Consider the following 120,406-nt stretch of genomic DNA (forward strand, 5'->3'; position numbering starts at 1 on the left):
TCTAGGGATGCCTGGGTGGCCCAGTCAGTTAAGTGTCTAACTTCGGCTCTCTGTATGATCTCACAGTTCGTGAGTTCAAGCCCTGTGTCTTAGCGCAGAGCCTGCTTCAGATTCTGTGTCTCCCTCTCTCTCTCTGCCACTCCCCTACTTGTGCTTTCTTGTTTAAAAATAATAAATAAGCATTAAAAAAAAGTAATCTATTTCCCCTAAAACCTGGCTTTTAAACACTAAGTGTAATGATAGTCTTATAGTCCTCAATCTTCATAATACTTTATCCAAACAATTCATTTCATGAAGCCTTTCTGTTTAGCCCTTTTTCCTAAGGCGAAGGTGAGAATGGAGAGGAAGTAGAAATACCTCACAAGAAGTGTTCCAGAGAACACCTGGGGAAATGCTGGCACAAAGGGTTCCAATACAAGTACAGATTGCTTTGTTCAAGAACATTTAATCTTTAGAAAACAGATGAACATAAGGGATGAACATAAGCAAAAATAATATAAAAACAGCAGGGGACAAAACATAAGAGACTCTTACATATAGAGAACAGAGGGTTGCTGGAGGGATTGTGGGGGGGGGATGGGTAAATAGGCAAGGGGCATTAAGGAAGACACTTGTCAGGATGAGCACTGGGTGTTATACGCAGGGGATGAATCACTGGATTCTACTACTGAAATCATTATTGCACTATATGCAAACTAACTTGGATGTAAATTAAAAAAAAAAAAAAAAAGAATATTTAATCTTCTGTGTTTTGGCACTGAAGAAAACTTCCAAGTAAACAACTAAACTAAAATCAACCAGCTTCTCAACATAAGTATTGTAATATTTATTAGCTATACTTATCTTTCCTTTCATAATCATATTAATGTGCACGAAGACTAATAATAGAATACAAACCTGAGTTAAGGAAACATTCAAAAGATATTAAACTGAGTCCCAATACAATATTCCTATAGTGAATTTCAACATTCCCCACTAAAAACAGTAAATATCTTACAAATTAAAAGAAAAGCAAGCCAGAAAGAAAACTGTACAGGATGCTACTGAGTGAACTGTGAACACCCAGTGAACTGAGTGAAGATCCAAATTCTAAAAACTTACCATTAAACAATATCCCAGTTTTCTTTGAAATATAATCAACGTTGAGGCACCTGGGTGGCTCAGTTGGTTAAGCATCAGACGACAGTTCAGGCCATGATCTCACACTTCCCGGGTTCGAGCCCCACGTGGGGCTCTGCGCTGACAGCTCAGCCCCTGGAGCCTGCTTTGGATTGTGTCTCCCTCTCTCTCTGTCCCTCCCCGGCTTGTGTGCACTCTCTCGCTCTCAAAAATAAATAAAACTTTAAAATATATATATAATTAATGTTGACTTTTAAGTGTATTAACCTGTTGCTTTGGTCATTCATGTTCACTTCGAAGAAAGAGTGCACATTCTTGGTAAGATAATCAAATGGGCAAAACCCATATAAAGCACTAGTTTTGAGCCCCAAAGCTATTGGGAAAAGTGAAAAAACTAACTTAGTGAGTCATATTTAGGGAAAACTAGCTGATTTTATTATTATCAATACCAAACAAGTCTTTAAGTCAATTAAAATTTATTTAATTAAGCATAAAGTTACTTTCACATTTGTCTACAACATAGTAAATACAGTTCTTGGCAAAAAGACACAGTCTTTGGAGTTTAAAACATCCCCAACTGCAAGATTACATATATAAAACTCCCATTATTGTTTATGTGATAGTGAATTCATTAATCAAATTAAAATAATTATACTATCTAGAATAAAATAAAAAGGAAATAATTTACTCATAAGATTCATATTTAAATCATCTTTATTTACAAAATACTATCCTGAGAATTAAAATTCCATTAAGCTTCAATTTGAGCAAAAGTATAATTACTTAAGTAACAGCAGTTACTTAAACTGAAAATGAGAGAGAAGTCAAAATTACTTTTGAAGAGAGACCAAAAATATTGTCAAGTTTCTTGTTGTGGTTCTGGATGTTCAGTAGTAGGCTCATTTGAAGGTGGAATCAACCCTGATGGGAACTCACTTCTACTTTCTGGATGTGGGGGTGGGGGGAAAAATCCAGCTCTTGGGGGAAGATAATGAGGAAAACCTCTCGGTGCATAGACATTTCTCACTGTTCAAAGAGATTGGTAAAAGACATTTTTTAACTTTAAACACCTGTACCGCAGCCCTAATAAGTGATCAGCTTATAACTTACAGTACCTATATTTATATTCAAAAAGTGACACCAGAATAATTATTTGAGCTAACAAATGAATTTTTACAACACTGAGAAAAAAACAGACTCTCTCTCTTCAACTGCATAGGATTGAAGGGAATATCATTAATTTTAGACAGTTTTAATTTTATGAAAACCTAACATCTTAACATTTTTGAAAAGAACAGAAATGATTTCAAAATATATAAACATTACTTTTAAAAGTTTTTATGTAATGTAATTTTCACCAGACTTAAAATTCAGATCACTAATTTCCAATTCTAATTGGATATTATCCTAAAACATTTAGTTATATCAAAGACTGTCTTGGAATTCCCCGAAATTCACTTTAATTCACCTTAAACTTTAAAATAGAGGAGAAATAAGGTGAGAAATAACCATATCAGGCACATAACAACCTTCTGCCTAGTGTTTGGTAACCATGTGTTTATTCTACAGAAACCTATAGTCCTAAATGGCAATGTATAGATATAAAAGCAAAAACTGATTCCTTTTTTCTTATATGTGACGCTATGAAAAAATTTCAGTGAATTCAACAATTAGTCCAAACACGATAAACATATTTTAGGTTTTAAATAAGTAGGACTACATAGGAACTACTTATGAAAAAGACTTTTAAAAACACTTTAGCCAGTAATTTTAATGTTAAAATATATGTTGTAATTATTTTTACTAATTGATGCAGTAACCAGTTTCTATCAAATAAGATATAAATAATTTTGGTCTTAACAGAAGACTGCTACAAAAGGCCAATGATTTTCCCAATTACTGAAACACAGAGTAATTCCCATATCATTAGGATGAATCAAGTTGAGGCCTCATTACAGTCTACTAATAGTTGGCTACCTTCCCAATTTGAAGAATAACAGTATACTTGTGGTGAGAAAACTTAATATATGAATAGGAAATAGAATTACATCTTTGATTTACTCTATAAAACACATATTAAGTTCAAAGAAAAAAAACATACCTGCAAATGGAGGATGTGGTGGGCCAGGGAAATCCCTTGGTGGGAAAAAATCTCGGGAAGCTCCATACATGCTCCCTGGAGGAGGTGGAGGAAAAGGAGGACCTCTTCTCATGAAGGGGCCCCTTGTATCCATTGGAAACAATGGACCCCTGACTGGAGCAAGAGGTGGAGGAACAAAGCCAAGGCCAGTTGCTTCACTTTCGGCAGGGAGAGATGAATCAGGCACATTTAAATTCTGTAACAAATTGACATACAGCAGTCACTAAAACAACAGCAAAATTTGCAGTAATGTTCCTGAAAACCTTAGGTTTAAAAGAAAGCACCTAGGCACCTCACCAGAAAGCAGTCTATAACAGTCTTAACAGTCCCCTGAGAAAGATTCAGTTTTCTACATCAGAATGATTTTTGCTATCACAAATATTAACTCAAAAGAAAACAGTTTTAACCAAAACAAAGTAATATTCTGGCTAAAGATAAAACAGAGAGGGTACCTGGATGGCTCAGTCGGTTAAGCATCCAACTTGATTTGGACTCAGGTCTTGATCTCACAATTTGTGAGATCAAGCCCCACAATGGGCTTGTGCTGACAATGTGGAGCCTGTTTGGTATTCTCTCTCTCCTGTCTCTCTGCCCTTCCCCCTATTCACACGCTCACTCTCTCAAAATAAATAAATAAATAAAACTTGAAAAAAAAGAAAAATAGTTGAAGAGTATCAAAATATACATTCTTTATCAAGCATATACTGAAAAAAAGAAAAGGTGTTTATATTTTCAACATAAAGTGACCAAAAGCAAAAATTGTAAACATAGTAACAAAAATATACTTTAAAACATTGAAATAAAAATCCAAGGGGGAAAAATCCAAATTCTCGTTTAACTTTAGTAAACTAAGACTCCAGTCTGTAAATTGTACTTTTTCACCACAGAGTACAATCCAGAAAAGAAACAGCTATAATGCTATGCAGGAAGTATATACAGTTGTCAAAATGGGAGAAGTAGTTTTGTATCAACAACTATATTGCCAGCTAAATTTCTATTCTAGTAAACCAAGAGACTGGAAAGCTCCTGAATACATGGATAAAATTCCACTTTCAATACTTACACCAAGATCGTCTTTGCTATCATTTCTACTGGATTCCATTTCTGAAGACATTGGCCCATCTAAACATAAAAATTAAACCAATTAAAATACATAACTGTAGGGGGACCTGGGTGGCTCAGTCAGTTAGGCATCTAATTTCAGCTCAGGTCATGATCTCATGGTCTGTGAGTTCAAGCCCCGTGTCAGGCTCTGTGCTGACAGCTCACAGCCTGCTTCAGATTCTGTGTCTCCCCCTCTCTCTCTGCCCCTCCCCGCCTCATGTTCTGTCTCTCTCTGTCTCTGAAAAATGAATAAACCTTAAAAAAAATTTTAATACATAACTGATCACTCCATTCCTAGAATACCTCCAGATCACAAAGAATTGATATTTCCCCACTCCCCCTGTCAGTACCTAAACCAGCCTGATACCAGCATCCTGCATTAGGGCCACAAGAACAGCTTTAGGACACTGGAAATTTTGGCACATTCAAAGTTCTGCAAAGGCACATGGCAGAGATTTTTGTGGCTTGTTCCTAGGCAACCCTGCTGTAAGAGCATCATAAGGAGATTTCTGGAAGGTAGCATCCCTCTACCTTCTTCCTCCTTTCCTTCCTTTCCTTTCTCCCTCCCTCTCTTCTTCCCTCCTTCCTTTCACTATTTCATTCTACCTTCCTAATTCCTCCGTCAAGTAACACAGACTAGCATTTGAACTTAGCCATTATTTGAAATAAGTGTTCCTGGACTTTGTTATCATCAAGAACTGCTCAGTCTATGAGAAGGTAAATTCAAACAACCCTCTTCTCTGACCACAACTACCTATCCTTGCCTAGCCTACTCATTTAGTTATTCTCACTACACCTGTTCTTGTCACTGAAGCTTCCAGTCCTTTGGTCTAACTCTTCAGTTTCCTCCTCTCCTCATTTTCTTCCCTAATTAACTGGACTTCAAAGTCCATCACCGCATCCAGTCATCAATGTCCTTACCCCACTGGCCATATTTTACATGTGCCTGACAATGTTCCAGCCCTAGATTAATCCAAGTCTCCGATTCCATTCTGCCTATAGCTGAGCTATTTACCACTTCTGAGGGTAAAATAAACCATAGATTCGTGCATAGATAAGCTCCACTCCAAGCTGATGGATTTCTAGCCATACTTTCAGCTGCTTAGTGATTAACTTTCTTTCTGTGTCTTCCACATCATGTTTCTCCTCAGCATTTTAAACCTCCATTCTCTTCAAACCTACTACACTAAGTCCCTTAGAAACTCCCTTAACATTTTGTAATCAAACAAATAAATGTATCAGCAACTATATTCCTATCATCTTTCCTCCTATTATCATGGAAAAGGATCCTTATAGATGATTTTTGACCCTGATTCTGTGCTCAGAATCCCACCCTTACAGCTTCCTCAGAGATCTTCCTCTCTGTTACCTCCCTCCTCCCTTTCAGCTAAACCCATTCTATTAGCAAGTCTCTCCCAACTACATGAGACAGAAAAATGAGACAGAAAAAGGAAATTCCCCTACAGCTATCCTTCTCTTCTGTAATCAATAACTGTTCTATATATATTGTTTGGAGTGCCTCTCATTTTGTGCTGCTCACACTGCCATCTATTTACAACATCCACTACTCCACTGAAATTACTTTCGTGGAAAATTAAAAGACACTTTAGTCCTCATTTTATATTATTTCTCATCCTTGTTGACTACTCTCTCCCTCTTTAAATCTTCTCAGCCTTCAATTTTTGTAATGGTACCCTTCTTTCTCTCTATCTGTCCTTGCTAGTCACTCTTCAATCTCTTTGGTGGGCTCCACTACCTTAACATCCTTAACATCCTTAAATGGTGGTCTTCTCAGAGTTCTACCTCAGCCCTATTCTTTCATTCTCTTTTGAAAAATCCCATCCACTCCTACAGCTGTAATTTGATATATACTACTAATGATTTCCAGACATGTAATTCAGATCTAGATATTTCCCCTAGGACTGGAAAGCTTGAACTGCCTATTTGAATATTCATACAGGTGTATCACAGGTGTCGCTAATTTTTTAAGTTCAAAATGCAACTTATAATCTTTCTTGTCAAACTTGCTGCTGCTCCTTTTTCAATGAATGGCCCAGATGCCACAGCCAGGAACCTGGGCATCAGCCAAGACTCCTCGTCTCCCCCACAATCCCACATGCTTTCAATCCTAAATCCTCCTAATTCTATTTTCTCTAGGTCTGTTCACATCTATCTCTCCCCTCTGTTAAAACACCACCCTCACCCATGTAGATTCCTGTCACAGTCTCCTAAAAAGCTACCCTGCCTCCAATCTTGACTGCTCCCTCCAATCCATTCACATAATACAACGACAGTAATTTCTCTAAAATACAGATCTGATGATATTGTCATTTTTAAATCCTTTAATATGTTCCATTACCCTATGAATATGGTCCAAATTTTGACCAGCTTTGCAAAGCCCTAAGAACTCTATGCACTGCTTAACCTTTTTACTACTTGTTTCAGTATTCCCTGACTCACACTCCATGTGGCAGCCATAATTTATTAGGACGTCTTAACTCTTAATAGCATCCTTAAAGATGCTATTCTCTTCTCCTAGAACATGATTGCCATTATTTTGATCCAACTAATTCTGGACCTTTAATTCTCAGCTTAAATGTACTCCAGGAAAATTCTAACTATCCCACACTCGAAACACCAATACCTCATCTTGGTAAGTGCCCCATATGGTCCCATAGCATTTTGTATTCATTACTTTGTTACTGTGTAGTGTAACTGCATATAGGTCTTTACTAGACCTCAAGTTATAAGGAATGCTGAGCTCTATTCACCACTGAAATACAGCAAGTACCATAACACCTGTCAAATGGTAAGCTTTCTATAGACATTTAGTGCATCAAAAGTTAGATCCACTACCATCTCATTTCAATAATGGATAGGGATCAAGACCATGGCTCTGGACACAGACAAGCTTGAGTTCAAGTCTTGCCTCTGATACTTCCTACCTGAGCACCATTTTGAGACTTGATTTGTTCATCTATAAAATGAGACAATAGCATCTACTTCATAGGTTCATTGTGAAGATTAAATAATTCACTTTCATTCAAATGTTTATGAGCACTAGAGCTAGTCAGATTTTAATATGTTTCAATCAGAACTCTCATCATTCTTCTCCATGTGACATATACTGACAAACCAATAATAATATTTATTATTATATATTTATAGAACTTTTACAAAAGTTTATACAGAACTTTTCTATTTACAAAGTACTTCAACACATATTAATTCACTTAACCTCATAAGACTTTGTCAAGTGATTAATATCTCAGTTTTATAACCATTATTCATCAATGACTTGAGCTCTTTTCTTTGTTTTTACTTATGCTGTTCATCATTACTGACACAGATCCCCACCTCTCAACCAATTTTTCAAATTCCCTCAAAAGCAGCTCAAATGCTACCTCCTTCATGGAGTTTTCCTTGATCCTTCAACTACATGAGAGTTCTCTCAGTGAACACAGCATATTTTCTAATGGAACGTACTATTCTGATCAGTATTAATTAAAGATAAAGATTTCTTTCTCCGCATTTAATTACTAGCTTCTTACAAGCAGAAACTACATCTTATTATAATTACGTTATCTGCCATATCATGTAGGGCACCTTCTAAATAGTAGTCACTTAAAAATTATCTGATTAATTGGATATTATTCAATAACAACAAAAAAAGGACATGTAAAAAATCTTAAATAGCAGTAGTTTAAAAATAAATATTTAATCACATAATACTTTCATTCCATTAAGCTTGAATTAATGGGGGAAAACAATTCAAAATCCAAAGAGTTAGAAAGAATTTATTTCATTATAACTAATAAGAGAAAATCCAGGCCATACATCTGCTTCTTTGCTTATTATTCAAAAAAGATTGATTTTCTACAATAAATAAAATTCCGTTTGCTGAGGAAACCTTCTACCAATAAATTTATTTTAATTTTCTTTTTACTTTTCATTTTTTTAATGTTAAACAGTTCTGACTGGTACACTGGATATATATATTTCCCAACTTCAGTGGTTTGCTGTGAGGTGGTTTAAAGAAAAGAGTGCCTGGGGAGACTGAGTGGCTCAGGTGGTTGAGTGACCAACTTTGGCTCAGGTCATGACCTCACAGTTCATGGATTCGAGCCCTGCGTCAGGCTCTATGCTGACAGCTCAGAGCCTGGAGCCTGCTTTGGATTCTGTGTCTCTTTCTCTCTCTGCCTCTCCCATGCTTGTGTTCTCTCAAAAATAAATAAATATTTAAAAAAAAAATTTTTTTTTAAAAAGAGTGCCTGACAAATAGTAGGTTACTCAGTAAATGTTAGTTAAATCTAAGTAAGAAATGACTAAATAAGGTAACTGGTTAAACCAGCAACAGAGCATGCATCCAAATTATTTTTCTGGTGGATTTTCATATATCCATTTACACTAGCTTACCCTCCCTGATTATAAAACAGGATACATGTAAGTGGACTGGAAAAATTTTTATAATTAATCATGGAATAGAGTAAAATTTGCCATCAGAGGTACATATAGTAGACCCATTACAATAGTGCCCAAACCAACCATTAACATATATGCAGATGCCATGGGTACAAACAATATATCAAGAAACATAAAACTAGAAAGTTTTCAGGAAAGATTTTGGCATTAAGAGCTATTGGAGGTAGGGGAACCTGGGTGGCTAAGTCCATTGAGTATCCGACTTCAGCTCAGGTCATGATCTCATGGTTCATGAGTTTGAGCCCCCATGTCGGCCTCTCTGCTGAAAGCTCAGAGCCTGGAGCCTGCTTCAGATTCTCTGTCTTCCTCTCTCTCTGACCCTTCCCCACTCGTTCTGTCTCTCTCTCTCTCTCTAAAATAAATAAACATTAAAAAAATTTTTTTTTTTAAAAAGAGCTATTAGAGGTAGCAGTTACTAGTCCTTTTTTCAGCTCCCAATTCTTTAGTGTGCCATCATTATTAAAAAACACATACACATACACAAAGTATTTCTTACCCAATTTATCCAAAGATGGCATATTAAAACTTCTGAGTTCTGCTGGTCCAGACAGTCTACCAGAATTAGAATAAAATCTGTCTTGCCTTTGTGGAGGAAGAGATGGATCAGGATATGGTTGGCCTAGAAAATAAGTTTTTAAAATATTTTCATCAATATAAAAATACATCAAGTTTACTTATGTTTAATATATTGAATATAGACATTTCTCTTGCTTCCTAAAAATTGACCTATATTCTTGGTAGACAATAGTAAGTAATTTTAGGAAAATTATTCACTAAAGGCAATAACTTTACCTTTGCAGTAAACACAATTATAATATGCTACTCTAGATTTTGAAAGTTTCAGTTCAGTGAAGGAAGTAAATACATCAACATATCAAAAACATCACTGAGAAAATCACTACTGACAAAGAAAAAAGAGAGTATGTTGTAAGCATATCAAGAAATTTAGCAGAATAGACGATGATAAAAGAAATAGTCACCAAAGCAAGAAGTATTATTCAGAGGTCATCAAGGATGAAATTTTTAGTAACTTCAATATTTTGGAATTTAGCATCCCTCCAAAATGAAAGGGGAAGATTTCTCACTCAATAGATGAATGGAAGGTTCACAATGCTCAGATTAAGGACACCTAGACAGACACAAACCTGGGCACAGACTCTGACTCAGGTGCTTCTACAGCTAAACCACCTTTGCCCCCAGGTGTCACTTATGATAACAAAATGATCATTCCTGGGTCCTTGTACAACTCCTCATTCTTGAAAAAATATAAGTAGTCCATCTCAGCTAGGCAACGGCAGATTTTTATACATTAGGTATGATATGCCCAACTCCAAAAATAAGAGGAAAGTCAAAGGGGGTGAATTATGTGACTCTCTCTTATCCAGATGGATAAGGAAAAACAGCTGCAAATTGCCTTCCGTGACTATTCTAAGCAGCAATTCATAATGCGAACTCCATACAATGTTGGATAGGTCACCCCTCATCTGACTAAGCCACAAGGGACCTTACTGACACACCTCTCCCACACAAAGCCAAAAAAACCACTTGGCATCAACCAGAGTTAATAGAATTATATTTAATGAGCTCCCAAGGGTCAAAGGATGTGTATTAGGAGAGAAAGATCTGGATAGTCTCATGCTCATTTCCTCCCCCTTTCAGAATCTTAGCAAAAAGCTGTCTCTATGAGTCTGAATTAGCCCAGTGAAAAGAAAGGCCAATATAACCACTGAGATCTAAAAGGAGTTTTCCCTTTCTACCGCAAACATGGGATTAATTAAATGGCAGAATTTGGCCAAGGGGATAAAAATGGGTAAACCTGAAAACTTCCCAGCTCTTTCTTAATCAAGCCTCAAGATACCATACCATATCATTATTTTGCTTCTAAATTACATCTCCACAATATCAGCAACCTCAGAAATAAAAAATTTTGCTACAAGCTTACTATTTTATAAATCATATACCCATGTTGCCCTCCACTGGCCAATATAATTAACTCCTTAAATCTACCAAGACCTATTGTGTACGTGGCAGTAGTGATACAAAGCTGGTTTTGATACAGTCCATGCTTTCATAGTCTAATGGTGACAGAAATAAATACAGTGTGGTCAATGCGTTAATAAAGAGGTATACAAATTATATGAGTGGTAGCCTAATGAATTTTGATTGGAGGAATCAGAAATGGTGTTGTTACCAAGGAGGTGAAGCTTGCCCTGAGAGAAAAGGACAGATGAACAAGTAAACAGGGTATTATGCTCAAACACAAATATACACATATACACATAAACACGCCCACAAACATACACACATGCAATATGATAAAGCTATAACCAATGAGACTAAAATAGAGAAAATAAAGACATAGTTCCTTGCTTGCTTGCTTACCTTTGTTTTTTTACCACCCTTATAAAAGAAGACATGATTAAGAAGAAAGAATGGGAGAAGGAAAAGGATCAGGGGGAAAAAATGAATAAAGGCTGCCAATAAGTGTACACAGCATTCTGAAGCAGTTTCATAAACTAAGAATTTGAATAAAATCCAAGATGTCTACGTCAAATAAAAATGCTGTCTATCTCTTTTCATTCCATAACAAACCTTGGACTGTGATAGTTCCCTCAGTACCTATTTTAATAATTTGGGGTTCTATCACATAAGAGAAACATCAAGTTGGTTAACAAGAGAAGCATAAAGATGGATAAAGGATTGGGATATTTTTTTAGGTTTAATACTGCCTAATAACCAAGTACAATAAACATCTTCACTCACAACATGAAAAAAATAGTTTATCCTAATAATTAAGGAATTTAAATGGAATGAAAAGCAAAATTTCCAGAAAGCAGATGATAGCAGCATTGATACAGATAGGTTACGAGTCTGGAATAAAAAGACCAATGGTATAGAAAGAATGTCAAAGAAATAGATCTATGCAAATATGGACATTTAAAATAAAAGTAATATCTCAAGTTGATGAACCAATATATAATACTAAAATAACTGCCTATTCAATGGAATAAAATAATTCCTCACACTAAACATTAATACAGAAATCAAATCCAAATTGAAAACTTAAAAATTAAAACAAAATTTTAAGATTTTTGAAAGAAAGAAAACAGAGAATATCATTTTGATCTAGGGACAGGCCTTAAACAAAACAAAAATTCCATAAAAATAAACATGGATTAACTTACCTATAAGAAAATTTGAAACTTATGTATAACAAGAGCATGCATAATAACAAACCAATAGAGTATTGCAAAAGACAAAAGATTAGTATCCAAAATGTACTAAGATTCCTATGAAGGGGGTCCTGGGTGGCTCAGTAGTTAAGCGTCTGACTTTAGCTCAGGTCATGATCTCACAGTTGGTGAATTCAAGCCCTGCATCAGGCTCTCTGCTGTCAGTACGGAGTCTGTTTGGGATCCTCTTTCTCCCTGCTCCTCCCCTGCTTGTGTACATGCTCTCTCTCTCTCTCTCTCAAAAATAATTAAAAAAAAATTAAAAAAAAAAAATTGCTAGCAAGCAGGAAATAAATGGGTCAGGCAATTTGCAGCAAATAAATACAGGTAATACAAATGACCAATAAACATGAAAAGATGTTCAAGCTCACTAATCAAAGAACTACAAATAAAAAGGAGACAATAATTTTAACTCCTATTGCTGGAAATATTCAAAAAGTTTTATATCAAGTATTGGAGAAATAAGTACTCTCAAATCCTTTATGTACAGCCACTCTTGAGGACAATATGGCAACATCTATTAACACTAAAAACAGGGCACCTTGGTGGCTCAGTCAGTTGAGTATCCACTCTTGATTTCAGCTCAGGTCATGATCCCATGGTTTCTGGGATTAAGCCTTGCAACAGCCTCTGCACTGAGCATGGAGCCTGTTTGGGATTCTCTCCCTCTCTCTCTGCCCCTACCCTGCTTGTGCACGCACATTCTTTCTCTCTAAAATAAATAAACATTTTAAAAAATGATTCTCTCTCCCTCCCTCTCTCCTGCTCATGCTCTCTCTCTGTCTCTCTCTCAAATAACAAAGAAAAGTAAGGAAAGGAAAGGAAAGGAAAGGAAAGGAAAGGAAAGGAAAGGAAAGGAAAGGAAAGGAAAGGAAAATATGCTTATCCTATTACTCAGCAATTTCATTTCTTCAGCTCATCTCTAAATAACATATATGCAAGGGGTGTTAACTGCAGCATTGTTACTAACAGCGAAACACTGGAAACACCCTAAATGCTCATCAAAGAACACTGGATAAATACATTGTGGTATATTTATATACAGAAATACTATATAGTAATTAAGGTAATAAACTTTATATTAAAATAGAAATCAAGAACATAATGTTGATAAAAAAAAACTTGATAAAATAGAAAAAAACTTTTTTTTTAATTATATATGGTCTGTAAGTTTACACACACTAAATGCACGAGTAGTCACCTCTGGGAAAGAAGGATAGTAATGGCTCCAGGAAAGGAAGTAGAATAACCTCATTTATATAGTGTGCTATTTTTTTCTTTATATGTTTTATTTACATGTTCTCTCTCTATCTCTCTCTCTCTCACACACACACACACACACACACCTGAAGCAAATATTAACATGCAATTTTGGAAGGTAATAGGCAAGATTTTACATTATCTTTGTTTTTGTTCCTTTTTCCATAAAACAGGAGTAACACTCCTGAGTGTTAGAACAATCAATAAAAAGCACTTAACATAATAACTGGTGCAAAATAAGCATCCAAAGTAACTACATGAGAAATTAAACATTTTATATTTATAAACCATATTAAAGCATAATAGTGACTGGTCTCATTCAAATTTATGACCATAAATTTCAAATAGATACTCAACACTGCCCTGTAATCATACTACACTCCAGTGAAGTTTGAGTTCCTTCACTCTACTAAATGGCTATTGTGTATCTTTTTCTCTCTCTTCAAATCTCTGACAACTCCCTCCGCTCATCCCAAGTTAATGATCTTGCCACACCAAGAATTGATGGAACTAGACAGCTTCACTCACCCTTACCCAGTCTCTACATCTGTACCTACTTGTGCCTTCCTTCTTTTTCAAATGAATAAAGTGACTTAGCTCCTATCTAATTTCTCACTTACACTCTGGATCCCATCCTTTCTGTTTACCACTCAAGTGTTTCACTTTTATAATTATACTCTCTCCCATACATCATCAATTTCACTTTCTACCTTGCATTATTCCCATCAGTAAATAAATGTTGCAATATTTTCCATCTTAAAAAAAAAAACTCTCCCTCCCAGCTACCATTTCATCTCTCGCTTTTACCGAAAGCAAAATTTTTGGGGGCGCCTGCGTGGCTCAGTCGGTTGAGCATCCGACTTCAGCTCGGGTCATGATCTCGCAGTTGTCGCGTTCGAGCCCCGCGTCCGGCTCTGAGCTGACAGCTCAGAGCCTGGAGCCTGCTTCGAGTTCTGTGTTTCCCTCTCTATCTGCCTCTCCCCTGCTCATGCTCTGTCCTCTGTCTCAAAAATAAAGATAAACACTTAAAAAAATTAAAAAAAAAAAGAAAGCAAAATTTTTCAAAACATTGTCTACATTTCTCCCCGCATCTTACTCTCTCCTCAATCTACTCTCTTCATAAAGATTGGAAAACTAAAGATTTTTAGAGTTAATTAAACATGTATAGCAGTAACCTGTCTACCAAACACAACCAATACAAATCATTAGAATTTATATAGGATCATTACAAGAAGTGATAGTGATACAGGAGATATACACTCCAAAACAAGGGGTAGCCCAAAAATGTAGAAACTTTTAAGCAAATACCATTCCCTAAGAGGATAAAAGCATCATTGAAGCTGTTAGGACACCTTATTAAGTATATGAAGACTCCAAAATCTCAACAAGGAGATCAAAATGGGCCTAACTTAAGACCAACTCTTATTTCATCAAGTGAATCTTGTATAAAAGAATGTTCACCATGAAGAACAATTATCTGCATAAAAGTTTACAAATTAGAGCCAGTAAAGTAAAAATCTATGCCTGCACTTCTAATGCTATCTAAAGTTGGCTTTATGCTGCTTTTGTTTCTCAAGGTAAAATTTAAAACTATCATCCTCAATTTGGCTGTATGTATCTCTTATTCAGCCCTTCAAGAAATAAAGCATGTTTTTAAACATCCAAGGCTGAAGACCAGACTTAATTCATAATACTATCAAAGAGCTGCTAAATCTCTTTGCTACCCCTCGCATATCTTATCCAAACTAGTAAAAGATAAGCAATGACAAAAATAAGAGAAACTACATACATACTTCTTGCTCTTTTAACAGAAACTCTAAAAATATTAAAGCTTTAAAAAAGGAGGGGAAGTGACATAATCCTCCTTTAATTTACATCTGTCTACTCTAGCAGAGAATTAAGATTCTTCATTCTTTTCTATTACTTCTTCCTGATGGAAAAGGAGGCTGTGTGGCCAGTTATAGGAGTATAAGGATATTGAAATTAGTGCACTAAAATCAAAAGGAGCACTGAAATCAAGAAAACCAAGGAATAAAAAAATGAAAAAAAAACTAAAACTTTGTTTCATTAAAGTATCTGTGGTTTTCTTACTCTTTTTTCTCAGCTAAAATACTACCAAAAATATTTATATGAATTTAGACATAAGAATTACCTTTCTTGTTGGATTCTTACTAGATTCATTTATGTATGACAAATCATTACTCTGATTAATACCTGCAGTAGAAATTAACTATAACTTCTTTGTGGTATAATTCTCAAGAATTATTTAAAAGGCTAAAAGCCAAGGTTTCTGCAGATTTGTTCCCTCATGGTCAAAAAGATATCATTTAAAGTCTAGCAGCATTAGTTTTCTTATTTGAATTATTTGCTACTAATACTGTTGAAACATGTCACTAATCATAATTTATATAAGATACAAGAATATTTTAAGATTCATGACTCTTAAAACATAATGGTAAATACTAAATGTTAGTTAAAAGACAGTATTTTAAGATTTTCTAAAAACTCACTTAAATTATTACTCTTTGTTTTGTAAAAAAAAAAAAAAAAAAAGAACAAGTGCAAAGAAAGCAAGGCAATTACTTAGGAACCATTTATTAGAAAAACTAAACAAAAAATTACATTATTTCTTTCTTCTAAAGAGTAATTTTAGGGGCACCTGGGTGGCTCAGTCGGTTGAGCATCCGACTTCAGCTCAGGTCATGATCTCACAGTTTGTGAGTTTGAGCCCCAGGTCGGGCTCTGTGCTGACAGCTCAGAGCCTGAAGCCTGCTTCAAGTTCTATGTCTCCCTATCTCTCTCTCTCTGCCCCTCCTGCCCCTGCTCACACTCTGCTTTCTCTCTCTCTCAAAAATAAACATTTAAAAAAAATTTTAAAGAGTAATTTTAAAATCTAAGACATTATAGTATACAAATATATTTTTTACATATAGTTATACATATGTGAAATAAAAGTATAATCCCTCTGATATACTGCATTCATGATCTCAATTCTTCACCATCCTTGTACCTTTGTCTTCAAGAGGCAGAATATATTTCCTGCCCACTGATTCTAAATTATGTCATGTGACTTGCTTTGGTCAATCAAATGTTAGCTGTTCTGACTCAGAGAGATTTAAAAAAGCATGTTTTGGGGCGCCTGGGTGGCGCAGTCGGTTAAGCGTCCGACTTCAGCCAGGTCACGATCTCGCGGTCCGTGAGTTCGAGCCCCGCGTCGGGCTCTGGGCTGATGGCTCGGAGCCTGGAGCCTGTTTCCGATTCTGTGTCTCCCTCTCTCTCTGCCCCTCCCCCGTTCATGCTCTGTCTCTCTCTGTCCCAAAAATAAATAAACGTTGAAAAAAAAATTTAAAAAAAAAATAAATAAATAAAAAAGCATGTTTTTGCTTTTCTACTCCTGTACTTCAGCAACAAGAATGACAGACTCAAAGAATGAAGCTCCATTTCTTATGGAGCAAAGCACTTGACTGAGTCAAGTAAGTCACTTTGGTTAAATTTCTGTTGCATAAATTCTTATTTATTAAGAACTTACAGGGGTACCTGAGTGGCTCAGTCAGTTAAGCATCCAATCCAACTCTTGATTTCGGCTTAGGTTATGATCTCATGGTTCGTGAGACCAAGCCCCATGTCAAGCCCTGTGTCAAGCCCGCCTCCAGCCCCACCACCAGCCCTGCGTCAGGTCCCGGAACAGGCCCCACAAGTAGAGTGTGGAGCCTGCCTGGGATTCTCTCTCTCCCTCTCTCTCTGCCCCTCTCCTGCTCCTGCACTCTCTTGCTCTTTCTCTGTCTCTCTCTCAAAATAAATAAACTTTAAAAAAAAAAGAAACAAAAACAAAAAATGAACTTGTAATGGGTGAGTTATTTAGAACATATTCTTGTTAAAATTCTAATCCAATTATTGTATGATAGGTGAATGTTAACTTATTTATATTATCCATCAATAACATTTTTTTCCTGCAAAGTTGAAAAGATTTCTAAGTTCCTAAGATGAAGAAAAATGAACTGAAAACAGCCTTGATCTGAATGCTAGTTATACAAATGTGCTCAAATTATGAAAAGACCAAGTTATATGCTAAAGAATACTTGCACTTCCTGTATATGTACTGTATCCAATAAAAAGGATTTAATTTTTACTTTTGATTTTAAAATAAGGATTCCCAGAAAGCTGCAAAAATAATACAGAGGGAAAAAATAATAATAATACAGAGAAGTCCTACACACCCTTTACCCCATTTCCCCCAATCTTCCGTAACTAGTGTGCAATATAATAACCAGGAAACTAATACTAATACAATGCAACTATATAGTTCATGCCAACTTATCACATGTGTACATGTGTGTAATCACCACCACACTCAAGATACTGAACTATTCCATCACCAGAAAGATCTCCCTCATACTACCCTTTATAGTCTCATCCACACACCTTCCCTTACTATCTCTAACCCATGGGAAAACCCTAATCTGTTTTCCATTTCTATCATTTTGTCAGTTCGAAAATGTGATATATATGTAATTATACAGTAGCTGACCTTCAGAGATTTTCATTCAACATAGTGCCCTTGAAATGTATCCAAATTGTTCATGCATCAACAGTTCATTATTTCTAGTTTTATTCCACTGTAAACACAGAATACCGTATATAATTTCAATTATTTTCAATTTGTTTCATGGCCCAGGATATGATTTATCTTAGGAAATGTTCCTTTGGGGCTTGGAAAGCATGTATATTCTGCTGCTATTGGGTGGCATATTCTATAAATGTAGATTAGATCCTATTGGTAACACTATTATTCAGTTCTTGTATATCCTTGCCAAATTGTCTAGTTGTTCTACCAACTGTAAAGAGAGATCCTAAAGCCTTCAACTATAATGGTACATTTACGTTTCTCCTTTCAGTTCTGTCACTTTTTACTTCACATATTTTGTAGCTCTCTTGCTTGCTATATAGACATTTGTGTTTGCTATGTCTTCTTGATGCTTTTTATCATTATGTGATGTTTTTCTGTCTCTGGTAATTTTCTTTGCTTTTAAGTTTACTTTATCTGATGTTAATAATAACCACTAGTGCTGTCTTCTGATTAATATTTGCATAGTATTACCTTTTCCCATCCTTTTATTTTCAACCTATCTACTTATACTATTATATTTGAATGAGTTTTGTACTCAGCAAATAGTTGAGTCATGGTTTGTTTTTTAATTCATTCTACCAATTTGTCTTTTAACTGCTGATGTTAGACAATTTACAATCAACGTAATTAGTAATACGTTAGGGCTTAAGTCGTTTTTTTTGTTTCTATTTGCTCCCTATATCCCCTCTTCAAAGTATTTAACAGTGCAAAAACAAATGATTCCTTAGAATTATAGAATTTCTTATACTTCTCCTTACTTGTCTTAAATAAAAAAAAAATTTTTTTTAATTCTTGCCAAGTTCTAACATGTTAAGGAAATATATGAAATTTACAAAGCATGCTGCATAGGACTACATTATAGAAAATCTCAGATAACTACAGAATCTATATTCCTCAGAAATTCAGTTATTTCAGTTGCCATTTTTTAACATCAGTGTTTTTTAAACTAAAAAGATGACCCTCATGTCAGAATGATCATTCGTCTTCAAAGCAGCTACTATAAAATTATGCTCATGACATTTAAAAAATGCTTACAATGAATAAAAAGATAAGAAATCTCAGCAGACAGTAAAAGTACTTAAAAATGAAAATTCTACGGGATAGAAGAAACATACTTAAAGATCATAAAAGCCATTTATGAAAAGCCCACAGCTAACATCATCCTCAACGGGGAAAAACTGAGAGCTTTTTTCCCTGAGATCAGGAACACGACAGGGATGCCCACTCTCACCGCTGTTGTTTAACATAGTGCTGGAAGTTCTAGCATCAGCAATCAGACAACAAAAGGAAATCAAAGGCATCCAAATTGGCAAAGATGAAGTCAAGCTTTCGCTTTTTGCAGATGACATGATATTATACATGGAAAATCCGATAGACTCCACCAAAAGTCTGCTAGAACTGATACATGAATTCAGCAAAGTGGCAGGATACAAAATCAATGTACAGAAATCAGTTGCATTCTTATACACTAACAAGGAAGCAACAGAAAGACAAATAAAGAAACTGATCCCATTCACAATTGCACCAAGAAGCAGAAAATACCTAGGAATAAATCTAACCAAAGATGTAAAGGAGCTGTATGCTGAAAATTATAGAAAGCTTATGAAGGTAATTGAAGAAGATTTAAAGAAATGGAAAGACATTCCCTGCTCATGGATTGGAAGAATAAATATTGTCAAAATGTCAATACTACCCAAAGCTATCTACACATTCAATGCAATCCCAATCAAAATTGCACCAGCATTCTTCTCGAAACTAGAACAAGCAATCCTAAAATTCATTTGGAACCACAAAAGGCCCCGAATAGCCAAAGTAATTTTGAAGAAGAAGACCAAGGCAGGAGGCATCACAGTCCCAGACTTTAGCCTCTACTACAAAGCTGTCATCATCAAGACAGCATGGTATTGGCACAAAAACAGACACATAGACCAATGGAATAGAATAGAAACCCCAGAACTAGACCCACAAACGTATGGCCAACTCATCTTTGACAAAGCAGGAAAGAACATCCAATGGAAAAAAGACAGTCTCTTTAACAAATGGTGCTGGGAGAACTGGACAGCAACATGCAGAAGGTTGAAACTAGACCACTTTCTCACACCATTCACAAAAATAAACTCAAGGGGCGCCTGGGTGGCGCAGTCGGTTAAGCGTCCGACTTCAGCCAGGTCACGATCTCGCGGTCCGTGAGTTCGAGCCCCGCGTCGGGCTCTGGGCTGATGGCTCAGAGCCTGGGGCCCGTTTCCGATTCTGTGTCTCCCTCTCTCTCTGCCCCTCCCCCATTCATGCTCTGTCTCTCTCTGTCCCAAAAATAAATAAACGTTGAAAAAAAAAATTTAAAAAAAAAAAAAATAAATAAACTCAAAATGGATAAAGGACCTGAATGTGAGACAGGAAACCATCAAAACCTTAGAGGAGAAAGCAGGAAAAGACCTCTCTGACCTCAGCTGTAGCAATCTCTTACTCGACACATCCCCAAAGGCAAGGGAATTAAAAGCAAAAGTGAATTCCTGGGACCTTATGAAGATAAAAAGCTTCTGCACAGCCAAGGAAACAACCAACAAAACTAAAAGGCAACCAACGGAATGGGAAAAGATAGTTGCAAATGACATATCGGACAAAGGGCTAGTATCCAAAATCTATAAAGAGCTCACCAAACTCCACACCTGAAAAGCAAATAACCCAGTGAAGAAATGGGCAGAAAACATGAATAGACACTTCTCTAAAGAAGACATCCGGATGGCCAACAGGCACATGAAAAGATGTTCAGCGTCGCTCCTTATCAGGGAAATACAAATCAAAACCACACTCAGGTATCACCTCACGCCAGTCAGAGTGGCCAAAATGAACAAATCAGGAGACTATAGATGCTGGAGAGGATGTGGAGAAACGGGAACCCTCTTGCACTGTTGGTGGGAATGCAAATTGGTGCAGCCGCTCTGGAAAGCAGTATGGAGGTTCCTCAGAAAATTAAAAATAGACCTACCCTATGACCCAGCAGTAGCACTGCTAGGAATTTATCCAAGGGACACAGGAGTACTGATGCATAGGGGCACTTGTACCCCAATGTTCATAGCAGCACTCTCAACAATAGCCAAATTATGGAAAGAGCCTAAATGTCCATCAACTGATGAATGGATAAAGAAATTGTGGTTTATATACACAATGGAATACTACGTGGCAATGAGAAAAAATGAAATATGGCCTTTTGTAGCAACGTGGATGGAACTGGAGAGTGTGATGCTAAGTGAAATAAGCCATACAGAGAAAGACAGATACCATATGGTTTCACTCTTATGTGGATCCTGAGAAACTTAACAGGAACCCATGGGGGAGGGGAAGGAAAAAAAAAAAAAAAAAAAGAGGTTAGAGTGGGAGAGAGCCAAAGCATAAGAGACTGTTGAGAACTGAGAACAAACTGAGGGTTGATGGGGGGTGGGAGGGAGGAGAGGGTGGGTGATGGGTATTGAGGAGGGCACCTTTTGGGATGAGCATTGGGTGTTGTATGGAAACCAATTTGACAATAAATTTCATATATAAATAAAAAAAAAATCACTGAAAAAAAAATGAAAATTCTAAAACTGAAAAATACAATATCTAAAATAAAACTTTTCCACAGGGCATTTGGGTGGCTCAGTCGGTTAAGCCTCCAACACCGGCTCAGGTCATGATCTCACAGTTCGTGAATTCGAGCCCTGCGTCAAGCTCTGTGGTGACAGCTCAGAGCCTGGAGCCGGCTTCGGATTCTGTGTCTCCCTCTCTCTCTGCCCCTCCCCCGCTCACGCTCTCTCGCTCTCTCTCTCTCTCCTTCAGAAATAAACATTTAAAAAAATTTTTAAATAAAATAAAATAAAACTTTTCCTATATAGGTTTAATATATATTAATAGCAAAATGAGGGGCGCCTGCATGGCGCAGTCGGTTAAGAGTCCGACTTCAGCCAGGTCACAATCTCGCGGTCCGTGAGTTCGAGCCCCACGTCAGGCTCTGGGCTGATGGCTCAGAACCTGGAGCCTGTTTCCGATTCTGTGTCTCCCTCTCTCTCTGCCCCTCCCCCGTTCATGCTCTGTCTCTCTCTGTCCCAAAAATAAATAAACGTTGAAAAAAAAAAAATGAAAAAAAAAAAAAATGAAAAAAACAAAAATACATTTTTTTTTAATTAAAAAATATTAATAGCAGAATGGAGATGACAGAGAGAAGAGTCAGTAAACTTAAAGACAGATCAATAGAAATTATTCAACTTTCAAAAGAAGGAAAAAAACCTGGAAACAAAATGAAGAGACTTAGGTATCTATGAGATAATACCAAAAGTCTAAAATTATAGGCTTCAGGCAATTTTTAAAGGACATGTAAAAAATTTTCTAATTTTATGAATGAACAATAACAAAGTCAATACTGAGTTCTAGTCTCAGCTATCTACCTAGCTACTTTAACCTAAGACTGCCAACTAATCTCTTGGAGGACTGCGTGCTCTTTCCATATAATAAGGGCAGTGGTTTTATATGGATTAGTGGTTTTTAGATTTAGCTATTCCTCAGAACCTTCAAGAGAGTATTTTAGAAATATAGGCCTTGGGCGCCTGGGTGGCGCAGTCGGTTAAGCGTCCGACTTCAGCCAGGTCACGATCTCACCGTCTGGGAGTTCGAGCCCCGCGTCAGGCTCTGGGCTGATGGCTCAGAGCATGGAGCCTGTTTCTGATTCTGTGTCTCCCTCTCTCTCTGCCCCTCCCCCGTTCATGCTCTGTCTCTCTCTGTCCCAAAAATAAATAAACGTTGAAAAAAAAAATTAAAAAAAAAAAAAAAAAAAATAGAAATATAGGCCTTACCTCTGAAGTTCATGTTCCAAAGGTCTGATCTGAAGGGGGACCCAGATATGTCTGCATTTTCCTTGAAGTTTCTTAGGCTACTTCTGAAGGTAAGCCAACTTTGAAAACCACTACACCAGATTTTACTTGGAGAGTTAGCACATGTGACAGGGATTCTTGGTATTAATAGCTTGTAAATTCTCAAAGGAAAGTTCTCTATACAGATGTAGCGATATGATAATACACCAAAATCTTGCAATCAAGTTCTTAGAGAAAGGGGCTGTAGTTTATGATCTTTATTTTTACCATAGCAAAACTTTTTAGTGAATGTTAAAGTCAAGAAAGAATCTTTGAAAGATGTTCTATGCCACTCCCCTAAAAGATTCTTTTTTTTTTGAGAGACAGAGCATGCAAGCAGGGGAAAGAGGCAGAGGGAGAGGGAGAGGGAGAGGGAGAGGGAGAGGGAGAGGGAGAGGGAGAGGGAGAGAGAGAGAGAGAGAGAGAGAGAGAGGGAGAGAGGGAGAGAGAGAGAGAGAGAGAGAGAGAGAGAGAGAGAGTCTTAAGCAGGTTCCACACTCAGAGCAGAGCCTGACATGGGGCTTGATCCTACAACCCTGGGATCATGACCCGAGCCTAAATCAAGAATCAGACACCCAATCAACTGAGCCACTCAGGCTCCGCAAGAGCCACCATTTCTTAGAACATATACACACTACTACTACAGCAAGAGCTGATTCTTGGAATTAAAGTTATTTTACCATGATATTCTTACTCTCTCCAACTCCTCAGGAAGGAATCTGAAGTAGTATGTTTTTTTAAATTTATACAAAGCAGGCATAGCTCACTTCACATAAGAGGTGTCCCTGAAACACTGCATAAATAAAAGTTTAGCAAACTAAAAAATTTTAAATACATTCGTTGGGAGAGTAAGAGCTATTAAAAGAATAGCAGTTATTGCCTTCCTTCAGGATATTCTGCTGTGACTCTTCCGGTAAATATATTTATTTTAGCAATTAATCTAAGGTATACTGTTTAATGAAGAAAGACAATTACAAGAAGGTGAATAGTGTAATTGCACAGAAGTGATGAGGGAATTTTTCTATTTATGTTTATGAACAAATACCAAAAAAAAAAAAAAAAAATCCCTAAAATATATAAAACTAAATACCTGGAAAAGCATGCTAAGATGATGAGGGAGATTTTTTTCACTTTCCTAATTACACATTTCTTCATTGTTTGGACTTTCTAAAATAAACATGTATTACTTCTATGAGCAATAAAAATAATAAAGATATTCCATGAGAGGGTTGGGAGGGAAACAAAGCAGCTTTCTGTAACATGAACAATTACCCCTAATTATTATGGTTAGAAATCTGTGTTATTATTGTTTTCCAATATGTATCAGTTTTTCTTAAAACAGGACATACATGTACTCCTCTTTTCTTCCATTCTTCTGTGTTTCATATACTGCTTACCTTTGAAATATAAATAATTACACTCTCTCCATACCTGATGGAGGGATCATCATCCTACGATCCTGGTCCCATGGAGGTGAAAGGGACCCAGTGTCAGAAGGTGCTCTATGGGCATCAGTTAATCTATCACAGCTTGATTCTCCTCTTTCATTGGTATTCTGATGGTCCAGAGGATTCCCTGGGCCTCTTGAGCCTAATTAAAGAAAAAATTACAATTCTGTTTTATCTAAAAAAGTATTATAAGACCTATCATCAAATGAAATCCAGGCAGCTTTTAAAAAGTGAAAACAATCAGATTCCAACGAAGTTTCCCTAAGACATATTAGACTGTAATTCCATCCTACCAAAGCCTAGGACAAAGACTAGGACAATGAGGAAAAAATAATCTTGCCATGTGTATAAACAAATAATTGCCTATAAAAGTCATTTATAAATGTTACCACCATCATCATTTACATAGAAAATCAGTGGCTAAATTATAAATTATAAATACTAACTCTGAAAAATAAAAGTATGAAGTGAATTACAAAGTAAAGACCTCTATATCAGATGGAATAACATAATTATGAGGTTTTTGTTGTTTACACTAATATGCCAATAGTCAAAAAGAGCATGATTCTTTTAACACAGTCATCTTAGAGGTTATATACCTATTTCAATAATTCTACAACTATTCAAAGTATTTTTAGAACAACTCTTTTAGAAATGTACTTGGATTAACTTAAGAGACACTCAAGAAATCACATCTCAATGCTGAAACAGGATTCTACTTCTGTCCAAAAATCATTTTAACCAGTCTGATTACAAACTTTATACCCACCAGATAAATTTGGCTTTAAAGGGCTTTTAGCAATTTCTGAATATCAAATTCACCTTCAAAAAGAGCTCACAACTCTGAAGGCAAGTCTAAAACAAAAGTTTCAAAAACAACAGCACTGTTGGAATAAATACTTTGAACAAGGTAACACTAATTTGGGAAGGAATTCTGGCATGCTTACATTTATAAAGAAAGACCATCATTATAAAGTTCCCTTCTTATGACCACAAAAAACACAGTACCTCAATTAATAACACATATTCAATTAAAATGGAAAAAACAAATACAAAAAATTTTTTAACATTAAATAACAAAATATATTAGTACTTCATTTATCTGTCACTGAGGGGGGAATGCGGTCTTCTCAAAACTATATTGCCCAGAAAACAAAAGCTTTTTTTCTTTTTAACCTTCTAAGGAATAGATTTTTTTTTTTTTAATTTAATAGAAATCTTTCTAAAATGTCTCCACAGTTCAGTACACCTTTAAGAGACTAAAACTAATTCAACTTTTCTTGGTAGCTTGTACAAATCAATATAAGAATCTTTTTTAAAAAATACATAATAATCTTTAAAAAAAATTTTATCTGCTCTCTTTTGTACAGTCAGGAGGTAAACTGACTTTTATATTCTGAAAGTAAGTCAACTATCTCTTTTCCTCATAGTTGTATATTCCCCAAATCTTTCTTTCCAGCTTGTTCATCCTTCTAATAAGGTCATTAGAAGAAAAAGGCTAGGAAAGCAGAAAATTAAACTGGAAAAAAAATGTGCGTCAATTAGGCTGAGTTCATCTAGTGTGAAGCACAGATCTTTAAAGAAGACATTCAAAGACCTTCTCTTGATTGCTTCCTTTCAGAAGACCAAAATACAGGCCAACCAACTGACTACCAGGGAAAAAATTACAAACTTAAAAATGCTAAAGGTTAAAATTTTCATTTAGACTAAAAGTTACATGAAATTTACTCTAAAAAATTATTTTCCTTATGTTCCATCTGATTCAAACATATATCTCATTCAAACTTTCAAATTTAAAAAGATAATAAAAGGAAGGAAAAGGGCACTATTCACCCTTCTTCAGTGAGTCATAGTAACTTTTACTCCAAAGCAACTCTTTCAAGACCTACTAATAACTTACCTAAAACTTCTGTAGCTCTTCTAACAAACAGTAAAACACCCTTGCAAATAATCTAAACACATCATTTCTCAAAAGTAATAAAAAGGAGAGGAAAGTAATTTAAATAGGAGAGGAGAAATCAAAGGTAATTCTTACTTATTACAAATATCCAATTGACTACAAGCAATCCTTGACTTATGTCATTCAACTTCTAGTGATTCACATTTGCAATTTAGCCAATTATACCTTTATTTCTAGGGAACTGTTTTTCAGATTGCTGGCTGCAAACCATCATGGTGCATGAAATTAGTCTTAATGAGCAACTTTTTTAAATGAAATGGAACAGAAATGAACACAAAATACCAGAAAGCATCAAAAATAGTAAGGGTAGTACTACTTCATGTAAATGGCTTCTATTACATTTATGTTGGCATGTAATGTGACATGATATAAAACATATTTCTTAATATAGGTCAAAAAAACAGGGGGAAAATGGATTTGAGGGCACACATGTGAATTTCAAAATTAGTCTCCTTCCTCAAATGCTCAAAGGAAAGGTCTCCCAGGGCTCCAAGTGTCAGTCTGCAACTCACTCTTTCCCTAGGAGTTTTCAATTCAAAGCCAACACAAGCAAAAGTTCTCTCTGAAATATCCCCAGGCTGTGGGTCCAATCAGCAGTGGGACTGGGAAGTGGGAGGGACCAATGGGAAGTATACCAAACTGAGGATACAAAGACGTAAAGAGGAAATGGGCAAAGGGAGAATATCCCATAACCCATAGAAATTTTGTTTTCTCATTCTTTGAAGGGAATCCCAAAGAAAGAGCTCCAAAAATATTTAAAATATTTTTATATATTTTATATATAAAATATATATAAAATATATATAAAATATTAAATATAAATATTAAATATATATAAAATATATATATATATATTTATATACATACAGCATCCCTGAGAGACTATTTTTGGTAAGTAGTATCCATTTGAGTATATGAGCTGTGAGAAGTTGGATTTAGTTTGGTGTTTTTATTTAGTCTCATTACTTTCTGTTCCTACCTCAGACTCAACATGCTAGATTCACTGATAAAAAGGGGGGAATAGAGACACAACACTGATGAAGAATGTTATTAGCTCTTATACAACACAGATTTGGGGCTAAAAACCTAAGACTTTTGACTTGGGAATGAACAGCGCTGTTTACCTTTTAATTTTGCCACAATTCAAGGGAAAATTTTAAAGCAACTTGACAAAGTGAGGTGAGAAATCAAAAGAGGAAAACTCCAGGTACACAGGTAACGCCAGGATGAGCGCTGATGAAGTAAATGGAGAAAGACCAAGAGCTAATGCATAGGCTTGAAGTAGCTGCTAAAATTTGCAAAACCCCATACAGGGTAACAAAGCAATCCTGGGTCAGTTTCTCAAAGTATTAAATCATTTCCGTCTCCCTTAAGGCTCCTATTAAAACTCTTCTTGAGAAGTACTCAAGATAGTACTTCTGTATTACTCCACTCTAAAAAGAAGGTTCTTTCTTTTACTTTCTGATTTTCTAAAATAAAAAGATCATGATAATGAAGTAAAAAAAGATTTTAGAAATTCTACATTTTAATAATGTTTTGTTAAAATACAATTTTATGCTAGGTTATATTGTTATCATATTTCATGTATTCTTTATAAAGTGTTGTATTATGTAGTATAATATATAGTTTTTAAGAAGTCAAATGATCTAAAAAGATTAAGGGCTTGACCAAAACATAACCTACTATACCTGTTTCTAAGAGAAAAATGTATTAAAATTACATGTCATAGAGCTCCTTTTCCAAACAAAAATAACCCACAATAAGTGCAAGGAATGCCTGTATTTTCCAAAGATTTATTTTAAAGATCATTTTAAAGATAAGTTGAGATGAAAATATAAAGTAAGGAAGAAATCTAAAGTAATAAAGATGTTTAAACAATATACCTCTTCCTCCTCCCCCTGGAAGCAAAGGTGAGAGTCTGAGTGGACCCTCCAACAAAGTTGGAGGGGAGAGAAAAGCTCTCGTTTCAGATGAAGGTCGACCCAATGGTGAGGGACCATATGGGGAATGCTCTGGAATAATTAAAACAGCATATTTAAATTCATAGTTTCAGTTAGCTACACTATAGATTAGAATCCCATTTCAACAATTTCCATCAAGTCACCCTATTGTCAATTTAAGTTTAATCCACATCCTAAACACTTAGCATGCTCTGGGTTTTATTAATACGGGATAGAATTAAATATGGAACCCTGTGGTTTAAAGTCTGTCTACCAAGTGGACACTGTAGTCAAGAAAAATATTACTCTCTTGGTAATAATACACTTAAGTAACCATACACTATTAAGCAAAGGATACTGGTGATATTTTAGAACCATGAGAGGATTTGGGGGCCATGAAGTTTGTTTGGTTTTGCTTTTAATGGCAGTATGCTTCCAGACATTTCAGCTGATAAGAGTTGTAATACGGAAGGGCTCAGTTGAAATTAGGGCCAGATAGGCTAGGCCATGTTGAGCCATGAATTATTTGAGTGAAGCTCAGAGTTTTCAAAATAGAAATGCAAAATCCTCTGAAGCATCAGAAACAACTTTTGATTCATTACCACTGAAAATTCAGTTTACATATACTTATTTATCAAATAAATCACTTTCTAAACCATATAACCAGGAGCCCTATCATTTTACAAACTTCACCACTCCCAAGTAATGATTATGCTTCCAAAGATCTAAAATCAACATCAGAAAGCAAACTTAAATACCACCAAAATAATACTTTTTAAATATGTTAAATTTTATTATGTAGTTTATATAACGGTCAAATGCAATTACAACAAACGATCAAAGCATTATTTAATCTTTACGAGACTTCTGCATTACGTTCAGTCAAGAATTCCTTCTGTATAATTGCCCCCCACTCCAACCTTTGTTACTATTTGAAATTAATAACCTGTTATTTTGTAATGTAAAAACATTTTCATTCTAATGAAATTAGACTCTCAAAAGTGATTTTTACAACTTTGAAATGGTTATTAAAATGGGATTCTACCTATATAAAGTTAGGTTTATTTTCCCTGCCTTAGATGCTTAATTCCAATTCAACCAAAAATTATTTTGAAAAATTTAAACTACTTGGAACAGTATGAGATCATTAAAGATGCTAACTCATTAATGAATAGACAAAAATATTAAATACATCTTCCAAAGACCTGGTCCTCTCTTGGAGGTAATTAAAGCAATCAAATCTCAGATTATTAATGTTTTCCCACCTTAATTGATACTTTTAAATAATTAAAAACATCTGTTTTAAATCTTGTTTTTATAATTCAAGCAAATCCCAATGAGTAGTGGATAAACAGTCACAATGTTATTCCCTTTAAGCACTCCTTACTCATTTTCCCAAGAAATATTGAGTACCTTACTACATGCCTTTCACTTTGCTTTTCAAAGAGCTCAATGTGCTAAATATACATCATCTTACAAAAGCCCACTAAGAAATAAAGGCAGCAATTATTTACATTATTTCCAGGGTAACAAAACTCAGAAACTTGGGAGATTTTGATAGAACTCGGATTAGAATCCTGGCTCCAAAATCTAAAATATTTATAAATAATAGTATTAATTTACACTAATATAAAAGGTATGTGCAATATATACATATATATGTATTTTAAATGAGGGTTAAAAAAAAAAAAGACTACCTCTGCCAAATGCTGTATTTGGAACATCAAGTGCATAAGGATCTTTTTCTAAAAGTTCAAATTTAAACTCTGTTTCAGTTAATCTGCAAATAAAGAACAAACATCTCTAAGTTACTCATCTAAGAAAAGCACTCACATTTCAAGAAAAATGCCTCTTCCAAGTACAAGGATCTCTTCACTATCTCAATATTTACACAGAAGAAACAAATCTTTTAAAATTATTCTGACCAGTAATAAATGGAATTGTTGAATCACTAAATCATACACCTGAAATGTAACACTGTGTATTAACTACACTGTAATTAAAATTAAGAAAGAAAACAAAATAAACAAATAAATCAATATTCTGACCAAAACACCTTTTCATAACAGGTAACAGGGTTCTTTCTGCCTAGTGATAGTGACGTTTTATTGAGGTTTGAAATCACTTTGTTTTGTTCTGTGTTCAAAACTAGACTTCAGTGAATACTATTACACAGAATCCAAATTTTAGAAATAGCAGGGCTTTCCAAGGTCAACCAGTTCTAATGTATCAGTTTACAAGTAAGGAAACTGAGCTAAAAGTTTACATGATTTATTCAAAATTAAAGTAACAGGATTAAAACACAGGGTTCCTAGCTCTGCATCACACCTGCTTTCCATTGTAATGTTACCCAAATGATTCTAATCACAACACAAAATAGGAATCCAGTGAACTCATCCTACTACTTTATTCCTAAACCTTTTATCTTAAAATTGTGACATTTTAAAAGAATCTTATTTCTAGTTCTTGATCATAAGATCTGACATAGAACATTTAATCATGCAGTTTTAATTTCAAAGTAGAAAAGACAAGCAAAAAGATTACACTATCATGGAATAATGTTAATGGTACATTCTGGCAAGAAATTAGAACACCTGGGAAGAGATGTTTGCTCCTAGAAAAGCATTTATTCTTCCCTTCGATCATACATTGTAAGCTTTTATTCTTTCATTTTATTATTGCATGGCAATGTCACCCAATACAATTAAACAAGAGAATGAGAGAAATAATAAAAATGGATTCTACCCATATCTACTAAAAGATGCCAGTACTCTGAGAATTACCACATCAGAGATCTATCTTTTCTCTTTCCATCCCTTGTAACTGCCTTCTTCCTACTCTAGTTTAAAAAAAACAAACAAACTGGGGTGGTGGGGCAGTGCCTGGGTGGCTCAGTTGGCTAAGCCACCAACTCCTGATTTCAGCTGAGGTCACAATCTCATAGTTGGTGAGATCGAGCACCGTGTTGGGCTCTGCACTGCTGCTTGGGATTCTTTCTTTCTCCCTCTCTCTCTCTCTCTCTCTCTGCCTGCCCCTGCTCACATGCGCTCTCTCTCTCTCAAATAAATACACATGAAAAAAAATTGTTTTAAGTTATGCTTTTTACAGAAGAACATGTAAACAATTTACTTCTCTTAAAGTAACCTAAGACAAATGTTTCAAACAAAAAATCTAGTACCTTATAATAAAACTAATAAATATTTCACCACTAGATATGCTGGATTCACTGCAAGTTTGTCCCTACAAAAATATTATATAATAAACAAAATACAACTAAAAATAAAGTAATAAATAAAGCTTAAAGTGTTCCCACTAAGATACTTACTTTTGTCTACTGTGAGCATTTTCTTTCCTTAAATCATTAAGATTTCTTTCAGCAGTCCGAGCTGCCAACTTAAAGAAAACAATACATTTTCATTTTTTTAAATGCATTTTTAAAATAACACTTATACAAATGTAAAATGGAAGATAAGCATTCACACATATCACAATACATTAGAATGCATTTCAGTAAACTCAGTGTAAAAAATTTTTAACTTACAGAATTTTTTTTAAAGGAAATGAGTTTCCTATAACCAAAAGACATGAGTCTAAGGCTGGAGTTTGATCATGTACTTCCCAATAAATGCGGTTATCCAGATGTGAAGGCAAGAATTAGCACTATTTGGTGCTGTCAATATCCAAATAACATGACAGAAGCAATGTAAGAGGACCCAAGCTTAGGGTGATGGGAATGGAGACTCAGAATCATTATGCACAGGTACTCTGGCTATAAAAGCAGATAACCAACTCTGGAGAGAAATCACTATAATTCTGTGAAACCATAAAGATCTAAAACAGTTTCACAACATGCCTGTACAGGCCATTTTTTTAAATCGCTGAATATAACCAAAGCATGCAGTCTGTTTGTTAAGATCATATTCCCATTCTCATAAGCTTTTACATTGGTCTAGTGATACTTTTATTTAATAAAAGATTCGGGGTGCCTGGGTGGCTCAGTTGGTTAAGCATCTATCTGACTCTTGATTTCGGCTCTGGTCATGATCTCACAGTGTGTGAGATGCAGCCCTGCATCAGGCTCTGTGCTGACATCGCAACACCTACTCAGGATTCTCTCTCCCTCTCTCTCTGCCCCTCTCCCGCCCATGCACAAGCACTCTCAAAAACAAGTAAATAAACTTAAAAAAAAAAAAAAAAATTAGAAAATCAGAGTATGTATGCTATGGGAAAAAAACTTACACTTACAATAAACAGCAAGAACATAACAATATTCCTAAATAGTTTGTGGGCAAAGATTAAACTTGTATGGAATACTATATGTTTCCCAGTCATTCTGTGAACTCTCTAGTTAAACAGCAGCAGCGTATGGAGCATCAGACCTGTCCAAACTAACGCAACGCACTGGGGCAAACTTATCTATTATACAAAGGCAAATTAACTCAACCTAGAACCATAACTTTTTACAGGTTAAAAGAACTGTACTATCAAACATATTCACTTAAAATTGTGAACTACACATTAGAATTGACTTTAACAGGCCAAAGAATAAAGAATGTTAAATACACACACACAAACAAAACAAAACCCTAGCTTAACCATGTTTTAGCATTCATTATCAAAAAGATTCCAATGTAAATCATTTTCTAGTATATAATGATATAATCAATTTTGTACTAACAAAAACAATACTATACAATAACAATCTTAGTTAATAAAATATCAATTCATTCATTTAGCAATATGTTTTAACACAGAATCAAAACTACTTCTAAATGTTTTCTACACAGTATAGTATTACATATTTACTCTTAATTATAGGAGACAAAACAATACAAAGTTACTAAGTCAAAAAAAGTAAATCCTAGTATGATTATAGTGCTATCAATATTAAAGATAAATCTACAAAAAATATATAAGAATAAACAGATGCTAAATGATTACAGGCTTTTAAAAAGTTTACACTTCAAAGGTTAGGTAAAACTATAATTTCAATGAATGACCACATTGTATTCAGATATTACTTACAATATGCAAAAAAGCATTCTATTAAGTGCAGGTGTTAAGCCCCTATCTTAAGAAGCTTAAATCTGTGGTAAGGACAATTATCGTACTTGTCACAGGACACATAAAAACAAAGTATTATATGAGTTCAAAGGAAGAAAACATTAACTCTAATAGGAGGGAGCAAAGAAATGCTCAAAGGAAAAAGTAACATCCAAAATTATAAAATTATTTATAACAGTAAAATAGTGGAAACAAACTAAACATTTGTCAAATGGGAAAGGTTTACATAAATTATAAAATATTCATAGAAAAATATCTATAATATATTAAGAAAGAACATAAAAACACTAATATATAGTATAATTTCATTTTTTAAAACATATACATGACTTATGTCTAAATATACTTAAAATATAGAATAAATTAAAGTGATACTGCTGATTACTTCTTGGTACATCCTTTGTAAATAGTCTGAACTTTTTTTATTTAGTGAGTATACATTACTTTTATAAAATCTAAAAAAATCTTCATTTTTAGACATTAAGGGTATTTTTTGCATATTTTAACATAAAGTCTGTCATTTACTAAACTAGAAATTCAATGTATAATAACAGAGAAGCCACAGATTTAGACTCTAAAAAGTCAGAATTTTAATCTCTATTCTTCATTCTTTGATCATGTGACTTTGGGCTATTTCCCCACCTGTAAAACTTAACTTATAATATCTATTTTATAGAGTTGTTGTGTGAATTCAATGAGTAATATACACAAAATGCCTTTAAGTACAGTGCCTAGAGCATTAAGAGATTAGCAAACATCAATTCCTCTCATCATGAAAAAATAATCTTTTTCTTTTTAATTTTCTTTTTTATTTTTTTAAATTTACATCCAAATTAGTTAGCATAGAGTGCAACAATGATTTCAGGAGTAGATTCCTTAGTGCCCCTTATCCATTTAGCCCATCCCCCCTCCCACAACCCCTCCAGTAACCCTCAGTTTGTTCTCCATATTTATGAGTCTCTTCTGTCATTAAAAAATAATCTTTATCTTAGTATTCTGACTGTGGTGCGGAATGATGAAAAAAACTAAATTCATCTCCAAGCCCAGTCTAACAAATCTTCATTAACAAATCTTCCACTTGAGCCCTCAACACAAAATCTGAGAAACGGGAAAAGCTTTGACATTCAACATGTCTAATTTCTCAACCTATACCAGAATCTCCACTCCAAGAAACATCCACCACTAAGAAATATCTCCCAAGCTTCAGTGTAACAAGAGTCTAGTAACAGTTAACATACACTGAGTGCTTACCACTGTCAGGCACCTAACAGGCTTACATGAGTTATTTATTCATCACTATAACTCTATAAAATAGGTACTACTGATATGTCTACCTTTTAGGTAAAGAAACAGGTAAAGAAACAATTGTTGTTACAGGTGTTGGAACCAGGATAACAACCAAAACTGGGTAACTCCAGACCCCATGTGTTCACACATTGCACAAACTGTCTCTGCTTTAAGACTCCTAGGGACAAGTCCTCTGAAGGCCAGCTATTAACAACAGTTCTACAAATTAGATGGATCATTCTCACAATTAGTCAAAAGCCACATCCTTATCATTTCCTCATAGAGTTCTTCTGGAACACTGACATGCCACTTCTCATGATGATCTTTTTCTTGATGTGTATCAAGTAATTCAACACTGAGAATCAGATAACTGAATTGTAAAGCTTTTACAACTAGAAGAGGCTTTCGATATCACTTAGTTCAATCTGTTGTTTTACAGACGAGTAAACAGGCCCAGTAATTTTAAGTAAGTTGTCCACAAGTAAATTAGTGGCAATCCAATGCTCTCAAAACAATCCATAAACACTGCATCACCTCCCCCAAAAGAGTCTAAGCTCCTTGCAAAGTAAAAGCAGAGAAGGAAAAATCAGATTTTGTGAATAACTGTTATAACCAAGTATTTAGTTCATAAAAAACATAATTTCACTACCAGCAAAATTAAAAGAAATTTATTTGACACTACCTTAATTTTTGGTGTGAAAGTGTATCTTTTAAACGGCTCATTTAAATTAGAAAAAAGAACAATCTGACAAAGAGAATTTAATACTTACCCAATTATCATGTGCTTTTTTCTCATGGGAGATAATCTGAAAAAGAAATTCATTAAAATACTACTGATTTTCTTAGGTAAAAAATCTCACACTACCACTACGATTTAGTACACAATTCATAAACTCGATAATAACTCAAGCATCTCTGAAAGTCAGTAACATTTTTAAAGCAAATTTTCATATACACATGACTATCACATTTTTAAAACAAAAACTGAATGTAAAGACAATTTTTGTCTAGTATATTTTTGTTTTATGCAAAAATCAACTACAATGAGTTGCTGACTAAGAGATAATTAGTCCCAGTAAATACGAGACTCCAGTGCTGATATATGTTTGTTTATTTATTTACTTAATCCATATTCCCAAAGAAGCAGGAGACATGCCAATTTGAAACAATTTTAAAACATGGCAATTTTAAACTCTTGGGGCACCTTTGTGGCTGGGTCAGTAGAGCATCCGACTTTGGCTCAGGTCATGATCTCACAGTTTGCAAGTTTCAGCCCCACATTGGGCTCGCTTCTATCGGCCTGTGAGCGCAGAGCCCACCTCAGATCCTCTGTCCCCCTCTCTTTACCCCTCCCCTGCTTGTACTCTCCCCCAAAGTAAATTTTTTTAAATAATAAATAAGTAAATAAAGAAACAAACAAGTATTTTATTTCAGAACACTTGGCTCCCTATAAATGTTCCACAGCCACATGCAAAACCTCAAGAGACGTGGTACAACTATCAAGTAACTATACTCTTGCATCAAAACAGAGATACCAATTCGAACAAATCAGAATTGTTTAATACACACACACACACACACACACACACACACACACACACACACACACATATACCTGCCCTTGATAAGAATGAATGGTTCTCTCCAATTCTTCTTCAAGATCTTTGGCTCGTTTTCTACAAGGAATAATCATTCTACTATTAACATGTACTAAGAAATGACAGAACACTATGTCTACTGAAAATATTAATTAAAACACCTAGAGTGTTTAATGTAAAAATAACTCCAGAACTCCACACTAATCACCTTTAAGACGTTCTAAAGTAGTATATTTTTTCCTAATGTAACTTTAATATTAATTATGCTTTAAGAGTACTACTACTTGGGTTTACCTAAAACCAAAGGTTATGCCAAGATTTATATGGTATATTGGTTTGTTTTTATTACTAAGAAGCATGCAATTGGAAGAATTATTCAGATGTCTGTAATCTTAACAGAACTCTAGGAAATTAAAAGTCTCTGTGAAATAAAATGTTACTTACTACCTTTGTACCTTTGTACCTTCTTTTGGACAAAATCCAAGTTTACTCTTCCTAATGTAAAATTAAATATCACAACTATTTGGGATACTGCTAAAACTTGCCCCTTATTTTCTCTAGGTTTTCTATGATTTCCACGGAACTAATGACAAATGAACAAGGAAAAAACTAGACTTATCAATACTTCAGAAGTGGCTCACTCTTCTCTTTGAGGCATACTTCTCAAATTCATTAATATTGTATATTTTCTTCCCCATTATAGAACCAAAGAGGAAAGACCTTGAAATTAATGGATATTCATAAATTTCTTGATATTAACATAAAATAGGATTTCCCTATTTTAATGCGAGAGATTTAAAATCATGTACACTGAAAGGGAAACATTTCTCCTTTTATATTTTCTGTATAATTGCATAATAAAGCAAGATATACAAATGAAAAATAATGACAAATATCTTGGGTTTATTTGGGGGAGCTGCCTTATTATTTTTTCTAGTATTAGGTTTTTGGATACCCTCCCCACCTGAAAAAGAAAAGAGTAAAAAATATTCAATACCTATAGGTCTCCAGCTCTTCAGCTGCATGACTGATCTTTTCATCTGCTTTGGAAAGTTTCTCCTCTTTCTCTAATCGGTAATTTTCCTCTACTGTTAATTTCCTTGAAACAAAAAGTGTTTTGTTTTGTTTTTTACTGTATGTCATAAGATAATCAATTATATCTTTTTAATAATATCACAACTGGTGCTTCTCATAAAACAATTTGCATAAGACCACTAAAAACATCACATGCAAGAAAAAAAAAGTAACTGCATAAATATTCCTGGTGTGGAAATTAACATTATAAACTCAAATTATAAACCACCTTGTCTAATATAGTACTATTAACACAAAAGATTCAAGAGTTTTCTATAAGACTTTTATCATGAAAATAAGATCAAAAGTAAATATTAGTAAAAACTATCATGAGTATATATTATTTATCAAGCCTTCTTATATAAAGCAGCGTGACATTTATTAGACAAGAAGTCACCAAGTAATAAACTGAATTTCAATAATTTTTAAATTGGTTGTTAAGTTGTTAACACGGTGATTAAGCTTCTAAGACAGTTTACACACATTTAAAAAAAAATTATAATGAACCCAAAGTAAATAAAAGTAGTCCTATCTACTACTTTTAGTTCTTTTAATAAAAACAGCTAACTTACTGAGCCATTAGCATGTGCCAGAAATTGTTCTTAGACTTTTACATGTATTACTACCCTATGTAATTATCACAACAGCTCTATAAGAAGGGAAAGGAAACACAGAAAAACGAAATAAGTGAACCTAGGCATAGAGCTAGCAAGTAGTGACTCCATTATACTCTATTACCCCTGTGTTTCACATGGTATCATCAGTAACACTGGTCCCTCAGGAAATACTGAACACCACAGGAAAACACATATGCAGTCCTAAATGTGAATGTCTCCCCTTCTTCACGAACTTTGGGGAAGAACATGACAAACTATTGAAGAAATCCTACACGGTAGCAGTAAATGTTTTATATTCCATAAACTACATTACCAATTGCTAAGAAATTACTCCCTAGGTCAATCGTTTCATAGGGTTAGAAGAAAATAAGTCATCTCCTCAGAAAAAGCATCAAAGTATGATGGGCTTGGACATGGAAGGAAGTGTGTTTTTACAAACCCTAGATTAAAAAAATGGCCAGAATTGTCTGCTGTAGAGAGGTAAAGTCTATGAACCTCCCCTTGAATTTGGATAGATTCATTAATAATGAAAATGGCATTATAAAAGAAGCCTGATGATATGATCAAAAAATAATCACATCTTACTTCACATATCTAAACCAACATATCAACTTGTATGCTATACTATTTCACTTCTCTCCAATATTTGAATGATGAATATTTTAATTTAAATGTAAGAATGGAATACACAGTATTTTGGGAAATTGAAGATATTTCACATTAATGAATTGATACACATACAGGGACAGGATTCTATTCAGTGTCCCATCCTTGCTCTTGAATATCTACAGAGAACACCTTTTTTTTTGAAATTTTAAATATTCCTCATCAGAATTCTATCATCAACCATGTATTTTTATTTTGTTCAAAAGATATACTCAGAAGTATTCCTCTCACCTCAAAATAATCCCATTTGTATCCAAATTTTACTTATAATATCTTTCATCCTAACCTAAAAAGGGTGCACGCCTAAGTTTACTGAAAGAAGCCATGAGTCATCCACTCTATAGCTCTTCCATTTAGTCAAGTTTATTTTTCTTTCATATCCTGGGCAGTCCCAACTGGCCCAGAAGTCCATGATGAACAGCAAGTTTTTGATTTTTAATGGATTCCAAAGAATAATTAAGTATACAGGCTGGCAATGACAGAGCTTAACAAATCCCCCATCATCCTGATGGCAATGGAATGTTGGTATTTTCTACCAGTTTCCAAATATATAAAACAGAATCTCATTCCCACTACTTATGTTCTATAAAGTCATCCCAAATCCTAAATTAGTAAATGCTGAACCATTGCTCTTAAAGGAAACAGAGTTAGGTTTCTGGGTGCTCTGTTTACAGCATTTTCATCAACCCACCAACATGTAACCCTGTGTTCTGTTTTTCAGTTTAAAGATACCTTATTTAACATATATTGTTGGTTCATTACTAATGAACTCACAGCCAACATCATTATAACTCAGGCTGAACATAGCTTCTCTGACACAGGTGCTGTCTCTATAAGACACACCACAGTCTTCTTGCACTTAGGAACACTAAACAGCATTTTAGCATGATACCTGGGGATCATTTTAAAACAGCTAAATCAAAAAAAAAATAATAATAAATAAAATAATAAAATAAAATAGATAAATCACAAACAAAAAGCACAAAAATGTGGCATTACATATAGTGCAGAAAAGGACACTTGTTTACAAAATGAGAGCTGAAATAAGAAGGAAGACTGGGAACATACACACTGGGAGATTCAAATTTCTTGCTATTCTGTGCATGTCTGAGAATGACCACTAAAGCTCCTGAGTCCTGGTTTTAGGATAAAAATAAGTTTTCATTGGTTCAGGTAATGATCTCATGGCTCATGAGTTTGAGCCCCGCGTCAGGCTATTTGTTGTCTGCTTGTAGCCTAGAGTCTGCTTCGGATTCTGTGTCTCTCTCGCTCTCTCTCTCTGCCCCTCCTCTGCTCACACTCTCACTCTCTCAATAATAAATTTTTTTAAAAATTAAAAATAAGTTTTCATGGGGCACCTGGGTGGCTTAGTTAAGTGTCCTACTCGTGATTTCCACTCATGGTCAAGAGATCGAGTGGTGACTCAGGCTTTGCGCTGGTCATGGAGCCTGCTTAAGAGTCTTTCCCTCTCCCTCTGCCTAACCGCCATATGGATACACACACAAGCACGCTTTCGCTCTCTCAAAAAAAAAAAAAAAAATACAGGGGCGCCTGGGTGGCTCAGTCGGTTAAGTGGCCGACTTCGGCTCAGGTCATGATCTTGCGGTCCATGAGTTCAAGTCCCGCGTCGGGCTCTGTGCTGACAGCTTAGAGCCTGGAGCCTGTTTCAGATTCTGTGTCTCCCTCTCTCTGACCCTCCCCTGTTCATGCTCTGTCTCTGTCTCAAAAATAAATAAACGTTAAAAAAAAATTTTTTTTTAAATACAAAGTTTACACAAGTAGGAGAATTTGCAAATACAGAATCTATACATGATGAAGATCAACTGTAATAACTTTCATTAAAGGGGCTTGAAATTATATTAATTAAATCAAGGAACATTTTATTTCCTTTTATGATGAAAAATATGTCCTATAGTAGTATTTGAAAATCTGGAGTCTCCAGATAGATATCTTAACAGTCATTTGTGCATCTATGCATTTAGAGATCAGTACACACATGCACAGAAATCTCTCAATCCAATATATAAAGGTACTAAACATATCTATTCATACACTCAACAAACATTTATTGAATAACTACCATGTGCCAAGACATAATATTAGGCACTGGAAATACCGAAGAAAAGAGAATAAAGTAATTCTCTTACGGAGTTGACATTTAATGTTGGGGGGGGGGGGGAAGGCCAATAAATCGTCAGAGGACTTTAAGGGCTATGAAGAAATATAAAGCAAGATAAGGGATAAGGGAATTGCAGGTATTATCTTAGTTAGGGTAGCCAGGGAAGGAGTCTCTGAAGCAACATATGAACCTAGATCCAAATGAAATGAAGGATTCAACCTTATACAGGGGAATGCCAGTCCAAGAAAAGGAGCAAGTACAAAAGGCCCTGAGGTATAGATGTGCTTGGCATACTAATGATCATCAAGACCAGTGTGGCTGGAGGGTAATGAAGGAAAACTAAAATGAATAAGCTAAAATCAAAGAGATAACCAGCAAAAAAAAAAAAAAAAAAAAAAGAGGTAGACAAAGGTCAGATCTTACAGAGTCTTGTAGGCCATCTAAAAGCTTTGGATTAAATTCTTACTGTGATATGAAGGCACCTGGGAGTTTGCAAACAAGACTGTGACAACACCCATACTTTATGCTTCAGAAGGGTCATGCCACTGAAAACAACTATGCAGGAGGTCGAGTGGAAAGAGACTATTTATGAGGCTACGACAATAAACCAGGCACTAACTGATGATGGTTTAGATCAGGGTCTAGTAGGGAAGGTAGTAAAAAATGGTCAGATTCAGAATAAAAAGTATTTCAAGATCAAGTAACCTTAAAAATGAACTGATGACGGGATAGAAGGAACATACTTAAAGATCATAAAAGCCATTTATGAAAAGCCCACAGCTAACATCATCCTCAACGGGGAAAAACTGAGAGCTTTTTCCCTGAGATCAGGAACACGACAGGGATGCCCACTCTCACCGCTGTTGTTTAACATAGTGCTGGAAGTTCTAGCATCAGCAATCAGACAACAAAAGGAAATCAAAGGCGTCAAAATTGGCAAAGATGAAGTCAAGCTTTCGCTCTTTGCAGATGACATGATATTATACATGGAAAATCCGATAGACTCCACCAAAAGTCTGCTAGAACTGATACATGAATTCAGCAAAGTTGCAGGATACAAAATCAAAGTACAGAAATCAGTTGCATTCTTATACACTAACAATGAAGCAACAGAAAGACAAATAAAGAAACTGATCCCATTCACAATTGCACCAAGAAGCATAAAATACCTAGGAATAAATCTAACCAAAGATGTAAAGGATCTGTATGCTGAAAACTATAGAAAGCTTATGAAGGTAATTGAAGAAGATTTAAAGAAATGGAAAGACATTCCCTGCTCATGGATTGGAAGAATAAATATTATCAAAATGTCAATACTACCCAAAGCTATCTACACATTCAATGCAATCCCAATCAAAATTGCACCAGCATTCTTCTCGAAACTAGAACAAGCAATCCTAAAATTCATATGGAACCACAAATGGCCCCGAATAGCCAAAGTAATTTTGAAGAAGAAGACCAAAGCAGGAGGCATCACAATCCCAGACTTTAGCCTCTACTACAAAGCTGTCATCATCAAGACAGCATGGTATTGGCACAAAAACAGACACATAGACCAATGGAATAGAATAGAAACCCCAGAACTAGACCCACAAACGTATGGCCAACTCATCTTTGACAAAGCAGGAAAGAACATCCAATGGAAAAAAGACAGTCTCGGGGCGCCTGGGTGGCTCAGTTGGTTGAGCGTCCGACTTCGGCTCAGGTCACGATCTCACGGTCCGTGAGTTCGAGCCCCGCGTCGGGCTCTGGGCTGATGGCTCAGAGCCTGGAGCCTGCTTCCGATTCTGTGTCTCCCTCTCTCTCTGACCCTCCCCCGTTCATGCTCTGTCTCTGTCTCAAAAATAAATAAACGTTAAAAAAAATTAAAAAAAAAAAAAAAGAATAAAGAAAAAAGACAGTCTCTTTAACAAATGGTGCTGGGAGAACTGGACAGCAACATGCAGAAGGTTGAAACTAGACCACTTTCTCACACCATTCACAAAAATAAACTCAAAATGGATCAAGGACCTGAATGTGAGACAGGAAACCATCAAAACCTTAGAGGAGAAAGCAGGAAAAGACCTCTCTGACCTCAGCCGTAGCAATCTCTTACTCGACACATCCCCAAAGGCAAGGGAATTAAAAGCAAAAGTGAATTCCTGGGACCTTATGAAGATAAAAAGCTTCTGCACAGCCAAGGAAACAACCAACAAAACTAAAAGGCAACCAACGGAATGGGAAAAGATAGTTGCAAATGACATATCGGACAAAGGGCTAGTATCCAAAATCTATAAAGAGCTCACCAAACTCCACACCCGAAAAGCAAATAACCCAGTGAAGAAATGGGCAGAAAACATGAATAGACACTTCTCTAAAGAAGACATCCGGATGGCCAACAGGCACATGAAAAGATGTTCAGCGTCGCTCCTTATCAGGGAAATACAAATCAAAACTACACTCAGGTATCACCTCACGCCAGTCAGAGTGGCCAAAATGAACAAATCAGGAGACTATAGATGCTGGAGAGGATGTGGAGAAACGGGAACCCTCTTGCACTGTTGGTGGGAATGCAAATTGGTGCAGCCGCTCTGGAAAGCAGTGTGGAGGTTCCTCAGAAAATTAAAAATAGACCTACCCTATGAGCCAGCAATAGCACTGCTAGGAATTTATCAAGGGACACAGGAGTACTGATGCATAGGGGCACTTGTACCCCAATGTTCATAGCAGCACTCTCAACAATAGCCAAATTATGGAAAGAGCCTAAATGTCCATCAACTGATGAATGGATAAAGAAATTGTGGTTTATATACACAATGGAGTACTACGTGGCAATGAGAAAAAATGAAATATGGCCTTTTGTAGCAACGTGGATGGAACTGGAGAGTGTGATGCTAAGTGAAATAAGCCATACAGAGAAAGACAGATACCATATGGTTTCACCCTTATGTGGATCCTGAGAAACTTAAGAAAAACCCATGGGGGAGGGGAACAAAAAAAAAAAAAAAAAAAGAGGTGAGAGTGGGAGAGAGCCAAAGCATAAGAGACTGTTGAGAACTGAGAACAAACTAAGGGTTGATGGGGGGTGGGAGGGAGGAGAGGGTGGGTGATGGGTACTGAGGAGGGCACGTTTTAGGATGAGCACTGGGTGTTGTATGGAAACCAATTTGACAATAAATTTCATATATTAAAAAAAATAAATAAATAAAATAAAGCTGCTCTTGGTAAAACACACACACACACAAAAAAAATGAACTGATGAAATATTACCCAATCATAAATTGAGCGCTCTGAGTATCACATAAGCTGAATATGCATTAAACTATTTTACTTGCCATACAGTGGAGATATGAACAAAATCTTTATTACCTGTGAAGTGTCATTTCATTTTCTTGATACAGTTCAGTCATTACTTTAAGTTTCTGCTGAAGCTTTTGATTCTCGTTTTCAAATTGTGTATTTTCTGACTGCAGAGATGCTTGTTCAGTCTGGAGATTTTTAATACATTCTATAGAAAATGTTTAAAAATCATAATTAAAGGAGTAAATATTTCTAGATGCACATTCACATTTTATAAAGATAAAAATTAGCAAAAAATAATAAATTATTCATAAATTCTTTCCAACAACAGAAAGTTTATAAGGGATTTTGTTCACCTAAATGCTTTTTAATATTTTAATTAAAGAACTATATAAACTGTTATAATTTTTTTTTTTTTACTCCAAGATTTCCCAAAACCTTCAATATTCTATTTCTAGCATTTAATTTTCAGTTAGGAAACCAAAAAATAGTAAAATTTCTCAAGAAAGTTTTGGAGATGAGAGTTCTGAAGGGAAATATTTTAGTTCAACATTTCCTATGAAACTACTTAAACATGATGAACGCCTATTTTTATCTCATAAAAAGTGTACTAGTTAATAACTTAACTTCTAGCCAGCCCTCCTTTTAAGCAAAATTTGGATATATGTAACAGGTCAGGCCAGAAATTTGGATCTTCTGATAAGAAATCCTACAAAATCATGCTAGCTTAATCCAGATCAAGATTGGAGAGGGACACCTGGATGGCTCGGACAGTTAAATGTCAGACTTTGGCTCAGATCATGATTTGGTGGTTCATGGGTTTGAGCCCGACATTGGGCTCGGTGCTTGGGATTCTCTCTCTCTCTCCCTGCCCCTCCCCCACCTCAAAATAAATAAATAAACTTAAAAAAAAAGATTGGGGAGAAAAATACCAGTTTTAGCTTGTTAACTGCTAACCCACCTAAAAGAACTATCTAGGAAAACAAAAAATAACAATTCTAAACAATGAATGCTATATAATTAGTACATCAATTGTTTTTATTTTTTATTTTTGTTAAATTTTTTTTTTAATGTTTATTTATTTTGAAGGAGAGAGACACAGAGTGCGAGCAGGGGAGGGACAGAGAAAAAGAGGGAGACACAGAATCCAAAGAAGGCTCCAGGCTCCGAACTGTCAGCACAGAGCCCAATGTGGGGCTTGAACTACGAACCACGAGATCATGACCCGAGTGAAAGTTGGATGCTTAACCGAATGAGCCACCCAGGTACCCCCATCAATTGTTTTTAAAACCTCATTTCTCTTCCAACATCATAACCTCACCTTCTGAATTCCTCTAAAATTGAAATGCCATCTCCCAAAACATGTGTATGAATCATCACCACAAATCTTTTTTTTTTTCTTTTTTTTTTTTTTTTTTTTTTAAAGTAGGCTCCATGCCCAAGGTGGGGCTTGAACTCAACCTGAGGTTAAGAGTTGCATGCTTTACTGACTGAGCCAGTCAGGTACCCCCACCACAAATCTTAATACAGAACAAAACTTACTCTGTTTCAAAATCACAAAATCATACTAACATACATTAAAATTTTAGTAATGGCATACTACTTATTCTAATGGTATATAATTATTCATCTATTAATTAAACATATATATCAAAAGGATAGCTTAAAATAAATATGCTACCATTAAATGATTTTAATGTCACACCTGGTCTTTCCACAGAAATTTTTAAATCTACATCAGAAAATCTGCCAACCTAGGCTTTAAGCCATTGCCAAGAACTGTCACGTAACAGACATTACTGTTGAATATCATGTGGTAAAACTGGATCATAGGGATGATCTTATAAAAGTTAATAGTTTTAATTTACTACTTTTTAATATCTAAAACCATGTTACACATACAACACTGAAATTCAAAGGTAAGTAGAGTTTTACATGTTTTTTAAAATAATTTCATTAGTTAAGATTGGAGAGGGGTGCCTAGATGGCCCAGTCAGTTGAGCGTCTGACTTTTGGTTTTGGCTCAGGTCATGATCAGGTTTGTGGGGTCGAGCCACGAGTTGGGCTCTACACTGACACTGTGGAGCTTACTTCAGATTCTCTCCCTCTCTCTCTCAAAATACATAAATTAACTTTAAAAAATAAATAATTTCATTATTTTTATTTCATATGATATGGAAGAAACTGATAGGACTTTACCAACAACAAAAAACTTAGTACTAATTTTTCACAAATTAGAAATAAAAGTCAAAAAAACAATCAAATTGGACCTTTGCATAACTGATTCAATTAATAGTAACTTTCTGCAAAAGTACCTTTATTTAGAAAGACTTTAAAAGTATACAGATATCCTACCTGTAAGCTCTTCCTTTGTTTTATCTGCTTCAGATAATTGAATGTAAATTTGGTTTCTTTCTCCTTCTAAGGTTTTTAAAGATGCATTTAACTTTAGAGAACGGGAAAAGGAAAAAAACAACATTAATCAGTTATTCCAAAAAAGGAAAAACAAAAAATCTCAATATATCATTCCAACCTTTTAAAGTTCTATTACTTTGATAAAATGATCACCTAGAATGCAATAACCAACAATGCAGCTTCCATCTCGAAAAGTTAACAAAGTGATTAGTAGTCATAAATGTCAAAAGAGAGGTAGAGAAGATCAGTGTCCTAACCTTAAAAAGTGGCTATTTTCATTCTATTTACCTTCAACCCGTAAGTTTTAATTAAAGTAACCTTCAAACTACAGTACCACAACTTCACATAGATCAGTAAAGATCAAGATACCACTACTATGATGCAAAAGAAAAGGGATAAACCAGAAGAAAATGGACCAAGCATTTACTTCTCAAATTCGGATATGGGGCAATAGGAATAGGAAAATACTAAGACCAGAGAAAGAAGAATGTTCAGACAGAAATATGAAAAAAAATATGCTAAACATTTTTTATTTATTCCTTATCTTAAAAAATTTGTGCAGACCTTAAAATTTTTTATTATGATAAATTCTAAAAATAACAATATGAATTTCTAAAGTTATTATAAAAAGAAAAAAGCAACTGATAAAGAAAATTCTGCTCACTTTGGAAAATCTGGAATCACTTCTATGGTAACTATAAAACAGACTTTTTAAAACAGTTACTAAGGACATATGGCTTTAATCCAAATTCTATTTCTTTTCTCTATATATTTATATAGTAATGCAAACCTTAGCAGCATGAATCAGTTTCTTCAAAGCTCCTTTTGGTTGATTATCTACAGTAAAAAATAAAAACAACATTAAATTGGGAAAATAGTGCCATGCCACAACAGACATCCAAATGATTTTACTAGTTCATGCAACTAGAGCCTTGTAATCTCTATTCTTGCTACAATAAAGAATTTGAAATAAGGCAGAATGGCCTTGGACATGCTCCCAAGAAGATAAACAAAAAAGCACTGCAAGTACCATAATATTGTCAAACAGATTCTTCACGACTCTCTCTAGAAACAAATTTTTAACAAGAATCTGGTATTCACCCAATACAGTCCACCGTCTCAACTATTCTTAGGATCCTTCAGCATATAAAATATAAGTGGAATTATACTCCAAATTAAAATAACAATAAACGAGCATGCATTTTCTATTCCAAAAAAAATTGCTTCTTGCAAGACAAAGCAGAAGTAAAAAAGTACAAACAGAACCAACCGTATGGGACTGTAATTTTCTTCCAAGCATTAATGCTATCATCAAAGAAAAATTTTTTAAAAATCATACCTTCTGTTCCTTAATACATGTGTTAATATGTAAGGGGTAGAGAGAGAAAAAAGAGAAAGGTCACAAAAGTCAGAAGAGCTACCACGGGGAGAAACTAGTGAAAGATGCACAAAACACTTCTGTACTCTTTTTGCAACTTCCAATGAATCTATAATCATGTTGACATAAAATTCTCTTTTCAAGTCAAAAGAATTGGTTTGAAAATACAGGGAGCAGCTACAGTGAACCTAACTCCTGCCTGAGTTTCCAGACCACAACCAGCAATGGTGATAACAATTTGGGGTGGCCAAGATTAAAGTACTGAGCCATCTAATTAATATAAAGTATCCTCAGGCATTCACCAGTATAACACTCATTTTTCAAACTACCCACCATCCACCCAATTAGCAGACATGGCAGGAAAAATAGGCCCTGAAATGATTATGATGCAATGTGAAAATTGCTATAATGAGGATTTGTACAACATATAAAAAGAACAGGAAGGAAAGAGGCTGTAAGTCTGTCTGAGGACATGGAGAAAGATTACTGAAAAAGCTGTATCCCAACTGAAGCTTAACAATAAGGAACGGTGTGAGAGGGACAGAGTATTAGAGACAAATGGAGAAGATGTGCCAAACGAGAATTGTATAAAGAACATGGTACACATAGGAAACTAAAAGCAAATACAAGAGCTACTTATCATTTTTAGCAAAAGAGGATGAATCACGACTTCATACCCAACTGCATACCATTTTCTGATTCACTCTTCATTTCCAATTCCAAGTTATCATCATTTGTTAGGTCTTCTCCAAGCACAGCAGCCCAATCTTTCATCTTTATCAAACGTTCAGTCAGAGACTTGACATTTAGTAAAGAGAGAAAAACAGAAAGAGAAGGTAATAATGCCTTTTGCTAACTGATTTACAACTTCTGAATATGTAGTTATAATTTAAAAATCAATCTACATAGATAACAGTACATGACCTCTTATTCACCAGCTGATATTGAGACATATACTCTGAAAAACTATAATATTTATTGACTATTAAACTCTGCAAGTTAAAAACCACACTTGGTTATTCCTAAATCAAATACAATACTGGATAATGGTCCATTTTTGCTAAATATACTGCCTGACTATAAAGTAACAAAATATTTACTATATTACATTCTTTCCATACCACAAATAACAGTAGCCATTAACCAAACAGTAAATTTTGTGTGAGGTCAAACACCTGCAAGTGAGGTACATGATATATAAAAAGAACACAGGCGAGCCTGGGTTCTATCATAAAATAGAACCTGAACTGGTATATTACAGGTTTTCCAACAGTACTTTTTTGATTTTCTTGAATAAAGAAAGAATTTTCATTGTAAATAATGAAATGACTATGCCATATATTTCTGTGGAAGGACCCACCTAAAACCCACTCTGCTCTGTAATTTCTACCCTTTGATCTGTCCCTCTTGAGAGTTCCAGGCAAAAATAACATGGCCTAAAGCTTTGAGTAGAGCTTGAGATTAGCATCTCATTCTTATTCTGCTTAGTAAGAATCTCAAGTTCTTTAGTAGAGTAAGTTTAGGGAAAAAATAAAAGAACATGCCAAATCATGAAAACAACTAAAGCTGGAATCTTCAAAAAATTCATAGCAACAACGTAAAGAGGATAAATGAATGGGTTTCAAGATGGCAATGTTCATTTCACTGCATAGATTACAGAATGTTAGTTGTATATCTTATTACTTGATACTCACACCTGAGTATGTTTGCAGCTTGAAAGCATAAGATTTAAAAGAGAAGGCAGGAAAAAGGGCTAGAAAGGGCAAATAAGGAGTAAGGAAAAGTGAACAAATCCTAAAAGTAAAAATAAGTTACCATATTCTTATTAGAGTCAAGTTTCAATTAGACTTATTTTTTGAAAAGTATTTATCTCTGTGAGAGTACATACAATAGCTAATCTAGGTATTAAAGATATTCAGCCAATACATATAACTTCATCTGTCCAATTTCTAAAATTCTTTCCAACCTCTTTTTATCAAAAGAAACAGATGGCAGTCTAAAAGACAAAGGTAAAATCCATTATTCTTTTTTCTCTTCACTCAATACCTAGGCTAAAATACAAAGGAAAGGACAAAAAGGACATACAGAATGTTGATATATAGACTACAAATCTAAAAGTCTTCAAGGAGCATTTGGGAGCAAGATGATAATATCAGTACAAATTAAAATGAATGCCCAAGAAATACACACCCTCTAATTTCACCAAATAAATTATAAAAATAAAAGTTTCAAAAAACAAAAATTTTCAAATTTCAGAATTAGTATAACATTCTAGCTGCCTCAGTCACTAAAACCAGAAGGCCCATTTACCTTGATCTGATTTTCTTTATCATACAGAACTTGCTCTGCACATGCTTTGGACTCTTCAAATGTTATTTTCTGTTTATTAAGTTGACCCACTTGTTCTTTCCATTCTTCAGCTTCTTGTAAAAGCTAAAATTCAAACCCAACCAAGAAAAAAAAAAGCAACTTGTTATGTTTCATACTTAGGTGTGAATGAATTTATTTATATATACATACACGACTTTTTTTAATTTTTTTTAACATTTATATATTTTTGAAAGACACAGAGAGAAGGAGCACTAGTGGGGAGAAGCAGAGAGAGAGAGAGGGAGACATAGAATCTGAAGCAGGCTCCAGGCTCTGAGTTGTCAGCACAAAGCCCAATGTGGAGCTCAAACCCACCAACTGTGAGATCATGACCTGAGCTGAAGTCGGACGCTTAACCAACTGAGCCACTCAGGTGCCCATAGATATAACTTTAATAGATGTTATACGACACAATGTGTTGCTGAGAAGGGAAGGAGAGGGTTAGACAGGAGGAAAGAAGGGAAGGAAGGGTGGGGTCCTGTTTTCAAAGAACTTTCAAGAGGGGTAATGTAAAATAAGAGACACTTAAATATTGTTCAACTGATTTACATAATAAGTTTTTATTAAATAAGAGGTTTTTTGAGACATACATATGTTAGATTTGGTCATTTCTTACCATCCCTTAAATAATATATAACATGCCATAACTTATTTGTACTAGAATTTGCTTTTTAAATCATGTGCCGTTTTGTAGTTAGGATAACTGAACTTCAAGAGATACCATTAATATGGGATACATCAAATTCTGCATAAACAATCTTTTACTTAGTATATACTTTTATAGAAAAAATTTTCTGAACATGATACAAAAGGGAAGGATCGTTATAAAACACAGATTTGACTACATAACACTTAAAAACCTCACAAATCAAAAAATAACAAAATCTAAAAGCAAGTAACTAGAAAGGAACTCTTAAAAATATATGCGGCAAAGGATTAATAATCTTAAGATGCAAAGAGCTGTTAGAAGTCAAAAGAAAAATAAGAAAAAAAATGAATGAGCAAGCAATTCACAAAAGAAATGGCCCATAGAAATATAAAAGTCCAAATCTATTAAAACTTTAAAACTCTATTCTATCAAACAATAATTATTGGATTTCTCTGCAAAACTAAGGCATCTTTCCTAGCACAAGAAAACTAAACTTTTTCTATGCGTGTATAACACAATAAGAGAACACCAACAGATTAAAAAAAAATGAGGATTTTCTTGAAGAAAAAACTTTGAATCTGGTTATTACTGGACTCTAGTGAATGACTAAAGAAATTGCATACCCAGCATGCAGTCTTAAGAAGTTAGAGGAGTATATTAGAACATGGCATCAGTGAATGTAGGATAGTTTATTTTAAGAACTTGAGTGATGGGGCGCCTGGGTGGCGCAGTCGGTTAAGCGTCCGACTTCAGCCAGGTCACGATCTCGCGGTCCGTGAGTTCGAGCCCCGCATCAGGCTCTGGGCTGATGGCTCAGAGCCTGGAGCCTGTTTCCGATTCTGTGTCTCCCTCTCTCTCTGCTCCTCCCCCGTTCATGCTCTGTCTCTCTCTGTCCCAAAAATAAATAAAAAAAAAAAAAACGTTGAAAAAAAAAAAAAAAAAAAAAAAAAAAAAGAACTTGAGTGATTAAAAAGGAGTTAAATGAAAGTAGATGTAAAGAATAAGACAATCTAGGTGAAAATTTTTCAAAATAGAAAAGGTCAGTTTTGATTATAACAGCAAATTTAACACAGCATTTACAACCACTTTCTCCTGAAATCTACTAAGATAAGAATAAATTTACTAAAAGATTTGGGGGGGGGGGAAGAAGCATAAACCCACAAGAAAAAAGAAAACAGGTGATGAAGAAAAAGGTAATTCCAGAAGTGGAAAGCAGAAAGAGATGTAAGTATAGTAAGAAATACAGCAGAGCAGACAAATCTGAAATCTACATAGAAGATGGGAAAGTCCAAATGTAAGTTGACTTAATACAACCCAAAATGCTTAGAATTTGGAGGCACCAATACTAGGGCTATAAGTAGGATTGAAAAGAGGAAGACTGAAAGTTTGTATAAAAAATGAAAAACAAAAAACAAAAAAACAAAAAGTCCCTGCACATACATACACATACATTTTGACTCTCCATCCATCCTTCCCACTCACCCATATCTCTCACATGCATGTGCGCACACACATGTAAGTCTGGCAAAAGCCTAGAAGGTTATTTTCTGGAGAGGTGGAAAATGAAACTCTGGGACACTTGGCCCAGGTGAAAGTGTGAGTAAAATATTGAAAACATAAAAGGATAAAGTAAAAGCTGACTTACTGGATAGTGACACACCAACAACCCCCACCTGTCTTAGCTGCTTGCCACACTGTTGGCAAACAGGCTTATCCCTCTCAAACAGAAACTGTGGAGGAATTATCCCTGTGGAAAATGATCTTCAAATACCAACAACTGGGGATCTTCCAAGGAAACACCCTAGCCAGATTACCCTACAGAACAGCCTCCCAGTAACACACACTGAGCTTCCAATTAGATATGAAGAGCTTCACTATCAAATGAGCAGACTGCCATGAATCACCTAATAACTGACTTTAAAAAGAAACTTAGTGGGGTGCTTGGATGGCTTAGTCGGTTAAGCATCTGACTTTGGCTCTGTCATGCTCTCACGGTCTGTAGATTCGAGCCCCGCATCGGGATCTGTGCTGACAGCTCAGGACCTGGAGCCTGCTTCGGATTCTGTCCCTCCCTTGCTCATACTGTCTCTCTCTCTCTCAAAAATAAGCAAACATTAAAAAAAAAAAAAAAAAAGAAACTCATAGATAAAAGACATAGACCAAAACAGAAAATAAAGGAATTCAAAGTAAACAAAACAACTCAGGGAACTGAAAAACACTTCAAAAAAGAAAATAATAATAATAACAATATCCTCAGCAAGCTAAGACACGGCATCCATAAATGAAAAAAAGGCATAAGCAAAACAGGGGCACCTGGGTGGCTCAGTTGTTAAATGTCTGACTTCAGCTCAGGTCATGATCTGGAGGCTCAGGAGTTCGAACCCCGCATCAGGCACAGTTCTGACAGCTCAGAGCCTGGAGCCTGCTTCAGATTCTGTGTCTCCCTCTCTTTCTGCCCTTCCCCCCACTCGTGCTCTGTCTCTCTCAAAAATAAATAAAAACATTAAAAAAAAGAAAAGGCAAAAACAAAATAAAAAAGACCACTTACAATTGAAAAAATATAGGAGAATAAGTCAACAAAACTTGCAAAGAAAGAAAACAAAGAGGACATCTTTTGGGGGTGGGGGCAGGGGAGAGTGCGTGCATGCACACATACAAGCAGGGGAGGAGCAGAGAGTGAAAGAGAGAGAGAGAGAGAGAGAGAGAGACAGAGTCTCAGGCAGACTCCACGCTCACTCAGCCTGAGCCTGACATGGGGCTCAATCCCAAGACCTTGGGGTCATGACGTGAGCCAAAATCAAGAGTCAGACACTCAACCAACTGAGGCACCCACACAGCCCAAGAGGACATATTTAAATAACTACTATATAATCATACAAAAAATCCCAGAAAAAGCATGAAATAATTTCCCAGAACTGAATCAAAACCAAGAGTTTCCATATTAAGAGTATGAAAAAAGACTCACACATCATCATGACATTTCAGAGAACTAGAAACAAGGAAAGATATAAAAGCTTCCTGGGATGGAACAGGTGGCTGGCTCAGTCAGTCCGTCCATCCGACTCTTGATTTTGACGTAGGCCATGATCTCACAGTTTTGAGATTGAGCCCTATGTCAGGCTCCGAGCGGATTCTCTTTTCCTCTCTCTGCCTCTCTCAAAATAAATAAATATTTAAAATCTTTCAGGGAGGAAAAGAGCAGATCACAAAAAGATTCAGCAATCCAAATCTCATCTGACTTCTCAAAACCAATACTGGAAAGTGAAGACAATGGACCAATATCAAAATTTCAAGAAAAAAAACTTTTCCAATCCAGAAGATATCCAACCAAAATGTCAATAACCTTGAGAGAAGACATTCTTAGGCATGCAAAGTTTTTAAAAGTTACCTTCTATACCTATCTCTCAGGAAGCTAATCAAGAAAATTAACCACAAAAGAGCAAGTCTTAGATACAGGAAATAGAAGATCCAACACAGGAGAAAGACAAGGGAATAGATGGGAGTGAAGTGAAATCTCAGGACAACAGAATCATTAACAGACCTAGAGAAAAAGTTCCTATTGGACCAGGAGGATGGAAGGCCTCAGGAAGGATTGCTTCAAGAAAAAAATAAAATTAGTACATTAACAAAGCATTTGAATGCACAAAGTTATTCAGCATCTCCAGAAGACAGATCTCCATGGTATATAGGAAACAAAACTAACCCTAGAGCAAATAAAATTTTGGGTAAAACAGAACATGTAGTAAGAGCACATCACGTGGCTTAGCTACAACATTTAGAGAACTGTAAATAATACAATCAAATGAAAAACTGTCCCATGGAAAAAATTTAACTGTATTGGGAGAATAGTGAGACAGTAAATATATGTGGGTGTGTGGGAGTATCTCTACATATGAAGAAGGAAGAAGCTAAATCCTCATTTGCTCTAACCACCAGAACTGCTTCTATCTTTAGGCCCCGGACCCATAGCTTCAATCATTCTCATGGATATTCGCTGCCTTCCTTCCCTCTGGCTTTAAGGAGTTGGTCCTAATCCTATTTGCTGTGATTATTAAAATTTGCCCTGGCTCGTTTTCACTACTGGAGGAAAAAGGTAACAGGAGTATACACTTTTGCACCCTATATAAAAGACATATCAAAGGATATACAGGAGACTGTCCTCCTTTCCTGCTTTCCGGGGAAAGCCTAATCTTGCACCCAGGATGGGTCAGTCATGAGTATGCCCAGAACATTTATAACTATGTAGTCACAGTTAAAGAGTCCCTACAGAGTACAAACCTGTTTCTGGCTTTCCTGAAGTTGGGAATTTTCACTCAAAGCATCTTTTATAGCTATCTTAAGTCGTTCTTCATTCATTTGAAATATTTTGAAGGTCGTTTTGGCCTAAGTAAAACACAACATATCAAGCTTATAGGAATTAATTTAATATTATAACTTTTTTATACATACTCCCTAAAACATGGAATTAAAGTAAAAAAAAAAAAAATGACAATATTAATAGGAAAGACAGTACAGGCTACCAGAAAAAAGGCTACCAGGGTCCAGTCAAGGCTCTGCCACTTACCCTGCCATGTGACCTTGGACAAATGATTTAGCCTCTTTTAACCTTTTATGTGCTTTCTAGCAAATTTTGTTAACTTTTTATTATCTGCCTTTTTTTTAAATATGAAATTTATTGTCAAACTGGTTTCCATACAACACCCAGTGCTCATCCCAAAAGATGCCCCCCTCAATACCCATCACCCACCCTCCACTCCCTCCCACCCCCCATCAACCCTCAGTTTGTTCTCAGTTTTTAATAGTCTCTTATGTTTTGGCTCCCTCTCTCTCTAACCTCTTTTTTTTTTTCTTCCCCTCCCCCATGCACTTCTGTTAAGTTTCTCAGGATCCACATAAGAGTGAAACCATATGGTATCTGTCTTTCTCTGTATGGCTTATTTCACTTAGCATCACACTCTCCAGTTCCATCCACGTTGCTACAAAAGGCCATATCTCATTTTTTCTCATTGCCACGTAGTATTCCATTGTGTATATAAACCACAATTTCTTTATCCATTCATCAGTTGATGGACATTTAGGCTCTTTCCATAATTTGGCTATTGTTGAGAGTGCTGCTATAAACATTGGGGTACAAGTGCCCCTATGCATCAGCACTCCTGTATCCCTTGGGTAAATTCCTAGCAGTGCAACTGCTGGGTCATAGGGCAGGTCTATTTTTAATTTTTTGAGGAACCTGCACACTGTTGTCCAGAGTGGCTGCACCACTTTGCATTCCCACCAACAGTGCAAGAGGGTTCCCGTTTCTCCACATCCTCACCAGCATCTATAGTCTCCTGATTTGTTCATTTTGGCCACTCTGGTGTGAGGTGATATCTGAGTGTGGTTTTGATTTGTATTTCCCTGATGAGGAGCAATTTCATGTGCCTGTTGGCCATCTGGATGTCTTCTTTAGAGAAATGTCTATTCATGTTTTCTGCTCATTTCTTACTACATTATTTGTTTTTCGGGTGTGGAGTTTGGTGAGCTCTTTATAGATTTTGGATACTAGCCCTTTGTCCGATATGTCATTTGCAAATATCTTTTCCCATTCCATTGGTTGCCTTTTAGTTTTGTTGATTGCTTCCTTTGCAGTGCAGAAGCTTTTATCTTCATGAGGTCCCAATAGTTCATTTTTGCTTTTAACTCCCTTGCCTTTGGGGATGTGTCGAGTAAGAAATTGCTGCAGCTGAGATCAGAGAGGTTTTTTCCTGCTTTCTCCTCTAGGGTTTTGATGGTTTCCTGTCTCACATTCAGGCCCTTTATCCATTTTGAGTTTGTTTTTGTGAATGGTGTGAGAAAGTGGTCTAGTTTCAACCTTCTGCATGTTGCTGTCCAGTTCTCCCAGCACCATTTGTTAAAGAGACTTTTTCCATTGGATATTCTTTCCTGCTTTGTCAAAGATTAGTTGGCTATACTTTTGTGGGTCTAATTCTGGGGTTTCTATTCAATTTCATTGGTCTATGTGTCTGTCTTTGTGCCAATACCATGCTGCTTGATGATTACAGCTTTGTAGTAGAGGCTAAAGTCTGGGATTGTCATGCCTCCTGCTTTGGGCTTCTTCAAAATTACTTTGGCTATTCGGGGCCTTTTGTGGTTCCATACAAATTTTAGGATTGCTTGTTCTAGCTTTGAGAAGAATGCTGGTGCAATTTTGATTGGGATTGCATTGAATGTGTAGATAGCTTTGGGTAGTATTGACATTTTAACAATATTTATTCTTCCAATCCATGAGCACGGAATGTTTTTCCATTTCTTTATATCTTCTTCAACTTCCTTCATAAGCTTTCTATAGTTTTCAGCATACAGATCTTTTACATCTTTGGATAGGTTTAACCCTAGGTATTTTATGCTTCTTGGTGCACTTGTGAATAGGATCAGTTTCTTTATTTGTCTTTCTGTTGCTCCATTATTAGTGTCTAAGAATGCAACTGATTCCTGTACATTGATTTTGTATCCTGCAACTTTGCTGAATTCACGTATCACTCCTAGCAGACTTTTGGTGGAGTCTATCAGATTTTCCATGTATAATACCATGTCATCTGCAAAAAGCGAAAATTGACTTCATCTTTGCCAATTTTGATGCCTTTGATTTCCTTTTGTTGTCTGATTGCTGATGCTAACACTTCCAACACTATGTTAAACAATAGCGGTGAGAGCGGACATCCCTGTCGTGTTCGTGATCTCAGGGAGAAAGCTCTCAGTTTTTCCCCACTGAGGATGATATTAGCTGTGGGCTTTACATAAATGGCTTTTATGATGTTTAAGTATGTTCCTTCTATCCCGACTTCCTCGAGGGTTTTTACTAAGAAGGGATGCTGAATTTGGTCAAATGCTTTTTCTGCATCGATTGACAGGATCATATGGTTCTTATCTTTTCTTTTATTAATGTGATGTATCACATTGATTGATTTGCGAATGTTGAACCACTCTGCAGCCCAGGAATGAATCCCACTTGATCATGGTGAATAATTCTTTTTATATGCTGTTGAATTCAATTTGCAAGTATCTTATTGAGAATTTTTGCATCCATATTCATCAGGGATATTGGCCTGTAGTTCTCTTTTTTTTGCTGGGTCTCTGTCTCGTTTAGGAATCAAAGTAATGCTGGCTTCATAGAATGAGTCTTCATAGAATGAGGGAAGTTTTCCTTCCCTTTCTATTTTTTTGGAACAGTTTGAGAAGGATAGGTATTATCTCTGCTTTAAATGTCTGGTAGAATTCCCCAGGAAAGCCATCTGGTCCTGGACTCTTATTTGTTGGGAGATTTTGGATAACTGATTCAATTTCCTCACTGGTTATGGGTCTGTTCAAGTTTTCTATTTCTTCCTGCTTGAGTTCTGGAAGTGTGTGGGTGCTTAGGAATGTGTCCATTTCTTCCAGGTTGTCCAGTTGTTGGCATATAATTTTTCGTAGTATTCCCTGATAATGGCTTGTGTTTCTGAGGGATTGGTTGTAGTAATTCCATTTTCATTCATGATTTTATCTATTTGGGTCATCTCCCTTTTCTTTTTGAGAAGCCTGGCTAGAGGTTTATCAATTTTGTTTATTTTTTCAAAAAACCAACTCTTGGTTTCATTGATCTGCTCTACAGTTTTTGTAGATCCTATATTGTTTATTTCTGCTTTGATCTTTATTATTTCTCTTCTTCTGCTGGGTTTCGGGTGTCTTTGCTGTTCTGTTTCTATTTCTTTTAGGTGTGCTGTTAGATTTTGTATTTGGGATTTTTCTTGTTTCTTGAGACAGGCCTGGATTGCAATGTAGTTTCCTCTCAGGACTGCCTTCGCTGCATCCCAAAGCGTTTGGATTGTTGTATTTTCATTTTCATTTGTTTCCATATATTTTTAAATTTCTTCTCTAATTGCCTGCTTGACCCATTCATTCTTTAGTAGGGTGTTCTTTAACCTCCATGCTTTTGGAGGTTTTCCAGACTTTTTCCTGCGGTTGATTTCAAGCTTCATAGCATTGTGGTCTAAAAATGTACATGGTATGATCTCAATTCTTTTATACTTATGAAGGGCTGTTTTTTGACTCAGTATGTGATCTATCTTGGAGAATGCTCCATGTGCACTTGAGAAGAAAGTATATTCTGTTGCTTTGGGATGCAGAGTTCTAAATATATCTGTCAAGTCCATCTGATCCAATGTATCATTCAGGGCCCTTGTTTCTTTATTGATCCTGTGTCTAGATGATCTATCCAATGTTGTAAGTGGAGTACTAGAGTCCACATTCTTATCAATAAGGTTGCTTATGTTTGTGATTGTTTTATATATTTGGGGGCTCCCATATTCGGCACACAGACATTTATCATTGTTAGCTCTTCCTGATGGATAGACCCTGTAATTATTATATAATGCCCTTCTTCATCTCTTGTTACAGTCTTTAATTTAAAGTCTAGTTTGTCTGGGGCGCCTGGGTGGCGCAGTCGGTTAAGTGTCCGACTTCAGCCAGGTCACGATCTCGCGGTCCGTGAGTTCGAGTCCCGCGTCAGGCTCTGGGCTGATGGCTCAGAGCCTGGAGCCTGTTTCCGATTCTGTGTCTCCCTCTCTCTGTGCCCCTCCCCCGTTCGTGCTCTGTCTCTCTCTGTCCCAAAAATAAATAAATGTTGAAAAAAAAAAATTAAAAAAAAAAAAATAAAGTCTAGTTTGTCTGATATGAGTATGGCTACTCCAGCTTTCTTTTGACTTCCAGTAGCATGATAGATAGTTCTCCATTCCCTCACTTTCAATATGAAGGTGTCCTCAGGTCTAAAATGAGTCTCTTGTAGACAACAATAGATGGATCTTGTTTTTTTATCCATTCTGATATCCTATGTCTTCTGGTTGGAGCATTTAGTCCATTTGCATTCAGTGTTATTATTGAAAGATATGGGTTTAGAGTCATTGTGATGTCTGTAGGTTTCATGCTTGTAGTGATGTCTCTGGTATTTTGTGGTCCTTGCAACATTTCACTCACAGAATCCCCCTTAGGATCTCTTGTAGGGCTGGTTTAGTGGTGATAAATTCCTTCAGTTTGTGTTTGGGAAGACCTTTATCCGTCCTTCTATTCTAAATGACAGACTTGCTGGATAAAGGATTCTCAGCCGCAATTTTTTCTGTTTATCACATTGAAGATTTCCTGCCATTCCTTTCTGGCCTGTGAAGTTTCAGTAGATAGGTCTGTCATTAATCTTATCAGTCTCCCTTTATATGTGAGAGCATGTTTATCCCTCGCTGCTTTCAGAAATTTCTCTTTATCCTTGTATTTTGCCAGTTTCACTATGATATGTCGTGCAGAAGATAGATTCAAGTTACATCTGAAGGGAGTTCTCTGTGCCTCTTGGATTTCAATGCCTTTTGCCTTTCCCAGATCAGGGAAGTTCTCAGCTATGATTTGTTCAAGTACACCTTCAGCCCCTTTCTCTCTCTTCCTCCTCTGGAATCCCTATTATACGGATATTGTTGCGTTTCATCACATCACTTAGTTCTCTAATTCTCCCCTCATACTCCTGGATTTTTTTTTATCTCTTTTTCTCAGCTTCCTCTTTTTCCATAATTTTATCTTCTAATTCACCTATTCTCTCCTCTTCAATCCGAGCTATGGTCGCCTCCATTTTATTTTGCACCTCATTTATAGCAATTTTTAGCTCCTCCTGTTTCTTAGTCCCTTGATCTCTGTAGCAACAGATTCTCTGCTGTCCTCTATACTTTTTTCAAGCCCAGAGATTAATTTTATGACTATTATTTTAAATTCATGTTCCATTATATTGCTTAAATCATTTTTGATCAATTTGTTAGCTGTCGCTACTTCCTGGAGTTTCTTTTGAGGAGAATTGTTCCATTTCATCATCTTGGGTAGTCCTTGAGGTAGCTCCAAACTGCAGGGCACCTCCCCTGTGCTGTCCGGAGAAAGTTGTGTTGGTGGGCAGGGCCACAGTCAGACCCGATGTCTGCCCCCAGGCTGCCGCTGGGGCCACAGTCAGACTGGTGTGTACCTTATCTTCCCCTCATCGAGGGGCAGGACCCACTGTGGAGTGGTGTGGCCCCTGTCTGGGCTGCCTGCATACTGCCAGGCTTGTGATGCTGCTTTGATGGGATCTGGCATATTAGCCGGGGTGGATCCACAAGATGCACAGGGCGGGAAGGGCAGGCTTACTCGCTTTGCAGTTGTTGTCCCCTGTGGGAGGGGCCCTGCGGCACCAGGAGGGAGTCAGACCCAATGGAGGGATGGATCCACAGAAGCACAGGGTTGGGAGTTTGCGCTGTGCAAGCAAGTTCGGTGATGGGAACTGTTTCCCTTTGGAATTTCGGCTGGGGGATGGGAGAGGGAGATGGCGCTTCCCAGAGCTTTTGTTCCCCAGCCGAGCTGAACTCTGTCTTCCAGGGCTCAGCAACTCTCTCTCCCGGCATTGTCCTGCCCTCCCCGCTCTCTGAGAGCAGAGCTGTTGACTATTAACATTCCAGATGTTAAGTCCCACTGGCTGTCAGAACTCACTCTGTCCAGCCCCTCTGCTTTTGCAAGCCAGACTCGGGAGCTCTGCCTTGCCGGACGGACTCCCCCTCCACTGCCCCGACTCCCTCTTGCCAGTCCATGTAGCACGCACTGCCTCTCCGACCTTCCTACCCTCTCCCTGGGCCTCTAGTCTACGCTTGGCTCCAGAGAGTCCATTCTGCCAGTCTTCTGGCAGTTTTCTGGGTTATTTAGGCAGATGTGGGTGGAATCTAAGTGGTCAGCATGACGTGGTGAGCCCAGCATCCTCCTACGCTGCCATCTTCCTTGTCTATCTATTATCTGCCTCTCTTAACAGAATTTAAACTTACTGAGAGCTTTTCTATTTTATCCACTAATGGTAAGTGCCAAGCACTTTCAACGGTGGTACACAGCAAGAGCTCAATAAATACTTGTCAAATAAAATAAAATGAAGTTTCCTAAAGTACCTTCAATAAAAGAACTATATCTACGACACCTACATCTCAAATTCTAGTATTATATCTCTTTCTTGAATCATAAAATAATAAAATTAAAATGATTTTCAAAAGCAACAGACCTTCTAGACTAATTCAACTTACTTCAGCCACTTGTGATTTGAGAGATTTTGATTCATCCTCTAGAGACTGTATCCTTTTTGAAATATCCACCATCTGGAAAGACAGTATCAATCTATAAACAAGTATTCACTAAATTTTTTTGGTTTCCAAGAGGCCATATATCTTAGATATATTGTTATCCTAACACTTTCACTCAAAAAATGCGGACTTAAAATTAAGAAAACTTGTCAGCCATATGCTTAAAGGGATTTTATATGAAAGTTAGACAACAGTAATTCATTTCATGTTTACTCTTCATAACATTTAAGTTCTATAGGCTCAAGATAAATCCCCTAACATCACATCTTACTAAATAATCTCACACACATCTAGATCTTCCTTACTACAGATTTTAAAATAACAAATAAAAGAAAGTTAAAATGTTTTCAAAATGACTTATGAACAATAAAAAAATCCACTAAGTATGTGATAATTCAACTTTATTTATGTAAGCTACTTCCATAGTACACATAGAAAATTTCTGTAAGAATACACAAGAAACTTAACATGGTAACAGTAACCTGTAACAAATAAAAAAGCTACTGGATCTGGAAATTTTTACTCTCCCCTTAACAGCCTTCTGTATTTTTTTGGGTTTTTTAGAGTACATATAATACTTTAACTGATACCTATTAAGTTTTTTAAACTCAATAAATTTCCTTTTCCTGCAGTCTCCTCAAACACAAATACCTTACCAATTCATCTTGTTCAGAATGCTTAGATTTCTCTTCTTTTAATTGGTTTTCCAGAAAAAGTATTTCATCCTCAAGTTCAGATTTAGAGCTGTTCAGCTTTTCATAGACTGCCTAAAAGAGAAAGCCAACTTTGTAAGATAGACATAGGATTTTTTGGTTATGATAAAGCAGATGAGTATAATCAAATACATATATTTCAAATTAAATAAATTTCATTTACATATTAGTTCATTTTTATAATATTTAAATAACAGCAATACTAGCAGAGGTCAGCAAACTTTTTCTATAAAAAGCCAGTGAGTAAATATTTTAGGCCTGTAGGCCATGTAGTCTCGGTCCCAATAACCCAACTTTGAGCATGTAGTGAGAAAGCAAAGACATTATGTAAATAAATGAGCATAACTGTGTTCCAATAACATTTATTTACAGGGGCACCTGGGTGACTCAGTCGGTTAAGTGTCCGACTCTTGATTTCAGGTCAGGTCATGATTTCATGGTCGTGAGATGGAGCCCCATGTCAGGCTCCACACTGGGCATGGAGCCTGCTTAAGATTCTCTCTCCCTCCCCCTCTGCCACTCGTGCACTTGCGTGTACTCTCTCTCTCTAAAAAAAAAAAAAAAAAAATTTTTAATTTTGTTTACAAAAAAGTAGAGAAACCAAACAATCTGATTAAAAATGGCAGAGGACCTACATAGACATTTTTCCAAAGAGGACACGTAGGTGGCCAACAAAGAAATGAAAAGATCCCCAACATCACTGATCATAAGGGAAATGCAAATCAAAACTACAATGAGGTATCATCTCACACCTGTAAAAATGGCTAAAATCAAAAAGACAAAAAATAACAAGTGTTGGCAAGGATACGGAGAAAAAGGAACCCGTGTGCACTGTTGCTGGGAATGTAAACTGGTACAGCCACTGTGGAAAACGGTATGGAGATGTCTCAAAAAGTTAAAAGCAGAAATACTATATGATCCAATAATTCTACTGCTGAGTATTTATTCAAAGAAAACTAAAACACTAATTCAAAAAGATATACACACCCATATGTTTATTGCACCCTTATTTACAATAGCCAAAATATGGAAGCAACATTAAGTGTCCATCAACGGATGAATGAATAAAGAAGATGTGGTATATATACAAAATGGAATATCATATAACCATAAAAAAGGAAGAGACCTTGCCATTTGTGACAATGTAAATGGACCTAGAGATATTATGCTAAGTGGAATAAGTCACACTGAAAAAGACTAATACCAAATGATTTCATTCATATGTGGAATCTAAAAAACAAAACAGGGGCGCCTGGGTGGCTCGGTTTGTTGAGCATCCGACTTCGGCTCAGGTCATGATCTCACGGTCCGTGAGTTCAAGCCCCGCGTCGGGCTCTGTGCTGACAGCTCGGAGCCTGGAGCCTGTTTCGGATTCTGTGTCTCCCTCTCTCTCTGCCCCTCCCCTGTTCATGCTCTGTCTCTCTCTGTCTCAAAAATAAATAAACGTTAAAAAAAATAAATAAAAAATAAATAAAAAATAAAAAACAAAACAAATAAACAAAAAGCAGAATCAGATCTATAAAATCGGAGAACAGACTGATGGTTGCCACAGGAAAGGCAGTGGGGAGATAAGCAAAATGGGTGAAAGGGAGTAGGAGATACAGATTTACAGTTATGGAATAAATAAATCATGGCAATAAGAGGTATAGCACAGAAAATATAGTCGAGACTGTAATAGCACTGTAAGGTGACAGATGGTAGTTGCACCTGTGATGAGCATAGCATTAAAGTATAGTGATACTGAATCACCATGTTGTAACATTTGTGTCAACTACACTCAAATAAAAAAATTAAAAAACAAAAATAAAACAGAACAGGTGTAGAACCCAGAATATACTTTGCCAACCTCTGCTCTAAAGCATTATAAAGGAAAAAATGAGAAGTCTGATTTAATATAATTAAAGATATAATAAAAAATAAACTAAAAAATTAATCAAGATTGCTTCATAGTAATATTCTGAATTGAATTATGACATATTTTCTGGGACTTTTTAATTTTAAATGATTAATCACTGAATTATTCCAATTTGATTTTAAACACTGTAACAAACATACCTCTGATATTTGTGATCCTTCAACAAACTTGTTTAAAAAAAAAAACCAAAAGATTCAAAGAATTTAATGGAAGCCAAGAAAAAAGAAAGAACAAGTACATACTATATTATAGTAGTTAAAACACTTATTTCTATATATTTTCCCAAATTTGGTTACTTGATTATATGAATTCCCAGATTTGAGTCAAAATTAGTCTATTGTTTCGATTTTATCTACCAATTCAACCATGAAATTTTTGTAATTCTATCACATATAGTTTATGCTCAATTACATTTACCAATTTTAAAAATAAACACTACATGGTTCTTCAAATTACTAAAATCAGACAAAAACTTCCAAAATGTTCATTTTAATTTTACTGCTAGATCATGTAAATTCAATGCCTTAAAAATAAATTGGTGTGTTTTATTTTACCCACAATACTACCAAACTTGAATAAATGCTTTTGCTGCCCAGTTTTTGCTCTTCTGTTAGCCGGCTAAATTCCTTATACAGTTCCTTTTTTTTTTTTTTAATCAAACTAGTAAGTTACTACTGGAACAGTAGTTAAAACAGGTCAATAAATAAAATAATTTCAACATGTTCTTGAGGATATCAATAGGTAACAAATGAAGAAGGAAAAGATTAAGAAATATATTTCATTTGGAATTCTATTCATAACTTCTTTTGGACTCTACTAGTTAATTCTGAAACATGACCTATAGACTTTTTTAGTTTTTATTTTAATTCCAGTGAGTTAACATCCACTGTTATACTTATAGACTTTCTGATGATTTTGGACATCAGTGATTCATAACAGCCAAGCTGCACTAACTAAATATGTACACCAAAGGTACTAAGTCCATTGTTTTCTACTTTATTTTAGTATGCTTTTTACAACACTTCCAACTCTAACCAGTAATAAGACACTCCTATTATTTACCTTAATTTGTTGCAGCTTAGCTAAATGACAAATTTTTAGTATTTCCCTTCTTACTACTGGCCAAATCATACCTGGCTCAGGAGAGCTGACTATACATATCTCTTCCAAACTCCACATTCAGTAACATCATGTTGGTACCTTGAAACTGGGAATATTTACACAATCGAACCCAGCAAATGCTACAAATAAGGACTCTGGCTTTTCAGAGAGCCAGCTGTTAAACATTTACCAGAACATCACTGCTTAAAGGTTTGGTCTAGGGGGCCCTGAGTGGCTTAGTCAGTTTAGCATCCAGCTCAACTCTTGACTTGGGCTAGGTCAGGATCTCACGATTTGTGGGTTCAAGACTCACGTCTCTGCGCTGACAATGCAGAGCCTGCTTGGGATTCAATCTCTCCTTCTCTCTGCCCCTCCCCTGCTCGCACATCCTCTCTCTCTCAAAAATAAACATTAAAAAAAAAAGACAAAAAAACTTTGGCCTAATTCTAGTCAGCTCTTGATACACTGGGAATGAAGTAAAGGCAAGTACTACCATAATTTACATAATTTATTGCCAGCTACTCCTAAATTTATGAAAACAAATCCTATTTTTCCTTTCTAGAGAAAACTGGGTCAAAAAAAGGGATGGTTACCTTAATATATTTCTCAAGAATGAAGAATAAAGAGCTTGTATATGGCCTTAGATTCTAGTAAACTGGTAAACTGAATATGCCTCACTCAAAACAAGTTAGCAAGAGAGCTCAAATTTTTAAATATTTTATTAAAAATTTATAAAATTAAATATTTATAAAATATTTAATTGTTTAAAATATTTTATACTAATGTTCTATTTCTTATAGTTAATGTTTTATTTAAGTTTTAACATCTAGAAATGCTCTTACACATTTAACATAGTTTTGAGAAGATACACTGTTCTTGAAATTTGTTATTCAGTAAGAATCTTTCTCCCGGCTTTTTTTTTTTTAATGTTTATTTATTTATTTTAAAGAGAGAGAGAGAGCATGCATATGCAAGCAGAGGAAGGGCAGACAGAAGGAGAGAATCCCAAGCAAGCTCCATACTGACATAGCAGAGCTCGATGCAGGGCTCAGACTCACAAACCATCAAGTCATGGCCTGAGCCAAAATCAAGAGTCGGCCGCTTAACTGACTGAGGCACCCAGGTGCCCCACCCCCATCTTTTATAATTATATGTATTATTTGTTTTTACCTCCAAACTTTGCGCTTCTGTTGACTCCTTCTCAAAGCTGGCATCCTTCAAAGATGATTCTAAGCCTTCATACTGAAAGAAAGCAACACTGTAAGGAAAAGCTCTATAAATTTTATTCCATATTTATCTGAATAGGCATCTAAGAAGCAGACAAAATCCACTTCCACGTGTATGTTAAATTTACTTCAATTTACTTAGCTTTAAGTTCTTCAAATATGACCACTATAATAGAGACTGGGCAGCTAACACACTGGCTTGAACAACAAATGACAGAACTTCACCCTTAAAACTAAGAGAACTGTCCCAAGTCCCTATTCACTGAAGAGAAACTAACTCAAACTGGCCATCAAAATTTTCACTTGTAGTTCAAATCATACAACAAATAAAGTAGGCAATATTAAATCTTTAAAGGTGCAAAATAAGGAAAATGAAACATACAATGAGATAAGATTTGGCAAAATGCACTTATTTCAATGCTTTAAAAAAAAGGTGATTAAATAGAAGATTAGGCTATTTGGACCAACCTTCCACACTAAGAACAAAAGATGGTCGAAAACAAAACACAACAAAACAAAAACAACAGGACATGTCTGAAGGCCTTGGAGAGCAAACCAAATAGTGAGAATTTATGATAGAACAGGGTATCCTCAGAGAACCAAGTCCAACATTTGACAATTCTTTCTCCCTGCCCAAAAGCAGAGGATGACAGGACAAGAAACCCAGCAGAGATTTTAGTAGAAGTGGGGACCTGAGAGGGAAAAACTTGGGAGTTTAAGACCTAATGAATAGGATGAGCCACAAAGCTCAGGTTTTATGATGGGGCTCTATGGTAGGCTGAAAAAAGACCTCTCCAAATTCTGTCCTAATCCCCAAAATTTCCAGATGTGATTAAGTTAAGGATCTTCAGATGGGGCAAATATACAGGATTATCTTGGTGGACCCAACATAATCCCAAGAGTCCTTAGAAGAGGGAGGTAAGGGGCGCCTAGGTGGCGCAGTCGGTTAAGCGTCCGACTTCAGCCAGGTCACGATCTCGCGGTCCGTGAGTTTGAGCCCCGCGTCGGGCTCTGGGCTGATGGCTCAGAGCCTGGAGCCTGTTTCCGATTCTGTGTCTCCCTCTCTCTCTGCCCCTCGCCCGTTCATGCTCTGACTCTCTCTGTCCCCAAAATAAATAAACGTTGAAAAAATAAAATTTAAAAAAAAAAAAAGAAGAGGGAGGTAAGAGGATCAAAGTTAGGAGAAGAGACAATGGGAAGATGGAAACAGAGACTGGAGCAATATAGCTAAGAGCCAAGGAATATGGACAGCCTCTAGAAGGTGAAAGAGGCAAGGAAAAGATTCTCTCCTGGTGCCTCCAAAAGGAAAGAGATCTGCTGACACCTTCATTTTAGTTTTATATAAGACTGGTTTTAGATGTATGACCTCCAATGCTATAAGAAAATAAGCCTGTGTTACTTTATGTTACTAAGTTTGTGATAATTTGGTACAGCAGCAATGCAAAACTAATACCAACCCACACTGGCTATCTTATAAGAAAGTCTAAACCAGAAAAAGACCAATCCCTTGAAATGAGGCCAAATTTCCAAACATTTTAATCTGTAATTAAAGTAATCTACGATTTGTAATGTTTCAGCCTAGCTGCCTATGAGAAGCAACAGCAAATCCTCACTACAGAAACATCACCCTCAACTTCAAATTTTTCTCTACAAATAACCTGGCATTGACCAACACAAGATTTGACTAAAGAACCAAGAGAAAAAATGAGCAAGAGAAACAGACTCTTGAGGGATGCAAATAATAGAGTTTTCAGTCAGACATTAAAATAAGTAAGTTTGGGGCACCTGGGTGGCTCAGTGGGTTAAGCCTCTGAATTTGGCTCAGGTCATGATTTCACATTTGTGGGTTTGAGCCCTGCATCTAACAGCTCAGAGCCTGAAGCCTGCTTTGGATTCTGTGTCTCCCTCTCTCTCTCTGCCCCTCCTCTGCTTGTGTTCTATCTCTCTCTCTCAAAAAATAAAATAAAAAAAATGTTTAAAAAAATTTTTTTTAATTTTAAAAAAATGTAAAATCTTAAAAAAGAAAAAAATTCCAGCTAATCCATTTGCAGAAATTGCAAGCTGATCCCAAAATTTACAGAAAATGTAAAGGACTCGATGAGAATAGTCAAAATGATCTTGAAAAAAAAATGAACAAAGTTAGAAGACTTACACTTCCCAACTTCAAACCTTTCGACAAAACTACACTAATCAAGACAGTGTGGACTTGGTATAAAGATAGACATAACAGATCAATGAAATTAACTGAAGGGTCGAAACTTCACAACTTTAGTCAATTGATTTTCAACAAGTTACCAAGATAATTCAGTGCAGAAAGAACAGTCCTTTCAACAAATAATGCTAGGAAAAACTGGATATCCACATGCCAAAGAATGAAGCTGGACCCCTACCTAATAATTTACAAAAATTAATTCCAAACAAATAAAAACCTGAACATAAGAACTAATCCCATAAAACTTTTAGAAGGAAATATAGGTGCAAATCTTTGTGAGTTGTTTTAGGCAATGGTTTCTTAGATAGGACACCAAAAAAAGTATAACCAACAAAAAAAAAAGTAGATAAACTGAGCATCATCAAAATTAAAAACATTTGGGGCCACTGGGTGGTTCAGTCAGTTAAGCATCCAACTCTTGGTTTTGGCTCAGGTCCTGATCTCCTGGGTTCAGGGCTCAGGTCCCACATTAGGATCCACGGTGACAATGCAGTTTGCTTGGGATCCTCTCTCTCCCTCTCCCTCTCCCTCTACCCCTGCCCCGCTTGTACTCATGCATGAGCACATTCTCTCTCTCAAAACAATAAATAAAACTTTAAAATAAAAAAAAAATTGAAAACATTTATGTTTCAGGAGCACCTGGGTGGCTCAGTTGGTTAAGCTTTCGACTTCAGCTCAAGTCATGATCTCACAGTTCGTGAGTTCGAGCCCCATGTCAGGCTCTACTGACAGCTTAGAGCCTGGAGCCTGCTTCAGATTTTGTGTGTCCCTCTCTCTCTGCCCCTCCCCACTCACACTCTCTCTCTCTCTCTCTCTCTCTCTCTCAAAAATAAATTAAATTAATTTATTAAAATAAACATTTAAAAAAATTTTTAATAAAAAAAATTTATGCTTCAAAGATACCACCAAGAGAGTGAAGAGACAACCCACAGAAATGAGAGAAAATACTTGCAAATCACATAATCTAATGAGAATTTCACATCTGTAATATACAAAGTTACAACTTGATAGTAAGATGAAAGACCAATTTAAAAATAGGCAAAGGAACTGCAGAGACATTTCTCAAGAAAAGATAAACAGTCAATGAGCACATGAAAAGATAAGTGCTCCTCATAATTAGCCATCAGAGAAATGCAAATTAAAATCACAGTGAGATACAGCTTCATACTCACTACGATGGCTAAAATCAAAAAGACAGATAGTAACAAGTGTTTGGAAAGATGTGGAGAAACTAGAACACTCACAAACTTGTGGTAGGAATGTAAACTGGTATAGCCACTATAGAAAACAATTTGGCAGTTCCTAAAAAGTTAAACACATATCCATCAATTGCACTCATAGGAATATACACCAAAGAATTGAAAACACATATTCACATAAAACTTGTACACAAATGTCCATAGCACCATCACTTGTAGCAGCCAAAAACAGAATAACCCAACTGACAAACACATATATAAATTGTGGCAAAGAAGAGTATTTGGCAAAAAAAAAAAGTACTGATTCATACTACAACATGGATGAACCTTGAAAACATAATGTAAGTGAAAAAAGCCAGTCACAAAGAACTATATATTATATGATTCTATTTATGTGAAACGTCCAGAATAGGTGAATCTAATGTTTTTTTTTTTTTTTTTGAGAGAGACAGAGAGAGAGAGAGAGAGAGAGAGAGAATGAGTGGAGGAGGGGCAGAGAGAGGGAGACACAGAATCCAAAGCAGGCTCCAGGCTCTGAGCTGTCAGCAAAGAGCCCGATGTGGGACTCGAAGTCACAAACTGTGGACCTGAGCTCAAGAAGGACATTTAAACAGACTGAGCCACCCAAGTGCCCCAGAACCGGCAAATCTATACACAACATGGAGGAAACTTGAAAACATTTTACTAAGTGAAAAAAAAACCAGACACAAAGAACCACATGTTGTGTGATTCCATTTATGTGAAATGGAACACAGAGCAAACAAAGTTATAGAAAAAAAAAAAAGGTAGATAAGTTGTCTAGGGCTTGGGAGTAGGGGAAACTGGGTGAAGGGTGATAACTAAGGGCTACAGGGCCTCTTTGGGGGTAATAAAAATGTACAAAAATTGTGGCAATGGATGAACAGCTGTAAATATACTAAAAGCCAGTCATTTGTATACTTTAAATGGCTGAACTGCATAGTGGGTAAATTATACTACAACAAAGCTGTTAAGAAAAAGCTATACTATCGGGGTGCCTGAGTGGCTCAGTTGGTTGAGTGTCCGACTCTTGATTTCAGCTCAGGTCATGATCCCAGGGTGTAAGACCAAGCCCTGCCTCGGGCTCCATGCTTAGTTCTCAGCATAGAGGCTGCTTAGGATTTTCTCTGTCTCCCTCTGTTCTTCTCACCCACTTGCATGTTCTCTCTCTCTAAAATTTTTTTTAAAAATTTTTTAATTTTTAAAAACAAAGAAAAGCTATACTATTTAGATGACTTTCAAAAATCACCAGATACCAGGGAATAAATCTAATAAAACATGATGAGGACCTCAACACAAAAATTTAAACAATAACAGAGAGGTTTTAAAAGATGTTAATAAAGGGATATACTATATAGTCCACGGATAAGAACTCAACATTGTAAAAATGTCAGTCCTCTCCAAATTGATCTATATATTCAATGTAATCCTAACTGAATTCCTAGCAGCCTATGTGTGTAAACTGATGAACTGATTTAAAATCTATATAGAACAGCAAAGTACCAAGATCACCAAGACAATCTTTAAAAACAAACATGGAGGTTTACACTGTCAGCTATCAAGAATCGTTACAAAAAGATAGATTAAAAAGCATGATATTGGCACAAGAATTTAAAAAACTGTTCTGACCAACAGAACAGAAGATATTATAGAAATACTCAAATATATACAGCACTTGATTTAAGATGACACCACGGAACAAAGGAAAAGATGGTCTTTTCCATAAACGGTACTGGTTAATTCAACATCCATCTGAAAAACACTGAATCTTGACTTCCAAATCACACCATTACAAATTCAATTACAGGTGAATTAAAGACTAATTAAATTTGGGTTAAACTGTTTTCCCCAAAATTTATATGTTGAAGCCTCAGTACCTCATAATGTGACCGTATTTGGAGACAGGCCCTTTAAAGAGGTGACTAAGTTAAAATAAAGGCTTAAGGATGGGCCCTAATCTAATCACATGATGTCCTATAAAAAGAAGAAATTTGGACACAAAGAGAGATACCAGAAACAAGCACCTGGACAGAGGAAAGACCAGGGGAGGTCCAGACAAGCAGGCAGCCACATGCAAGCTAAGGAAGGAGAGGAGCCTCGTAAGAAATCAAACCTGTCAACCCTTTGATCTTAGACTTCTAGCCTCCAGAACTGTGAAAAAATTAATTTCTGTTGGGTAAGCCACCTGGTCTGTGATATTTTGTTATGGTGGCTCTACCAAATTTATACAAAGACTAAATGAGAAAAGTAAAACAAAGCTTCTGAAAGTAGCACAGAAGAATATCTTCATAACCTTAAGTAGACAAAAATTCTTAAATAAGAAACAAAAAGCAGGCATCATAAAGACAAGATTAACAAATGAGACTAGGTTAAAATTAAGAACTTCCGCTTACCATTGAAATAAAAAGGCAAACCACACAGTGAAGGAAAATATTTGCAATACATATACCTAACAAAGGACTTGTGTTCAAATATAGAAAATATTCTATGTATCAAAAAAGAAAAAGAGATAACCATACCTTTTCAAATAAGAAAAATAAAAACAAAACAAAAAACCCTTAAACAGGCAACTTCACAAAAAAGATATCCAAACAACCAATAAACATATGAAAAAGGTGCTAAACCTCATTAATCAGGGAAATGAAAATGAAACCACAATAAAACATCACTATGCTCTTACCACAGTGGTTACAATTAGTAAGACTGGTAATATGAAGAGCAACTGAACTCTCACACTTTGCAAACAAGCATTAATAAACTTACACAGAAGTTTCTGCACTGCAAAGTGTAAAGTCTTCCAGCTCTAACACGTATGTAACATTTTCAAAAATGTCTTACCTCTTTCTGAACAAGGCTAAATTTTTCAAGTAGTTTACATTTTTCATCAAGCAGTGTAGAAAGTTCTATAGCCAGCTTGTTCTCTCTTCCTGAAAAAAAAAATTGTATTATATGTAAATTGTTTTAAGTTTCAAAATTATGAACAATAATGATGAGATCTATAATAGAAAAAAGAGCTTACCCACATAAAGCCGGCTTCTAACCTGAAAAAAAAAATTCAACAAAATTATATTAAAACAAATACATATTTAAGTAAATCTGACTTATTTAACTTCTATTACCAACTTAAAAATAACTGGTTTCTGGGGCGCCTAAGTGGTTCAGTTGGTTAAGTGACTGACTTCGGTTCAGGTCATGATCTTGTGGTTCATGAGTTCGAGCCCCACATCAGGCTCTGTGCTGACAGCTGGAGCCTGGAGCCAGCTTCAGATTCTGTGTCTCCCTCTCTCTCTGTCCCTCCCCCTCTTGCAGTCTCTTTTGCACGCGCGTCCTCGCACTTTCTCTCTCAAAAATAAACATTTTTTTAAAAGTTAACATAAATAACTGGTTTCTTACTGCCTTAGTATGAATATACATTAACAGAGAGTGTTCTTTTTCCAATGGAAAAAATGCTACATATTAAAGTCTCTCTATTGAAGATTCACATTGTATATAAGCATACTGAAGTCGTTCTGAAATAACTCAACCTTAAAGATAGCAGTTTCATTTCATTTAGTCCATTGTTCTTCAAATATATTTTACCCTAAAACAGGTTCCTTCGTATTTCAGGAAGCCCTTATTAACATCATGTTTTCCAAAATAACAGTTTGAGAAATGTTTACCACAGGACCATGGATCTGAATAGACTTCAAAAAATGAAGGAAAAACTCCATTTGTAAAGGGATCAGGCTTAGGGAACTTAAATGGGGACTTAAATCATCTACAAAAATGTATAGGTATAAAATTAAAAAACAAAAGTTTTAAGGTCAAGGTACAGTGGAATCAGTATTGATGAGGACTAAATCAGTGCACTAAATCACATTAAGGAACGATCTCAAAAGGTAACAGGAAGCTGAAAAAAATTAAAAAACAAAAGTTAAGACACATGGAAGACAGAAGTAGAAGGGACAAAATCCAAAAAATAGTCTCAAAAAGAGAAAACGAAATGTAAAATGCAGAAGATAACTCCTAAAATTAAAAAAAAAGATAAAACAGGGGCACCTGGGTGGCTCAGTCACTTCAGCATCCATCTCTTGATTTCAGCTCAGGTCATCACCTGAGGGTGATGGGGACTGTGCTCCATATCAGGCTCCACGCTGAAGAGGAGCCTGCATAAGATTCTCTCCCTCTCTCAGCATGTCTGTGTGGCTCAGTCGGTTGAGCAACCCACTCATGATTTCAGCTCAGGTCATGAACCCAGGGTTGTGGGACAGAGCCATGCATCAGGCTCCATGCTGACTGAGTGTGAAGCTTCTCTCTCCCTCTGCCCCTCTCTCCTTCTTGCACTCTCTCTAAAATAATTTTTTTTATTACAAAAAAAAAAAAGATTCTCTCTGTCTCTCTCTCCTCTCCCCCACTTGTGCTTTCTCTCCCTCTAAAACAATAATTAATAAAAATAAATAAACAAGCAAACAAGCTCTCATATTAAAAGATTCCAGAGGGGCGCCTGGGTGGCGCAGTCGGTTAAGCGTCCGACTTCAACCAGGTCACGATCTCACGGTCCGTGAGTTCGAGCCCCGCGTCGGGCTCTGGGCTGATGGCTCAGAGCCTGGAGCCTGTTTCCGATTCTGTGTCTCCCTCTCTCTCTGCCCCTCACCCGTTCATGCTCTGTCTCTCTCTGTCCCAAAAATAAATAAACGTTGAAAAAAAAAATTAAAAAAAAAAAAAAAAGATTCCAGAGAATTCTAAAAATATTTAAAAATATTCAAACTTAGACACATTATATTGAAATAACAATGTCAACTTAAAAGATTCTAAAAGCTTTCACAGAGAACAGATCATTTATAAATAAGAATCACACTGCCATTAGACCTTTTAATAAGTAACATGAAACGTAAAAAGACAAGGAAGTAAGGCTTTTGAAGTATTAAAAGGACAGAACTTTGAACCTAGAATGTTTATATCAAACAAATTACCATTCCAAGTGAGGACTTAATTCAAATATCCTCAAGCACTCAAAATAAAGTCGCACAAGGTTTGCCACGCAAAGATCTACACTAAAAATTTTGAAAGAAGCATTCAAATATGGGAAGAAGTAAATCCAGGAGACCCTCAAGAGATACATCAAGTAAGGGCCAAGTATCTTGGCAATAATTTTTGTGGTTTGTAAGGGATAGGGACAGAGTAGAGGAGAAAATTAAAAACAAAGAAAAGAAGAAATATATCTGAGTAGTAAAGTGAAAGAAACCAATGGATGTGAGAGTATGTTAAGGTTCTTGTCTTCACTGTAAAAAGATTTACTTACCAATGTAAAAGAATTTAAACATAAAAAGTGGAATAAACGAACAAAGCTGAAAGAATTTAGTCCAAATATATCAATAATCATAACATATGTAGACAGACTAAACAGTGAAAAAACAAGAGATTGCCAGAATAGACATAAAAGAAATTTACAGAGGTACCTGGTTGGCTCAAACAGTTAAGCATCAGACTCTTTATTTTGGCTCAGATCATCAGGCTCATGATTTTTTTTCTTAATTGTTAATTTATTCTTTTAATTTACATCCAAGTTAGTTAGGATCTAGTGCAACAATGATTTCAGGAGTAGATTCCTTAATGCCCCTTACCCATTTAGCCCATCCCCCCTCCCACAACCCCTCCAGTAACCCTCTGTTTGTTCTCCATATTTAAGAGTCTCTTGTGTTTTTGTCTCCTTCCCTGTTTTTATATTATTTTTGCTTCCTCTCCCTTATGTTCAGCTGTTTTGTATCTTAAAGTCCTCATATGAGTGAAGTCATATGATATTTGTCTTTCTCTGACTAATTTCGCTTAGCATAATACCCTCTGGTTCCATCCACATAGTTGCAAATGGCAAGATTTCATTCCTTTTGATTGCCATTGTACACATCTTCTTTATCCATTCATCCATTGATGGACATTTGAGTTCTTTCCATACTTTGGCTATTGTTGATAGTGCTGTTTAGAAACACTGGGGTGCATGTGCCCCTTAGAAAGAGCATACCTGTATCCCTTGCATAAATACCTACTAGTACAATTGCTGGGTCATAGGGTAATTCTATTTTTAATTTTTTGAGGAACCTCCATACTGTTTTCCGGAGTAGTTGTATCAGTTTGCATTCCCACCAGCAGTGCAAAAGAGATCCTCTTTCTCCGCATCCTCGCCAACATCTGTTGTTGCCTGAGTTGTTAATGTTAGCCATTCTGGCAGGTGTGAGGTGGTATCTCATTGTGGTTTTGATTTGTATTTCCCTGATGATGAGTGACACTGAGCATCATTTCATGTATCTGTTGGCCATGTGGATGTCTTCTTTGGAGAAGTGTCTATTCATGTCTTTAGCCCATTTCTTCACTGGATTATTTGTTTTTTGGGTGTTGAGTTTGATAAGTTCTTTATAGATTTTGGAGACTAACCCTTTATCTGATATGTTATTTGCAAATATCTTCTCCCATTCTCTCAGTTGCCTTTTAGTTTTGCTGAATATTTCCTTCACTGTGCAGAAGCTTTTAATTTTGATGAGGTCCTAATAGTTCATTTTTGCTTTTGTTTCCCTTGCCTCCGGAGACATGTTGAGTACGAAGTTGCTGCAGCCAAGGCAAAAGAGGTTCTCGCCTGCTTTCACCTCAAGGATTTTAATGGCTTCCTGTCTTACATTTAGGTCTTTCATCCATTTTGAATTTATTTTTGTGTATGGTGTAAGAAAGTGGTCCATGTTCATTTTTCTGCATGCCCTGTCCAGTTTTCCCAGCACCACTTGCTGAAGAGGCTGTCTTCATTCCATTGGATATTCTTTCCTGCTTTGTCAAAGATTAGTTGGCCATACATTTGTGGGTCCATTTCTGGGTTCTTTATTCTGTTCCATTGATTTGAGTGTCTGTTTTTGTGCCAGTAGCGAACTGTCTTGATGATTACAGCTTTGTAATACAGCTTGAAGTCTGGGCTTGTGATGCCTCCTGCTTTGGTTTTCTGTTTCAAGATTGCTTTGGCTATTTGGGGTCTTTTCTGGTTCCATACAAATTTTAGGATTGTTTGTTCTACCTCTGTGAAGAATGCTGGTGTTATTTCGATAAGGATTGCATTGAATATATAGATTGCTTTGCGTAGTATTGACATTTGAATAATATTTGTTCTTCCTATCCAGGAACATGGAATATTTTTCCATTGTATTGTGTCTTCTTCAATTTCTTTCATAAGCTTTCTATAGTTTTCAGTGTGTAGATTTTTCACCTCTTTGGTTAGATTTATTCCTAAATAGTTTATAGTTTTTGGTGCAATTGCAAATGGGATCGATTCCTTGATTTCTCTCTCTATTGCTTCATTGTTGGTGTATAGGAATGCAACCGATTTCTGTGCATTGATTTTATATCCTGTCACTTTGCTGAAAGGCTCATGACTTTATGACTCATGAGTTCCAGTCCGGCATCAGGTTCTGCACTGAAATGTGGAGCCTGCTTAGAATTCTCTCTCTGCCCCTCCCCCGCGTGCTCGCGCATGCACGCTCTCTCTCTCTCTCTCCCCAGTCCCTCCCCCCTCTCTCCCTCTCTCTCTCAAAATAAATAAACTTAAAAAAAAAAAAAAAAGAAATTTACACAGGATGCACATTAAGTAGAACACCATAGAAAGGCTAAAATGTACAAGGACAGAAAAAGACCTATCAAATATCACCCAAAAAAGTTGCTATGGCTATAAAAATGAGAGATAAAAGAAACCTTAAGACAAAAGAATCACTAACATTAAAGAGAGTTACCAGATACTGACAAAAGGTTCAATCCACCAATAAGAGATATAACAATTCTAAACATGTATCCATCTTATAAAATATGCTCAAAATATGTTAAGCAACAATTGCAGAACTACAAAAAAATTATAAATCTATCAAGAGAGTGAAATTCAGTCAAATTCTCTTCATTCTTGATAAAAGAAAGGAAACAAGAAAAGAACAAGAATATAATACATGAACAACACAAATTAGTCTTCCCCTAATTGATGAGATACAGAATGATATACATGTATTTGCTCTCAACAGTAATCAGTGGAAAAGAATAAAAAAAAAAAAGATCTACACAGTCCATGCATTTGAACTCTTAATATGTGGCATGGCAGATGAGCAGGAAAATGGTTGTATCTTGGAGTTAAAATTAGACCGAATCTTTACCCCATTCCAGGCAAAAAATTACATTCAAGATGGATCAAGGACATGTTAAATGCAAAATTTTCAAAGAATTTCTATTCTCTGATAGCAGACAAAAACACGGTAAGGAAGATGAAACGATGTTTCATACTGCGACATTGGCAACAAGGATAGCTTAAAAGGTACAAACTCACAACTAGTAGCAAATAAGCCCAGAGATCTAATGCACAGTATAGTAACTATAAACAACACTGTATTATAATCATCAAATCTGCTAAAAGACTAGAACTTAATTATTCCAACCATAGAAAAAAATTAACACATAATGTAACAGAGGTGCTAATTATCACTAAAATGGAAATTATAATATATAAATGTATCAACATTTATAACATTAATTAACATGTGTACAACTTAGATTGAGAAAATGTTACATGTCAAGTATACTTAGACAAAAACAAAGAAATTATGAAAAATACTTTAAAAAGGAAAAAAAAACAGGTGTGCTCAGTTGGTTAGGCATCCAACTCCTGATTTTGGATCAGGTCATGACAGCACAGAGCCTGCTTGGGATTCTCTCTTCCTCTGTCTCTGTACCCCCAAAATAAATAAATAAACATTTAAAACAGAAAAAAGAAAAAGGAAATGGAAAATGGACAAAAGACTTGAGGAGGCAGTGTACAAACTAAACAAATGGCCTTTTAACACATGAAAAGATGCTCAACCACTGTGGGAATCCAAGAAATACAAATTACAACCACAATAAGAAAATAAATGCATACCTTCAAACATGGCTAAAATTTAAAAGTCAGTCAATATCGAGTGTTAGTAAGTACGTGAAAACAACTAGAACACTCATTAATTTCTGGTAAAAGTGTCAACTAGTATGAAGACAACTTTGAAAAATAAATTTGGTACATCTACTAAAACTGAGTACATCTACATATGCTATGATGCAGCTATCTCTCTCCTAGTTATATAAACAAGAGAAATGTATACATATGTTTCCCAAACAGCCCATAAAAATGTACATAGCAACACTTTCCATACTAGCCCCAAACTGGAAACAACCCAAATATTCATCAACAACAGAATGTTAAATAAAATGTGGCATATTCATAATCAATCAATCAAACTAAAGACACCATCAAGAATATCTAAACTACTCATAGAAAAATGGCAAAAGACCTAAATAATTATTTCCAAAAAGGACAAATACAAATGGCCAATGAATTTATTAAGAGATTTCAATCTACTTGGTGATCAAGAAATTAAAATCAAGACTATGATAAAACTCCATTTTATACCCACTCAAAATGGCAATAATAAAGAATGTCAACAATAACAAATGTTGGAGAAGAAAGAGAACAAGTGGATCTCTAGGAGCTCCTATATATTGCTTGTGTGAGTGTAAACTGGTATAGACAATTTGGAAAAGAATTTGTCATTATCTTTTCAAAGTAAAACCTCCACATACCCTATAACCCAGTAATCTCACATTGTTTACTCCCAAGAAAAACTTACAAATATACTACAGGAGGCATGTATAAGAATATACACAGCAGCACTATTTGTAACAGAAAAAAACGTGGAAATAACCCAGATGTCCAAAACCATAAAATCTACATATAAACTGTAGCATATGCTTACAATGTAATATTCTAAAGCACTCAATATGGAAAAAACCATAGCCCCATCCAAATATATGGATAAATCTTAGCAACAGAGGATGGACTAAAAAAGTTACAAGATATGTCTTATGGCATTATACCAAATAAGATTATATATTATACTTGAGAAATATATGCAGATATGACCACCAAAAAAAAAGAAAAAAATTTAAGGCATGGGAATAATAAACACAGGATCCAGAACAAGGTTACCTCTAGCACAGGAGAAAAGGGGATGAAATGAGGGAAGATCACCTAATGTAAGTGATAGTCCATGTTTTGGTTTCAAGTTGAGTGGTAAATTCACAGATTCTTAGTATATTGTTAACAATAAACACAGATTAAAATAAATAAATAAATAAATAAATAAATAAATAAATAAATAAATAAGAAATACAGGTAGGGTATTAGTGTAGAATACTTCTACAAATAAAGTCTTTAACATTTTTTACACTTAGAAAAATTCTTCTAAATCCATATTCAATTTCTAGTAGCCACACATTAACACGAGGAATACACATAACAGGCTAATACATTTGCTTAAAATAAAAGATAGATTTCTTTTTTTTAACTTTTTTTTAAATGTTTATTTCTTTTTGAAGGAGACAGAACAGGAGTGGAGGAGGGGCAGAGAGAGAGAGAGAGAGACACAGAATCCAAAGCAGGTTCCAGGCTCTGAGCTGTTGGCACAGAGCCCAACACAGGGCTTGAACTCACAAACCGCGAAATCATGACCTGTGCCAAGTTGGACAATTAACCAACGGACCCACCCAAGAGCCCCAAAAGATATATTTCTTATGTTAATTGTTCAACCTGAAGACAGATGAATATTCTCTTAGTATTGGTTACTTACCGATCGAAAACTTCTCCACAAAAACAAGAGAACAGCAAAAACTCCAACAACACCTGCACATATTACCATTTCCCATGGGAAACCATAGGGATTAGGACCTGGTCTCATATCTTCAGGCAACACTGCCACAACCTTCAAGACAAAGAAAATTAACTTCTTAAAAATGCACGTTTGATAAAAAGTGTCGATTACAAACTGCTTGCTATACGTGGAATGTTTGTGGCCCCACAAAATTCCTATGTCGCAACCAAATCCCCAGTGTGATGGTTATTTGGAAGTGGGGCTTTAGGGGTGGTGATTAGATCATGAGAGCGGAACCCTCATGAATGGGATCAGTGCCCTTATAAAAGAGACCACAGAGAGTTCCCTTGACCTTTCCACCATGTGAGGTTATAAGAAGAATGAATCAGGAAGCATATCCTCACCAGACCCAGGATCTGCTCCGCCTTGATCTTGGCCTTCTCAGCCTCCAGAACTGAGAACAATGTTACTTGTTTAACAGCCACCCAGTCTGTGGTATTTTATTATAGGACCCCACATAAACTAAGACACAAACATAAGTACAGGTTTATGTGTAAACACTCTTAACACCCATTTCATGAAATAAGCTGCCAGACTACCAAACAGAAGGTATCACGTGTATTTTTCTGGCAATTTTCAATCATCAAGTGATGAAAAATAGCAGTATGGTGAAACGCAATGATTTCAAAACTGGAGTTCTACAGAGATGCCTCAGATTTCCGAGAATAAGAGGAGGAGATATGGCCAAAGAAAGAATCTGAGCTCAGGTGTTCTTATCCTGCTATCAACCAGTTTAGGTTTTATGTATAGAATATACTGGGTTCCATTTAAGATTTCCCCATGGGGGGGAAAAATAGATCTGCAGCTTAGAGAAAAAAAAAAAGTTTGAAAACCAATGATGAAGCTTTGGGTTTAGAATCTGAATGCCTCTATCTACCCTATTTCTGTGGCTCCATTCTCTTATCTATCATGGGATTAATGCTGTTTGAACATGCATGACAGGTACTCAGGAAAGGTTAACCATTTCCATCAATCCTCTTTCAAAGACCATGATCTTGTAACCATGGCCTTTCTATACTACTTCTCTCCCTCGCAGGTCTTCAGCACAAAACAGCTTAAGGCTTTTACAATTCCTTCTATATTTCATCTTTCTCTGGGTCAGCTCATTATTCATCCTCACCCAATGGGGTTATTCTTTTCTTTGTTACCAGGACCCAAACATTACTCAAACACAGAAAGGAGAATAGTACGGAGAAAAAGAAAAATGTCCTTTTAAGAAAAAACCTGGAGAAAAAGAAAAATGTCCTTTTAAGAAAAAACCTGCAGTCTAATCAGGTCTGTTTCTTTCCAGCATTCAACCCAAAACCCATATGAAAAATCTTTACTTTCTAAGATCTTTCTACCTAGAACAACACCCTTTAATGTCTATTCTCATTTCCCAGATCTGTTTTATAACTCTGATCCATATTAAGTACCCCTTCCAAACTACTGTCTATTGTTCATTAATCTGTATTAAATAAACCTGATTATACCTCTTCTAAAAAAAAAAAACAAAAACAAAAACAAAAAAAACAAAAAACAAACCTTTAATTTCTGCCTCTCCCTACATTACCCCCGTTACTAGTTCACCAGAAATGTGTTAGTATTTTTTAAAAATTTCCATCAAAGAAAAGCCCAGGACCAGATGGATTCACTAGTGAATTCCACCAAAAGTTTACAAAAGAATTAATTCCAATCATTCTCAGACTCTTCCAAGAAACAAAAGAGGAGAGAACTTTTCCTAATTCATTCCATGAGGCCAGTATTACCCTAGTATGACAGCCAAACAAATATATCACAGGAAAAGAAAAACACACATCAATATATGATGTAAATGCCAAAGTTCTCAACCAAATAATAGCAAACCAAATCTAACAATATATAGAATGAATTATATACCAAGTGCCATTTATACCAGAGTACAAGGTTGGTTCAACAAATAAAAATAAATCAATATTATATACCATATTAGTAGGAAAAAAAAAATCACACAATCATCTCAACAGACACAGAAAAGACATTTAACAAAATCCAACATCCTTTATGATCAAAACATTCAACAAATTAGGACTGAAGGGAATTTTCTCAACCTAATAAGGGACATCTATGAAAAACCAACAGCTAACATCTTACTTAATGATGAAAAATTGAATGCTTTTACCTCAAAGCTGGAACAAGGGGGACACCTAGCTGGCTCAGTCAGAAGAGCATGTGACTCTTGATCTCAAAGTCATATAAGTCTGAGCCCCATGTTTGGTATAGAGATTATATGAATAAGTAAATATTAAAATAAAATCAAGACCAAGAAAAGGATATTCACTCTCTCCATATTCACTCAATATTGTACTGGAGGTTCTGGCCAAGGCAATTAAGCAAGAAAAAAAAATCAAAGACACCTATATTGTAAAGGAAAAACTAAAACTACCCCCATTTGAAGATCACATAATCTTACATACAGAAAATCCTAAATAATCTTAAAATTCTAAAATAAGAAGTCTTAATAAGAAACTATTAGTGCTAATAAGCAAGGTCAGCAACATTGTAGGATACAAAAATCAATACAGAAAAATCCGTCCTATTTTCTATACAATAGCAATAAACAATCTGAAAATGAAATTTAAAAAATTGCTATTTACAATAGCATCAAAAAGAGTAAGAGACTTAGGAATAAAGCAAACTTTATACTTTGAAAACTACCAAACACTGTTGAAAGAAATTTAAGTTCTAAACAAATAGAAAGACATTCTATGTTTCAAATTAGAAGACTTAATACTGTCCTGATGGCAATACTCCCCAAACTGATCTACAAAATCAATGCAATCCCTATCAATAGCCCAATTGCCTCTTCTGCAAAAAAAGGACAGACTGATCCTAAAATTTATAGAGAAATGCAAGGTATATAGCAGTTCCTTCTCTATAGCTATATAACCATACACACACAAACGAAAAAAAAAAAGAAAAGAAAACAATGTTGGAGTACTCACACTCCCCTATCACAAAACTTGCCATAAAGCTATCATAATCAAGACAGTTTAGCAACAGCCTAAGGATAGACATATAAACAATGGAACAGAAATGAGTATCCAGAAATAAATTTATGGTCAACTGATTTTCAACAGCAGTATCAAAATAAATCAGTAAAGAAAGAACAGGCTTTTCAACAAATGTTACTAGTACAAGTGGATCTCATACCATAATTCGAAATGGGTCACAGACCCTAACGTTAGAGCTAAAACTCTTAAAAGGAATCATAGTTGTAAATCTTTGTGACCTTTTTTTTTTTGGAAGTTTATTTATTTATTTTGAGAGAAAGAAGGGGGGGGGGGGAGGGAGACAGAGAGAAAGAGGGAAAGAGATAGAATCCCAAGCAGGCTCTATGCTGTGAGTGCAAAGCCTGATGCAGGGCTCAAACCCACCAACCGTAAGATGAAATCATGAGCTGAAATCAAGAGTCAGAGGCCTAACCAACTGAGCCACCCAGGATCCCTGTAACCTCATTTTAAGCAATGGTTTCTTAGATATGACACCAAAAGCACAAACGACCAAAGAAAAAATAAATTAGTTTTCATCAAAATGTAAAACCTTTGTGCTTCAAAACTTTTTTACTGTATTTATTTATTTTGAGAGAGAGTGCACAAGCAGTGGAGGGGCAGAGAGAGAAGGAGAGAAAGATAGTCCCAAGTGGCGCTCAAACTCACAAACCGTGAGATCATGACCTGAGCTGAAATCAAGAGCCGGACAGTTAACCAACTGAGCCACCCAGGGACCCCAAATCTTCACGCTTCAAAGGTCACCATCAAAACAGTGAAAAGATGGGGCAGCTGGGTGGCTCAGTTGGTTGGACGTCCAACTTCGGCTCAGGTCACAATCTTGTGGTTCGTGAGTTCGAGCCCTGTCAGGCTCTGTGCTACCAGCTCAGAACCTGGAGCCTGCTTCAGATTCTGTCTCTCCCTCTCTCTCTCTCTCTCTGCCCTTCCCCCGCTCACTCTGTCTCTCTCCCTCTCCTTCAAATATAAATAAACATTAAAATAATAATAATAATAAAATAAATTAAATAAATAAATAAAAATTAAAAATAATAATTTTTTTAAAGTGAAAAGACAATCCACAGACTGGGAGAAAATATCTGCAAATCATGTATGTGATAAGGATCCTGTATCCTGAATATATTAAAAAAACTCTTATGACTCCAACAACAAAAAGGCAAATAACCCAACTTTTTTTAAATCGGTAAAAGAAAGGAATAGATATTTCTCCAAGGACGATACACAAATAGTGAATAAGCATATGTACAAATGCTCAACATCATTAAAATTAGAGGAATGGAAATCCAAACCACAATGAGATACCACTTTACACTCACTAAGGTGGCTAAAAACAAACAAACAAAAATTATTGGAGAGCATGTAGAAAAATTAAAACATTGCTGGTGGAGATGTAAAGTAGTGTAGTGTCTGTGGAAAACAAAAACTTAAACATATGGTAAATATGACCCAGTAATTCCACTCCTAAGTATATACCCATGAGAACTGAAGACATTCACAAAAAAACTTATACACAAATGCCCACAGCAGTATTACTCATAATAGCCAAAAAAGTGAAAACAACCCAAATGTCCATTAACTATATGGATATTCAAAATGTGGCATGTCCATACAATGGAATATTTTTCGGCCATAAAAAGGAATGAAGTACTATTACTAGCTACAATATGGATGAATCTTGAAAGTATGCTAAGTAAAAGAAGTCATAAAGGCCACACATTACAGGATTCCATTTACATGAAATGTCCAGAATTGACCAATTCATAGAGACAAAAAGTCGATTAGTAGCTGTCAAGGGATGGAGAGAGGGAAGAATTGAGAATGACTGCTAATAAGTACAGGGTTTCTTTTGGGGGTGATGGAAATATTCTGGAATTGTGGTGATGGCTGCACAACATAGTGAATATACAAAAAAAAAAAAAAAAAAATCACTGGACACTATAGGGGCACCTGGGTGGCTCAGTAGGTTGAGCGTCCGCCTTCAGCTCCGGTCATGATCTCACAGTTCATGAGTTCGAGCCCCACTCGGGCTCTGTGCTGACAGCTCAGAGCCTGAAGCCTGCTTCAGATTCTGTGTCTCCCTCTCTCTGCCCCCCCCCCCCTCATGCTGTCTGTCTTTCTCTCTCTCTCTCTCAAAAATAAATAAACAATGGGGCGCCTGGGTGGCGCAGTCGGTTAGGTGTCCGACTTCAGCCAGGTCACGATCTCGCGGTCCGGGAGTTCAAGCCCCGCGTCAGGCTCTGGGCTGATGGCTCAGAGCCTGGAGCCTGTTTCCGATTCTGTGTCTCCCTCTCTCTCTGCCCCTCCCCCCGTTCATGCTCTGTCTCTGTCCCAAAAATAAATAAACGTAGAAAAAAAAAATTTTTTTTAAATAAATAAATAAACATTGAAAAAAATTTTTTAAAGATAAAAAAATCACTGGACACTATAAAAGACTGAATCTTATGTGAACTATAGCTGAACAAAAAAATATTTTTTTAACTAAAAAAATAAGTAAATAAAAAGCAGAACGATGTTGTGCCATCCTAGCCCCCAGGCCCATGTGGTGAGCATAGCAGTTTTTAGCAAAGAAATCATCCAGGTAAAAATACATTCACAGGAGAAAAAATTCTGCAAGAATTCTGCAATTCCTCATGTGTCTCTCCATTCACAGTCCTATAAAAACTAAGTTTTGATTATTGTTTTCAGTGAAGAAAAGGAAATATGTACAATCAGAAATCATCACTCATGCCACAATATACTTCTGTTCCAATAAACCCTCTTTCTGTGAATGAAGAAGCTGCCATAGCCAGAAACCTGGGAGTCATTCTAGATGCCTTCTCTCTCTCATTCTTCACATCCAACGGACAAAATCCTACCCATTTTGGCTCTTAGCTACTAAATATTTTCCCCATTCAATATCCTCTTCTTTATCACTACTGGACAACTCTGTCATCTCTTCCCTACACCCTGTTTCTAGTTTTGTTTTCCTTACATTTCATCTATACACTACTATTAGGAAGCTCTATTTAAACCGAAAGTCTAACCACTGAAATTCTTCAAATGCTCTCCAGCACCTACATCAACTGGAACCTACTTATGTCTCCAGCAACCATTATTGCACATCATTCCGAGCCCAGTTTGTACTCTAGTAAAACTGAGTTCCCTGCACAGACGATGTTGTTTCATGCCTCCTCTGCTTAAGCTACTCGGTTAGCCTGGAAAGGCTTTCCTAAACACTCAAGAAAATACAATCTCTCCCACCCTTCAATTTCCTTAGCACTTTCTGTGTATGCTTTGATAAGCACTTCATCGGTTTCTACTTTGTACTGTTTTTTGTTTTTGTCTTCTCTCCTTTAACAGACAGCATGATACCAGAGGCCCAAACTCAGTCCATTTAGATTCTCCACAGAACTGTCATACACACACACACACACACACACACACACGCACACACACACACACAAAATCACTATACACGCTATAATTGAATGACTGAATACCATAACAGTATTTTTAATACAGATAACAAGAAACCAATAATCGCAACTGCCTCAATATTTTAAAAGACTTTTTAATGCAAATAGTCTAAAACATAGGGATAGAAGTGCCCCAAAATAGGTCACCAAAGACACCGATAAACACTTGAGAAAAATCTATGCAACCTGATTATAAACTGATCTTAAAAATATATAGAAATTTTGAACACCGGGAGTTCAAGATCTCCAGATTTTACATTAACACGACGTTTTATACTAAACACACACACACACACACACACACACACACACACACAGAAAGAAACGAAGAACAATCTCAAAGTAAAGTATCTCAAAAGAGCATTCTTTAGTAAAAGAAAACGCAGAATTATAATCCCAACTCCCCATCCAGGCTTAGGTGTCCTTTCAAGACAACTAGAAGTTTCAGCACTAAAGGGAATTCATTTCAGAGGATCAGTCCTTAAGTTTCTCACAGTGGGAGAACCACGTGTCACTGACCCGTGTTCAAAATAAATAACATGACGGAAAGGGAAATCGTTTTAGGAACCCGAAAACATTTAACACACCTTTGCAAAATCCCGCTAGGCAAATGCTCTTTTCACCTTCCTGATCTCCTGGTCCCCTTCCATCACCTAAAAAACCACCTAAGCCGCGTATGAACCAGCCTCGGACACAGGCCCGAGCCCGACAGCAGGTGAGGACTGGCTTCAGGACCTCTAGCCACGGCCGCTCAGACCTCAAAGCCAAAGTCGGCGGCTTCCTTCCCCAGGAGGCTCCTGCGACCCCTGGGCCAAGTAACACTGATCGCGCCTGGACTCACCCTGCGTAGCTTTTCCAGTACCAGACCCAAGTACGACTGAGGGGCAGACCCGGGCCCCTCCATGGCGCCAAGGCTGCCTCAGCTTTAGCGGCCGCAGCCCGGGCCTGGCGGAGCCACAACAAGCAGCAGAGAACACACAGCTTTCAGTCCGGAACCCAAACCTGCACCGGGCAACAGGAGCAGACCACTGCTGAGCCGGCTGCGGGGGGTTGCTGGAGAGAAAGAAGCCGACAAGCCTCAAGTGTGCAACGCTCTCCAACCGGGAAGCCTCGCCTCTAGTTACACTCTATGTTCTGAACATCCGGAGGTCCATACCCATCCCTCAGGAGCCTGCAACTAGCCCTCTCCTCACCGTCCACCCCTCGATTTGGTTTCGGCCAGGCCGAGGCGGGTAGGCTGGGAGGCGGGGACGCCAGGATGCAGTAAGTTTCCCCTCCATCTTCGCGCGAGGTCCGTAGACGTGTCCTTGCCTTTCGTTCTTAAAGGGGCCGGCGCTCTACCTGGCCAAGCCGACCACCCTTGGAAGTGGAGGGTCTCGAAGCAGAGACAGTGGAATTTGGCCTCAGGCTCTGCGCTGTAGTGTGGGCCACTAGCCCAGAAGAGTGGGGTTACGGCTCAGGACTCTCCCCCCAGCCCCCAAAATCTGGCCGCAGTAGCGGCGAGGCTTCTCTTGGAGATCCCTAGGCGTGAAGCCTCACGGGGTGAGCGCGGCGCGGCCCCTCGACCCAAGGGCAGACGCCAGGCCAAACACCAGCTCCCAGCACTTTCCTCTCGCAGAACGTCAAGAGTCACCCCCACTGAAGCCCTGACGGCATCGTACCCCGGGGAACGCTGCTGGCCCAAGGAAACCGGCAGCCGCCTTCTTTCCAGTCAGAAAATGGCCTGCAGGGCCCGTGCCTGTGCGTACTGCCAACCGCGTCCGGACTTTGGACTTTGGACAGGAAGGCGTCTTGGGTCAGCTGTGGTTCAGACAGAGTTTAACCTCTCCCACGCTAGAGAACTTCGGTCGGGTCTCCACTGCCCAGAGGAGGTTCGAGTGGTTTACGCATGTCTACCTAAGTTACCTGGGCACTTGCTAGACAGAACTGTCTTAAACTCTATGAGCTCCTCGTTGCCCAAATGCCAAAGCAGACCCCTGTGGACCTTGGCTGGACGACTGCTGTTCTCCTCTGAGAAGGGGAGCAAAAAGTAGCAGCTGAAAGTAGCACCTTGCCTTCTAAATTTAGGACCCTATTTTTAGGTATGTTGAATAAAGTACGGAGGGCTGGATTTGTTCCTGGGAGACTTTTAGCTGACATAGGTGTAAAGGATAACCCCTGGGTCTTCCTTGCCAGCAATGATAATCCTCAACAAGCTCGGCTTTCTACAAGTCGTCAGGGAAGCGACAAAAAGGAGCAGATGCTTCTTCCTAAACAGGTCACCCGAGAAAACTCAATAGTTGAACAAAATCTTGAATCCTTAGGAAATTTCCCTAATGTAAGCTGGCAGCAACAATTGTGCCAGAAAGAAAAAAAAAAAAAAAAAATGGCCAAGTTCACAGCAAATGATTTGAGGGCCCAAATGGGGCCTAGTTTTTTGGAACTCAAAGTGCTCTCTTTTGCCACATCAGCCTAAGGAGTTTCAGGAACAATCGGTATCAGAAACAGAAATTGCTTAATAATTCTCCATTTTTAAGATATTACACAACCTTCATATATGCTGGTCAGTGTGTATTGAAATTAAATTACGTTAATAGCTTATTAAAGTCAAAACAGAAGCATAACCAGAATTTTATACTTAAAATTTCAGAGAATCTTAGAACAATGCATTTAGAGCATTGTATTACTTGATAAAAATTCTTTAATGTCTGAACATTTTCAGGAAACTCTAAAATCATTTTCAGCTAACTCTAAAATCATTTTCAGCTTTCAGGACTTATTTATAACCTAAAACATTTTTTTAACTCTTTTGCCCACCCCTAAAGCAGTCTGTGCCCTTTTCCAATTTTTCAATAATTACCATTCCAAATATTAGGAACATAGATTAGGGACAAAAGAATAAACGAAGTTTTTGAAAACTCTAAAAGATTCCCCTGTAGCAAAAACACAGTAAAACTTAAATTCGGTGCCAAATTCAAACCTAATTTCTCTTTTGTACACTTAATAGTCATATAGAAACTTACCTCTTCCTCTAGATCTTTCAATTCCATTTTTTAAAAAGTTCATGTTAAAATATCTTAACATATAAATAAAGTTCTACTAAGTTCCCCATATCCTTGAGAAAGATTTCAGATTCTAATACATCCTGCACTCTTCTGTTTAACACTGACTGATCCTGTTTTGACACTTGTGTGGTAAAGGGGTACTGTAGGTGGAGTTGTGACTACCAACCTATAATCCAATTTCATGGACATCACTCCTTATTAAATTTTTTTTTCCTTAAATATCATTTGCATTAGTGTCCTCTTAAAAATCTACAATTGAAAAGAGATATCCTGAATTTGATAACTGATAAAAGTTAAATGGAATGTTTTATTTATAGTCTATTCATATAGAATACATAGTTTTAACTATATAAAAGACATTCAAAGATTGTTCTCAAGAAGACATGGGATTTTGCTGTCTTATCTAGGCCTGCTTTGAAGGAAATGGAGAACAAATGCTCCTGTGTTAGTCACAGTAACATCAGAAACATGCTAACCAGTAAACTTTGTCCTCAACCTAGAAATTGATTTCCCTTATGCGGGCCCTATTGCAAAGCTGTAAGTACTAGTTACGCCCATTTAATTAAACATAATTAAACGATGTCGCAGGCTATAGGATCTAGTCCCTTGGAAGAAAACCAAACATGCTGAGCCACGCTTTCATTCTGTGTACTAGCGATTTAAGAGTTGTTCTCAGAGCATATTGAATCAGGAGTTACCTGTTGAACAAGAGCTAGGTAATTTCCATTGTTTACTCCACATATAAATGAAACATTCTAGTTAGGAACAGATAAATGTTAGAATTCAAAGAGTCTCCTCAATTATGAAATAACCTAGATAAAAAGTATTAATTCCTATTACAAACAATTCAAAGAAAGTTATGTTGTGTACAAAATCTAACTGAAATTACTAACAAATAGAAACAATTACCTGAAACATCTAGATAAAAGAAAAGGAAACCCTTTCACCTAAATTTAACTGGAAAATTGCTCAGATTTTCCATTTACTTGCACCTTTTCAAAACTGTGGGAGTTTAGTAGATGCACGAAGATTGTTAGAATTCTAGACCTGGCAGGAAGTCTTCAGGACATTTGGTCCAAATATTATGAACTTAAAGCCCTATAAAGGCCGAACAGGTGAAATAAATGCAGGGAAATGAAGAATTCCTGTGTATTCAATGCAAGCACTATTCCCCTTGAGTTTTTTTGGCCATGTGAAAATGAAAGACTATATATTACAGTCTTCTACTTTTTTTTTTAATTTTTTTTTTTTCTTCAACGTTTTTATTTATTTTTGGGACAGAGAGAGACAGAGCATGAACGGGGGAGGGGCAGAGAGAGAGGGAGACACAGAATCGGAAACAGGCTCCAGGCTCCGAGCCATCAGCCCAGAGCCTGACGCGGGGCTCGAACTCACGGACCGCGAGATCATGACCTGGCTGAAGCCGGACGCTTAACCGACTGCGCCACCCAGGCGCCCCCAGTCTTCTACTTTTTCAAGAGAACCCAGAAATTCAGATTTTTGTATTAACTCACCTTTTAAATGTTGGCAACTGGTTCATAATTTTTTAAACAATGCACAAGTCAGCTTTAACCAGCAGTCTGTCATCTGGTCTCAGCTTCTGATGCTAGAGTTTTAAACTTGAGACTGCCCTACAGAATAAGTGACTTTCCAAGGTCACGAGATAATTTTTTTAAAAAAATGTTTTTCTAATGTTTCTTTATTTTTGAGGAAGAGAGAGAGAGAGACAGAGTGTGAGTGGGGGAGGGGCAGAGAGAGAGAGAGAGAGACACAGAATCCAAAGCAAGCTCCAGGCTCTGAGCTATCAGCACAGAGCCCGACATAGGGCTCGAACTCCCAGACCTCGAGATCGTGACCTGAGCCAAAGTTGGACGCTTAACTGACTGAGCCACCCAGGCACCCCAAGGTCACAAGATAATTAACACAAAACTAAATTCAATATTTCATGTCCAAAAAATGTCAACCAAAATAGTTAAAGTAAAATGTGTTTAACTATATCTAGTGAGTCCACAAAAATAAACATACTTAGCATAGCCTTTACTAAATAGCACTTAGGAGCAGTGAATATAGCATACTGATTAATAAATTGTTGTTATTTTTTAATTTAGTAATTTCACTAGTATAATTTGAGAGGGAAGGGTTGACATGGGAGGGATGTGTCAAGAGGACATACAAATAAGCAGAACTAATTCCATAGGGAGTTGAAAGTTTTATTATATCTTTTTATTTTTTTTTAATGTTTATTATTTATTTTTGAGAGAGACAGAGTGTGAGCAGGTAATGGGCATAGAGAAAGGGAGACAAAGCAGGCTCCAGGCTCTGAGCTGTCAGCACAGACCCAACACAGGGCTCGAACTCACAAACAAACCACGAGATCATGATCTGAGCAGAAGTCAGATGCTTAACCGACTGACCCACCCAGGCGCCCCTATTATGACTTTTTATAATCATTACTATTAGTTTTTCTTTTCTCTTATGATGGAGCAGATTTCTAAGTAAAGTTTTTAATCAACATCTTTAAGACCAAATCATACAGAGTAAATTAATCACTATTCTGGGCTTATTTACCAGGTAAGGTCAACTCTCAGGAACTTAGCAAAGAAATAAAGTGAAGAGGAAGCCTCTGAAAACAAAATGGTATATGTTATTAAGCCCAGTTTTCACTAAGATTCTTATCACAGTCACCACCATCTACCTGGTCACCCAAGCTAGAAACCTGGTAAGTTATCCTCACTTTTCCATTTTCCTCCCATGCTACATTCAATCAATCATTAAATCCAATGAATTCTGTCTACAAAAGATCTATCTAGTTTGTCCTTTCAATTATTTTAACAACCACCATCAGATATTAGATCAAAAGTTTAAAAACGTGGCTAGTGGGCCAAACTCGATCCAAAGAACGTTTTGTCTGACCAATATGGTACTTCTTTTTGTTTGTTTGTTTTAAAGTGTGTTTATCTATTTTTGAGAGAAAGAACAGAGGGGAGGGGCAGAGAGAGAGGGAGAGAATCCCAAGTGGGCTCTGTACTGACTTCAGGGCTCAATCTCACACAGTGAGATAATGACCTGACCTGAAATCAAAAGAGTGAAATGCTTGGGGCGCCTGGGTGGCTCAGTCGGTTAAGCGTCCGACTTCAGCTCGGGTCACGATCTCGCGGTCCGTGAGTTCCAGCCCTGCGTCAGGCTCTGGGCTGATGGCTCAGAGCCTGGAGCCTGCTTTCGATTCTGTGTCTCCCTCTCTCTCTGCCCCTCCCCCATTCATGCTCTGTCTCTCTCTGTCCCCAAAATAAATAAACATTAAAAAAAAAAAAAAAAAGTGAAATGCTTAACCACCTGAGCCACCCAGGTGGCCCCTAGTATTTCTTTTTAATGTGAATATTTGCTAGCATTAAAAATCAAGAGATTTCACACAAAATATCCACATCTCCACTTTTCTTGAAATATCAGAAAATCTGGTAAAACCAGGCTAAAGGTAAATAGCAGCTACATCCTTTGGAGAAAGCATACACACTCTAGTTAGTTACAGTTCTCATCTTTACCTATGCTTCACTCATTTCATTTGAGTTTATATACCCTGTTTTAGACCTTCACCATTTATTTCCTAAACTAATACAATAAGTCTTCCTTTTAACATTTTATTTTATTATTTTTTTAAGTTTATTTATTTATTTTGAGAGAGAAAGCAAGCACAAGCAGGGGAGGGGCAGAGAAAGAGGGAGAGAAAGAGAATCCCAAGCAGGCTCTGCACTCTTAGTGTAGATGTGGGGCTGAGTGCCTGATATGGGGCTCAAACTCACGACCCTGTGATCATGAACTGAGCCGAAATCAAGAGCCAGGCACCCAACCAACTGAGCCATCCAGGCACCCCTAAGATTTTATTTTTAAGTAATCTCTACACCCAATGTGGGGCTTGAACTCACAACCCCAAGATCAAGAGGCGCATGCTCTACTGACTGAGCCAGCCAGGCACTACCCCACCTTTTTTTTTTTTTTTTTTTTTTTTACAGATTTTACAATGCAATAAATTCTTGACCAGGCCTGCCTTTGGTCTTTACCTGTTTAATCCTTATTTGATATTTGATAATATTGACAGATAGACTTTATAAATGCAACTTTTTCATTTTACTCACTGCTTAAAACTTCAATAGTGCCCCATTATCTACAAGATAGAGTTCAAATTCCTATTATAATATTTGAAGCTATTCTTGATTTAATCCCTATATAATCTTCATTATCATCCTATTTTTAATTAGACTAAATTGGTTATAATTCTCCAAAAACGCATGATCTATTCCACTTACTTTTAAAAATGCTCTCTCCTCAACCTAGAATGCCCATCTTTTCTTTGTGTGGCTAACTCCTCCTCTTCCTTCAAGGTAAGCTCAAGTATGATCTCTGAGACACTTTCCCAGGCTTCTCTTCCCCCACCATATCCAGCTACCACTTCTGGTCAGTCTACTAGAGCATCCGTAGGGTGATTAATGTATCAGTAGCCTCCTTTGTCTATTACAGAACTGTATTATAATTATTGCTTTTTTTACCTATGTCCTCCAACTAGAGTAAGCTCCTTAAGGCAACTACTGTTCAATTACATCTTAAAATGTAAGAAGATAAAAGTGCTTCTTCAATTATTTATATGTTAGAGTAGATGAGAAAAGGAAATAACATTTGTAAAAGGCCTTCTATGTGCCAAGTACTATAGCTAAGCCCTGTGGAATATCTCATTTACAATAAATGAGATAGGATTTAATAGGATTTACAATAAAGGGGTGCCTGGGTGGCTCATTCAGTTGAGCATCCAACTCTTGATTTCAGCTCGAGTCATGATCTCACAGTTTATGAGATTGAGCCCCGCATTGGGCTCCGTGCTGGCAGCATGGAGCCTGTTGGGATTCTCTCTCTCTCCCTCTCTCTCTGCCCCTCCCTCTGCCACCCCCACTTTCAAAAGTAAGTAAATAAACATTTTTTTAAAGTGGAAGATTTTGGAATTTTTGTTATGGCTTGGTTAAATTTTGAGATATTTGTTGCTTTTGTAAGAGTCTTATAATGTACCATTTTGAGATCCCAGCTATCATTCAGATATTAACAATTTGCTTAAGATTCATTTTAGCTCCTATTATTTCCAAGCTATATCATTCAGTATAATTCTCCTGATTTGAAAAAAAAAAGGGAATAAAATAGAAAGAAAGAAAAAACAATGCTCATGATCAACAAAACTTAAGGAAAGGTTAAAAAAATCCTTAACAATATCCATGCAACAAAACATTCATGTAAGGAGAAATCCTACATGTAAGATTTTATAGAAAGACCAACATTATGTAACATTTGCATAAGAGGATTCACTTAAACATCATTTTCAGTTACTCCTATATTTAGAAAATAGGTAATTTTATTGGAAAAGATTTAAAAGGTCAACTTACCCTTTCTGTAAGAATTATAATTGATGAAAATGCAGAATTCATGAAATCATAAATGTCAATTTGAAATAAGTATTTCAGAATCTGATACTCAGAAGCATGTTCTGTCAATTTATAAATAAAAATATGTTAACACTTGATGTGATATAACTTTTGCATCTAATTTCTTCCTTATTGCTGCATTAGAGAACAAATAACTTGTTTCTTACCTTTTTGAGCAATATAATTTTGAGAAGACAGAGAGTAATCAGTTGAAAACATTTGATTGTTTGGCAGGGTATTTTCCACAGATCTGTCTATTTCCTGCTGAGTAGGTCCTTCAGTATCCAGTGATGTTTTTGATTTTTCATCATTATTTTTAGAAGATGGAGTTTCGAAATGTACTTCTTTATTAATTCTTGTGGTTAACTCTATTTCAGATACCATATCTGTGAATAAATATAGAATTGTTTAGGGGGGTTTGTTGTGGGCTTCCTTTTGTTTTCTAGGCAGGTCATTCTTTGAATTTTTGTGGTCATTGTGATACTTCATTACAGAAAGAATTCCATAAAACATAAACCTCAGCTTGCATTAGTTCCTACTGCGAATGTAATTAATTACCACAGACTTAGTGCCTTAAACAATACAAATATATTCTCTTAGAGTTCTGGAGATCAAAAGTCCCAAAACCAGGGTGTTGGCAGGGCTGTGTTCTTTCTGTTGGCTCTAGAGGAGAAATCTATCTCCTTGCCTTTTCTACTTTTTTGAGGCCACCTGCATCTCTTAGCTCATGGCTCCTTCTTTCATATTCAAAGTCAGCAGTACAGCATCTTGTAACCTCTCCCTTACTCTAACCCTCCTTCTTTCCACCTGTAACAAACCTTGTGATACTGGGATAATCTCTCCTTCTCACATCTGCAATATGACATTTTGCCATGTCAAGTAACATATTCACAGGGTCTGGGAATTAAGACATGAACATTTTTGAATGGTCATTATTTAGCCTACCACAATGCTTTTCTTTATTCTTTTACCAAGGAAGAATTTTTAAGACTGTATACAATTCTATTCTCTACATTGCCTTTTTGTCCTAAAAACTATTAAAAAAATAAATAAAAAATAACATAACTGTCAACAAAGATGCTGTTGTGCTATTATATAAGCTTATGACTAAGAATAAGACATTAAATAGCTCTCCATAGGATTTCTTTCCTGTTAGATATATTTATTATCCAAGAAAGTATAATATTTAAATCCTATTGCAAAAATATATATCCCCGCCATTCAAGAAAATTAGTTACGATAGATTTTTCTTACTTTATCTGTTAGAGAACCAGAAATAGTCAAAATGACCAAAATTATTTACCATATCTACAGCCTCATTTTTTATACAAAAGATTTATTTAAAAACCAGTAAGACCCTACTACATCATGACCTTGTCACACTGGGCTTTTAACACAAGACTTGCTCTACAATACTGGGAGGGGGCACATAAAACAAATCAAATTGATTCAGAAGCATAACAATTAAGAAATAAAGTAAATTTATTTTTTATTTGTTTTAATGTTTACTTATTTTTGAAAGAGAGAGAGCAAGATAATGACCTGAGCCAAAGTCGGATGCTTAACCGACTGAGCCACCTAGGTGCCCCCCAATGAAAGTAAATTTCCTTTAATGAGAACTCAGAATTAAACTTCAGAGGGACTCAACATCATACTTCCATTCGGGGACTTGATACAAAAATTTAATTTGAACTGCTATTAGCAGGTGGAAGGAACCACCTTCAAATGAATCTTCAAATTAGAAAATACTGTTTCACCACCTGTTGGGGATAAGTTGCAAATGGAATAATTTAGTATGGTGAGTAGCTATTTTGATGATCACCTCGCCTGGATACTTTCCCGTAACCATTCTGCTGGTTGCTGTAATCACCATATATATGGTAGTTGTTGTAACCAGTGTAATAATACACTCCATAACCGCCTATTCTATATAATGAATAGAACAAACTGAGCCAGTTACACAAAGAAAGACAATATTAAAGTTCACAACAATTAACTTCCAAGTTCTGAAACCTAGTCCACTAGGTTATACATGTCTACAGTCCATAGTTGCCAGGATGTACTATTAAATATAAAAGCCATTATCACTCAAAGTTTTAATGAGATTGCTCCAAAGAAGAAAGAAAGCCCACTACCAAAGAAACTATATTAGCCATTTGCACAGAAAGGTACCCATAGTCTTAGGATATTTGAAACAAATTTGAAAATGACAAGGCACCAATCAAATCTCAGGTATTGTACTTTTTCCATTCCCTTGGAGCTTTGTTAATTTCAAAGTCCAATTTTTGTTTCCCCTTTCAGCCCATGTCCAGTTTATAGCATATCATATTATCCAGCAGGTATATTAGAAAACAATGAATAGGGGCGCCTGAGTGGCTCAGTCGGTTGAGCGACCGACTTCGGCTCAGGTCATGATCTCGCGGTTTGTGAGTTCGAGCCCCACGTCGGGCTCTGTGCTGACAGCTCGGAGTCTGGAGCCTGTTTCAGATTCTGTGTCTCCCTCTCTCTCTAACCCTCCCCTGTTCATGCTCTGTCTCTCTCTGTCTCAAAAATAAATAAAACATTAAAAAAAAAGAAAACAATGAATAAATAGAAGATTTATAAATCCTAAAATCAAATACATCCTTTATATCAAGTGAAAAATTTGAAAGATATGATTGAGAGCAATCTTTATTCATTAATAATTATAAAATGTTTTATATTTTATTTTTTTAAAGGTTCTGAAGTTTGCAATTTTTAAAAACTTGTTAATGTTTATTTATTTTTGAGAGAGAGAGAGAAAGAGAGAAACAAAGCATGAACAGGGGAGGTACAGGGAGAGAGAGAGACACGGAATCCAAAGCAGGTTCCAGTCTCTGAGCTTTCAGCACAGAGCCTGACATGGGGCTTGAACTGACAAACCTTGAGATCATGATCAAGCCAAAGTCAGACACTTAACCGACTGAGCCACCCAAGGGCCTCATAGGATATTTTCTATTTTAAAGCACATTATATAATTTACTAATTTACTAGAGTATGTTGTATAAAAAATATATAGATAGTATAAGTTCACACTATATTCTTGACTTTATTTAAGTTATTTTGGCAATTAAGAAAAATTGACAGCATAAAAATAACATTTTGTATGTTTATGTTGACGAAAAAGGGAAAATACTGATACTTTTAAGTAGAATATAAAAGTAAAAAACTCAAGATATTCTCATTCAACTGTTAGTAAAATACATTCTTCCATGAGTATACACAGGTATGTGCTTATTTTCACTTTCAGACCCAAAACACCATAAAGTTGTGCTTAGAAATCAAATTAAAATCAACATGGGGCACCCGAGTGGCTCAGTTGGTTAAGTGTCCAACTTCTGCTCAGGTGATAATCTCACAGTTCATGGGTTCGAGCCCCGCATTGGGCTCTGTGCTGACAGCTCAGAGCCTGGAGCCTGCTTCAGATTCTGTGTCTGTCTCTCTCTCTCTCTCTCTCTCTCTCTCTTCCCCCCTCCCCCACTCGCACTCTGTGTCTCTCTCTCTCAAAAATAAATAAACATTAAAATCAATACTAATTTACGTTTTAGATTTCATTCATATACTATGAATGTGTCTGGCAAAGGCAAAGCTACATGTTTTCTTAATTTGGTAATCTCATGGAATTAACATCTTGCTTCAATGAGTGTCCTAAATTTGAGAGGGAATTCAAGAAATTATAAATCTTCTCACTGCTTTTTTACAGAAGTCATAAATCTGTACTGTCAGAGAAAAAATTTATATAAGTTTTGCATTTCAGTGTAAGAAGGCTAATAGAGATTTAATTAAAATATTCCTGATTTTTCTGATTTTATGCTACATATTAAATATTTAAATGTGTGTACCTTTCAATGATAATATACCTGAGTTCAAATTTATAATGAAAATATATATGCATGTCTTTTGAGAACCTTCATTTTAAAAGGATTATCTGGGGCGCCTGGGTGGCTCAGTCAGTTAAGCATCCAACGTCAACCCCAGATCATGATCTCACAGTTTGTGGGTTTGAGCCCCACATCGGGCTCTGTGCTGATGGCTCAGAGCCTGGAGCCTGCTTCAGATTCTGTGTCTACCTCTCTCTCTGCCCCTCCCCTACTCGTGCTCTGCCCCTCTCTGTCTTTAAAAAATAGATAAATGTTAAACTAATTAATTAATTAATTAATTAAAGGATTATCCTTGGGGCACCTCAGTGGTTCAGTTGGTTGAGCATCCAACTTTGAATCTGGTCACCATCTCACAGTTTTTGAGTTCTAGCCCCACATTGGGCTCTCTGCTGTCAGCACAAAGCCTGCCTTGGATTCAGTCTTCCTCTCTCTCTGCCCCTCCCCCCTTGCAGGACACACTCTCTCTCTCTCTCTCTCTCTCTCTCTCTCTCTCTCTCTCTCTCTCAAAAATAAACATTTAAAAGGATTATCCTTCCCCAAAATTAATTTAGAAAAAATTTTTAATTTGAAACATATATGTCAAAGTTTACCACATTTGTATTGTTGCATCATATATTCATGTGCATACTAATAGCCATTTATTTTAAGACAATTCAATTTTCAAACATAGTTTAAACCAATCATTTGACTGAATTAACTAATCAGAGTTAAAGGGGAAAAAAGTTCTAACCATTCCTAGCCTAAAGTATTCAGGTAAAATGTGGGATTTACTTCTCAGTTACTTTTTTGTTTTTACACTTATTTATTTATTTTGAGAGAGAGAGAGAGAGAGAGAGAGAGAGCATGAGCAGGGGAGGGGCACAGAAAGAGAAAGAAAATCCCAAGCAGGCTCTGCATTGCCAGCACAGAGCCCGATGCGGGGCTCAAACCTACAAATCATGAGATCATGACCTGAGCCAAAACCAAGAGTCAGATGCTCGGTTATTTTTTAAGACAAGGATAGGAAAGTATCAGTGCAGTTCTGAAAAGCAGTATTATTGCTTATAATAAGACAATTATTCAGTGTCTATTGCTCTTTCAATTATGAATTTAACATGGCACTTTGGTGCTGTCACTTATTTAGCCTTGTTCAAAAGATGAAAGTCCCAAGTAGGCAAACACAAATCAGTAACTTACTCTTACCTGTGGACATAAAAGTTAAAACTGAGCAATCAGCTCAGGAACCTGAATACAATGGGACTGTTGTAAATGCAGGATTCAGTGATCTACAATGATGTTTAATGGCATTAGGGGGAAAAAAAAAAGGCTTAGTCTATTATTAATTACACTGAAACTTGTATGTGTTTAAATTCTTTTAATATATTGTTTTAATTGCATTTAAAATAAATACATATGTTAAGAAAAATGAATACTTCCCATAATATCTTTTAATTAAATTAATTAAATTAATTTCAGGGTATTATTTTCACATGACTTAAACCAAAGCTTTAGGACTTATATTAGATGTGTAAATCTTGGTGACTCAGTTGGTTAAACATCCAACTCTTGATTTTGGCTCAGATCATGATATCCTGGTTAGTGAGATTGAGCCCCAAATGGGGCTCAGCGCTGACAGCAAGGAGCCCTCTTGGGATTTTCTCCCACTCTTTCTGCCCCTCCCCTACTTGTGCACGCTTATGCACACATACACACGCTCTCTCTCTCAAAATAAACATTTTTTAAGAAGGATTTACATTAGATACAGATATGCCTTTCTTACAATTGTTTGTAAACAGAATTTTAAGTCAAATAACATAATGAAGAACGTTTTATATTTAGCTATACTTGGAAAATTCATTTAAATAAGTTCAATTGGAGTCCTTTTGTAAAATAGTTAATATTGCAATATAAATAACTTCCCTAATTTATGTGTTTTGTAAATACCTATATCAGTATATTAGTTTTTCTGTAAATCTGGTTATCTCAGGTTTCAGCCTTTCATAAATATTGATTTAAGATCCAGTGATTCATTTTTTTAATGCAATCTTTCTGATTAACACAAGTTTTCACTTGGTATTTCCTAAAAGAGTTACTGAAATTATCTAAAAATATTGGCTGCTATAGCTGTTTCTCCAATAGCCAGAAAGTAGGGCCTATGGATTTATCTGAATCCTTTTAGTATTACCTTTTTAAAATAAATTTTAAGGGCACCTGGGTGGCTCAGTCAGTTGAGTGTCTAACTCTTGACTTCGGCTTAGGTCGTGGTCTTATGTTTCATGAGTTTGAGCCTCGCATGGGGCTCTGTACTGCCAGTGAAGAGCCTGCTTGTGATTCTGTCTTCCTCTCTCTTCGCCCCTCCCCTGCTTGCCCTCTATCTCTCTCGAAAAGAGGGAAGGAAGGAAGGAAGGAAGGAAGGAAGGAAGGAAGGAAGGAAGGAAGGAAGGTTAAAAAAATAAATAAATTTTACATGACCCCAGGTTGTTTTGCATTTAATTAATATCGTAATATTTTGGAATAATCTACTTTATATATATAGAATGACCTATCTTTTTTAGAAGCTTAAAGGAATTTCCTAATATTTTCATAAAATCCCTCAAAATTAGTTGTAATTGCATAAAGGTCCTATTCTCGTTTGATCTCCTGTTTTCATATTTAGAAATTCTCACCAAAATAATATAAAAACAGGGAGGGAGACAAAACCTAAGAGACTTTTAAATATAGAGAAATATAGAGAACAAACTGAGGGTTGCTGGAGGGGTTGTGGCTAGGGGAATGGGCTAAATGGGCAGGGGGCATTAAGGAAGACACAGGGGTGAGCACTGGGTGTTATATGTAGAGGATGAATCACTGGAATCTACTCCTGAAATCATTATTGCATTATATGCTAACTAACTTGGATATAAATTTAAAAATAAATAAATAAATAAATAAATAAAAATTAAAAAAAAAAAAAAGAAGTTCTCCTAGCATCACTATATGAAATAATAAATAAATTCTACTAAAGTGATGTTCAGTATGCCTTGGAGTTTTTATAAATATGCTTAAAATGTTTTCATATATCTATATTTTAAATCTTCTTTATTTCATATTGTTTTGATATTGTTTTGCTTTATTTTAGTCTCATTTATTCTTCTCAATTACTCTTATCTGCTTTTTCACAAATATTCCTTTAGGATCCAACAAGTGTAGAACAAAATCATTTCCTCTTTAGGCTTTGACAATCTATTTTTAGTCATGCATTACACGTACCCATTTCTCATTTAGCAAAGGGTAAGAATATAAGTCTACATTCTGGTTGAAGGTATTAATTCAGTTAAGAGCTCACATTTTGGAGACTATTAAGAAATAACATATAGTTCTTCTGAAAATTCAAGAAAATCAATCATTTCTAATGGAAATTATGTGTTTCCTGAGTGTGCAACATTGTTGATCTCTTCTTATGAAAGGTTATCTATCATCCTAAGGTTCAGTTGTTCCTGTATTATTGGCCAATATTTGCAGTTTCTAATCTGTCCATCAGAGAGACATCAGAATGGAAATGTGAGAAAGTCATTTTATATAATTCTTTACTTAAAGTAGAATCCACGTTTCTAATCATAGAAATTGCTAAATACTTAGATGCTAGATCTAGAAGTATCCTGTGATACTCTGCCCCTTTCCATAGTTTTCTGTTTAGCTCCCAGAATTGATAGAAAACCGTTCAAATATAGTTATATTGGGAAGGTGTTAATAAGCTAAAAAGTTAATGTAAATGAGCAGAAACCCTCATTAATGAAAATAGAAAGTCAGTGCACATTGTCAAAATTAATCAAAGCAGAACAATATAAAGATTCTATTTAGAAAATAGAGATAAATACTAAAAGAAATTTGCTTCAAAGAAAGAAAGAAAGAAAGAAAGAAAAAAAAATTATTGTCCCTGGGACAGAGGAGAGAGTAGAGGTAGACAGAAGCAACAAGTTGCTTTTGTATAAAAAGAAAAAAAATAGGCTTAGCACTATTTATATAAAACCTGTTTACATATACTACTTTGATAAAAATTAAAATTTATTGTAAAATATCTTAAGATCTTCTTGGAATATCTATGTATCTCCAATCATTCTTTTTACCTTGGTATTTTATTTTATAATACTAAGATCTAATTCCCAGAGTAAACCAGAAATTAATAAAAGGGTAGTTGATAAGGTTGTTATTGACTTTTGAATATGCTGAGAAACATGGATTTCTGGATTTTTTTAATCTGATTTGTACTTATAAGAATAAATTATGTTTAAAAAATAAGTTACATAATAGATATTTTTATACAAACCTGACTGACTGTATCTGCTTTTCAGCATCATAACTTTCATATTATCTGTTTGATAATTTTCAACTGAAAATTCTTCTGTTTCATCATTGTCAACTACATTATTTTCATCCTGCATCTGTTTGGGAGATGGCAATTCTGTTTCCTTTGGAATGTCCTGGAAGTTCCAAGGATTGTCAAAATTATATAAGAAATTTTTAAAATATGGTAATGTATCAGAATCATCTGTTTTCTCTAAGACTCTTTCATTCCCTATTTGATCTTCAGTTTCTATAATTTTTATTGTTTTTATTTCTTGTTCCTTTTCAGGGTCAAATTTACTTTTTGGAAGATGTTCATGTTTATCTCCTCCACTTCCTTCTTCACTTTTTCCATCATCTGACATAATTTTATCTTCATTGGTATATACAAAGCCTAGCATACCAAAACCAAAATCAAACCAATTTGGTTTGAGAATTGAGCTATCATTGATGATTGTGTCTTCTTTTTCTGTTAATGTTTCTGTGCATGGAACTGTAGATTCTTCCTCAGATGGTATGGAATTAGGAGCATCTTGTAGTGGTGAACTTCTGTCTTCGGGCAATAATTCAAGCCCTGTATCCTCACCTCCAAAACCTAAATAACTTGTAAAACCACCCCCAAACCAACCAGTGGCTTGAGGACTGATGGAACCTAGTTCAGACTGTTTCTTTGGCACTGAATTGAATTCCGATTCTGGTTCTTGATTTTGTTCTGTCTGGGGCTCATCATTATTTAATTCCTCTAGGTCATTCTCATCTTTTCCTGCTACTTTTCTGCTTGGAAATGAACTTTCTTGTAGAGGTTCAACAACTGATTCAAAAGTCTTTCCTTTAGCTTGTTCTCTTCCAAATCCAAACCATCCTTTCACTTCAGACACAGTTGAGGATGGTGGGATATGAACCACTTCAGGAATAGAATCCTCTTCCAGACTTCCAGCTTCCACTTCTTCCCAGTCTTTTGATTCACTAGAACTTCTGATATCTTCAGGAGCCTCCAATGCTGGAAATTGATCTTCCAACAAAATACTTTCAGAAGTTGAATAAAATCCAGATTCTGTCTGAAAATCGTTTTCATATACACTTAATTTTTGGTCTTTATCTTCTTCATAAGGATATATGTTTTTGCCATCACTGTCTTCATTTTCAAATGTGTAGCTTACTCCAAGAAGACAAAGAAAATCAGATTCCTAATAGAAAAAAAATTATGATTGACATAAATACACTAAAATTCCTTATTCCTCCCTAAATCATTTAAAATGAATGACTATGATTATCCCAAGACCATAAAACTAGCTCGACACACAGCATAAACTAAAATCAGATCTCCTAACCTCAAACATTTATATCACAACTGACTGCTCAGGGTCGATGATATACCTAAATGAAAAAATCAAGGCTTTGAGTATATTCTGAAAATAAACTCCTGATGAAAATGTATATATGTCCACAAAATCTTGCTTCTCCTAAGAGTGCACTGAACAGGCACATTCAGCTGCGTGGTGATTTAAGAGACGGGAATTTCACAGCACATGATGACAGTTCAGACAGACCAGAGACTGTAAAGCATGGAGGCCTGGTTAAAAGTTGCAGTACGTCACAAAAACAGACACTCAGATCAATGAAACAGAATAGAGAACCCAGAAATGGACCCACAAACGTATGGCCAACTAATCTTTGACAAAACAGGAAAGAATATCCAATGGGATGAAGACAGTCTTTTCAGCAAGTGGTGCTGGGAAAACTGGACAGCAACATGCAGAAAAATGAACCTGGACCACTTTCTTACACCATACACAAAAATAAACTCAAAATGGATGAAAGACCTAAATGTAAGACAGGAAGCCATCAATACTAAAGGAGAAAGCAGACAAAAACTTCTTTGATCTTGCCTTCAGCAACTTCTTACTCAACATGTCTCCAGAGGCAAGGGAAACAAAAGCAAAAATGAACTACTGGGACCTCATCAAAATAAAAATCTTCTGCACAGCAAAGGAAACAATCAGGAAAACTAAAAGGCAACCAACAGAATGGGAGAAGATATTTGCAAATGACACATCAGATAAAGGGTTAGTATCCAAAATCTATAATGAACTTATCAAAGTCAACACCCAAAAAACAAATAATCCAGTGAAGACATGGGCAGAAGACATGAATAGACACTTCTCCAAAGAAGACATCCAGATGGCCAACTGACACATGAAAAACTGCTCAACATCAGTCATCATCAGGGAAATTCAAATCAAAACCACAATGAGGTACCACCTCACACCTGTCAGAATGGCTAACATGAACAACTCAGGCAACAACAGATGTTGGCAAGGATGCAGAGAAAGAGGATCTCTTTTGCATTGTTGGTGGGAATGCAAATTGATGCAGCCACTCTGGAAAACAGTATGGAGGTTCCTCAAAAAATTAAAAATAGAACTACCCTATGACCCAGCAATTGCACTAGTAAGTATTTATCCAAGGGATACAGGTGTGCTGTTTCTAAGGGGCACATGCACCCCGATGCTTATAGCAGCACTATCAACAACAGCCAAAGTATGGAAAAAGCCCAAATGTCCATCGATGGATGAATGGATAAAGAAGATGTGGTAGGGGCGCCTGGGTGGCGCAGTCGGTTAAGCGTCCGACTTCAGCCAGGTCACAATCTCGCGGTTCGTGAGTTCGAGCCCCGCGTCGGGCTCTGGGCTGATGGCTCAGAGCCTGGAGCCTGTTTCCGATTCTGTGTCTCCCTCTCTCTCTGCCCCTCCCCCGTTCATGCTCTGTGTCTCTCTGTCCCAAAAATAAATAAAAACGTTGAAGAAGATGTGGTATATATATGTACAATGGGGTATTACTCGGCAACCAAAAAGAATGAAATCTTGCCATTTGCAACTATGTGGATGGAACTAGAGGGTAGTATACTAAGTGAAATTAGTCAGTCAGAGAAAGACAAATATATGACTTCACTCATATGAGGACTTTAAGACACAGAACAGATAAACACAAGAGAAGGGAAGCAAAAATAATATAAAAACAGGGAGGGGGACAAAACAGAAGAGACTCTTAAATATGAAGAACAAACAGAGGGTACTAGAGGGGTTGTGGGTAAGGGGCGTTAAGGAATCTACTCCTGAAATCATTGTTGCACTAGATGCTAACTAATTTGGATGTAAATTTAAAAAAAATTTTTTTTAATTGCACTAAAACATTTAGGCTTCTTTTATTGAAATATTACATAGCCAGTTGAGGTGGGGAATCCTCTTGTTCATCTCACAGAACAACCAAATAATCAAGAAGAAAAATGGTTAAGTTATTATTATTACTACTATTTTTTTTTTTTTAATTTTAAATAGTCTCCATACCCAATATGGGGATTGAACTCACAACCCAGAGTTCAAGAGTCACGTGCTCTACTGACTGGGCCAGCCAAGGACCCCAAAATTGTTATTTTTTAATCTCATGGTATGAAACAGTGATATGTGCTGCTCTTTGGATATGATCATTATGAAATGAGAATACAGTTCAGAACTTTTAAAAAGTAAACTTCAAAATTAACATTTTACAATGTTTTAGGCACTGCAATCTAGTAAGTGCTTGAGAACAGACTCTGGAACCAACCATCTGGGTTTAAATACTGACCCTGCCAAGTTCATCTCTGTGATCTTGGGTGAATTATATGACCTTTCTATGCCTCAGTTTCCTCATCTGTAAAATGAGAATAATGACAGTACCTACTTTATAGGGGTGTTGTGTTGTGAGGATTAAATGAATGAAATGCTTGGAATAGTAGCTGTCTATAGTAAACACTAAACTAACCTAGCCCAAGTAACACTACCTCAGATGACCCAGTAATGCAAGGGGGAAAAAGCCCAACACCTTGCTTCTATTCAGTGCAATTCTGAAAGGCCATCCCAGGTTCAGAATTCCTTGAATCAACTGAGACCTTTGTTGCGACTACATCACAGTTCAACTTCTCTGTCTGCCCAAAGCTGCTTTTTCTTTTGATCCCTCACAGGTGCTATTCCTGAGTTTTCCCCAGGAAACCTCGTGAGTGCAAAGGTCTACCTCAGAGTCTGTTCCCAGGGAACTTGACCTAAGAATGTAGGGTGTCTGTATACTTACTATGTGTTCTGCATTGTTCTAGATGCTGAAATTCTACAGTAAACAAAAGGGAAACAAAGTAATTATGAATCTAGTAAGTGCTATGGAGGACATAAACAGGAATCTGTGGTTAAGATGCAGTAATTCCACAAGAATCATGAAAGCCTCTCTGAAGCACTGATGCTTAAGTGGTGACATGAAGGATAAGAAAGAACCAGCCAAGTGAAAAACTTGGGGGAAAGAATTTCAACAAAGGCAACAGCCTGTTTGGGTCTCTGGGCTGGGAAAGTGTTTGGCATGTTCTAAGAACAGTCAATAGGTGAGTGTGGCCTGGGGCATAGTGAGCGAGGGGAGAGCAGGAGCAGCTCAAGTAGGGCCAGGGTGAGGAGTCAGGGCTTGATTCTAGGTTCAATAGAAAGCCATTAAATGGATGTAAAGCAAAGGAATGGCATCTGATTTTTTTTTTGGGGGGGGGGTTGGTTTTTGTTCTTATGAGATCCATTGCTCCATTCCTTTTTGGAGAATGATTTGAAGAGAGCAAATGTAGAGATGAGGAAATCATTTAGAAGGCTATTGTAGTATTCTATTTTCTTTGTTTTTTTAATAGGCTTCATGCTCAGCACAGAGCCCAATTCGGGGCTTGAACTTACAACCCTGAGATCAAGACCTGAGCTGAGATCAAGAGTCAGATGCTCAACTGACTGAGCCACCTAGGCGCCCCTATTGTAGTATTTTTTTTTTATTTTTTTTTCAACGTTTATTTATTTTTGGGACAGGGAGAGACAGAGCATGAACAGGGGAGGGTCAGAGAGAGAGGGAGACAGAGAATCGGAAACAGGCTCCAGGCTCTGAGCCATCAGCCCAGAGCCTGACGCGGGGCTCGAACTCACGGACCGCAAGATCGTGACCTGGCTGAAGTCGGACGCTTAACCGACTGCGCCACCCAGGCGCCCCTGTAGTATTTTTTTTTTTTAATTTTTTAAGTATATATTTATTTTTTGTATTTTAAGTATTTATTTTTTGAGAGAGACAGAGACAGCATGAGCAAGGGAGGGGCAGAGAGAGAGAGAAAGAGAGAGAGAGTCCCAAGCAGGCTCCACACCACCAGCATAGAGCCAGATCTGGGGCTCAAACCCACAAAACTGAAGGTCATGACCTGAGGCCCAAACCAAGAATTGGAAACCTTACTGACTGAGCCACCAAGGCACACAGTATAGTATTCTAATCAAGCTACCCTATGACCCAGCAATAGCACTGCTAGGAATTTACCCAAGGGATACAGGAGTGCTGATGCATAGGGGCACTTGTACCCCAATGTTTAGAGCAGCACTTTCAACAATAGCCTAATTATGGAAAGAGCCTAAATGTCCATCAACTGATGAATGGATAATGAAATTGTGGTTTATATACACAATGGAATACTACGTGAAATGAGAAAGAATGAAATACGGCCTTTTGTAGCAACATGGATAGAACTGGAGAGTGTTATGCTAAGTGAAATAAGTCATACAGAGAAAGACAAATACCATGTTTTCACTCTTATGTGGATCCCAAGAAACTTAACAGAAGACCATGGGGGAGGGGCAAGAAAAAAAAAAAGTTAGAGAGGGAGGGAGCCAAACCATAAGAGACTCTTAAAAACTGAGAGTAAACTGAGGGTTGATGGGGGGTGGGAAGGAGGAGAAACTGGGTGATGGGCACTGAGGAGGGCACCTGTTGGGATGAGCACTGGGTGTTTTATAGAAACCAATTTGACAACAAATTTCATATTAAAAAAAAAAAGAAATGATGAGGCCTTGGATTAGGGCTATGGGGAGAGTGAAAATGATGAGTAGACAATACTCCATATATATTTTGGAGATAAAACTGACAGTATCAGGGATACCTGGCTGGCTCAGTCAGCAGAGAATGTGACTCTTGAGCTCAGCGCCATAAGTTCAAGCCCCACATTGGGCATGGAGTCTACTTTTAAATAAATAAATAAATAAATAAATAAATAAATAAATAAATAAGAATTCTGTCTTTAAAAACAAAAACGAAAACTGACAGTACCAGAAATTATACAGTAAATTGACTGTTAATCCCAGAATTTATGCTGGGAAAGAGCCACATAATAGACAGTTTGCATGACTAGGCTGACTCACTTCACACTGACTTTATTTAAGGTGAGTTGCCTTAGCCTAGAATCTGAATTAAATGGGCTAATCAGACTCATATATTGAAAAGTCACCTTCTGGGGGGCACCTGGGTGGCTCAGTCAGTTGCGCATTGACTCTTGATTTTAGCTCTGGCCACCATCTCATGGTTTGTGATTTTTTTTTTTTAATTTTTTTTTTCAACGTTTATTTATTTTTGGGACAGAGAGACAGAGCATGAACGGGGGAGGGGCAGAGAGAGAGGGAGACACAGAATCGGAAACAGGCTCCAGGCTCCGAGCCATCAGCCCAGAGCCCGACACGGGGCTCGAACTCACGGACCGCGAGATCGTGACCTGGCTGAAGTCGGACGCTTAACCGACTGCGCCACCCAGGCGCCCCCTCATGGTTTGTGATTAAGAGTGAGAAGTCTGCTTGGGATTCTCTCTCTCTTCCTCTTTCTCTGTCTCTCCCCAGCTTGTGCGCTCTCTCTCTCTCTCTCTCTCTCTCTATCTCAAAATAACTGAAAATAAAACTATAAATAAATAAATAAATAAATAAATAAATATTTTTAAAATTAAGTGAAAAGTCACCTTCTGATTCCCTTTCTCATTATCAAGCCCAACATTATCAAATCCAACATTATCGAGCTCACTTAAAACTCAATAGCAAAAGAGGTTGCACAGATATAAGACCCAGAGGGAGTGATGGGAAATAAATTTTGTCCCAGTAGGATAATAACATTAGTAATAATATCTAATACTTATATAGCACTTACTAAATGCTGTTCTATATACTTTACCTATGTTCATCTTTCCCCATAAATTTGTGAAGTAGCACCATAATATAATCATTATCTTTATTTTACAGATGAGAAAATTAAGGCATACAAAGCCATAGTCAGGCTTTGAACTCAGTCTACTTCCAGAATCTATGTTCTTCACTACTACACTCTACTGCCTGTCAGTTTTTCAGAAAGCAATATGCCTGTCATCAACTTTGTCTTAACCTAATTTTATTCACATATTCAAACTATTCTTAGAGTGAGTTCCCAAACCAACTATTTTATGTATTCACTATACAAGATACTTAACCAATAGACACTTATACTACAGAAAACTATTTTAGCCAAGAAAATTTACATGCAATTAACAACTGAAATGTTATTTAATACTCACTTTAGTTGATATCTGAACTTCCTCAGATATGAACACCTCTTCAGTCTGGACTGCGTCTCTGGGAAAATATCCAAAGTCCTTTCCTTTCTACCAAAATGAAGAATTAAGATTAACAAGGAAGAGTTATCAAAGCAATAATAATTATTGGGCCTAATTTTGTCCCGTGTCCTTGGCTTTCATCTATATTAAATCACAAACATTAATTGGCTTTCATTTGCTGTCTAAAAGAAAGTAAGTGAAATCATATTCCTTTTTTTTTTTAAGATTTTCTTTTTAGGGGTGCCTGGCTCAGTCTGTTTAAACGTCTGTCTTTTTTTTTTTTTTTTTTTTTAAGTGAGCAGCAGGCAAAAGTTTATTAGAGTATAAGATCAGAAAGTAAGAATACCATGGGAGCTCTCTTTACACAGAAGTGGCATTCAAAAGTGAATACCCTGTGTCTGACTCTTGATTTCAGCTCAGGTCATGATCTCACAATTCATGGGATCAAGCCCCACGTAAAGCTCTGTGCTGACAGTGCAGAGCCTGCTTGGGATTCTTTTCCTCTCTCTCTCTCTGCCCTTCCCCATTTCTCTCTCTCTCTCTTTCTCCTTCTATCTCTTTCATTTAAAAAAGATTTTGTTTTTAAGTAATCTCTACACTCTATGTGGGACTCAGATTTACAGCCCCCAACACCAAGAGTCACCTGCTTTACTAACTGAGCCAGCCAGATGTGCCTGTTATTCAAAACAATAGTATTAATTTGAGGGAACAAAGAGCCAAGTTGTAAAATGTCACTTTTTTAAACTTCAGAGGGAAAACCATCCTACATACTCATTTTCTTCCTTTTTATGTTTGTTAATGACCTTCCTTATCCAGGTGGACCACAGATTTACACTAGTAAACATGGGCTATCAAAAGGCAGAAGAATGGTGGCAGTAGCCAAGTTAGATGGAGCTGTGACATATTCAGCATTTTTTAGGATAACAGAATCAAGTAAGATGTTTAACTCTGAAGGGCCAAGATGGATTCATCAATACAGCAAAGATCTGTAAGTCCTCCAGGGAGGATTTGGTTCCATAAAACTTTTCTGGGGCTACCTTGGTAGCAGAGATCTTCTTAATCCAGTTTAATTACATGTAGGATGTCCCCTGAGAGTGAAGGTTTCAGCACTCTTAGCCCATTTCCTATCCCGGGCAAAGTTGAAACGTGTTTTGGCCCTTTCATCCAGCACCATTACATCTCAACTGTGATTCTCCAGCTCTGCAGTTGCGGCAGGTGTTTGGAAACTGACAGTCTGTGGGTGAATTCCATAGTGTGGTCTCTTAAACAGCTGCCTGCCTGGGTTAATCACCTAATGCACAAAACTAAGTATGCTTGAAACTTCACCCTGGCTCTACACATTGCATGCCACTTTTGTGTGGAACTATCATTCTCATACATAGTAAGCAAGAAAGAATGCTTTCTTTTTCTCTTATGATACCTACTGTGTCATTTTTCTTACAGCTGCATTGGTTGCCTCTAATGTGTTCAAAGACATACACTGGCATGTTTAAAGGACTATAGCAGTAAGGAATCTTGGGAACTACAGAAGCCAAATAATTCTGGCCATTGAGAGTCAGCCGTTCAGTCATACAGCCCCTGCTGCTAAAAAAGCAGGATAGATCCAAGTAGAATCTTCTTCAAATAGTGATCACAAAGGCTACACAACAGAGAAATCTGATGCATATTCAAAATGGAAATGATGGGGGCACCTGGGTGGCTCAGTCAGTTAAGCGTCTGACTTCAGCTCAGGTCACGATCTCGCAGTCCGTGAGTTCGAGCCCCGCGTTGGGCTCTGGGCTGACAGCTCAGAGCCTGGAGCCTGCTTCCAATTCTGTGTCTCCCTCTTTCTGACCCTCCCCCGTTCATGCTCTGTCTCTCTCTGTCTCAAAAATAAATAAATGTTTAAAAAAAAATGGAAATGATGTGTGCATCAGGTGGGTCATGCTTGTTCAGCTTGGGAGTAAAATTGCTTACCATAGCATCTTTTCATTATCGTTGGTGTTGCCTAGATGTCCCATAATCTCCGCTGGCACTTTTAAAGTAATTTTATTCTCCAAGTAAATATAAAACCTAAGTTCAGAAACTATGCATGCTACATAAAAATAATTTCAAGTCACTCTTAAATTCTCTATCCCAACCAAACTGCCTTCCCAAAACACTACTTTTATAGAAATTCTGAAACCAAGACTGAACATGACCATTTTTCGTTTGTTTAAATGTGTTAAATATTTAAATTAATAAATATTTTAAATATATATTACATATATGTTATATACGTAAAGTGCTTTGAAATTATTAAAGTTCCTTTAGAGATGAAAAGCAGCTTTTCTGTGCAAGCTAGTCATTTACTCTACATTCAGTTTTTAAGACTAGATACTTACACTTCCTGCCCACAAATCTTCCCTTTCTCCTGCAAGTTTAACATAAACAGATATCTCTTCTCCCTTAGTGAAGTTCAGGTATCGGCAGTCAGGTCCTCTGTAATCCTTCATGGCTAAGACTCTGCTTATTAAAGCTATGTAAACATGTGAAGAAAAACACACAATTTAAATTAAAATGTTATTTATCTCCCTCCCATCTTGCCCTCCTCCAGTATATCCTATGTATTTCCAAATGCTAATTGCTTCATATCATTTATCACCTCAAAAACCTACATTGACTTCCCAGTGCACACAGAATAAATTCTAAGCTCTTTGGCTTGGTGTCCAAGACTATCCATAACCTGCTCCTCTTCCTTATTTAAAATGACTTCCTCTTATTCCTTTACAGTCAAGTTCATCTGTCCATTGTCCCTGGAATATGTTATTACCATCTTGTCAGGAAGGAAAGGTAAAGATAATTCGTTTTCTTCCTGGTACCTACTACAGTGGTTAGTCCCCCTTATTTGAGGGAGATACATTCCAAGACCTCTGTGTCTGAAACCACAGATAGGGCCAAACCCTACATACTATGTTTTTCCCTATGTATACATACATATAATAAAGTTTAATTTATAAATTAGGTACAGTAAGAGATTAAAAACAATAACTAATAGTAAAATTGAACAGTTATAACAATATACTATAATAAAGTTATGTGATGCTGGGGCATCTGGGTGACTCAGTCGGTTAAGTGTCCAACTGCAGCTCAGGTCATGATCTCACAATCATGAGTTTGAGCCCCGCATTGGGCTCTGTGCTGACAGCTCGGTGCCTGGAGTCTGCTTCAGACTCTGTGTCTCTCTCTCTCGCTCTCTGCCCTTCCCCTGTTCTCTCTCTCACAAAAATAAACATTAAAAAAATTTTTTTAAATAAAATAAAAGTTATGTGATGTGATCTCTTTCTCAAAATATCTTATTTTACTGTACTTACTCTTCTTGCAATGATGTGAGATGATAGAATGACTAAATAAAATGAGATAAAGTGAGGTACATAAGGTAAGCACTGTGACGTAGTATTAGGCTACTATTGACATTCTGACTGTATGTCAGAAGCAAGATCATCTGCTTCTGGGCCATGGTTGACCGCAGGTAACTAGAACCATGGAAAGTGACCCATGGGTAAAGGGGACTACAGTATATTCTAGGCATTATGATAGCTCTTTCATATCTTTATTTTATTGAATCCTCAAAACAGACCTATAAGGTCAATAATCTCGTATCGATCTAACAAATGATCCTTTAAACCTTAGAAAGTTGGTCGCACACTTGATAAATGGTGGAGCCAGATTTGCATTGAGGTTATTTGCACTGCAACATCTGCCTTCCATATTCTGAGCTTTTTCTTTCTGCTCTTTCCTTCAGAAACTCTTCAGTCTCTCTTCATGGTCAACTCATATTCTACTTCCTTCTATGAGACATCCTGAATTGGTCCATCCTGTTCTGCCCTTCTCTGAACTTCAATATTACCTATTATTCTTATGCTGTATTGATATTTACTTTTTCATGTTGACCTGTCACTAGAATGAAAATTCCTGGAGGGCAAGAAATTTATCTGACATTTCATTTTATTCTTAGGGATACACTCCTACCCCCCCAGACCCAACAAATAATAGGCCCTCAATAATTATGAATGGTCATAACCCCATATACTAGATCTAGCCCTTCAATACATAAAGTAATATACATATTACCTATTATAATTATACTAACATATGTAAAACATTTTGATTAAGTCATACAATTAAAGTTAAAATAATGTTATAAATTACTATGAATTTGAATGTTCCTTTCTATGTTTGGTGTCTGGCCCTAAGGAAACTAAGATGAAGAATAAAGAAGGAAAGAAAGATTATTATTGTTATAAAACATCATCTAGTAAATCTCTATATATCAAATTGCATATCCAAATGATTAAGGAAAATGTGTACTCATAAAAATTTACTTATAAATTATTTACATTTCTACTAATAATATTTTGGATTTTTAATTTACATATTGCAAATTAAAAATAATTCTCACATACTGGAGAGATAGAATATATGTAAAACAATTGTAATATATTGTGATACTATTCCTTTTGCACCATAATGCTAATAACAGAAAATAACTTCTTAACCAGTAAAATGAAAATTAATTTTTCTTTGTAAAAGAAAGGAGAAATTTAATGTTCAAGGATATAAATAAAATTATGCACTCCTAACACTGATTTTAATATTTTTACATAATAAATGAACACAGAAATGATTGTTTGATAAAGTTTAGACAATAATACAAATCAATATAAGTCAATTATAGCTATCTTAAAAACTAGGAAAAGTGCTGATTTGTTTGTTTTTGAGGCCTGGATTAATATCTTTATAATTTCCGATATATTTATATATCAGGCTGATCTTTGCCCCTTGATATATTTATATTAAAAACTATTACAAAATGCTTTGCTTCTAGCATTTTCTTTTTTTAGTGAAGTATATTTTATAGCTGCAAATATTTCTCAATGATATTAATGCTTACTTCTATCATACATGCCCACAATAACATATTATGTCATTTCAGAACCTCAGTTTAAGAGGAAAAGAAGGCAAAAAAGAAAAACAAACTTACTTTCACATTCCAAGTCACCACATTTTTTAAAGTCTGCCAGCAGTTTTGTGCCCTCCAGACACTTTGTCAGAGAAATTACCAAAAGGAGAGTTCTGTGAACTCCAAGCGCCGCCATGCTAAAACAAGCAGGAATCTCAAACAAGGTTTAAACCAATTGTTTAGGCCATAGGCCTGTTTATGCCAGTCAAAACAAGAGATATCCCACTTTCTCTACTAAATTTAAGACAAAAAGTTTTGTTTTTTTTTAAATCTCTTGATAATTACATTTTTCAATTGGTGTTTAGATTTAACTTGAGGGACAAACGCTGTCTGTTCACAATCTGCAGTGTCAGGTCTCCAGATAATACATAATGGTTTAATAATTAACAGATTTTTAGTTGGACTCATGGATTGTAAAAGTGACCTGTGTAAAACCATCTGACTTAAAGGTACCTTGCATTCAACAGGACAGTTCTTAAACCTGTTTTAGAATTCATCTCTTTCTGTTAAAGTCTTCAGGTAGATCAATCAATAAATGCAAACTGAGTATTTGTCTCATGCAAATACCAACATCAATGGAGAAAGTATATAGTTATATGTAGAAGCAGTAATAATTTATATTAAAAGCATGGTTTTGAAATATGATGAAGGTTATTTGAAAAAAGTCCCACTTTCATATTTTAAAAACCTTCAGTGTTACTATGAAGTTGAAAATTGTAAGAGTAATAGTTAATTGGGGCACCTGGGTGGCTCAGTTGGTAAAACGTCTGACTCTTGATTTCTTTTCAGGTCATGATCTCACATTTTGTAGGTTTGAGCGAGCCCCATGTTGGGCTCTGTGCTGACAGTGCAGAACCTGCTTGGGATTCTCTCTCTCCCTCTTTCTCTGCTCCTCCCTGGTGCGTGTGTACTCTCTCTCAAAATAAATAAATAAACATTAAAAAAAAAAAAACGAAGAGGGGAGCCTGGGTGGCTCAGTTGGTTAAGCGTCCGACTTCAGCTCAGGTCATGATCTCATGGCTTGTGAGTTCAAGTTGCACATCAGGCTGCGTGCTGACAGATCAAGCCTGGAGCCTGCTTCAGATTCTGTGTCTCCATCTGTCTCTGCCCCTTGCCTGCTCATGCTCTGTCTCTCTCCCTCTCTCTCTCTCAAAAATAAACATTAAAAATTAAAAAAAAAAATAAAAAGTAATAAAATAAAAATAAAAATAATAAGAAGAAAACTAGTTAAAATGTGGTAAGTACTTCATATGTTCCAGGTATTGTCTTAAACAATTGTATGATTTAACTCCCACATCAACTGTCTAAGGTAGGTAATATTATCATCCCCATTTTGCATATGAGGTAACTGAGGTACACAGAGATAGATTAAATCACTTGCCGATAGCCACACAGTGAGTGGAGAAGAAATTTAAATCTAGACACTCGACTCCCCCTATTCATACACTATACTTTGCCACAACAGAATGATGTCTATTACCATCTGAAACAAAACTATTCCAGACACAACAAGTACAGTATTATTCCATGTATTTAAAATTGCATATTTCTGGGGCACCACGGTGGCTCAGTCAGTTAAGCTAAGGTCATGACTCAGCTTTTTTTTTTAAAAAAAAAAAGCTCAGCTGAGGTCATGATCTCACGGTTTGTGAGTTTGAGCCCCTCATCGAGTTCTGTGCTGATGGCTCAGAGCCTGGAGCCGGCTTCAGATTCTGTGTCACCCTCTCTCTCTGCCCCTCCCCCCCCCCCCCCCCCCCCCCCGGCTGGTGCTCTGTCTCTCAAAAATGAATAAATGTTTAAAAAAATTTTAAATAAAATAAAATTGGATATTTCTGTCACTGGAGAGAGATATCTACAAGAATCCTCCCCCATACAGTGAGAACATATAGTATGATTCCAAGTTGTGTTCACTCTTTCTTTGTACTTTATTTGCCTTTTTTTTTTTTTTAAATCAGGGACATAGCAAAAATAAATAAACAAAAAAATCAGGGGCATATCTTGTTGTAAAATAACAATAAAGCTATGAAAATCAGTTATTTGAATTTTATTGCTGCTTAAAAAGGATCAAAGCCCTATATTGGGACTTTCTATGTAAAACACTAGATCTCAGTAGATATGGGGAAACCATACCTGTCTACTTCAATCTTGAGAAAGTATTTTTCTAAGTCCTTCTTTGCTGTACCTCTTCTCTATATTTGGGCATACCACAGTGTACATGGTTTGCAGAATATAGCAGTTGTGTGACACCACACTTCCCTCTAGTGCTTGACATAAATAAATATCTAGCACCTGAGCAAGCTAAGGTGAAGGGCTTTTATTTCAGGATCCTAAAACAAAACAAAACAAAAACAGTGTTTTTTGTTCGTTTTCCAAAAACAAACTTTAGTAAGAAGCCGCCTGTGTCAGATCAAAGATTTTTACATCTTTAGAAAGAATCTGATACAGCATGAATTTGAGGATCATTTGGCTTGCAATCAGAACACTGCATAGTTATATACATGCACACCCAAAAAGCTTTAGGTTAGTTTCTTGAAAACTTTTACAAGTCTAGAAACTTGTCAAAGACATTTAAAGAAGGATTAACTCTTCAGCTTCAAAATTTGGCACAGAATTATTTGCATAATTTATAATATCAAATCAAGAATATTTATTAAAATTATTTATACTTTTTGTATTCAATATTAAAGACATTACAGCTAAATTGTGAACTAATTACTTTAATTTTGTTTTCTAAGACTTTTTTTTTTTTTTAATTTTAAGCAATCTCTACACCCAGTATAGGACTTGAACTCACAACCCCAAGATTAAGAGTCACATGTTTATTTTGTTTTAAGTTAGGAACCCAGCTAAATTTAAATTGTCTATTGATTGGCTTTAAGGAAATGTGAGTCAAGAAAAACAGGAGAAAATTCTTGCCTAAGATACTAGCCTGGAGATTTTCTTCTACTAGAAATGTTCCTACTTTCTTACTATATAATATACTCAGATTATTTCACTGTATTTTCAGATCATCACTTAAATATAATTTAACAAGATATCTGAAATGTGGTAGCATAATGTCAACCATCTCTAACAGACCCAAGTGTAGATGTGGTACGTGAAAGAGATAAGAACATTTGGTTTACAGAAACCAAAGCATCAGGGCACCTGGCTGCCTCAGTTGGTTAAATATTCACCTTCAGCTCAGGTCATGATCTCACAGTTTGTGGGTTCAAGCCCCACATCAGGCTCTGTGCTGACTATTCATAACCTGGAGCCTGCTTTAGATTCTGTGTCTCCCTCTCTCTGCCCCTCTCCCACTGGCACACTGTCTCTCTCTTAAAAATAAACGTTTAGGGGCACCTGGGTGGCGCAGCCGGTTAAGCATCCGACTTCAGCCAGGTCACGATCTCGTGGTCCGTGAGTTCGAGCCCCGCGTCGGGCTCTGGGCTGGTGGCTCGGAGCCTGGAGCCTGTTTCCGATTCTGTGTCTCCCTCTCTCTCTGCCCCTCCCCCGTTCATGCTCTGTCTCTCTCTATCCCAAAAATAAATAAAAACGTTGAAAAAAAAAATTAAAAAAAAAATAATAAAAAAATAAACGTTTAAAAATTTTTAAATAAGAAACCATAGCATCAATTTTTACCATAAAGATGATCATATTATGCTATTTAGATATTATCTAATTGCTGATGCATTTTTCAGGTCAAGTGTTGGGTCAATATTAAAATATAATACTGCTAGACATTTAGATGGCTAACAGACACATGAAAAGATGCTCAACATCACTCATTGTCAGGGAAATACAAATCAAAACCACAATGAGATACCACCTCACACCTGTCAGAATGGCTAACATGAAC

The 120,406-nt window shown here is 36.3% G+C and overlaps 1 protein-coding gene across 12 annotated transcripts; it reads right to left on the reverse strand.

Moving 5' to 3' along the window:
• Nucleotides 1-1,578: 1,578 nt before the first annotated feature.
• MIA2 (MIA SH3 domain ER export factor 2) lies at nt 1,579-116,916 on the reverse strand. Of its 12 annotated transcripts, XM_086709867.1 has the most exons (30): nt 116,590-116,916; nt 113,951-114,084; nt 111,549-111,635; nt 104,133-105,336; nt 96,116-96,334; nt 95,910-96,010; nt 80,884-81,015; nt 73,254-73,275; nt 73,073-73,161; nt 66,750-66,821; nt 64,619-64,645; nt 62,507-62,617; nt 61,794-61,865; nt 54,988-55,092; nt 50,001-50,123; nt 48,380-48,488; nt 47,103-47,149; nt 46,253-46,343; nt 43,967-44,105; nt 37,140-37,241; nt 36,160-36,220; nt 35,315-35,350; nt 31,519-31,586; nt 29,891-29,973; nt 28,137-28,265; nt 24,277-24,435; nt 9,342-9,464; nt 4,323-4,381; nt 3,221-3,455; nt 1,579-2,145 (listed from the first exon to the last, which is right to left on the reverse strand). In XM_086709867.1, the coding sequence occupies exons 1-30, from the start codon at nt 116,702-116,704 to the stop codon at nt 1,979-1,981; spliced, it is 4,221 nt and encodes a 1,406-aa protein (XP_086565993.1). In that variant the 5' UTR covers nt 116,705-116,916; the 3' UTR covers nt 1,579-1,978. The 12 variants fall into 12 exon arrangements, with proteins under 12 accessions (XP_086565993.1, XP_086565996.1, XP_086565995.1 ...); XM_086709870.1 differs by lacking the exon at nt 28,137-28,265; XM_086709869.1 differs by lacking the exon at nt 64,619-64,645 and having other exon boundaries at nt 116,590-116,915.
• Nucleotides 116,917-120,406: the final 3,490 nt, after the last annotated feature.

The sequence above is a fragment of the Puma concolor genome, chromosome B3 (assembly GCF_028749965.1).
Source record: "Puma concolor isolate L17-30 chromosome B3, mPumCon1.1.hap2, whole genome shotgun sequence".
Taxonomy (NCBI): domain Eukaryota; kingdom Metazoa; phylum Chordata; class Mammalia; order Carnivora; family Felidae; genus Puma; species Puma concolor.

Excerpts from the sequence above, each read along its gene's own strand:
- MIA2 (XM_086709867.1), bottom strand. The coding sequence starts at position 116,704 with ATGGCGGCGCTTGGAGTTCACAGAACTCTCCTTTTGGTAATTTCTCTG. Across the intron at positions 48,489-50,000 it reads ATAAAGAAAATCAGATCAAG|TCTCTGACTGAACGTTTGAT; the intron begins GTAAATGGGCCT and ends CTAAATGTCAAG. Across the intron at positions 46,344-47,102 it reads AACTGATTCATGCTGCTAAG|TTAAATGCATCTTTAAAAAC; the intron begins GTTTGCATTACT and ends CGTTCTCTAAAG.